We start from the raw sequence: 133,375 nt of genomic DNA on the forward strand, positions 1-133,375 counted from the left end.
ATTCCTCACCTGAGGGTATTTCTCCTTTGATTTTTTTTTTTTTTGAGAGTGGGAGGGGGAGAGAGAAACATTCATGTGAGAGAGACACATCCATTGGTTGCCTCCCGCACCGGCCCCAACCAGGGCTGGGATAGAACCTGCAACCCAGGTTTGTGCCCTTGACTGGGAATCCAACTGCGTGAGCCACTCGGCCAGGGCCCAGTCACTTTTGATCTATGTGACAGCTCACAAGAAGCTATATTCTCAAGGCATCTTCATCTGAACAGACTGTCGCGATTAAAAACCTTCTGGGCTCCTTAGGGAAATGGCTGATTTGAAGGCTGAGGTGGGAATGTACGAAGTGAGCTGGAGCTCCTCAGGCAAGTCCGTCCGGCTAGCTGGCAGAATTCAGTAACATGAAGACTCAAGTTCCCAGGGCTCGCACAGCAGGGCAGCTTCCAGGCTGGCAGGCCCTCCCTCTGCTTCTCGTCTTTGATTTCAGGAGGTGCCCAGTGTCTTTTAAAGGTTCATCTGATCAGCTGAGACCCACCCAGGAACATCTCCTTTTTGTTAAACTCAAAACCAACTGACCCAAGACCTTAATTAAATCAAAGGTATAACTGCTTCATCTTTATCTGTATCATAAACTAGTCCTGGGAGTGAAATCCCTCACACTCACAGAAATGCCCACTCATCGAGGGTTGGAGTCACCAGGCAAGTCTTGGGAGCCATCTGAGAATTCTGCCTTCCACAGCCTGGCTGGGTGGCTCAGCTGGTTGGGGCATCATCCTGCTACCCCAAGGTTACAGGTTTGGTCCCCAGTCAGGGCACATACAAGAATCAACCAATGAATATATAAATAAGTGGAACAACAAGTCATTGGCTCTCTCTCCCCATTTCCTCTAGCTCTCTACAAAAAAAAAAATCTACCTATCAATCAATCAATCAATCAATCAATCAAGAACTCTGCCTACACAAAGGGGGCAGGGGAAGTGACAGAAACCACTCTTTCATAAAAAACCTCTTTGTTTTCATAATTTATTAATCCAAAATAAATTTCATAACAAATTTTATTTCACAGTAAACTTTTGACTATATACATGTACAACTTCAGTTTAAAATTACATTCAAATCTAAACATGTCACCAACCTAACAAGAGCCATTATTCATGTACTAATAAAAATAAACTGACAATTAAAATGTGACATTATACCAACTGAAAAAGACACTCCAACCTTAGAGATTTTAACTACAAACACGTACCTCAGAATTAGTGACATAATAACCAAAAATGTTTACTTCCCCCACATTTTTAAATGATGTAAAGGAGGGTTGCACATTTCACAGGAACCAACACCACTTTGAGGTGAGCTGGGCAGCTTGTCCCTCCCTAGTCAACATGCACATTCTCTCCTCTCCTCTCAGCCCTCTAAATAGGTCCTTTCCTTGTGGATGTCGTGTTTCCTCCTTTCTCACACCGGCTTCGTGCTGTGTGCTGTCAACAGGAGCCGAGGCAGTGAACGCAGCCTTCGGTGGAGAGGGGTGAGCAGAAAGGTGGACTCGGACAATGAATGTAGGTTTGATTCTTGGCTCATATTTATCACCTTGCCTTTGGCTGCAGATAACAGAGAACTCAAATCAAAATGGCTCAAACAGTAAAGAATAAAAAGAAATTGTACATATATAATTTCACGTGGTATATGTAACATGCAGGCTGAAGGACGGCTCTCTCCTCACTAAGGCTGCTGAATTCCATGGCTCAGCTACCGAGGACCAGCTTCTTCCCAGGTTTCTCCTGTCAACCTCAGCGGGTTTGCTAGCTCCCCCTGAAGTCCTGAGACAGCTGCATCCGCTCTGGGTGTCATATTCAGACATGGCAACGTCTAGCCTCTTCCTGTGTATCTCAAGAGATGATCACTTTCCCAGCAGTGTACCAGAGGATCTGTGTCCCTATTTCAAGCCTGAACCAACTGCTGGCAAAGAGTGGCACTTCTAATATTTGTTGGGGCCAGTGTTTTTCAACCTTGGCTGTGCTTCAGAATCACCTGGAAGCTACTGAAAATCTCATGTTCGCATCCCAGCCCCCAACCCCGAATCAGAATTTCCGGGAGTGGGCCCCAGGCACCCTATCTTTTACAGAGCTTCCTAGCTGATCCCAATGTGACGCCAAGGTGGAAATCACAACTCTAGACCCTTGTTGCTACACCCTAAGGGTTGGGGCCAGGGCCGTCATACACAAAGCACAGATCAGCCATGGACAAGAAGGGACACCTCAGCGAAACTGGAATTCTGTTAGGAAGGGAAGCACACATGCATGATGTTCACAACTAAGAACAAGAACTGGGTGGCCTTCTTACAGACACGGCTTCCTCATCTGTGAATAGCAAAGCTGGATTTCACCCCATAATCCCTATGTGGAGCTGTGACAGGTATTAAGGAGGACTTCATGTGTATGATCCTAGCATTTCTTCAGCAGCTGCTTACCCTGAGATACTCTGATCCCACTAAACCCCAGTGTGGTGTTGGTGCTTCTAACCGGAAGTCTGAGCCCCTGTTATTCAGACCAGATCACCCAATCACAGCATTTTGACCTCTACAAGCAATTTTGTAAGAAATCCATAACCATAACCCCCTAATGGTTATGCTTATCAGAAACTAGTCAGTGAACCGAGACAACTGTGCAGGAAGTGAGGGACAAGTCACTTAACATCTCTGATCGGAATTCCTTCAGTTCTACAACTGGATCAAGTCAAAACACCAAAAAGCTACACACGTGGTTTATCTTACAAACTGACAAAAGTTGAGTTTTACTGTTGTGGCATTTAGTAAGTGACCACAAAAATTTATATGAAACCTGTCATGCAGGATCTTAGAAATTAAAATGCTGTCCATTCTATTCAGTGAATTCCATAATGAAGACCTACATAAGAACTGTTTTTTATGAAATTACAATTAGGAGAGGTTTTGCATCTACCTTTCTGATAATAAAAGATAAATAGATAAACTACTCATCCTTTTTGTTTTGGCTCAAAAAAAAAGCAGATATAAATTTAAAACAGCCATGATAACCATGCTGGCCACACACGTGTAAATCCATATACAGCTTTTCCCTTTCAGCTTTCTTACTTATATTTCCGCTGGTCCTCATTCTTTAACCAACTATGGTTTCATTATACATGGGCTTGTTTGGAGCTGCAGGGGTCAGTGAGATTTAGTTCCCAGGAGTAAACCAAGGGGGGCAGAGTGGAGCAAACGGCAGCAGGAACTAAACCTCGGTAGGCTGAGATGGCGAGACTACAGAGAACGTAAAAGGCAGACAAGCAGCTCCCCACTCAGGGCACTACACAGTGAAGGCGCAGGTGAAGCAGTGCACTGGGAAATCTGCCCTCTAAGGAAAAGAAAGTGGAAATGGAGGCAGATCGGTTGGAAAGGGCTGCAATAATACAGCTATAAGAAAAGCTAAGAATTATATGATGGTCAAATGAATATTAAAAATATATGCAAGAGTAAAACATATGGTGATAGATGGAGATTTGACTTTGGGTGTTAAACACACAATGCAATATAAAGATGATGTATTATAGGGTTGTACACCTGAAACCTACGTAATTTTATTAACCAATGTCATCTCAATAAATTTAATTTTGAAATAAAAGTATTAGAAAAAAATTTTAAGTAAAATAAGTTTTCTGTAAAACAAACAAATAAACAAATGCAAACAAATTTCCAGTTGCAATGCAGAATCTGAAACCACATCAAGGAATGATCTACCCAGTGGTCGGCAAACAGCGGCTCACGAGCCACTGAGTGTGGCTCTTCCACAAAATACCGACTTCTGCGCATGGGCCACGAAGTTTCAATTGCACTCTACATGCGCACCCGCACGTGGTATTTTGTGGAAGAGCCACACTCAAGGGGCCAAAGAGCCGCATGTGGCTCGCGAGCCGCAGTTTGCCAACCACTGATCTACACTGTTACATGAAAATACATTAGTCTGTATTACAGGTTGGATGGGTGTTTTGCCCATGCATAATTTTGTGATGTCATGCATTGCTTATTTGGAAAATGTTAGTTTACTAATTTATGCAGATCTTTCAAATGTTCTACTATACAGTATTTTAAAAATCACATTCTTTAATATCACCAACCAACTTCACCAAAAGAATGTTTAAGTACAGAAAAGCTTTCAAGCTCAGAGGCAGATAAAATGTTCTGATATTGTCCTTTGTGCTCAAAAGCCAGAATTTTACCATTGAAAACAAATTATTTTCCATTGTTTTCCTTGAAGTGACAGGGTCACTCCATTCATTTGTGGAAAAGCGCCTGCCAAACCGCCACATCTGAAGAAACGAGTTGGCCCCCACAGTTGTTCTTTGAAGTAAAGAGTATTCATAAAGACACACAGCTGATTCAGCTTCAACTCAGATAATAGCACAAGTGCTCTTCCTCAAAACACCACTTAGTGTGGAAATGTAAATACGTGATAATATCTTTCCATTTTGCTAGACATGATGATGAAAGACGAGAACTCAAGAACTGAAGTTTAATAGCATGAATACTTTTTACTGCCTCATCCAGGGCATTCATAAATGAAACTGGCGCCTGATGCAGATGTTTTCAGAGAACCTTCTTCAACTTTTAGAAACTAGACAGTCCCATTGGACCTTTCTAGTGGAAATGCCTCTTCTGTTTGCCCATTAAGTACAATGCTGACTTTCTTACTAAGTGTAACATTATATCATGTTAAGAAAACATCCATCCAATGATCTCATATGTAGAAAATTTACTTAAAGATTCCACAGAAAAGTTAGAATAAACAAATTCAACAAAATAGTAGAATACACAGTCAACAAACAAATATCTGTAACATTTCTATACAATGATGGTAAACAATCTGAAAAGGAAATTAAGAAAATAATTCCATTTAATATATCTCAAAAGAATTAAAATACTTAGGAATTAACTTGACCAAAAGGGGAAAAGCTGTACAGTGAAAACTCTGAAACATTGCTGAAAGAATTTAAAGAAGAAATAAAAAATGGAAAGACTCCCGGTTCATGTGTTAAAAGACTTAATATGATTAAGTTGTCAATATTATACAGTGACCTACAGATTCAATATAATCCCTACCAAAATCACAATGACACTTTTTTTTTTTTTTTTGCAGAGAGAGAGAAATCTACCCTAAAATTTGTATGAAATCTTAAGGGGTCCCAATTAGCCAAAACAAAGTTGAAAAAGAACAAAGACGAATGGAATAGAATACAGAGCCTAGAAATAAACTCTCACATATTTCAATAAGAAGCCAAGATCATTCAATGAGGAAAGGACAGTGCTTTCAATAAATGGTGCTGGGAAAACTGGATATCCATATGCAAAACAATGAGGTTTTGGCCCTTACCTAATACCATATACAAAATTAACAAAAAATGGATCAAAGACCTAAACATAAGAGCCAGAGCTACAAAACTCTTACAAGAAAATATAGGATAAAAGCTTAATGACACTGGATTTGCAGTGATTTCTTAAATATGACACCAAAGGCACAGAAAGTAAAAACAAATTTGTCTTCATAAAAATTTTTAAATCTTATGCATCAAAGGATACTATCAACAGAATGAAGAGGCAACCCAACAGAATGGGAGAAAATATTTGCAAATGATATATATCGTAAGTGATTAATATCTAATATCCAGAATATAGAGAATTCCTAAAAACTTAACTATAAAAACAAACACCCAATTCAAAATTGGGCAAAGAACTTCAATAGACATTTCTCTGAAGAAGATAAACACATGGCCAATAAGCACATGAAAAGATGCTCAACATCACTGATCATTAAGGAAATGCCAATAAAAACTACAAGATACCACCTCCAAAAAACAAAAACAAAAAAACAAACAAAATAATGTTGGTGTGGATATGGAGAAATTGGAATCCTGTGTACTCCTGCTGGGAATGTGAAGTGGTACAGCTGCTGGGGAAAACAGTATGGTGGTTCCTCAAAAAATTAAAAATAGAATTACCATATGATCTAGCAATTCTACTTCTGGATATATATTCACAATTGAAAATATGGTTTCAAAAGATATTTGTATACCCATGTCTATAACAGCATCATTCACAATAGTTAAAACATGAAAGCAACTCAAGTGACCATTAACAGATGAATGAATGAGTAAAATGTGGTATATACATACAATGGAATATTATTCAGCCTTACCATTAAATAAAGTAAATGATTAGCTGCACTTCTTCCTTTCTCCCTACAGCCACAGTCACATTCTTTTTCGTGTAATATAGCAGCTCCCCCCACACAGAAAGTATAAAAAAAAAGAATGTACTTCCTACTCCTTGACTTCGGAGTTGGACATGTGACTGACTTTGGCCAACGGTTGTATGTAAATGTGATGCAAACAGGACCTCTTGAGCTGCTAGGAAAAGAACATGCCCAGCCAGCCTACTGGTCCCAGGAAGACAAATGTGGGGCAGAGCCATCCCAGTGGACCTGCTACATAAGTACAGCCAACCCAACCATCTGCAGCTGCAGGAAAAAGAAATTTTTATTTTTACCTGGTATGGAGAGTTTGTGGTAGTTTGTTAACATCATTATTGTGGCAAATGTTAACTGATATAATTTCAGTTCAAGGAATCTATTTATATAAAAACCCTGGGTGTAACATCACGACCACGACCGAGGCTAGACCAACCGGAAGGAAGTCAGTCCTGCAGGGGTTGTCTTGGCAACGGCTGTGCCCTCCCCAAGCTGTTTCCCAGAGCTGTTTCCGGTAAGGGCGAGGTTTGAAGCAGGAACCTACCCTCAGAGCGTGGAGGCAGATCTTAATTGGACAGATACATGCAAGAAAATGAAACTAGACCACCAACTTATACCATACACAAAAATAAACTCAAAATGGATAAAGGACTTAAATGTACGACAGGAAACCATAAAAATTCTAGAAGAATCCAAAGGCAACAAAATCTCAGACATATGCCGAAGCAATTTCTTCACTGATACAGCTCCTAGGGCACTTGAAACTAAAGAGAAAATGAACAAATGGGACTACTTCAAAATAAAAAGCTTCTGCACAGCAAAAGAAACCATCAACAAAACAACGAGAAAACCCACTGTGTGGGAAAACATATTTGCCAATGTCATATCTGATAAGGGCCTAATCTCCAAAATTTATAGGGAACTCATACAACTTAACAAAAGGAAGATAAACCACCAATCAAAAAATGGGCAAAGGACCTAAATAGACACCTTTCAAAAGAGGACATTCAGAAAGCCAAGAGACATATGAAAACATGCTCAAAGTCACTAATCATCCGAGAGATGCAAATCAAAACAACAATGAGGTATCATCTCACACCTGTCAGACTGGCTATCATCAACAAATCAACAAACGACAAGTGCTGGAGAGGATGTGGAGAAAAAGGAACACTTGTGCACTGCTGGTGGGAATGCAGACTGGTGCAGCCACTATGGAAGACAGTATGGAGTTTCCTCAAAAAACTACAAATGGAACTACCATTTGACCCTGTGATCCCACTTCTAGGAATATATCCCAGGAAACCAGAAACACCAATCAGAAAGGATATATGCACCCATATGTTCTTAGCAGCACAATTCACCATAGCTAAGATCTGGAAACAGCCTAAGTGCCCATCAGTAGATGAATGGATTAGAAAACTGTGGTACATCTACACGATGGAATACTATCCTGCTGTAAAAAAGAAGGAACTCCTACCATTTGCAATGGCATGGATGGAACTGGAGAGCATTATGCTAAGTGAAATAAGCCAGTCAATGAAGGAAAAATACCACATGATCTCACTCATTCATGGATAATAGAGACCATTATAAACTTTTGAACAGTAATAGATACAGAGGCAGAGCTGCCTCAAACAGATTGTCAAACTGCAGCGGGAAGGCCAGGGAAAGTTGGGGGGCAGGAGGGAGGGGTATAAGAGATCAACCGAAGGACTTGTATGCATGCATATATGCATAACCAATGGACATGGGACGCTGGGGGGTGGTGGAGGCCAGGGGATAGTCAAGGGCGGGGAAAAAAAAAAGACACATATGTAATACCCTTTGTAATACTTTAAGCAATTAAAAAATAAATAATAATAAAAAAAAAAGTTTTAATACATTATATTAGAGGTCGTGGTAGTACTATTTTACCCACAGCGTCTACAGGAATTGCTGCAAATTTACTTCTCGGTGGAAGCACCTTTCATTCCCAATATAAATTACCCATTCCACTAAATGAAACTTCAATTTCTAGACTCGATATAAACAGTGAAGTTGCTAAAACTATTAAAAAGGCCCAACTTCTCATTATTGATGAGTGCACCATGGCACTAGTCATGCTATAAACGCCATGGACAGATTACTAAGAGAAATTTGAATTTTGTATTTGGTGGGAAAGTTCTCCTTCTTGGAGGGGATTTTCGACAATGTCTCAGTATTGTACCGCATGCTATGCGATCGGCCATAGTACAAACGAGTTTAAAGTACTGCAATGTTTGGGGATGTTTCAGAAAGTTGTCTCTTACAACAAATATGAGATCAGAGGATTCTGCTTAAAGTGGATGGTTAGTAAAACTTGGAGATGGCAAAAATAGCAGTTTTCATTTAGGAATGGATATTATTGAAATTCCCCGTGAAATGATTTGTAATGGATCTATTATTGAAGCTACCTTTGAAAATACTCTACCTATAGATAATATTAAAAATATTTAAACATGCAATTCTTTGTCCAAAAAATGAGCACGTTCAAAAAGCAAATGAAGAAATTTTGGATATACTCAATGGAGATTTTCACACATATTTGAGTGATGATTCCATTGATTCCACAGGTGATGCTGATAAAGAAAATTTTCCCATCGAATTTCTTAATAGTATTACTCCTTTGGGAATGCCATGCCATAAATTAAAATTGAAAGTGGGTGCAATCATCATGCTATTGAGAAATCTTAATAGTAAATGGGGTCTTTGTAATGGTACCAGATTTATTGTCAAAAGATTGCAACCTAACATTATCGAAGATGAAGTATTAACAGGATATGCAGAGGGAGAGGTTGTTCTGATTTCAAGAATTGATTTGTCCCCATCTGACACTGGCCTCCCATTTAAATTGATTCAACCAGTTTCCTGTGATGCCAGCATTTGTGATGACTATTAATAAATCACAAGGACAAACTCTAGACTGAGTAGGCATATTCCTACCTGAACCCATTTTCGCACATGGTCAGTTATATGTTGCTTTCCCTTGAGTTTGAAGGGCATGTGACGTTACAGTTAAAGTTCTAAATACTTCAGCACAAGGGAAATTAGTCAAGCACTCTGAAAGTGTTTTCACTCTTAATGTGGTATACAGGGAGATATTAGAATAAGTTTAATCACTTTATCAGTCATTGTTTGCATCACTGTTGTTTTTATATCATGTTTTTGTTGTTTTTATATCATGATTTTGTTGTTTTCATATCATGATTTTGTCGTTTTTATATCATGCCTCTGTTGTTATATCCTGTTGTTACTATTTATTTAATAAATTTATCTATTATTTTCATATACATTTTACTAATTTCCTTTCATCTCTCACACTTATACTATAGAGAAAGGGCAAATAGCAATATTAAAATATTTCCGCTAGCCAAAACCGGTTTGGCTCAGTGGATAGAGCGTCGGCTTGCGGACTGAAAGGTCCCAGGTTCGATTCCGGTCAAGGGCATGTACCTGGGTTGCAGGCACATCCCCCAGTGGGGAGATGTGCAGGAGGCAGCTGATCGATGTTCCTCTCTCATCGATGTTTCTAACTCTCTATCTCTCCCTTTCTCTCTGTGAAAAATCAATAAAATATATTAAAAAAAAAAAAAAAAAAAAGACAGAAAAGACTTCTCCATTAAAAAAAAAAAAAAAAAAAATATTTCCGCTAATTAATTCCCTTTTAACGTGCACGAATTTCATGCACCGGGCTACTAGTTAAAATATAAAGGTAAAAAGTAAAACTTAAAAAAATATTAAAGTATTTTATAGCTTCATGACTGGGAAGGATTTCTTAAATAAGATATGAAACACAAAATATACCATAAGAAAAAAATTGCCAAAATAATTCTGCTCATTGAGACACCTCAAAAAAAGTGAAAAGACAGCCCACAAAATGGAAAAAAACCTGCCACACATACCTCACAAAGGATTATACGCGGAATATGTAAAACCAATTTATAGAGGACAATCAGCCCAATAAGCAAAGACATTCATGAAAATAAAGCTATGGGCCCTAGCCAGTTTAGCTCAGTGGATAGAGCATTGGCCTGAAGACTGAAGGGGCCAGGATTCAATTCTGGTCAAGGACACATGCCTGGGTGTCAGGCTCAATCCCCAGAAGGGAGCATGCAGGAGACAGCCAATCAATGATTCTCTCTCATCATTGATGTTTCTTTCTCTCCCTTCCTGTCTGAAATCAATAAAAATATATTAAAAATAAGTACATAAGCCCTAACCAGTTTGGCTCAGTGGATAGAGCGTCGGCCTATGGACTGAAGGGTCCCAGGTTCGATTCCGGTCAAGGGCATGTACCTTGGTTGCGGGCACATCCCCAGTAGGAGGTGTGCAGGAGGCAGCTGATCGATGTCTCTCTCTCATCGAAGTTTCTAACTCTCTATCCCTCTCCCTTCCTCTCTGTAAAAAAATCAATAAAATATATTTTTAAAAAATAAGTACATAAAATAAAGCTATGGACACGATTTTTCCACCTACTAAATTGGTTAAAAAAAAAATTGTTGGCAAGTGGATCAAAAGCTCTTTAACACAATTGGTGGGAGTACAAACTGTTACAAGCACTTTACAGAAGATTGGTATCATCTTAAATATTAAGATAATGCAACAACTCTATTCCTTAGTATACACCCAGGATAACTCACACACTTTTGTATCAGGAGACATGAACATGATTATTTGTAGTAACAGTGTGTATTTAAAAAACTGAAAATAACCTCAGTGTTCATCAATAAAAAAACTAAATAAACTATAACATACTCAATTATTAAAATACTATGTAGGAGTAAAAGTGAATGAATGACAGCTGCATGCGTTTACATAAATCTTAGAAGGATAATGTTGAGTGAGAACAGCAAGTCACCAATAAATACAGAGGATGATAGTATTTAAATAAAACCCAAACACAAGCACAACTAAATATACTACTTAGTGAACTATGTACCTTTGGTAAATTTACAAAGAAACAGAGGAGGAAAATAAAAATGTAAAAGATAGTGACAAACGCAGAGGAGGAAGCAGGTCCATGGAGACCCATAATATACAGGGTAATACTCTTTAACAGCTGATTTCTATTACATTTTGAAAATAAATGTATTTCAATAAACACTGCCTTTGTAATTTTTCAAAGTGTGCAAACATTTTTTGGGACACCCTATATATCTATGCATATGCACCAAATATTTTATCATTTTTTTAGTGGGGGAGTAAAGAGAAAATTACTTCTATTTAAGAAAATGGAAAAGGTCCTGTTTCCATGCCAACTTCTAGAGATGTTTCGGAAAAAAAAAAAAAATGCACTAAATCTTAATTTTACCTTATTTTTATGTTTTTGGTTTTCATGATGACTTCTTTTCAGTGTTTAAAACCTAATATGAAAAAAAACAATCATTTTATGCATATCACATATACCATAATACTCGTAATTTTTCTCATGATCCAATAATATTCATCCTAGTAATCATCTAATGTTGACTGTAAGAGAAACTGAAAAACAAATTTTATATGCCATTTTCCCATACATATTTCATACTAACAAACAAATAAATATTTGGTATGACTTCTAATTCTAGAGTAACCCTTCAGATTTTACAACCTAAAAATATCTAGAAACTAGAGGCCTGGTGCACGAAATTCGTGCATGGGGGGGAAGGGTGAGGTCCCTCAGCCTGGCCTGCACCCTCTCCGATCCAGGATTCCTCTCACAATCTGGAACCACTGGCTCCTAACCGCTCCCCTGACTGCCTGCCTGATGCCCCTAACTGCTCCCCTGCCAGCCTGATCCCCCTAACTACTCTCCCCTCCTGGCCTGATCCACCTAACTGCCTATCTGCTCTCCCGTCCTGGCCTGATCCCCCTAACTGCCTATCTGCTCTCCCCTCCTGGCCTGATTCCCCTGCCTATCTGTTCTCCCTTCCTCTCCGCACCCTTTGGATCCCCAGCACAGGCATGCTGAGAGCTTTTTGCTGCGGCCCCGTCCCTGCCCCCCGTCCTGATTGGTTGTTACGTGACGGCACCCCAGCGAATTTGCATATTCCTCTATTGTTAGTATAGATAAGCACCTTTGAGTTTCTAACATTTGCATGTGTTCAAAACAACTGTCACAATATGGTATGGCTTAGTTTTAAAATAATCTTTTATTTTCACTTATATGTCAATTTAATTTTTGAGACTTGCTCCAAATAACATATGGGAAATGATAGAATATAAATGACTATTACTTTTCAATTATCCTTTCTCACAGACTGAAAGAATATTTAAAGAAAAGGCTTGAAAGAGCTAGAATATTCTGTAATGTGACTCTAAAATATTTATCAACCAACCAATGATCCTTAACTTTCCTTACCTTTCTCCTATTTGCTGTTTCCTTTTTTAGCTTAGCTATTAACATTTCTAACTACATTCAAGGTTCTAAGAATACTCAAATTAATACCAGCAACGAGTGTAAATTTTCCTTCAAGCTACAAGGAAAAATATAAAAATGAATAATAATATTCTAAGCTGAAGTAAATTCTCAGATTATCAGTCCTAATATATGCTATTTGCTAAGATAGGAGGCATGTTCCTCCAAGAACAATAGCTTTTCAAATTCTCACCCTTAATTCAAACAAATTCTTTAAAAAATAACAACAAAAGATGACTAAAACTGTACTTACTTTAACCAAAAGTTCCTGTGTTTCAGCAGTCAGAGGAGCATGGGAAAACTTGCAGCCCTCGCCTTGATAACATTTTGCTCCTGTGTGATAAAACTTGCAAGGATATTCATGTATCCCAAATGTTAAGGAAGAGAACAATCTTAATCCAACTAAAACAATTTGTGATGACTTTGATATAAGTAAGAGGTGTGGCTCTAGCCCAGCTGTGGGCAAACTACGACACGCGCCCGTTCGGCTGTTCTAGCCGGCCCACGGAGCCGAAAGAGCGGAGGGTTCTCTTGCTCTCCCCTCCGCTCCTTCACCAGCAGCAGTGTTAACATGTATTAGTTCACACAAACACTCCATCCATGCTTTTGTTCCGGCCCTCCGGTCCAGTTTAAGAACCCATTGTGGCCCTTGAGTCAAAAAGTTTGTCCACCCCTGCTCTAGCCCATTAGCTCAATTGGTTGTTAGAGCAGTGGTTTGCAACCTTGGCTGCACATTAGCATTACCTGGGAATCTTTTTAAATTCCTGATGTCTGGGCCTCATCCTCCAGAAATTGTTACTAATGTTGTGGTCCCACCCCATAACAAAGAAACAGAATTTCCGGAGGATGAGGCCCAGAAATCAGGATTTTTAAAAAGATTCCCAGGTGATTCTAATGTGCAGCCAAAGTTGACAACCACTGGGTTAGAGCATCATTCTGATGCTCTAGGTTACGGGTCTGATCCCCAGTCAGAGCACATACAAGAATCAGCCAGTGAATGCATAAATAAATGGAACAACAAACTGACGTTTCTCTCTCTTCTCACTCTCTTCTTCCCTCTCTCTTTAAAATCCTATATAATAAAGAGGTAATATGCAAACTGACCATTACATCCTCACAAGATGGCTGCCTACGACCAGGCCGGCAGGGAAGTTAGTGAGGGATGACCAAATGACTGAACAAGCAGCCTGCGTGGGGTAACCAGGCTTGCGGGGGGGCCATAAGGGGCGACCAGGCCGGCGGGGGGTGGGAGGGGGCAGTTGGGGGCAACCAGGCCAGCATGGGGTGCAGTAAGGGGTGACCAGGCCAGCAGATAAGGGGGCAGTTAGGAGCGACCAGGGCGGCAGGGAGGGGGCAGTTGGGGGCGACCTGGCCGGCAGCAGGGGGCAGTTGGGGGCAACCAGGCAGGTGAGTGATTAGGAGCCAGCGGTCCAGGATTGTGAGAGGGATGTCCGACTGCCAATTTAGGCCTGATCCCAAGGATCGGGCCTAAACCGGCAGTCGGACATTCCCTGAGGGGTCCCGGATTGAAGAGGGTGAAGGCTGGGCTGAGGGGGACCTCCCCCCATGCACAAATTTCATGCACTGGGCCTCAAGTCAATAAAATTTTAAAAGAAAAGAGATGTGTATTTTAAATACCCTGAGAAGTGTGATTATTTTTAAAACATTCTTTTGGGGTAGAGAAATTAAAGTCAATGACAATGTTATGTCTTAACAACTCTGAATCCTTCATGTATAAGAATCAATTTATACAATGTCAACATTGTTTCCCAGGAAAAAAAATCTCAGGTTAGAATTTGTGATTTCCTGTTCTAATGACTAAAAGTAATCAAAGGTGTTATTACCTTAAAATGTTCATGTTTTTACAACATGTCTGTACCCTATGTTCTGAAGTAAGGGTTAGCTTCAAATCAAGGAAAAGTTAACCCCTACAGAATATAAAATATACAGAAAACAAGCATTCCCAAATAATGAAGTCCTGCCTCTGTTAGATTCAATGACTGAATGTCACAGCAGAAATTCTGACAAAGTCTTTCTGGACTTAAACAGGTCTCACAAACCTACTATACTTCATGTGAGAGACTTTCTAAGGGATCCCTCTTTTCTTACGTGAAATAAAAAATCTATATACAACTGAATCACTTCAATAGTGAGTTGGGCTTGGATAATAAAGTATGGCTTGTCTTTGCCATAGCTAAGACACTGGTTCCATTCAAAATTGTACATATTTTAAATGTTCACATAAGTGCTTATGAAGAGTAAAGTTATATCTTGTGATAAAGGATATTATGCAAATACAGACAGTTTTCAGCTTTGGTACAATATCCTTGTACATAAAATTTACACATTTCCTTTTTCTTCTCTATCTCTGCATCATGATCAAATTTACATTCGTCTCCCTGGGCCAAAAGAAGAAACAAAAAAATTATTTTTCACAGTTAACTCATTACAATTCCTACTAAATTTTAGATAAACAAATAATTCCAGAAAAAAATAGTCTTAGAAGCTATATGGTTCAATTCTTAGAGTTATCATATTTATCTACTTAAAATTTTAGAGGCCTAAACATCTGTAATACAAAACATTTTTAAAAAATTATCTTTCTTAAACTTAAAAAAGTATTTTAGTAAAATTTTCTAAGTGAACATTTTCCAGGAGGAAACAGGTATGCTTTTAGAGTGTTTAATGGAAATAGGAGTCAATCTTAGTACATTTTTGCTACACCTTCCATTTTAGTATGTTTTTGCTTACACGTTTTTCGTACCTTAATACATTTCCTTTCAAGGAAATATTTACAAACTTGCTTTCCCTTTCGCTCCACTGTATGTTGGTTGATGAACCCCTGACTCATTTGCACGTGCTGCTGATTCTCTTTAGGTTTATCATCCTTTGAAAACAAAAACAAAAAACTAAATGTGAGAAATGGAAAATGAAATATTTTATTTCATTGCACAAATTATTTTAAAACACATACAAAACATTAAAAAGTAATTTTTCTAAATTGACCTTCACATATAAGATCTGGACTTTTGTACACCAGTTGAAAAGTGAATGTTTTGCCAGCTTCAACAGCATTCTATCATTGAACTTTAGTATTTATACAATTTGAATATTTTATTGTACTTTGCCATTACTTTTTTAAATGAATAAAAAAAATAAAAGTGCTACTACTTGTGATAGAGAGCGAAATGTAAGAGCAAGTCTCTTTATTTTTATTTTTTAAAATATTTTTTATTGATTTCAGAGAGGAAAGGAGAGGGAGAAATAGAAACATCAATGATGAAAAATAATCATTGATCGGCTGCCTCCTGCACGCCCCCTACTGGGATCGAGCCCATAACCTGGGCATGTGCCCTGACCGGGAATCAAACATTGTGCTCCTGGTTCATAGGTCGATGCTCAACCACTGAGCCATACCAGCCAGGCAAGAACAAAGCTCTTTAGAAAAATGGAGACAAAACTGGAAATCATAAAAACTAAAAGCAGTGTAATGTTTCATGTCAATGAGATGCTCTGGGTGTGAGCTAAGTATACTAACCAGCTCAAATGAACAAATGTAGCCCAACCTAAGTGGATCATTTGGTTAAGTGTTGACCTGTGCACCAAAAGGTGTGAGATCAAGGCACATACCTGGGTTGAGAGTTTGATCGCCAGTCAGGGAGCATAAGAAAGGCAACCGATCGGTTGGTATTTCTCTCTCTCCATTCCTCTCTAAGCATGTCTTCAGGTGAGGATAAAAAAAATAACAAAAAACAAATGTAACCAGAACTAGAACTATCCCCTCAAAGATGGTGATAAAGGTATAAAAACAAAAGGAGATCTCATAATACATTTTAGCTCTCTAGAAGCATAAACCACTGCTAGTGTGTTAACTTGTAATACAGCCTCTAGCTTCTGCACATCAAATTTCTTAATAGTTTGAGAAATACAAAGAAGGGAGGTGGCTGTATGTTTATATGTCTGCTTCATAATAATGTCAAATTTCCACTGAGCACTATCAAATAATTGTCTTATAAATACGTCAATTTAAATCTTTGGTTCTCTTATTAAATTGTAACATATATACTTAGATTTGTTTCTCATATAGAAAAGCTCTCAGCTTTGGCTGAATAACCTTTTAAGTAACTATAAACCAAATGAAAGGAAATACTCATGGGGGTGGGGGTCAGAACACAAAGTGCCAGCGCTGGCCTGGCCCTGGGTGGTCATGACAGTCATCTGAAACCTCAGGGCCTGATTCCTCATTTGTAAAATATGGGGGCGGAGCAAGATTGTATATAAATATACAATTTAGTATTTCTAGTAATTTAGCACATGTCCCTTTGGACAAACCTGATAAAAATGGTTACCACCAGTTTAGAAGCCCTCAGAAAGGCCGAGTCCAGAGTCATTTATTGAACCACCCTGATTACATGTACAGAACTTTTATAAGCAAAATCAAACTAAGGGAGGGTAGAGGTGGGTGGTAAGGCCAATGCTCGGATATATTCTTTTTTTTTCCAGAGGGAGTCTAGACCCAGTAGACCAGGGACTGCAACAGCAGAAACTTTGTAAGACTCTGTGGCCTTTGAAATATGCTCATGATTATTGTATTTTCTCCCCGTTACTCGTCTGTCAATCCATATACACTGACTGCACAACACTAAAAATAAAGTCAATGTAAACCAAATGAAGGGAATACTGAGGTGCATAAATGCGTGGCAACGGTGCTTAAAGGGGGTGCTGGCAGCTCCCGTGTGAGCGAGAACGTGTAGCCCACTGCTGTCGGAGATTTCACTACTGATAACCCTCATTCTGTGCCTTGTCACTGAGGGTAAGGCAGAAATGGTCCTTTTACCTGTCCCTGTGAGCCACTGTTCCTCAGTGATGCATATGATCCCTTGTCTGCAGTGCCGGGCCATTTCCGCTTCATTTTCTTCTGTTTACCATTCTTATGGGCAGCTTTAAAGTTTTTATTTTTTTGTTTAACATCTGAAAACAGAAAATTAACTTTAATGATGATATAAAAGCACAACAGCAGCACTGGCTGCTATTGTGTGGCTCAGTTGTTTGGAACGTCGCCCAGTACACCAAAGGGTCTCAGGTTTGATTCCTAGTCAGGGCACATACCTACATTGCAGGTTCGGTCCCCGGTCTAGCCACAAGCCAGATCCTTCTGAAGTGTTCAGGATATGAGGAATCTAATTAGGAACTACCATAACACTATAACAGTAAAACTTCAAATGTTTAAACTGACTGTGTCGATTACTATCAGATTTTCCACTGAAACCATTTCATACAGATTGAACTCATCTATGACCCATATTAAACAGAAAAGCATTTTAAGGGGGGAGGCAGTAAATGAGGATCAAGTATTGCATTTATACAATGATACTGTAATAACTATGTATGGGGTCAGATGGGTACTGGACGTATTTATGTAACTCACCTTATAGTTATATAACTGACTAATCACTAAGCTGTACACCTGAAACTAAGACATCTAAAAGAATACATACGTGAAATTAGTCTGACACACCATCATCCCTGACACTGAGTCAATTCATCTTCAGCTGATAGCAATACAAACAGGTATATCTTGTCCCTTTTACATGCAGAGGCTGGGATTTAGCATTCTCCCTTTCAAAGTAGTCATGGCCTTTGATAACCCTCCTGAACTCCCAGCTCCGCCTGCAAACTCAGTGAGCACTGTACACTGAGTGGCCAGGTGTTGAAGGGTGTCTCACATCTGGAGTAAAGATCCATATAAAATATGATCTTCTATATATATAAAAGGCTATTATGAAAAGTGTCCCCTCGGGAGTTCGACCAGGAGTTCGATCACTCGCTATGATGAGTGCTGACTACAAAGGGGTGGCATGGAACATGGCAGGTGACCAGCAGGCGGTGGTGACGGGGCACTGAAGGAGCAAGGGAAGGAGGAGGCTGGGAGGTTGGAGGCGGTGAGGCGGGGAATCTGATTGGCCCTGATCACCAGCCAGGACTAGGGAACCTACCCATGCACGAATTTCGTGCACTGTGCCTCTAGTCCTATATAATAAAAGAAAAACATGTAAATTGACCGTCCCTCCACTATGTGCACCAGCCAATCAGGAGTGAGTATGCAAATAAACCCAAAAAAAGATGGCAGATTTATTTGCATACACAGGTGCCGGGCAGAAAGCAGAGCAGGAGAGCCAGCAGCCTGGGGGGATGTGGCTCCCTTGGTCGCCCCTCCTAGCCACTGGGCGGAGAGCAGAGTGGGAGAGCCGGCTGAGAGTAGAGCGGCTTGGCGAACTTGGCTCTCAAGCTGCCAGGCGGAGAGCGGAGAGGGAGAGCTGGCGGATTGGAGGACTTGGCAGAGTGGGAGGCCGTGGTACAGAGACAGAGCAGGAAGGGCAAACTAAGAGCGTGGGGAGCACCAGGAATTCTGGGAATTGTTCTGGTGGCAGCCCCAGGACCGGAAGAGGAAGCCCAGAGCATGGGGAGCACCAGGAATGCTGGGAATCGTAGTTCTGGTGGCAGACGGATCTCCTAGACTGGTGATGGCGAACCTTTTGAGCTCGGCGTGTCAGCATTTTGAAAAACCCTAACTTAACTCTGGTGCCATGTCACATATAGAAATTTTTTGATATGTGCAACCACAGTAAAACAAAGACATATTTTTGATATTTATTTTATATATTTAAATGCCATTTAACAAAGAAAAATCAACCCAAAAAATGAGTTTGCGTGTCACCTCTGACACGCGTGTCATAGGTTCGCCATCACTGTCCTAGACACTAGAGCAAAGTGAGCCTGGAGCAAGTTACTGTTGTGGTGGGGGTGGAGGGAAAGCAAAGGTGAGAGACATAAGTAAAATCAGAGTGTCTAGGAAAAATTAAAGGAAAGATATCCTAAAACTTCCAGGAAATCTCCACCAATGAAGCAAAGCAAAAAAAAAAAATGCCTCTATTATTCTGTGAGCAACAAACCAAACTGGGTTGGGGGTCTCAGACAACTTGCTCATATGACTGCACAAACAGACAGAAACTCCCAGATTCGCAAGGGCTCCCCTGAGGGCTCCCAGATTAGACAGGGTGCAGGTCGGGCTGAGGGACCCACTCCCAGTGCACGAATTTTCGTGCACCAGGTCCCTAGTCTTATCTTAAAATGCAGTAGAACCCCCACCCCCCAAGTCATGAACAAAGTGACTGCTCCTCTAGATAGACTTTAAATGATAAAACAGTTTTACCTTTACCTTCCTGTGTACACTTTGCTTCCTCTTTCTTCATGGATTCTTTATGAGACAATAAGGACTGAGCAGCTTTTGCCATTTCTCTGGCTTGTATATATTGTTGAAGCTCTTTAGCAAAATTATCTTCTGGTTCCTGATTGCAGATATTATCAGTGTATACATCATAGTCCTTACTTCTTGATTTTCTATATAGCAAATTCTTTGGTGATGTTGTAGAGTTTCCAAAGTGCCTAAACTAAGTAAAATTAAAATTTTAATTTAAAAAACCTAGCATGATTCAAAACTATGTGGTTATAAAGAAGAAACAATGACTAACCATAAACTGATCATTCCTGAGGTTAGGTGATGGATACATGGGAGATATTCTATCCTTTCCATTCTCAGGTATTTGAAGTTTTCCAGAATTAAAAAACAAAGAAAAAACAAAACAAAACAAAAAACAAAAACAAAAAGCCAGCATGACACAGCCATCTTTAAAGGTAATTTGAGGGAAGATTCTTAATTTGTATACTCTATGTACTTTGCTGAATTAAGAGAGTAAATACCCAAATTTTAACTTTTTGACTAAAAAAAAAAAAAAATTGCCCAGGTGCTGTGGCTCAGTGGTTGAGCATTGAACCAGGAGGTCATGGTTCGATTCTCAGTCAAGGCACAGGCCTGGGTTGCAGGCTCGATCCCCAGTAGGGGGCGTGCAGGAGGCAGCTGATCAATGATTCTCTCTCATCATTGATATCTCTATCTCTCTCTCTCTCTTCCTCTCCCTTCCTCTCTGAAATCAATAATAACATATTTTTTAAAAGGAAACAGAGAATTCTTGTATTAAAAAAATTACAGTATTATAGTTCACATTTCTCCCTTCATATTGACTATACTTCCAAATGGTTTAATTCAGTAACTCATGATTTCATAAAAGTAAATTGTAATGGCCCAATTAAAAATGTACTACACTAAGATATATCATAGACACCAAAGCCTATTCTTTTTCCAATTTAAAGGTCTGCCAACCGCAAGCCTAGAAAATGAATTTACTTCTGTTTGAAGGATCCAAACAAACTGAGAAAGTTTCCTAACCTGACAAGGGCCTCGATGCACACTTTATCTTCATTACACCAGACAAGACTACCAACCAATCCAACAGTCTTCATGCCACCAACTTCATCTCCACATCCTCAAGAAAGAGCACCCTTTTCCAACTAACACCATACAAAAAACTTACAAACAGAACTTCTGGTCAGGAATTGGCAAACACTGGCCTGGCCTCCTGTTTTTGTAAATAAAGTTCTGCTGGAACACAGGCACACCCATTCATTCATCATCTATAATCTATGGCTGCTTAGTTGTGGCAGAGACAGTATGGCTCACAAAGTCAAAAAGATGCACTATCTGGTCCGTTATGAAAAAGTTGGCTGACTCTTGTAATGATTGTGTTTCCCGTGGTTCTGTTCTTTAATTTTTATTTAGAGAACCAAAAAATCATTCAATATACCATAGCTCCCAAATTTAGCTTAGTCAAACACACAGATAAAATTCCATTCAGTGTATGTGAATTAATATTACAATAATCCAAATGAGTGACTAAATGCCCCCTTTGCACAAAACATACAGGCCTACAGTACTGCAGCAGACCCCTTCTATTGCAAGTAATAACATATTTGATTTTCTGGTATTAAAGAAAAAGATAAGATGACTTAGGAATATAAATAAAACCAGGACAATGGCAATGGCCCAATTAAAAATGCACTACACAGCCCTAACGGGTTTGGCTCAGTGGATAGAGTGTCGGCCTGTGGACTGAAGGGTCCAGGTTCGATTCTGGTCGGGGGCATGTACCTTGGTTGCCGGCACATACCCAGTAGGGGGGTTCAGGAGGCAGCTGATCGATGTTTCTCTCTCAACGATGTTTCTAACTCTCAACGATGTTTCTAACTCTCTATCCCTCTCCCTTCTTCTCTGTAAAAAAATCAATAAAATACATTTTTAAAAAAATTTTAAAAATGCACTACACTAAGATATATCATAGCTACTAAAGCCTATCCTTTTTCCCATAATTCACAGCTTTGGTTACAGAGGAGGTGGCAGGCCTGATGACAAGAAGAAAGACCTGCCCGGTTCTCTTTAATCAGGTTAACTTTACTTTCAGGAATGCTTTTCTAACTACTGCTGGAGCTGTTCTGAAATGACAGCTGCAATCATAGGTACCCACTGTAGCAGAAGCCCAGGGCTGGCAGCTGCCCTTGGAGAGCCTGTTTTAATAATATTAGAGATGAGTATTACTAGTTGATATGATTCTTTTCAGAGGGCAATGAAATAACCCAAAATACAAATTACTGCCTTAATACTCTCCTTCACACAACTAGCTATAAACTCACTGCTTTGATGTTTGCTGTTCTCTACATAATTTAGAATGCACACAAACATGACAGTAAAACTTTGTTTTCCCCCCTTTTTGTAAAGGAGTCTAAATAAAGCAGTTTTAAGTAAAAAAATTTCCGGCTTTTGATTCAGGATCGTTTACTGAACTAGTATGGCTTCCTGACATTCCACAGAAATAAAGTACAGAAGGAGGGCATGAAGTTAATTGAGAGAATTCAACAGGTTCTTGGCAGATTTTTTATAAATGAAAAGCAGGTTTTAAGTTGGAGGCTCGGCTTAGGTGGAGTCTGAGAAATAAGGCCATAACTGAGGACAAATTAAAATTCTACATGGAAACAAACAAAGCTATTATAACAAGTTCTCTCTGCCCACCCCTCATCAGAACACAATTAAAGAGAAGTTTACCCTGGGCAAAAAGAGGGCTGTTCTCTGAAGAAATTGAATACAATGCCTGATAAAAGCCAGGACTCCTTAGGTGGGTAATAAGACCTCAGAGTAAGTCCTCTACATTCTGGCATTTGGGAACACCTCAGTGCACCATACATTTCAGTGACAGTTATAACTTGACTAGAGGCCCGGTGCACGCAATTAGTGTACAGGGAGAGAGGGGGCAGGGGGTCCCTCAGTCCAGCCTGCACCCTCTTGCAATCCAGGACCACTGGCTCCTAACCGCTCGCCTACCTGCCTGCCTGCTCGCCCCTAACCACTCTGCCTGCCTGCCTGATCACTGCTAACCACTCTGCATGCCTGCCTGCTCGCCCCTAACCACCTCTGCCTGCTTGCCTAATCCTCCCTAACCGCTCGCCTGCCTGCCTGATTGCCCTAACCGCTTGCCTGATTGCCCTAACCCCTAACTGCTTGCCTGATTGCCCTAACCGCTCGCCTGCCTGCCTAATCCTTCCTAACCACTCCGCCTACCTGCCTGATCACCCCTAACTGCTTGCCTGCCTGCCTGATTGCCCCTAACTGCTCATCTGCTTGCCAGATCGCCCCTAACCATTCGCCTGCCTGCCCGATTGCCTCTAACCGCCTCTGCCTCCCTGCCTGGTCACCCCAAACCCCTCTGCCTGCCAGCCTGATCACCCCTAACTTCTCACTTGCCTGCCTGATCACCCCTAAACACCTCTGCCTGCCTGCCTGATCGCCCTTAAATGCTACCCTGCCGGTGTGATCACACCTAAGTGCTTCCCCCTGCCAGCCTGATCATCCCTAACTGCTCTCCCCTGCCGGCCTGATCACCCCTAACCGCCTCTGCCTCGGCCCCTGCCACCATGGCTTTGTCCTGAAGGATGTCCAAAAGATGTCTGGTCTAATTAGCATATTACCCTTTTATTAGTATAGACCAGTGGTCAGCAAACTGTGGCTCCAGAGCCACATACGGCTCTTTGGCCCCTTGAGTGTGGCTCTTGCACAAAATACCGACTTCTGCGCATGGGCCACAAAATTTCAATCGCACTGTATGTGCGCGCCTGCACATGGTATTTTGTGGAAGAGCCACACTCAAGGGGCCAAAGAGCCGCGGGTGGCTCGCGAGCCGCAGTTTGCCGACCACTGGTATAGACAATTTAGTATTCCAAATAATTTAGCACATGTCCCTGTGGACAAACCTGATAAAAATAGTTGCCGCCAGTTCAGAAGCCCTCAGAAAGGCTGAGTCCAGAGGAGTCACTTATTGTCCCACCCTGATTACATGTACAGAACTTCTACAAGCAAAATCAAACTAAGAGGAGGGTAGGGGAGGGTGGTAAGGCCAATGCTCAGATATATTCATTTTTAACTAGAGGCCCAGTGCAAGAAATTCATGTACGAATAGGGTCCCCAGGCCTGGCCAGCGATCAGGGCCAAGTGGGGTGACAGGCAGGGTGATCAGGGGGCCCCCACTGGCACCTGCCTGGGCTGGACTGGGGGCTGCAGGCTGGGGGCAGCTCCTGCATTGAACGCATGACCCCTGGTGGTCAGTGCACGTCATAGCGACCGGTCATTCTGCTGATCATTGCGCCATTTGGTCAATTTGCATATTAGGTTTTTATTATATAGGATTTCCAGAGGGAGTCTAGAGCAGGGGTGGGCAAACTTTTTGACTCGAGGGCCACAATGGGTTCTTAAACTGGACCGGAGGGCCGGAACAAAAGCATGGATGGAGTGTTTGTGTGAACTAACATAAATTCAAAGTAAACATCATTACATAAAAGGGTACGGTCTTTTTTCTCAATAGTTTTATTCATTTCAAACGGGCTGGATCCGGCCCGCGGGCCGTAGTTTGCCCACGGCTGGTCTAGACCCAGTAGACCAGGGACTGCAACAGCAGAAACTTTGTAAGACTCTGTGGCCTTTGAAATATGCTCATGATTATTGTATTTTCTCCCCGTTACTCGTCTGTCAATCCATATACACTGACTGCACAACACTAAAAATAAAGTCAATGTAAACCAAATGAAGGGAATACTGAGGTGCATAAATGCGTGGCAACGGTGCTTAAAGGGGGTGCTGGCAGCTCCCGTGTGAGCGAGAACGTGTAGCCCACTGCTGTCGGAGATTTCACTACTGATAACCCTCATTCTGTGCCTTGTCACTGAGGGTAAGGCAGAAATGGTCCTTTTACCTGTCCCTGTGAGCCACTGTTCCTCAGTGATGCATATGATCCCTTGTCTGCAGTGCTGGGCCATTTCCGCTTCATTTTCTTCTGTTTACCATTCTTATGGGCAGCTTTAAAGTTTTTATTTTTTTGTTTAACATCTGAAAACAGAAAATTAACTTTAATGATGATATAAAAGCACAACAGCAGCACTGGCTGCTATTGTGTGGCTCAGTTGTTTGGAACGTCGCCCAGTACACCAAAGGGTCTCAGGTTTGATTCCTAGTCAGGGCACATACCTACATTGCAGGTTCGGTCCCCGGTCTAGCCACAAGCCAGATCCTTCTGAAGTGTTCAGGATATGAGGAATCTAATTAGGAACTACCATAACACTGTAACAGTAAAACTTCAAATGTTTAAACTGACTGTGTCGATTACTATCAGATTTTCCACTGAAACCATTTCATACAGATTGAACTCATCTATGACCCATATTAAACAGAAAAGCATTTTAAGGGGGGAGGCAGTAAATGAGGATCAAGTATTGCATTTATACAATGATACTGTAATAACTATGTATGGGGTCAGATGGGTACTGGACGTATTTATGTAACTCACCTTATAGTTATATAACTGACTAATCACTAAGCTGTACACCTGAAACTAAGACATCTAAAAGAATACATACGTGAAATTAGTCTGACACACCATCATCCCTGACACTGAGTCAATTCATCTTCAGCTGATAGCAATACAAACAGGTATATCTTGTCCCTTTTACATGCAGAGGCTGGGATTTAGCATTCTCCCTTTCAAAGTAGTCATGGCCTTTGATAACCCTCCTGAACTCCCAGCTCCTCCTACAAACTCAGTGAGCATTGTATACTAAGTGGCAAGGTGTTGAAGAGTGTCTCACATCTGGAGTAAAGATCCATATAAATCATGATCTTCTATATATATAAAAGGCTATTATGCAAAGTGTCCCCTCGGGAGTTCGACCAGGAGTTCAATCACTCACTATGATGTGCGCTGACCACCAGGGTGTGGCGCGGAACATGGCGGGTGACCAGCGGGCAGTGGTGACCGGGCACTGAAGGAGCAAGGGAAGGAGGAGGCTGGGAGGTTGGAGGCGGTGAGGCGGGGAACCTGATCAGCGCTGATGGCCGGCCAGGCATAGGGAACCTACCCATGCACGAATTTCGTGCACTGGGCCTCTACTCTTATCATAAAATGCAGGTGAACCCCCACCCCCCAAGTCATGAACAAAGTGATTGCTCCTCTAGATAGACTTTAAATGATAAAATAGTTTTACCTTTACCTTCCTGTGTACACTTTGCTTCCTCTTTCTTCATGGATTCTTTATGAGACAATAAGGACTGAGCAGCATTTGCCATTTCTTTGGCTTGTATATGCTGTTGAAGCTCTTTAGCAAAATTATCTTCTGGTTCCTGATTGCAGACATTATCAGTGTATACATCATAGTCCTTACTTCTTGATTTTCTATGTAGCAAATTCTCTGGTGATGTTGTAGAGTTTCCAAAGTGCCTAAACTAAGTAAAATTAAAATTTCAATTTAAAAAACCTAGAACGATTCAAAACTATGTGGTTATAAAGAAGAAACAATGACTAACCATAAACTGATCATTGCTGAGATTAGGTGATGGATACATGGGGATCATATACTATTCTTTTCATTTTCAGGTATTTGAAATTTTCCAGATTTAAAAAACAAATACAAAACAACGTAAAAACAAAAACAAAAAACCAGCATGACACAGCCATCCTTAAAGGTAATTTGAGGGAAGATTCTTAATTTGTATACTCTATGTACTTTGCTGAATTAAGAGAGTAAATACCCAAATTTTAACTTTTTGACTAAAAAAAAAATCGCCCGGGTGCTGTTGCTCAGCGGTTGAGCATTGAACTAGGAGGTCATGGTTCGATTCTCAGTCAAGGCACAGGCCTGGGTTGCAGGCTCGATTCCCAGTAGGGGGCGTGCAGGAGGCAGCTGATCAATGATTCTCTCTCATCATTGATATCTCTATCTCTCTCTCTCTTCCTCTCCCTTCCTCTCTGAAATCAATAATAACATATTTTTTAAAAGGAAACAGAGAATTCTTGTATTAAAAAAATTACAGTATTATAGTTCACATTTCTCCCTTCATATTGACTATACTTCCAAATGGTTTAATTCAGTAACTCATGATTTCATAAAAGTAAACTGTAATGGCCCAATTAAAAATGTACTACACTAAGATATATCATAGACACCAAAGCCTATTCTTTTTCCAATTTAAAGGTCTGCCAACCATAAGCCAAAATGAATTTGCTTCTGTTTGAAGGATCCAAACAAACTGAGAAAGTTTCCTAACCTGACAAGGGCCTCGATGCACACTTTATCTTCATTACACCAGACAAGACTACCAACCAATCCAACAGTCTTCATGCCACCAACTTCATCTCCACATCCTCAAGAAAGAGCACCCTTTTCCAACTAACACCATACAAAAAACTTACAAACAGAACTTCTGGTCAGGAATTGGCAAACACTGGCCTGGCCTCCTGTTTTTGTAAATAAAGTTCTGCTGGAACACAGGCACACCCATTCATTCATCATCTATAATCTATGGTTGCTTAGTTGTGGCTAAATTAGCTATCAACTATGAGGATAAATTCAAGATATTTCCTGAAAAGCTAACAAGTATTCAAAGGTTTAATCCCATACATTCCTACATATGCCAGCCAAATAAGAAACCTACATAAGCCCTAGCTGGTTTGGCTCAGAGCATTGGCCTGCAGAATGAAGGATTCTGGGTTTGATTCTGGTCAAGGGCACATGCCTGGGTTGAGGGCTTGATCCCCAGTAGGGGGCGTGCAGGAGGCAGCCGATCAATGATTATCATAATTGATGTTTCTATCTCTCTCTCCCTCTCCCTTCATCACTGAAATCAATAAAAATATATTTAGTTTAAAAAGAAACCAACATAAAAAAAGATGTCATTGACAACAGCCTCACCAAAGATATAGCAATAAATCTAACAAAAAAAAGTGTAAGATGTAAGACATCTACCAAGAAAATTATAAAACACTGTTAGAGAGAAATTAAAGAGGACTCAAAGATTGAGAAACTCAATGTTCTAAAGATGTCAATTTTCCCTCAAATGATCTAGATTCAATGCATTCCCAATAAATTTCCCACCAGGATTTTCTGTGGAACTTGACAAACTGCTCCTAAAACTTATATGGAAATTTAAAAAGCTAAGAATAGCCAAGACACAAAGAAGATATACAAATTCATTATAAAGTTGTAGTAATTAACAGAGTGAGGTCTTAAGGGACAGAATAGACAATAGACAAATAAGCCAGTGGAAGAGAATAGTCCAGAAACAGACCCATCTGAACATGAGCACTTGATTTTTGACAATGGTGACACTGCAGGCCTATGGGAGCAAAGGCAGTCCTTTCTCCTCAGTGAATGATGCCAGAACAATTGCATATGATAACAAAAATAAAAAGTAAAACAAAATTTGTTGTTCTCTGCACCTATTAGTGTTCACAAAAATCAATCCTGGTGATTATAAACTTAAGTGTGAAAGGCAAAACAATAAAGACACTGTAGGAAAATATTTTTACTCAGGATATTTAAATAAAGCAGTAACTATAAAGGGAAAAATTAATAAATTTGAATACATTAAAATTATAAGCTTTTCATCAATAGAGTCATTGAGTGGAAAGAAAATCAGAAAATGTGCAGATATCTGCAATACATAATCCACAATGAAGGGAAAAAACCCTTTATATCCAGAATAAAAAACTATAAATGAAGATATAAACATTCAGACAAACTAATTTAAAAAAGGACAGAAAGACTTGAATAGGCGCGTGCGCGTGCACACACACACACACACAAAGGGAAATCCAAATGTACAAACATATGGAAAGATGCTCCATCTCAACAGCAATCAAGAAAATACAAAGTAAATTGCAATGAGATACCTCATCAGATGGCAAAAAATTAGAAGGATAAAAATATCAAGTGTGGCCCTGACGGGTTTGGCTCAGTGGATAGAGCGTCGGCCTGCGGACTGAGGGGTCCCGGGTTCGATTCCGGTCAAGGGCATGTACCTTGGTTGCGGGCACATCCCCAGCGGAGGGTGTGCAGGAGGCAGCTGATCGATGTTTCTCTCTCATCGATGTTTCTGACTCTCTATCCCTCTCCTTTCCTTTCTGTGGAAAATCAATAAAATATATTTAAAAAAATATATATATCAAGTGTGGAGCAATAGAAATACAGTCCCTCAAATAAAAGTCAGAACCCCTTTGGAATGCAGGTTGCCATTATGGTAAAGGTAAAGATGCTTGAAGACCCAGCAGTTCCACTCCTATGTACATGCAGAGTAGAGTTATTCCCACTTATTCATTCCAAGACCCCCACTGGATGCCCGAAACTGCGGATAGTATCAAACTCCATATATACTGTTTTTCCTATACTAATACTAGTATATACATATACTAATATATACGTGTGATAATCCTAGAATGTGGTACCTGCCTATCTGGTGCTAAAGTTTAATTTATAAATTAGGCACAGTAAAATATGAACAACAATAACTAATAAAATAAACAACTGTACCAACATACTTGCTATAAAAACGTTTTATGAATGTGATCTCTCTCTCTAAATATCTTGTTGTACTGTACTCATACCTTTTCACTGGAAGGAAGCACCTCCGGCTTTTCTTTGGCACATCCGAATTGCCAGCATCACTACCCTTGCACTTTGGGGCCATTATTAAGTAAAATAAAGATCACTTGAACACAAGCACTGTGATACCACAACAATCGATCTGATAACCGAAATGGCTGCCAAGTAATCAACAGGCAGGAAGTGTCTACACACAGTGTGGATAAGCTGGACAAAGAGACGCTTCACATCCTGGGCAGAATGGAGCGGGATGACCTGAGATCTCATCATGCTACTCAGAACAGCATGCAATTTAAAACTTAAGAATTGTTTCTTTCTGGAATTTTCCATTTAATATTTTTGGACCATGGCTGACAATGGGTAACTGAAAGCAAAATTGTAGGTAAAGGGGACCATTGAACACGTGCAGCAGGATAGAAGTGAAAATGTAGTAGCAGCATTGCCCATAATCTCCAAAAATGAGAATCAAACCAAAAGTCTACCAACAACAGATCTAGTATGTTCAAATAATAGAACACTATGCAGCTAAGACAGCAAGCAAACAAGTATACACCATAATATCTATGAATCATATAATGTTGAGACAAAGAACATCCATGGCACTATCTTATTTCTATAAAGTACAAAAACGGGCAAGAACAAACTGTATTCTAAGGATGACAGCATTAGTAAAACTGTAAAGAAGAGCAAGGAAGTGATTAGTACATAAGTTAGGACTGTACCTCTAGGAAGAAATAAGGAGGGTGGCTGAGAAGGGAGGCACCAGAGGCTCTGATGGTAATGATCATTCTTGACTTCCAATGTGCTGACATGGGTGCTCTCTTTTTGATCAGCTGGGATACATTCACATTCTACACACTTGTGAGTAAAGAGCCTGGGCTAAAGCAAGCCTCCTTGGGAATAATCTAGGTGTCCATCTTTTCATAGTACTATTTCCTGGAAACCACTTAAAATAATCCTAGAATGTTGTACCTGCCTATCTCCTGTATAGTGTTATACATGGATTAGAGGACTTTAAATGGGCACGAAGTATTGGACCCAAATTACTAAAATAGTAGAAAAAAATTGTAGGCAATCCAAGCTGTAATTTCTCCCTGTCAATCTTGGCCCTCGTCTATAGCAAAGCAAAAGAAGTCACATCCTTGGGTAGCTGAGAGTCTCCCTGAGGTGCTGAAGATGCTGTACCTGCTGTAATTCCTGTCTTGTATCCTTGTACAAACCTAAGTAAAGAGTATTGCAGGATAGTCTATTTGTGTCTGTTTAGTCTCCTTGCCAATTAAAACCCATTCTTTTGTAATGTGCTAAAATTAATAATTAAAAAAAATAGTTCAAAAGAGAAAAAGAGGCAAAAGGAGAGCAGATATTGGCTTTGTTACTGGTTGTGTCCTCCCAAATTCTTATGTTGAATTCCTAACACTCAGTACCTTAGAATGTGACTGTTTGGAAACAGGGCATTGTATGTATAATTAAAATGAGGTATTAGGGTGGGCTATAATCCTTTAAAACCAGTGTCCTTATGAAAAGGAGAAATTTAGACACAGACATGCACACAGGGAGAACACCATTCAAATAGGTAGGTAAAGATACAGGTGATGCTCTGGAAGCCAAGCTGGCCACCCAAAGATGCCAGCAAACCACGAGAAGTTATGGGAAAGGCCTGGAACAGATTCCCTTTCACAGCCGACACCTTGATCTCAGACATTTAGCCTCCAGAAGCTTGAGTCAAAAAATTTCTACTTTTTAAGTTACCCAGTTTGTGGTACTTTTTAAAAATTCTCAGCTGAGAATTATGTTTTTCATTTATTATAGAGACAGAGGAAAGGAGAGGGAGAGAGAGAAACATCGACAGGTTGCCTCACATCCAGGCCCAGACAGGGGATTGAACCTGAACCTGAGTATGTGCACTGACTGGGATTTAAACTTGTGACCCTTCCATGCACAGGATGACGCTCTAACCATTGAGATTACCAGCCAGGTACTTTGTTATGGCAGTCCTAGCAAATGAATACCAGCTTTAAGCTTTAAATCACTAAGGTTAGTTACATTAGCAATTCAATAGCCTTAAAATTTAGATCTAATATGAGAAGAAAATTTTGAAATACTTTACAACCCATTTCAGAAATAGAAAAAATAAATGCAATGCACTAAAAATAGTTCATGTTAAATGACAAAGCCCTTAAAGGATAAGTTTTTTAAAAAGTGTAACTGGGTTTGATATAAGTTAACTATGTCTCAAATGCTAACTAAAATGAGACAAACAGGGTCCCTAAAAAATTTCTCATATCCATTACAGTAAAACCTCAATATAGCAGACTAATTCAGGTGAGGGGGTGCCTGTTAAAGCTGAAAGTCTGTTATATAATAAAGTATGTTTTACGAATTCATATATTAAATAATTGACAAATTAGTTTACCTGTTTTTACTTATGTGCAATTAAACATTTGTGCAATTAAAATTAAGTATGAAAAGTTTAATTTCACAGAAAAGTATTACAGTGGGGCCTTGACTTACGAGTTTAATTCGTTCTGTGACGGAGCTCATAACTCAAATTACTTGTATGTCAAACCACTGTGACGTTCGCTGCGCCAACTAGCGGTGGGGTATCTGAAGCTGGCTCGTCACCCGAATTTTTTTGAGCTTGCAACTCAAAGCAAAAAATCGGCTAAGAGACGGCTCGTATCTCAAAAAAACTCGTTAGTCGGCACACTCCTAAGTCAAGGCCCCACTGTACTCTAATTTTAAATTTATAAAATGTATGCATTCACCAGTTACCATGAGCAAACAAATGCACATGGCTGGGCGTGGCTTAGTGCACAGGGGAACATCCCACAGCATGAGTTAATACTATGGCAAAAAGTGACATCACTCAAAAACAGAACCAATTACATGTGCAATAAGGTGTGATCACATTCTAATCATGGCCAAACATTGGCTACAAGCAGTGACTCTTGAATTTAAATATGTAAACTATAGTTGTAGATATGTAATATTTATTTATGTTGGCGAAATTACTACAGTGTTTTCCAACATATTGCCTATTTGCTAAATTTTTTAAAAAATAACAGTGAATTAATTAAAAAATAACCAGTTAATTTAATTATAAGCAAATCTTGGTTAAAACATTTTAAAATTAACAGGATAGTAATTTTCACATGACATATGGACCAGAAATTTTGTCCATTAAATCCAAAGGCCATTAAATCAAGGTCCGCAAAATCAATTATTGTGCTGTTATTTCGATATGCCAACTTAATCTTACTTTTTTGGAAATATGCTCACACTCCACTTTTACTTTTATTTTCTCTTCTTGTGTTTCTTCAACTTCTGTATCATCTATTTCATCATCGATTCTGTAGCAAAAATATGAAATAACACAAGAGGATTTTTTTAAACCTGAAAAGGGTTCATCCCACAGCATTAAAATCCATGGCTTTGGCTTATCTTCAACTTGCCCTCAAAGAAATTCCAAATTCAAATCCTACTCCAACTACCCTTCTTTCCAGAGAATTATGTACAAAATTATGAGTAGTAAATGGCAAACATGTTTAAATAAAGCTGGAATAAAGCTGGAATTTTAGATTACATAACCTCGAACATTAGCTCAAGTATTAGCAGGTTTTTAATTTATCCATTCATTCTCATTCAACAAATGCTGAGTATCTACCATATTCAGCATACAGGCTCTGGGCCTTAAATCCTAGGATACAACAATGAGTAAAACAGACCTTGTTCCTGCCTTCTGAGAACTTTCTGTTTGGGAGAAAGAAGGGAAGCAATTTCAATATGGTGTGGTAAATACAGGTATATATATATATATATATATATATATATATATATATATATATGAAGAACATAACCTAGATTTAGGTGCCAGAGGCTTTCTGAACCTAAGACATGCAAGAGTTAGCAAACAAAGAGGAATGAGTGCAAGGGAGAAGTATTTCAGGTAGAATTCAGGGTGCCTTCTCAGGTCAGGAGAACCCAAACTTATATTCAAGTGGAAGATGAAAAAGAGAAGTTGTTTTCATACTCAAAAGGACTGAGAAGTTGGCATGTATGCACATCATCAAGTAAAGTTAGTTGAGGGTATTTCAGTAAAACTAAAAGTGAACCCAAGAAAGATAAAGACAGGAATACAAAAAACTGGTGAACAAAGAAGCCAATAAAATCTACACTAATAAAAGAGAAACATGCAAGTTAGTGTCACTCCACTACGCCCACCAGCCAATCAGGATGAGTATGCAAATCAACCCAACAAAGATGGCGGTTAATTTGCATATGCAGGCATGGAACTAAGACGGAAGGCTCCGGCCCGAATGAAGACTGAAGATGACTGAAAAGGCTTGGCTTCTCCACTGCAGCCGGAGCAAAGGCCTGGGTCCCGGGTGCCAGAGGAAATCTGGAGCCGGCAGCCACGGGAAGGAAGGTCTATTGCACGAATCTCTTCGTGCAACGTGCCTCTAGTTCATAAATAAACCTAAATAATAGTGGATGGTATAGATACAGGGCATTAAACACAATTTTGTCTCAGAAAGTAGTGACTACTGAATAAAGCTTCAAATATGTGTTACATGCCAGATAAAGGCAAGGACTAAGCACCTGTACATACTCAAAGCAACATGCTACAAGAATGTGAATTGTGGCTTTGTGCTTCTTTCCAAGTTACAGGAGTTCAGGCTTCACAGCTATACCCAATCCAACAGTTTACCACTGATCTCTCTCCATTCAGAGCTTCAGAGTTACACCCATCAGATAAGTTACCATGTTTTGAGCCTTTTACAGAAACAAGAGCCAACAAACCAAATCCTGTGGATCTTTATTGCTCTACTTTTCAGAAATGAATCACGGGGAGCAGGAAGTAATCTATCCTTGGGCAGAATAATGACGACAATAGTAACTACAGCAGCAGCAAACACTTGCATTATGATGACTCTGTGCCCGGACACTGTCCCATACACATCATCGCAACAACCCTATAACATACATACTACTGCGTAAAAAGCTATTTTACAGATGAAAGAACTGAATTACAGAAAGCTTACGCAACTTGTCACAAACCTAGTAAACGGTGGAGCTGAGATTGGAACACTGGCAGGCAGAGCCAACCCCCTATTCACCATATCTACCTGGTGTCTACTAGAGATACCCTTACGGTAATATATTCAAAAATGAACTCCTGCTATCTTAAACTGCAACTCCAGTCTTCTAATGATACCTCCCAAAAACCTTGATGTTGTCCTTGACTCCTCCCATGTCCCTCATCCAAACCATGAAGACATCCAGTTTATCTTCAACATTTTATCTGTATTTGACCACTTCTTACCACTAATACTATGATGCAAGTTCTTGTCCCCCACATTCTACTCTCTCCACAAGCAGAATGACCCTACTAAACCGTCACTCTCTGCTGAAAACACTCCAATGGCCTCTTACCATATTTAGGGTAGAAGCCGAAGTCCTTCTTATGGCACCTACAAGTCCCTGCATGATCTGCCTCCCCCATCCTACCCAATACCACTCAAGTCTGACTACTCTTACTCCACTCCAATTGTCATTCTGGCCACTTAGTTCCCACCACCCAATCACACCAAGCTCCTGCACTTCAGGACCTTTATATGGAACATTCTCCAGTGAGATATCAACCTCCCTCACTTCCTTCAGGTTCCTACTCAAATATTACTCATTAATGTTAATACATAAGGCTTCCCTTAACCACCTTCTTTAAAATATCTACATCCTTTCCATCATACATTCTTCCTTCTTATCCAACTAACCCTCTTTCATTTTTCTCTATGTAATTTATCATCGCCTACAATACCATCTATCTATACTAATAAAAGGGTAATATGCTAATTAGACTGGACATCTTCTGGACAACCTTCCAGACATCCTTCTGGACAAAGCTATGGTGGCGGAGTCCAGGTAGAGGTGGTTAGGAGCGATCAGGCCAGCAGGGAAGGGCAGTTAGGGGGATCAGCCTGGCAGGAGAGAGCAGTTAGGGCGATCATGCTGGCAGGGGAGAGCAGTTAGGGGGATCAGACCAGCAGGCAGGTGAGCAGTTAGGTGCCAACGGTCCCGGATTGCGAGAGGGATGTCCGACTGCCGGTTTAGGCCCAATCCCTGGGATCGGGCCTAACCCAGCAGTCAGACATCCCGAGGGGTCCCAGATTGGAGAGGGTGCAGGCTGGACTGAGGGGCCGCCCCTCCCGTGCACCGGGCCTCTAGTACGGTATATCATCCATAGGCTCTTGGAACTGCAGTGAAGCATATAATGTAATCAATTTTACCATAGGCTAACTGATATACACAGGAGTTAGGTTCCTACAGCATCTCATGGACCTTAGAATGAAACAACGTTGAATGAAATGACATTACTTGAGGACTGTATATTTACATATTGCCTGTGCCCCAAGAATATAAATCTCATGAGTATGAGACTTTTAAAAAATATGTTTTATTTATTACTATGTCCCCAGGGCCTAGAATAATGTCTTGTACATAGCTGGTGCTCAATAAACGAGTAATTCCATAATAAAGTTACTAGTAAAAAAACAAAAACTCCAGAAACCATAAAAGATTGATTCATTTGACTGCTTTTAAAACAGACAAAAACCTTTATGCATAGAAAATAATGCCATAGGCAAAGTCAAAAGACAAATAACAAATTGGGGTAAAATATCTGCTTACTAGAGATCCTAAATTTTTAAAGAGAAGGATGGGCAAAGGATATAAATGAGTAATAGTTCGCAGACACTCACCATAACCATATTGCAATACCATCTTCACCTGACATTTTGGCAAAAGTCCGTGTCATAAAAGGATGACATAAAAGTAGTTCAGTAAAATTTTCAAACTGATGGCTGCTATTGGTTTTTTACATGTTGCTACTGTCTTTTTTGTGATTATTTATCTTGCTGATTTTTCTTACGTATTTTAAGTTTATTGATTGATTCCTGTTCTTTTTCTTTGTAGATGATCCTACCATCTGCAAGTAAATTAGTATCTTCTTCTCTTTTCAATATTTATAGGTCTTACTTTAGCCAATTGTGCCTTAGAAACATGGGGATGAGATCATGAGTCCTAGAGGAAAACTTATCTAAGTAACTTAACCCTAGTTTTGCCACTTACACTGTGTAATCTTGGCAAGTTATTTATTCGCTCTGTGCCTCAACTTTCTCATCTACAAAAACAAGGATATTTTAAAGGCTGTGAAGATTAAATGACATTTTATGTAAAGCACCATAGGAAAGCTCTTGATGGTAGCCTGAATTAAAGCAATACCGTACTTCCAATTAAGGTATGTGAGACGGAGAGAAGTGAAAAGATTTTAGTGATATGGAGGTAAAGTCAACCATAATATGACTTATAGTTGATACGAGAAATGAAGGGATAAAGGCTGTGTTATGGTTTTGGCCTAGGGAAACTGGGGCAAAGATACAGGTTTAGAAGAAAAGGTGGGTTTTTAGCATTTCAAAGACACAAGGAAAAGAGTCATTAAATATCTGGGTGTAAAAAAAAACTACACTAACCACGTCTCCGAGAATGAAAAGAGAGCCATTTGGCCAGCGGCCTCATTTCCCATTTCAACATAAAGGAAATATATCCAAAAGGTCTTTGCTGCTTTATGATAGTTTTTCGGGTCTTTCGATCCTGACCAGTGGAATAAGAACAGACTATTCACTCATACTCCACCGCTTGGCGAACTAACGGTTTCATATTTTCTACCAAAAAAAAGCGCCTAGCACGTGTCGGTGAGAAATGACAGATGACCTCTGTCTTCTAGGAGCTCACACGTGCTCTAATCCCGCTGGGAGAAGGGGGAGCTTCTCGGCGCACCCTCGCCCGATCGAGCCCCGCACCTCCTCCTTCCACCAGCGCGCCCGCCCCGCACCATCGCACCATGTCCGAGCTTCCCGCGCGCTCCACGCCCCCCACGACCTGGCGTCCGGGACGCGAGAGGGGGCGGAACCCGCTGGGACCCCGGCGCTCGGGGCAGCAAAACACGGGCGTCACCTGTCGTCGGAATCCATGACGTCGGAGTCCGTGACCGGTTTCCTGCCCAGGGCCGGGTTGGGGGGTTTGGAGAAAAGATTCTCGAAATCCATCCTCCTGTCCAGAGTCCCGCAGCTACCGAGTGACAACCACCGGCGGGAGCGGAGAGAGGAGAAGGAGGAGGGGCTCCCGGGGCCCCCAGGCCGCCTACGCATGCGCCGCCTGTCCCTCTGCGCACGCGCTCCTTGCCCCAGTGCGCAGGCGCGCTCTTAACTACCTAGCTCCGCGCAGGCACCGCCCTAAATCTATGCTTCTAGTTGTACCTGGCGACCCGTTATCTCAAATATTTGCTATAGTGTTTAGGCTCGGTCCTTAGGGTTCTTCTCTGTCTTATAAGTACCGCGCGCTAACCGATTGCGCCACTGGAGCTCCAGGGTTCTTCTCTGGATCGAAACCCCAGTGTTTCTAAAAAGAAGCATTGATTTAATGCTCGCTTAGTATCAGGCATGTTTCACATTCAGCCCACTTAATGCTCACTGGAACCCAGGACGCGTCCGTACTACAGGTGCTAGTCCACATTTTCTAGATGGGGAAACAGGTGTGGACAGTTCATGTGCCTTGTAGAGTGCTGTCATCCAATGGGATTAACACAACCTTTAGGCAGGAAGTTTATTTAAAAATACCAAGAACTAAGAGGATTCAGAAGAGAAGACAACCTGTGGTTGGAAAGGCTTCTTGAAAGGAGCATATTTGAGCTCGGTATTGATGTAACGTCCACAGGAAAAGATAAAGCTGGAGTATAAATGGACTCTGGAAAAAGGCAGTTTTCAGTCCCTTTTATGCATTAGAATCACAGGAGCGATTATAAGAAAGGTGCGTGAAATCCATTGGTGGTAGAGTAAGGAGGTGAGAGAAAGCAAAGCATTGAAATCATTGGATAAAAAACAAAATGGAGAGTTACATCTTTTATGTTGGTAAGTATGGGATAATTAACATTGACAGTAAATAAGTGGGCAGCAAGATAACAATGATGTTTCATAGTCTCCCAGGCGAGGTGTTGGAAAAGAAAATTACCCCGACCTTTCAAAGGTGGGTCGCCCTCCTAGATGCATGAGAATAGGCTGGGCTGCTTCAAGGCCGAGAGTGGCGTTGCTAAGGAAGCTACCAGGCCTGGAACTTGACACCTGCCATGGCCGACCCGCCCAGTCAGCAATTTGTGATCAGGCCACCCTGGTGGTTACCCTTGGTCACCCAGCCCGCCAGGACTGCAGTGGCCCCGGAGCTGGCCTGGCCTACTGTGGACCTTTTTTGTTACCACTAAGCAATGACAAAAGAAGTCAGATATTTGGGAGGGTCAAGTCCCTTAAGTCCATCATTTTAATAAAAAGCAAGGACGGTTCCTCTAGAACTAAGCCACGCTATTTTCCTCAAAACGTGATTCTGAGCACTAAACGTTATAAAAAGAGAGCTCGCTACAACCTTGAAGGAGGAAGCACATTTCTCCATCACGTAAGCAACAAAGATTTTATTTTTAAAAAAATAAATATATTAAAAATAACTCCCTATATTTAAAAAACACACCCCACGAGTGGCCTTTATTACACAGCCCCCACCGAAGGACTGCTTCAGAAGCCACTCGTTAGGGGCCCCCCCACAACCCCCGGCTGGCGGCGTCCTGCAGCGCCACTGAGCCCCGAGCCACACGGGAAACTCGAGCGGAGGCCGCCTCCCGGCCCTGAGCCGCCTCCGCCGCCGGGCAAGGGCTAAAGCCCCGCCCCTGCAGGTGACTGACGGCCGCGTCCTGCAATGGCCGACGCGCGATGGGCGGGGCGAGGCGGGCGCGCGGAGGGATATTGCGCCTGGAGTCCCGGGCTGGTGAGCGACGCCATCTTGTCGAACGCCGCCCCGGGGCCGCCATGTCGGTGAGGAGCAGTCACCGCCACGGCCACTGTCCAAACCCCTGCGTCGCGGCGCGCTCGCCCGCCCGCTCCCGAGCCTCGGCCGCCGGCGGCGAGTAGAGACTAGCGTGGCGGCGCCGGCCGCGGCCGCGCCCGTGTTTGCAGAGAGCCCATCTCTCTGGCGTGGTTGTTAACAGACTGGAAAGTCTGTGTCTGTGTCGCTCACTAGTAACCGTGAGTTTTTACCGCCTCGTTACGGCGGGCGGCCGGGGTCCCGCGCCCCGCAGACCGGCCCGCAGCCCCGCCCCGCTCCTGACCAAACATGACAGACTGTGAACACGCAGGGCGCGGCAGGTCGGAACCTTGTCTGTCTGTGTGTCGGAGGAGAGGGCTGGGCGGGGGCGGGCGGGCCCTGCATGACCGAGGCAGCTCCGGGCCGCCGCGCTGGACGGCGCCCCGGGAGGCCGGCGGGCGGCCGCGGGGAGGCCGGCCCCTCCCGTCCGGTCCCGTCCAGCCCGCCGCGCGGGTCCTTCCGGCCTCGCGCCCCGCCCGCCGCACGCGCGACCCCCGCCCACGGCTGGCGCTGCGGGCCTGGCCGGGCAGGGCCGGCCTCGGATTGGTAATGACTGGTGTTTGAGCGGTACCCTAGCACACTCCGAAAAATAAACATGTTTGGGGTTTTTTTTGTTTTGTTTTGTTTTGCTTGTTTGTTTTCTTTTAGGAAATAGTTAAGCAAGCCCAAAAAGGCCATGTGTCTGCAATGGCCAGTTTCAAGTTTAAAATCGTAACACAAATACTTAGGCTTGGCCACCCTTACTGTAGCGCTTCGTGGAAACGCCGTGGGTTATCCCATCTAGCCCAGTTTTTCTAAAGATGATAGGTCACTGGAACATTTAGCCGAGATGTTGATTTTTTTTTTTTTTTTTTTTTTTAGTTTTGCTTTACCTTTAGAGGCATACTCTCAGTTCCATTTCAAGGTTTGTGTTATTTACCGATTTTAAACGGGGTGAAGAGCATATTGAACTTTTGATTAGGTTTCTGACTTAGAGTCTGCGGTGAGATGGCATTTGGGTCGACAATGGACCAAAAGTATGCCCCGGGGGTCCCGTAGGATGACGCAGTCATGGAGCCGAGAGATGCCTGCCGCGCGGTGCCGCGTGGCTGCTCTGCTCTGACATTATCCCCGTGTGGGTGGTGATGCCAAGTCTGGCACCTGTAATGACGGCCGCAGTGCCCCCTGTGAGGTTGGCACAGTGAGGAAACCTAACCGAGCCGGGAGGCATTCCCTTTGCGAAGCAGCACATGCCTGTGCGTTGACATCTCAACGGTTAGGAAAAAGGAAGAGCTTTCCTTCTCTAAAATTACTAGAATCCATTGAATGTGATTGCAAACCCCATTGCATCTGATTCTTCTTATATGTGGTATATTTAAAAATCTAGAATCTGGCAGTTCTTCGGGAATAGAAGTAATCAAAAGTACACATTTGTACATACAAATCGCTGAAGTTCTACCTATGGACTAATGTGGCCTGCTTTCGCAGCATGCCAAACACTTCAACACACACACACACAACCCAGAAGCAGACATCACAAACATCACAGAAGTTTGAAAATTTAAAATATCTGAACATCTGGCAGTTTTGAGAGGGATAAAAATGATATCTTGATAACTTTGGTACTGTAATGATAAAAGTAAACTGCCAGAAAGCATTAAACACAGTAATTTTTGGAAAGTAAACACTTAAAAGTTATCTGTACGTAAGCTTGCACTTGACATTTTTCATGATTTATTTTTACATTATCTTATTAAAATAAGAAAATTCTAGGAATGGGTTGAGAAGTTTCCCACTCAATATCTGTAGACGAGCCAAAGATGAGGTTTTGCCTAGGAGCCTAAAATCATTTTTGTGTGTGTGTGGAAGAAGAAAATCTGTTCTCTGTTCACAATATGTAGAGTTATGTATTCTATGTATTGAAGAAACCATGTCACCAAATTCAGGTGTCAAAATAATTTTGCTAGTAAGGAACTTTAAAAATAATGAAAATTTGAAACACTGAATCAGAAGTTAAAAATAATTTTAAAGAATTCTCCGTAAGATACATTAACAGCTTAGTAGGAACCAAAGATTAAGTAGTAAGCTTATTTTCTATTAGGACTAAGAAAATGTTTTCTAGTAATTTCTGAAACAAGGTTAGCTTATTAAGGGCCAGCATTAATCTGAGGCAAAAAGATGTGTTTTTCACACTTTTTTTTTTTTTTTTTTTGTCAACCTACATGAGAAAACAGCTACATTAAAAAAACAAAGTGAACTAGGAGTCAGGAGAAATGGTTCCAGCTCCAGCTTTGGTACCCTTTAGCTTTGTGAACTTGAGCAAGCCTCCTTTCTTAATTGATAAAAGGGTTCTGCAAGAATGGTTCAAGTTCTCCAAGATCTGGTTCTCAATCGTCCATGGAGAGCTTTTTCAAAGGTGTTGATGTCATGGCCATGTCTAAACCTCAGCCTGTGTTTAAGGTTTTTAAAAGCTCAAGTTATGCTAATACCTGGTAATTTGAGAACTACTCTATTAGATCAGTATTTTCCAAACTTAGCTAACCATCCAGTCGCTTTGAGGAATAAAAATTTTTGTCCTGCTCAGAGCAATTGAATCAGAATTTCTGGGGAGAAATGTGGTAGTCTGTATTTTTAATAGGCTCCCCCTAACTGATTCTTAAGAAATTTGGGGGGAAATGGATATTACAGTTATTTTGTACTGTAATAAAAGTTTCTGTTAATTAGGTGGTGAAGATACATGAATTCTGGTATTTGTAGCTATGCATTGTCTCAAGGATATTCTATTTCTGACATAGTGTAGGAAAAACATAAATCTATAATTTTTATTCACAACTACTTTGATTATAAAGTTAAAATATTATGATTATACTATATATGCAAATGAGATTCTAAATGGAAATTCACATAATGCACATTTTTTTCTCTTTAAATGTTTTTTTGCACATGTTTTATATGGTGAATATTTTGCACAAGATTTGTTTGCCAAATGAGTTAACTTTAAAGAAAATACCCATTTGGTATTTCCTCTCAATATAAGATGGGATGAAAGTAGGTTTAGTGTTCATATGGAAAGTTTTATAACTAATAAATAATAATATAAGAATAAACCCTTGCATACTCACCACTGTAAACCTACTTTTGCCCCACTCTGTATTTTCATGCCTGGGGTGAAAACACTATTTTTATAAAGTGTTAACAATATAAAAATACTTATAAACAAACATGCAGACATATAGAATATTAATTAGTAAGTAGAGGGCTTCTGCCTAGATCTTTAGAAATAAATGATAGAGGTTGGGAGAAGTCAAAGGGAGATGAAATTCTTGTTTATTTTTTCATTCATTTCTTCCTTTCAACCAGTTCTCTTATGCACAACTCCAGCCACCTAGCTTTATATTGTAGCTGAATATTGACTCAATTAAGACAATCCATAAACAACTCCAAAAGGTTAAATACTGAGTCCTTAATTTAGACATATCTGCAGTAGAATAGGAAAGGTAAATATACATCCAAGTAACTATTGTATAATTTCCTGAAATATGCTAAAGGTCAAAAGTTTTACAGGGCCGTCACTGGGGAAAAAGTTTAACATGAGCAGTTTATATAGAGCTTATGATTCTGTCTTTCATTGATAAGGAGGTATGGTTAATCCTTTGTTTTGGGAAGAAGTTATTTGCTCGTTATGAACAACTTTCCTACCTTTTTTCCTCTTCTCCCGCCTCTTCCTTGTGTAAAACAAGAACAACAGAACTCCACCTAGTCCCTCACCCCCACAGAATGATGGGAACCTTGCTGAGAGACTTGGAGAATCTGGAGAAGTGAGGTTGGAGAAGATGATTACACATTCCATTTGTAATAAGGCTTTCGTTTGATTCTCACGTTAATCCCAGTAGGTAGTATAGCATTACAGTGTGTCATATTTGTTTGATATCTCACAGGTAGAGCCTAGATAACCCAGTTATGCAAACTCCTACCTGAAGTATTAATGCATTACACGCTAATCTGCACTTACTGAATTGTTTGGGATTGTAATGTGCTAGTATTGTGTGTGTGTGTGTGTGTGTGTGTGTGTGTGTGTGTGTGTGCGCGCGCGCCCACTATTTTAAGAGAGCCCTTTCATTCTTAATAAAACCTGGGTTCTGATCTTAGTTTTTTTCCTCTAACTTGGTTAATGCTTTTTTCTTTTCCATGATTTTTCTTATTTCTAAAATCATCTAGTTTTAATAAGTCACTAATTTTAATTAAATTACAGATGCAACTTCGTACATCAGAGTTCACTCAATGCTCCATACAATATCTGGTTTATAAATTAGTACTGAAGTAAACGTCTTCCCTCCTTAGGCCATTAGTCAATTAATTGTATTCTTAAGTGTACAATTCAGTGCTATTAAGTGCATTCATATTATTGTGCATCCCATCCCCAGAACTATTCATCTTGCAAAAGTGAAACTATCATTAATTTATTTTTTATTCCTGAATCTGCTAATTCAACTATTATTCAAACTATCAGGCTGAGTTTTTCTTAAGCCAAAAAACCACAGACATCATGTACAGGTTTGATGTAGGAAAGCACTTTGTTAAGAAGACATTTTTCTTTTCCTAGCCCCTTAAAAACAAGTTATTGCATTCATTAAATTTTTTTATTTTATTTATTTTACTTTGAAATATATTTTTATTGATTCAGAGAGGAAGGGAAAGGAGAAAGAGATAGAAACATCAATAATGAGAGAGAATTATTGATCCGCTGCCTCCTGCATGTCCCCTATGAGGGATCCAGCCTGCAGCCCAGGCATTTGCCCTGACCAGGAATTGAACCGTGACTGGGAATATAACCATGACCTCCTGGCTCATAGGTTGAAGCTTAACCACTGAGCCATGGTGGCTGGCCTAAATTTTTATTTACCAGAAATTTCTGTGCCAAGTATAGTGATAAGCACACTATACTTCTGAATACAACTGGGGAAACAATCTGAATACAACTTCACTGAACTTGCTCTCCAGGATCTTACGACCCAGTAGGTGAGAAACAGATTGGTAAATACATAGTGATAGCACCGTGTATAATGGAGGTATGAACTGAATGCAGTGGTGGCACAGATGGGAGTATCCGGGAGGCATCACCGAATAGCCAGGTCTGGAGGGTGATTAAGTTTTGGCCAAGCAGAGGCAGAAGTATATGAAAAGCATGAAGAAATGAAATGGTAGATTCAGGGATGGAAAGAGTGTTAGTATGTGGAGCGTGTACAACATATTTTGGGCAATGAGGAAACGGCTTAAATGAATAAAGATCTTGTCAAAAGTTTTTTTCAGCAGGAGAGTGATCAGATACACTTCTAATATCTTGGGGGCTAAGAGACAGTAGACTACTGAAAGGGAGATCAGAAGACAAGTTAGGGAGATTTCAGTCACTTTCATTAAATGCTAAGCACCTAATATTTAGTATGTATTGTTCTATGCTGAGGGAAGATAGCAGTGAAGAAACGAATCCTTTACCTAATGGATCTTACATTTTCTTTGGAGACAAGAAACATGAAAAACAAATGTGTTAGGTGATAAAGTAGGTAAAGGAAAGTAAAAGTGTACTAAATTAGGACATTTAAAAACTTGAATAAAAGAGTGTTGCAGGATTTGCAAACAGGTGGGTTTCAGGCCTAAAATCTGCCCACAATGTGGTTTTCCCGACATGAATGCTTCAAAATATTTGTGTTTGAATGCCATCAGGCTTGACGTGTGTTCTCCAACCTCCACAGTACTATCACTCACACTTTCTCTGCAAACTCAGCACCTGAGCAAGGTCGGCTTCACTCATTAGATGACCTTATTGACCACTTGTTACACAGTGACGTTTTCACCTGGACAGACTGGCAATCTAGCTAGCTACCTGAAAACCCTCACAGAGATGGTGACTTTGAATTCACCAGGTCAAGCCTCCACTCTAAGGCTTCCAGCATATTCTTTGGTTCATAGGTATCCCCTGGATTTGTACAACATAGTGGTCCTGCGTTAGTTTTTCAGATTCAGAAATTGATCAGTCTCATAGCTTATCAGACTTGGGGATGTTAATTCATCCTCAAAAATAATAACAATGACTAACATTTACTTGGTGCTAAAGTGTATGACAGGTTTTAAGTGCTTTACATGAATTATTTAATCTTCACAACAACCCAAGGAAGTAGTCTCCATCTTTGCAAATGAAGAAACAGACTAAGAGGTTGCTAAATTTTCCAGGGTCACAGAGTAAATCAGTGGGAACTCAAATAATCTAACTCCAGAGCTCAAGCTTGTATAAGGGAATATATTCTCTTCATGTAGAATGATACTTGAAAAAATAAATTATTAAAAGTTGCCTAATAAACAAGAGTATGGGATTAGAACAAAGCAGTTGGTTATAAATGACTGATTTTAAATGGCATTAGGCTCAGATAAAGTGGTATTTCCATCTCATATCTGCCAAGTAGATTCTTGCTCCCATGTGCCTTGTAGAATATCTTCACTCCTAGGCAGTGCTTCCCTGGGCACTGGCCACATTTGTCTTTCTTTTCATCACTTTCATTACTAACCAGTCCTCGTTTCTGACAGGTAAATTTCTTTTCATTTGCATGTTAATACCTTAAATTTTAGGTAGTCATCTTTTTACTTGGTCCCCTGTGTCTGACTTCCTAATCTCTATTCTGGTTCATCTTGTTTTGGTTTATGGTTGAACTTTCTGAGGGCATTTTAAAAAATACTTTTATTGATTTTTAGAGAAAGAGGAAGGAAGGGGGAGAGAGAAACAGTGATGTGAGAGCATTGATCGGCTGCCTCCTGCACACCCCCTACTGGGGATGGAGCCTACAACCCGGGCATGTGCTCTGACTGGGAATTGAATCAGCAATCTTGAGCTGCACACTGGCCAGAGCCTGAGGGCATTCTTATTTCCAATCTTTTTTGCAGTGTTTGTGTCCTGGAAGATATACTTGACTGCTGATGTCCAGACAGTAGTCATATTGGATGACATCAGCAAAAGCAATTTCAATAGATTATTATTACTCTTGCACAGAGCAACCTTTCTCTGTTATAAAATTATATATGTTACTTTTCTTTGTTGATAATGTCAATTCATGGCTTAACACTTTAAATGAACTGTTTTAATACTTAAACTTTCACAAGTCATAGCCACATTCTTGAGTGGCAAATAAATGACCAAAACAAATTCCATGGAGCTTTTAAAAGGAGTCCTAAGTTAATTATCATTTAAATTATACATAAAACCATTATGAAAATCAATAATCTATTATAAAAGTGATAGAAAATTTTAAAACCTAGGTTTAGAACTCATGATACTCAGTGTTTTACATATATTGTTGTTTATAGCTCACATACTTTAATTCATTTGGTCCATATGACAAAATAAATATTAATGTGTTCATTTTATAGTTTAGGAAACAGATTCAGAGGGTAAATAACTTGTCCAAGGTGACTAAACAGCTGAGTGAGAAATACAGTCTGTCTGTGGCATTCGGTTTCAGTCCTCTCTGTTGATTCCATTGCCTCCTGATGATAGTAAATCTGCTATCAGATGCTGGGTTGGGTTTTGGACACTTAAGTGGTTTGGGTTTTTGGGGGTTTTTTTGAGGTATTATTTGATCACAGATAATTTCATCCTAGTCATTAAAATTCATCTTATATGACAGCATTTTTCTGAATCTAAAGCATTAAAAATTGAATTTATAAAGAATATGGATTTTTCATATAATTCAAGAGAATATGGAATAAATTTAACTTACGTCTGCAAATTTTTAGCTATAAAAAACACAAGTTTCAGTCTGTTAAGGGAATTCATTGAAAATGCATAGAGATCAGAAGAACTGACAATAAATTATTGTTAGATCACTGGTACATGTGTGGGGTTGAGTTCTTTATAACTTCTATACTAGCCCATAAAGAAGGTTGTGGGTTGATGTCTACCCTTGGAGAACATAGGAGTCTGTTTAAAAATTATAGTTTGGGTAAGCAAATAAAAATGAAAATGAATAAGTAAGAAATACCTACCTCTTTTAACTGTATAAATATATTGCACCAAATATACATTTTTAAAATGCCTAATGTCCAAGTGTGAAAGCCAGTATTTGACCAAAGCTGGGGCTGAAGCTAGCATCATATATTAAATTTCTGGAATACGTTAATAAACCTTAAATATTCTTTAAATTATAATTTATTATTATAAAAGTTGTCTAATTTTAAAAATAGGGCATGACAGTAGAGTAATAATAATTTTCAACACTGCCTATTGTTAGGTTGCTTCTGTGATTGCTGTAAGTGCACACAATAGGTCCTGAATAGATTCTTATCATTGATGTTTCTATTTCTCCCTCACCCTCTCTCAGAGCAATAAAAATCTATTAAAAAAAAAAAAACTATGGCAAGTGAGCTCACAGTTTTGAGTCATGTAATTGTCTCTGCTTATGGCATAAAGGCTGTTTGAGGAATGGAATGCTTTTCCTTCATAATGTCAAATATACAAGTTTAAGGCTATATTTTAAAATTCTTAATTTTTCTTCTGGCATTGAGGGGGGGTTGGGAAATAACATTTTATCAGCAGCAAATTTTATTGTAAATATTTTCAAAGGAACTCTTTGTAAATAAAATACTTGGTGTGCTTTCCTATCTTACTAAATAGTTACTGATTTATCATTTTCTAAGTTACTTTGGGTCATCATGAATATCTGTTGTCACTATAGCCACTCTGAACACTAGGTGCTACATTCCATCTTGTATTTTGTTACATTAAGTAGACTGGAAATATGGGAGCTTTGACACACGCTGTAGGAAAAGCAGAAATGCCCTCATGAACAGACTTCAAACTTGGTGCACTCCAGCTTCCTTTCTGCTTTTTCTTGTTTTGGTAATTTATTCTCTGGGCAATTTCTCCTTAGAATCCCTGCCTCTTGGATTTATAACCTTCCCCAATTTCAGTGAAAGTAACTGTAGTCTAGCATGCCCATTTTATTCAAATGCTTCTATTTCAAGTAAATCACAAGAGGAAAGGAAATTTTAGTTGAGGACTGTCTGCTAGGTATAGTGATAAGTGGTTTATCCTAACTATCTTTATCCTTAACTCTGCAATGGTAAATTGGTTAATCCCATTTTATAGATGAGGAACCTGAGTATTTGAGTGTGAGATAATTTGTTCAAGTTCATATAAGAACTTGTGAGATAATTCGTTCAAGTTCAAGGTAGTATAAGACTTGGGAAACAGACTTGAACCCAGATCTTTCCAGCTCTAGAGCTTCTGTTCTACCCTACTATGAATGTCTTAAGTATTCAGTTTTAACATGCCATGAATTTAAAACATTAATTAGTCCTTTTAAGAAATCTATTGTTGGTTATTGTTCTTGTTTAACATTCCTACTTTAATTTCCAGTTACAGGTGCCTTCACTTTGCCAGAACCCTGAGCCCTCATTAAAGGGTTTGTTTGGGGTGGTTTTTGGTGGTGGTGGTGGTGGTGGTGGTGGTGATGATTGTGTGTGTGTGTGTGTGTGTGTTATTTTTTTGGTTTGTCTTTAACTGCAGGTGAAAATTGCTATTCTGGCAGTCTCATTATTATTCCACTCTTATCTGGATATGGTGCTTAGCCTAATTTTGTTTTAATTAAATAGCAAATCTTAGTAAAAACAGCATTTTTATTTCTTCCAGCATTCCCCTCTTTTCTTTCCCTCTTCTGATTTGGATGTGGAGGCTTTCACCTAATAGGCTGTTTACCTACCCTGCACCACTCTCTATCAACTTGTCTGAGATCTGAAATGAAGTAGGGAGACCCATTTTCCATGTCTGCATCATTTAAGTATTTTTATCTCTTTTTAAAAAAATCTGTATAATAAAAATTTTGACAGTCTAACAGGCCTAGTCTGGTAGCTACTATTTCCTGACAGTCATTAAAATAACTCGTGTGGAATTGAAGTAATTCACATTTACTTCTGCATGTTAGAAATGCAGCTTTCAGATTTTTTTTTTTTTGCAGCTTTCAGACTTTAACAGTTCTTTGTATCATCTCTTAAAATACCACCTAAATGTTGCATCAATGAAATTTCCTTTTCCCGATATTTTATTATGAAAAATTTTAACATAAAAATGTGGAAAAAAATTTTACTGTAAACAGCCCCATATTCTGCCTACCAGTTGGTGAGGTTCTTAAATCTTTATATCAGCTGAGAAGTGTTTGGGCTATTTGCAAGTTCTTCCTAAGAACAAACACATGTGTAGCTGTTATAGCAACATGGTTAAGATGATGGGTCTGGAAATCGAGTGCCTGGGTTTGGTTTCTAGCTTTGCCATCTACTAGCAATTAGTTCAGCTCTTTGTCTCCTTTCTGTGCCTCATTAATTGAGATAATAGTATTTCATAGATTGCACATGATGATGAAATAAATTGATCCAACATACCTGGCAGCATAGTAAGTGCTCAATAATTGTTAATTATCACACTAGTTTGGTTTTTTACTGCAAATTTTGAATCAAGATGTAACTTTAGAATTATTTTATTATGAACACATTAGCTGGAATCAAAGATAGTGAATAGACTAAAAATTATTGAACATTGTTTTTAAATTATTTGTTAAAGTCATGGATCAATAATCCTCCAACAACCCAAGTTTTTTAAAGGTTCTGTTCTAGGCAGTATTTGGCCTTTGTGGGGAAAACAGCAAAGTTAACTTGTCCTCTTTTAAAGACAGCTAAAATGGCATCATTTACATTTCTTTTGTTCATGTCTATATTAGAGTGACCGCAGGACTATTGAGGCCAACTGATAGTGAGTGGTGGATGGTTCTGCCTCTAAAAAATATCCTGAAGCTTTATTTAAATCCACTATTTTTTTAATCTTTATTTTGTTGATTTCTGCCCTTACATTATTTTTATTCTTCTTGTTCTTTTGGTTTTGCCCATTTTCAAGGTCTTCATTTGAATGTATGTATAGCTCATTTGTTCTTAATCATTTTTATTTTCTGAAAATGTGTTTAAATAAAAGCATAAATCTCCCTCTGAGGACTCCTTTTCTTTGTTTAGAGGTCTTTTATGACTTCATGGTGTACTCTGTACCAAATTTATACTTGGAAGTTAGTTCATTAGGGGATTACATTGCTTGAATTTAGATATCTCATTAGTACATTACTGATATATTCATTACCTCCAGCAGGTGATACACACACACACACACACACACACACACACACACACACACATACTTTGACATTTCTGAGACTGAAATGATTGGGATTATGTACTGCTAAGATATAGAAAATAAACTCACTGTTCATTCATAGCCTATTTTTAAGGAAAATCTTGACCCTATTAAAAGGAATGGTCTCAGGAGAAATAATGAAGTAACATTTTAAAAGTATAAATTATGGGAATGTTTGAAATATTCATGGAGGATTGTCTGAATGATAATAGCCTATTGATTTCTCAGTATTAGTTGTTTTCAGCTAATTTTTTTCTGCCTCAACACTCTTGGGGAAAAAGCGTTCTCGTTAGTGACTGGGTGTGGCTGGCATTAGAATCTCCATGTACATTCCATTGTGGGCTCTCACTGGATTGCTGTAGTGTGTCCAAACTGCTTCCCTCCACCTGTTTGTTTTCTCTAGGTCTGTTTTTCACTTTCAGTCACAATGGAAGCCTAATTACATCACCTTCTTTCCTGAAAACTCTTCAGTGCTTCCTCCTTTTTCTCAGGATGCTCAAAGCTCTGTGTGATCCAGTGCCACCTGTCACTCCAGCATACTTTTGAACCAGCCTCCCCCCTTTTCTTTATGAGCCAGTGATACTGGCCTTGTCTCAGTTCCTGTCGCAGTTCTACATAGAAATTTTGCTCATCCTATTTCCTGTTTGCCTGAGGCCCACCCTTACCTCTCAGGCTAACTCTTCATCTCAGTTCATTCATGACTTCCTCAGGGAGAGCCTTCCAGACTTTCCCCGACTGTGTGTGCTCATATCACTATTTACCTTTTTCATATACTCATATGGTTGTTACTTTATTTTTGTGACTCTTTGATGTCTGTCTGTCACCTCCACCACTAGATTGAAAACTTTATGAGAGAAAACCATGTCTCTTTCTTGTTTGTCATTGTATCCCCACTGAGAAGGTGATGAATAAATATTTTCTAAATGAATTCATGGCTTTTTTTTTTTTCTGACAGAAAATTCTTATATACATAGTTTTTGAGAATCACTTCTCTAGATGTGGATTTCATCTCTGGATTAAATCAGAACATGGGGCACTGTGTACTTCAGTGATGGCGAACCTTTTGAGCTCAGCGTGTCAGCATTTTGAAAAACCCTAACTTAACTCTGGTGCCGTGTCATATATAGACATTTTTTGATATTTGCAACCATAGTAAAACAAAGACATTTTTGATATTAATTTTATATATTTAAATGCCATTTAACAAAGAAAAATCAACCAAAAAAATGAGTTTGCGTGTCACCTCTGACACGCGTGTCATAGGTTTGCCATCACTAGTGTACTTGAACAATATTTGTTTCTTTAATTAATTGCTTTTTCTCGATTGAACTGTGGCAGCATGTTCTTCACATTGGAGTATGCTGTAAGTCATAAGCTGTTGAATTGATTATATGGACACTATCGATAGTATCCATTGTGCCAGTTAATAGTGTCTTCATGAGGACTCAGGACAAATATATCTCTGTTCTCCCACAAAAATATGTGATTCTCTTGAATAAGCGGTCTTTTTTTTTTTTTGTCCTGGAAGCACTTTTGTCTTACACCTAATCCTTCTTGAAATGCAGAGCCAAGTTTGCAGCTCACATCTAAGAATTAGTCCAAGGTTTCTGGCATGCCCCTCTGAAAACTAATCTTAATCTTTAGAATTTTAACTGTGATATTTACATATTTCATAGTTTGTTCAATAAAAGGCTCTATAATTAGCTTTCAAGAAAGAAACTCCACCAGAGCTTGCTTTTTTTCTTCTTTTTTTTCTGTTTGCTGGGTAAGAAATGAGTTCAGTGTGTTTCTATGTGCTGAAAGGGGAGAGAATAACAGAATGAAGTGTATTACATATTGGGAGGAATTCTAGATGTTAAGTTATTACTGGTTCATTTAGGAACTAGAAATTCTTCCCTTTTTTTCTGCTTATGTCACAAAAGCACAGGCATTGCTTTATAGATAGCTGAGGTATATGAGAGTTGTCTGTTAGGCTCAGGGATCTATAGTTAACACTTTTGTGTGCACATGCTGGGGAACTAGACAGAGTTTTATTTTAACTGCCCTCTCCCCCACCCCTTAGTCCTACCCACACAGAGCAGCAGTTAGAGGTTCACTGCTGTGTGGGTTATGAGCTCTGTGGAAGTTCTGATCAGAGACCTTGCTTGGTATTTAGCTTGACTAAATATCAGAATCCCTTTGTTTTCCTTGTGTTGCAAGATAAAATTTTGTGCCATTTGATGAAATGACAGTTGTGCAGTAGCGTATCTGACTCTGGAGACCAGGCACTGCAGAAGTAAGAGCAGCCACAACTATTATAAGGAAAGCTGGAAGGCATTTCAGAGTGATAACTGAAGAATCCCTCACTTTGACCAGATCTTAAGACTCCTTCAGAGTCCATTTTTGATGGCCCTGTTCTTTCTTCATTTAGTTTGAGTATAGATTGGTCAGCTTTCCCTGTGGCATTCATTACTCTATGGGCAGCAGGATCTAGGGCTATGCTGTTACCCACAACTACTTGGAGCAATGACTTTAGTTGTACTGCTAGGCTTTACAGTATTATTTACCTTTACAGTCAGTGTTAGTAACATTTTTTTGGACTATGTAAGCCAGTAACATAGTTATTTATTATCATTAGCCATTTATTATCTCTGTACAGAATTATATGTTCCATGCGTTTATTTTTATTTTATTTTTTAATTTTTTATTGTTTAAAGTATTTACATCTGTCCCCTTTCCCACTATTGACTTGTCCCAGCCTGTCCCCACCCCCCAGCTCAGATCTTCAATGTTAGTAACACATTTTTATAAATTTCCAAGTTATATGACTCCCATAGTTGAAAATAGAGCCCTCATGATTCTAGCCTAAAGGGAATAACAAGCCCTGGCTGGTGTGGCTCAGTGGATAGAACGTCGGCCTGTGGAAAGAGGGGTCCCGGGTTCGATTTCGGTCAAGAGCATGTACCTTGGTTGCGGGCACATTCCCAGTAGGGGGCGTGCAGGAGGCGGCTGGTCGATGTTTCTAACTCTATCCCTCTCCCCCTCCTCTCTGTAAAAAAATCAATAAAATTTTTTTTTTTTTAAAAAAAGGGGGAATAACAGTTTTTTCTCCAGAGCAATCACTATCTTTTTAGATACTCCCAGAGAAGCATGGCTTCCTGAAGGACATGGGCAAGAAATATCTATAAATGTCTAATTATTACATGTTACATAGAAATGTTATTTGTATATGCAAGTTAGATTTTGATGACGCAAGTATGAGTAAGCATGTCGATTCAGGAAATGAAGACTAGAAGAGCCACATTCACTTGTAAAAACAAAAAGGAATTACTTGTACCAAGTCCCATTCCTGAAAGAATTTGTATTTGGGTTGAGGCTTTGACAAATTCTAAGATTGGCTCAAGGAGTAAAACAAGCCAAGTAAAAATTGCTAATGCTGTAGATTGTAAAAGGATAAGCGGAGTTTCAGCCAACCAGATACATTCCAGGTGTCAAAATGTGTTGGATAAATGATAAAGGCAAAAATGCTTTGGAGGCTGTAGATATCCAGATTTTACCACTGGTGGTTTGTAAAGGGAAACGTTTTCTGAAACAAATACAATAAGCCATCTAGGACATAAATGTTCAAGGGCCAGTTGAGGACAAACATAAAATCACAAAGACATATGAGCTCTTTCATGGCCCCAGTATGACCAGCCATTACTTGCCTTAAGGGGAAGTACCTAGTTTGGTAGAAAGTTGGGTCAGAGCTTAATCAAGAGGGTCCCATGTAAGCTATACAGGTTGAGGGAGAAGATTGGGGAAGGTGCAGGCAAAGCCTAGGAAACTCAAGCGAGTTTTCTGTGAAGCCTGCTGACAGGTTCAGCCAGTTCATTACTTACATAGGCATTCTCAATCAGCATTTTTAGCTCCGCATGTCCCTCAACTAGCAGGAGAACACTGACCCCTAAGAGGCCAGATGGTCATAGGTAATACAAGGAACAGTTTCCATACTGTAGCTCAGCAGTTTTTTAGCCTGAGGGGTGGCGTAAGGAGCTGGCAAGGTGGGTGAGAACCTGCCTCACAGCAGCCTCCATGAAGCAGAGAGGAGGATACGAGTCTTGTAGAGGCACCTCCAGGACCTCCTATCTTCCATACCTGGAAGATCACAGGTGCTCCGCCAAGGCTCAGGTCACCTGTGGTTGGGCCTGTCTGTATAGCAATGTGGAGGCATGAAGATTGCGGGGTGCCGGTCAAGAGCAGTTCACCTACCTATCATATGTGGGAAGGGAGAGAGGACGTTGGATCAGGGCATAGTTTCAAGCACTTAGGAAATTTGTGTTCTGTTGGTCTTAGGATAAGCAGTCTATTCTAATGTCTGCTCCCAGACTGTGAAGAAGTCCTGGATATCCTCTCACAATTGCTTGGGACATTCTGGAAGGTGTCCTTCTTAGGATCATACAGCTTATCCCAAGAAGCTCATATTCATGAGTAGTGTCTGTGTAGTATCATCCGTCAGGAGTACTGGTATCGCCTTTCAGTGAGAATTTTGTATTTCTTCCAAATACGCAGCTTCTGACCGGTAGTTTGTAACAGGAGCCTTTAGGCTACATGAAGAAGCAGAAACTGCCTGTGGAGGTAACACCGAATGGTTCTAGTTCATTTATTTTACAAGCCAACAAAACCAGAATGGAAAAAGGTAGATTCCTCTATTGAGGCACATCAGTTTATGAGGACTTAGTGAATAATGACCTCAAAATAGGAACATATCAGGGGCAGTAAGGACATTGACCAATTCCAGTCTTTAATTTACTAGTATACCACAGTGTGTTATGATTTTTTCCAGTTGTCTCCAATCTACATATTTAAATCAAGAGATAAAACCTTTTTTAATTTATTACAATTTTTTTAAATGACAGCTTTATTGAGACAAAATTCACCCATTTAAAGTATGCAGTTCACTGGTTTTTAGGATATTCACAGAGTTGTATAACCATTACCACTGTCTTAAATTTAGAACATTTTTATCACTCAAAAAACGAACGCAATCACTCTGAATTCTTCCCTCTAATCTACCTGGCAGCCCCTAATCTACTTTCTGTCTATGGATTTGTCTAAAAGATAAATTCTTTTAAAAATAGTTTTGTGCCCAGCTGGCATGACTCAGTGGTTGAGCATCAACCTATGAGCCAGGAGATCATGGTTCGATTCTTGGTCAGGACACATGCCCAGTTGTGAGCTCGATCCCCAGAGGGGAGTGTGCAGAGGCAGCTGATGAATGATGTTTCTCTCTCATTGATGTTTCTATCTCTCTATCCCTCTCCCTCTCTCTCTCTAAAAAACCAATAAAAACGTTTTTTTATATTTTTAAAATATATTTTTATTGATTTCAGAGAGGAAGGGGGAGAGAGAGAGAAAGAGAGAGAGAAACATGAATGATTAAAGAGAATCATTGATCGGCTGCCTCTTTCATGCCCCCCACTGGGGATCGAGCCTGCACCCAGGCATGTGTCCTGACTGAATTTAACTGTGACCTCCTGGTTCATAGGTTGATGCTCAACCACTGAGCTATGCTAGCCAGACTAAAAACATTTTTTTAAAAAAGTAATTTTGTTTAATAACTGGACAGTTATTTGCATGTCTGTAAATGGAATATGACTATTAAAAGGACATAATCACTATTTTACATTCATAAAAGTCATCCATATATAATTGACCTAGGAACTCCTCTTTCTGATTTATTAAAGTTTAAAAATTATCTTGGGTTTAGTAAACAAAACAGCTTTCGTCATAGTGTTGAGATAAATCAAACTTTAGAGAATACTAGCACCCTTGGTTATTTTGTTATGTCTTCTATTAATTTTTTGCAGAGCTGGATTAATGTCTGGTACATCAGTAGGTGCCAATTAAGGAAGCTTTATTTTACTCTGGTGACAGAGCTAGAATTAGAATCCAGCTTCCCTCCCATTAAGTCTCCTCTTTCCATTACGCCACACATGTTTTCCAGATGTGCCCAAAGCTGTTTTTTTTTTTTTAAAACAAAACAAAACAAAACAAAAACATTTGGAAGCATTCCATAGAAGTGTGGATCATTGTTCTTTATTTCCGTGTTCTATCCTATTTTTTGTTACTAAGCATAAAATCACAAGTTTAAACTTGTTATTGTTTGAATGCTGAAATGACAAATAGGCTAAGGGAGAAGAAAGAAAAAAAATTTCCATGTTTTGCCCTGGCAGATTGTTCAGTGGTTAGAGCAGGGGTGGGCAAACTTTTTGACTCGAGGGCCACAATGGGTTCTTAAACTGGACCGGAGGGCCGGAACAAAAGCATGGATGGAGTGTTTGTGTGAACTAATATAAATTCAAAGTAAACATCATTACATAAAAGGGTACGGTCTTTTTTTTTTTTTAGTTTTATTCATTTCAAACGGGCCGGATTCGGCCCGCGGGCCGTAGTTTGCCCACGGCTGGGTTAGAGTGTTGGCCCACTGACTTAAGGGGCATGGGTTTGATTCTGGTCAAGAGCACATACCTCAGTTACAGGCTCAATCCGAGGCGTCAGTTGGGGTGGGTGTGGGAGGCAACCAATTGACATTTCTCTCTGTATGTCTCTCCCCCTCCCTTCCACTGTCTCTAAAAATCAATAGAAAAAAATATCCTCAGGTGAGAATTAACAACAATGAAAATTTCGGTGTTTTATGTCTAATAAGTATACATGTCCCATATTTCACAGTAAAAGAATTTATGTAAAGCAGGAGGACTTACTAGTAAATTCTGTGCAGCATTTTCAGCTTGAATACTTTATGTATTTAAATAGCTCTAGTCAAAATGCTGAATATGAATCAAGTAGGAGGAGACAATGACCACCTATAAGACTTTGTTGTTTGTATTTTAAATGTTATGGTGTAAATACAGACAGCAAAGCTCAGGATTCTTTTAATTTTTATTTATTGATTTGAGAGAAAGGGAGAGAGAGAGAAACATGGGTTTGTTGTTCCACCCACCCATCTGTGCATCCATTGGTTGCTTCTTATATGTGCTCTGACTGGGGATCAAACTCACAACTTTGGCATATCATTACACTGCTCTAACCAACTGAACTTCCTAGGATAAGCACACGGTTCTTAAATGTACAACTTGAAGTTTACACATGTATATGTGTATATAATATCATCACACAGATAGTATAAATAATATCTCAACACCCAGAAGGCTCCTTAGTACCTGGTATTTGTCAGTTACAACCTTCCTCGAGGTTATCACTATTCTGACCTATAAGCATGGATTCATGATGCATGTTAATAGCATCAAATGAGTCTCTTGTGTCTGGCTTCTCATAATTACAAGATTCATTCATATTGTGTATAGACGTAGTTAATTTTTTTCTTAATAGTATCATACAAGTATGGCACAATTTATGTATGTATTCACATGTTCATGGATATTTAGGATGTTTATAATTTTTTTCATTATTATGCCCGAAGCTGCTAAGAACATCCTAATACTTGTCTTTTTGTGAATATATGCACTCATTTTTCTGGGCCAAATGGTTTTAGTGTATTATAAACGTTCCAAATTTTTAAATTAAAACAGCCAAAATGTCAGGTCTTCTTCACAAGAAATTTTGAAGTTCACCTGACTGGATATATACCTCTTTGCTTCTATAATAGAAACTGGGGGCTAATAACATTGATTTCACAGTCATTTTGGGGTAATATCATGGGCCTATTCTACAATGGCAAGGGTTAGGAATGTTATATATTTGGTTATTCTGTAAATAGCATGCACCATGCTAGAAATTAGAGCTACAGCTTTGGAAGACATATACCCTGCTTCTACCAACCAGTGAACAACTCATTCAAACATAATGTGTAGAGTGCAGTGATTCAGAAATGAGAGTTATTGGGGGAATACTTAGGATGGAGCATCTCACTTAAACCTTTGTAGTCAGTGGAGACATCTTGGAGGAAGTGATATCTAAACTGGGTCCTAAAGATTGAATTGGAATTGGCCAGGTGGAGAGTGAGGGGGTGGGTGTTGAGAGGAGCAGGGCAATGGGAGCCTCTAAAGCAGTGGTTCCCAACCTTCCTAATGCCGCGACCCTTTAATACAGTTCCTCATGTTGTGGTGATCCCCAATTTCATTGTTACAAATGGAACATAATTAAAGCATAGTGATTAATCACAAAAACACTATGTAATTATATATGTGTTTCCCGGTGGTCTTAGGTGACCCCTGTGAAAGGGTCATTCGACCCCCAAAGGGGTGGCGACCCACAGGTTGAGAACCGCTGCTCTAAAGCAATGTTTCAGGCTTGGAAGAAATTGAAAGTAGCCAAGTAAGCAGAGACTCAGTGATAAAGAGCCTTTGGGCAATATCGAGTTTTGACATCCTCAGATCATTGATAACACTTTTTTTTATCATGGAAAACGTCAATCCTAACATGATAATAGAATGAACCCTCATATACAAATACCACTGTCCAGCAACTCCAGCTAATGGCCAATCTTGTTGAGAATACCTTTTCTATCCCCAGTGGATTGTTTTTGAAGCATTATGAGCCATCACGTCATCACTGAGGATTTTTAGCAATACTGTGACATGATCAGTTTTGTATTTTAGAAATCACACATTTCTAGGAATTTTAAAGTATCTTTTAAATGCATACACCATGGTTTGGGTGCTTCTCATGTGCTTTCAGTAACACAAAGACATCCGTCTCTATGCACTAGCATCTACTATTGGTAGTAGTTCGCATTTTTTTTCAAACTATGGAAGCAGGATTAAATGTTAAAATTATGTATTTATCTTCCCATGTTGGTTAATTTGCACTTAAAATACTATTAGTGAACATTTTGGCTTCTATAACTAGGAGAATGTCATAATCGATATAAAAGTTTGTTTCTAGGATTCAGCCTCCATAATAGCAAAGATAACTAGTATTTGGAAAGTAGAATTAGATTTATAGTATTACTCTGAATATTTTCTATAAATTCAAGTTGAGGAATTTACTATTCTTCTTTTATGGCAAAGGTTTTGTTACTTATCTACCTGTTGCAATTTGCTTGTTGATTCTGATGGCAAGAATTAATATAGATTAATTCTCACTTTTATTTTAAAACTATTTTTAGCTGTCTAAGGTCCTAAGTTAAAAACCCCTTCCTGGAGCTATTTTAGGTATTTTTGTGGATTTGGTAACTATTGTAATACTTTGGGATGGTACTGCATTTATTTTGTGAGAATAATCTTAATCTAAATCAGAGGTTGGCATACTGGCTGCTGAGACTGGTTCTTACATTTTTGAAGAGTTATTAAAATACCAGGAAAACTTTGCAACAGAAACCATATGTTACCTGCAATTTTAAAATATTTACTATCTGGTCCTTTACAGAAAAAGTTTGCCAACCCTGATCTAAGTTAATATAACTTAAATTCTGTTCACCTGCTTGTTTTCTTTGGGAAATGTTCCTGTAAGATTTGTTTAGAATGGACATTTGAAAATTTTCATTGTCTTCTACAGAGAAGATGGTGAATTAGAAGACGGTGAAATTGATGATGCAGGATTTGAAGAAACACAAGAACAGGAAGAGGATGAGAAGCAGAAAAATGAGAAAGCCTACAGAAAATCAAGAAAAAAACACAAAAAAGAAAGAGAAAAGAAAAAATCCAAAAGGAGAAAACGTGAGAAACATAAGGTCAGTTAGGATCTACTTTTTATTTTCAGTAAATTTTTATGAAATATAAAATACTGAAAATTAGAAAGTATAAATCATTGCTTATTTTCTTATAAAACATGGATTATATCTTTTACTTATGTGATTAATATATTTTTAACATGAATATTATATGAATTAAAGATTTAAAAAATAAGGTAGCTTTTAATGCAAATTAAAATAAACCTTTTTAGTTGATGGAAGTTTGTAGAATGCTGAAGCTTAGGGAATGAAAGTTTCATTCTCTGCAGATACAGATTAGCAGCATTGGCATTGCCCATCCATTTATTGATTTATTTACAGGCATCACGTGCTTGCTGTGGAAGTCTCCGTGTTGTGTGCTGGGGGTTATGGTAACAAGTGAAGAGGCCTCTGTTCTTATAGAGATTACCTTGAAAAGGGAACGAGAGGCAGTAAACCCATGATAAACAGATGCTATCAAGAAAACAGTAGAGTGCTGAATAGATAATGTGAATTGGGGTGGAGTAGAAAGGAAAACTATGCTGACAGAGAACCCAGGTAGTTTTTGAAACTCTGAATTTTCCCCATAAAAACAAAGCAATTAGGATATTGTCAAAACCAAAAAGTTACAATATCTACAAAAAATGAAGTAACAAGCTATCCCCACAAATGTCAAAAATACAAATGGATAAGACTAAACCACAAATAGCAACTGTATAATGAAGCAGAGGGAAGGTAAAAGGAACTTCCAGAAAACAGACTGGCAACAGGTGTTTTTCTCAAATGGCAGAGTCCCGAGTGAAGCTGGTTGAGGGCACCAATTCTATTCCCAGTCAGGGCCGATAGAGTTTATCATCAATGTTTCTATCTCTCCCTCTCCCTTCCTCTCTCTTAAGTCAGTAAGAACATTTTTTTTAAGTTAAGTCTTTTTTCCCAAGGTAAAAGTTCTTTACTCCAAGAAGACACTCAGAAATATAAAAGGAAAAAGAAACCACCTAAAATTAAACTAACGAGTGTAACCACTGTTAACATTTTTATATATTTCCTTCAAATCTTTTTTCTTCTGTGATTTTTCCCCTTAATATTGGAGACATACTGTTTAATTGATTTTATATTTGGTATATTTACTAATATTACAGATAAACATTTTTATGTTACTCTAAAATCTTCCAAAATACCATTTTAATTGATTGTTATATCCTTTAGTAAATCATTCTCTTCGTATTGGACATGGAGGTCATTTGTGGTAAATTTTGAAGTATAGGTGGGAATTAGATAGTTGGCCAAAGAAATCCAGAGAATACGAAAGCAAAAATTGTGAAAAGAATTGCATGTTTGGGGAAATCACTGAAGTTCCTAAATTCTTTCTGTCACTATTTGAATATTTAAGGGGGTCACCAAGTGGCTTCCTGTTAATTTGTTCTTGAATTATATGTCTTGCCCTTTTCACTCACCATGATGTGATGTGATGTTTTTTGGTAAAGAGTTCTATAAAAAACAAAATAATTTAGACTTGAACTTTAGTACTTACTAATCAAGTTCAGCATATTGAAGGAAATAAACTACCAGTGTATAATAAATAAAATAACAAAAAATGAAGGAACACTTTCAAACACTTTGAACAGATACCAACAATACCCAAAAAAAGGAAGAAAAAGTATAACATCCTTTTCACTTAAAATTTTAATAACTTTTAATTAGCATTTCCAGCTATTTTAATGTAGACCAATTGCTAATTCCAGATTAATGATTACTTCTTAGTATATATGTGAGCCCATAAGGTTCTCCCTTAAGCAGAACTTCTATTCTCTGATAGTTCTTCCTGAAGCAGTCTTCATTTAAGCTACTACTTTCTTAAGTTATCTTCTTTAAGTGAAAAGTTTTCCTTTGAGCTGGAGCTGACTTCTGTTAGCGACTGAACAAATTTGGCTTTTAAATGGACAATATTTATTTCAAACCCTTACCAACAAAGATTAGGTAGTTAAGCATGAAACATTTCATAGCATAATTGTAAAAAGGTTTCTTCATATCACTTATCGAGTCAATAAAAACAGAACTAACAGCACCATAAAACTAAACCCCAGAACATTTGAAGAACAAAGTAGAGGAAAACAGATTGTGTTCCTTAAAAAGCATTTAAGAATGTTAGTAGAGGAGCCCGGCCAGTATGGCTCAGTGGTTGAGCATCGACCCATGAACCAGGAGGTCACGGTTCATTCCCAGTCAGGGCACATGCCCAGGTTGCTGGCTTGACTCCCAGAAGGGGGCGTGCAGGAGGCAGCTGATCCATGATTCTCTCTCATCATTGATGTTTCTCTCTCTCCCATTCCCTTCCTCTCTCTGAAATCAATAAAAACATTTTTTTATAAAAAAAGAATGTAGTAGAGGAAAACAGATCTACTCTAAAAGCATCGGAGTTCAATTAACTCAGCCAAATTTTAACTGAGTTTGCTCTAGGTCTAGATACTGGGAATGCAATAAGGATAAAATACAGAGGCAGTTCTTCACTGATAAGACCTTTAGGAATTCTTTAAAGAATGCTCAACCTGGGAACGTAATTATTTTGACTAGATGGAGGAGATTTGGTGACTTCTTTTTTTTTTTTTTAGAAATTGTACTTATACTTGAAGAATGATATTTGTCACTTTATCAATTACTGGTGGTTTCTGTTTTACTTTTGTTCAGTTTTATGGGTTGGATTTATTTTATAATTTAGAATGTTTTAATATCTTTTAGCTTTAGGGTACTTATATAATAGAATAAGAACTCTAAAGCCATTTTAGGTAAAAGTAAATTAATTCATACTCTACGCATGTTCTAGAATCATTTTTGGTGACGAGGAACCAACTTTATTTCCTTTAAAATTAACTTATATCTAAGGTTTCTTTAGAGCATAGAGATTTAGTATTTCCTGTTTGAAGTCCTTGAGCCAAAAGTATGATGAGGAAAATTCTGTCATGAAGTCCCTGAGATGAGGGGAAGATATGCTTTCCCTCAGAAAATTTTAGAGAATTTTTTTGGGGTGTGGCCTTTGGAGCAAGAAATTGTTTTTTAATATACTTTATTGATTTTTTACAGAGCGGAAGGGAGAGGGACAGAGAGTTAGAAACATCCATGAGAGAAAAACATTGACCAGCTGCCTCCTGCACACCCCCCACTGGGGATGTGCCCGCAACCAAGGTACATGCCCTTGACTGGAATCGAACCCGGGACCCTTCAGTCCGCAGGCCAACGCTCTATCCACTGAGCCAAACCAGTCAGGGCTGGAACAAGAAATTTTTAATAAACACTTTAGAACCTACTAGGCTAATGTAATCTATTGATTAGCCCCTCTGGCTGAAATAAGCTTATCTAGTTACTAGTTAAATATTCTTTTCTTTGCAAAGTAACATATTTGTTTTTTCCTTCTTTTAGCATAATTCTCCATCTAGTGATGACAGTTCAGACTACAGCCTTGATTCAGATGTCGGACATACAGAAAGTTCCCACAAAAAAAGAACTGGTTTCTACAGGGATTATGACATTCCATTTCCTCAGGTATTGTCTTTTTTTTATTGTAATAAAATACACATAGCATAAAATTTACAGTTTTAACCATGTAAACATGTACAGTTCAGTAGTGTTAAGCGTATTCACAATAATCCATTTTGAGAACTTTTTCATCATCCCAAACAGAAACTGTGTTTCTGTCTACATATGTATAAAAGCCTAAGCGACCATTGCACTGTTTGACCATTCGACTGGTAGCTGTGACGCACACTGACCACCCGGGGCAGATGCTCTGACCAATAGGTTGCTGCTGGGGTCCAGCCAATGGGGAATGGGTGAGGCGGACCAGACACGCCCTGGAGCCCTCCTGTGGTCTCTCCCCAGCCCTGATCGTGCACGGGTAGGGTCCCTCAACCTGGCCTGCACCCTCTCGCAATCCGAAACCCCTTGGGGCATGTCAGAGAGCTGCAGGCCAGGCTGAGGGACCCCACCCGTGCACGAGTCTGTGCACTGGGCCTCTAATTAAGCAATAAAACCTCATTAGTTCCCCCCTAGCTCCTGGTAACCACTGTTCTGTCTCTATGAATTTGCCCACTCTAGGTACCCTATATAGGTGGACTCATACAATATTTGTTTTTTTGTTATTAACTTACAAATTTTTCAAGGTTCATCCATGATGCAAACACATGTGTCAGAATTTCATTCCTTTCTAAGGCTGAATAATATTCCATTGCATGCATATACCACACTTTGTGTATTAATTCCTCTGTTGATGGCCACTTGGATTGTTTCGACTTTTTGTTGTAAATAATACTGCTATGAACGTAGGTGCTACTCATAGGAATGGAGTTTCTGATTGTATGCTAATTCTGTGTTTAATTTTCTGAGGAACCACCATCCTGTCTCCCACAAAGGCTGCATCGTGTTACATTCCCACCAACAATACATGAGGTTTTCTGATTTCTGCACATCCTTGTCAAACTTGTTATTTTCTGTGGGTTTTTTTTTATAATAGCCTTCCTAATGGGTACGAAATGGTATTCATTGTGGTTTTGAGGTATTGCTTCTTAAAAAAGGAAAAATTAAACTTTCAATTTTATTCTTTGCTTTCTGATCTTTTGCAAAGATATTTTATAAGATATATGCTTTAAAATACACCATGAATTGCTGTGCTTAGGCTGCCGTAAGAAAATACTACAGACCAGGCAGATTAAACAACAGAAGTTTATTTTCTCTCAGACTGGGGGCTGGAAGTCTAAGATCCAGGTGCTGGCAGGGTGGTTCCCTCTGAGGAAGAGGGAAGGATTTGTTTAGGCCTTTCTCCTTGGCTTGTCAGTGGCCACCTTCTTGCTACTGTGTCCTCACATGGTCATCCCTCTGTGCATCACTCAACCCTGGTGTCTCTCTGTGTCTCCAAATTTCTTCTCATAAGGGCACCAGTCATAGTGGATCAGGGCCCATCCTAACAGCCTAATCACCACTTTAAAGGCCTGATCTCCAAATACACATTGTGAGGTACTGGGGTTAGAACTTCAACATACAAATTTTGTGACATCTACCTCTTTAAATGGAAAAATTATTTGAAGTGTTTTAAACAAATATTTTAAGACATCATAATAAACTTTATATATATATAAATATATATATAATATATATATCTTAAATATGTTGCACTGTCTCAACAAAGTCTTCAGTATAAAAACTATTTTGTGCTAGAAAGATTAGGGCTCTCAGGAGCATTGGAGAGTGTTCACATCAGTGTGCTCCTATCTGAAAAGCCCCAGACTTTCTGAGGCCCAGTTTCTGCCAGTCTGGCTTGTCTGCAAGTGCTATATTCTTTCACCTAATTTGGTTTTTCTCAGAGCATTTGAACAACTAACTATTCATTAGAATTATTTTTACTACTAATAACAGAATTCCTAAATTAGTTCTATTTTAGCAAACATTGATGTGGTACCTAAATTTCACCACTTGCAGTTAGATTTATTTTTTAGAAATAGTCAAAAGTCATTTGGATACTCTTCTAATGAATGAAGAAATGCTCAAGATGGGCATTGCTATTTCAGAAAATATCGGATTGAGATTTATAAACTGTTGATTCATAGGCTGTCACTAAAAGTAATTCCAAAAGAAGAGATGCAGAATATTTTAAATAGTGGCAGAAGTACTATAATAAGTTTATACATATCTTAAATATATATAAACTTATTTGGGGGCCACTGTGAAGGACAGGATCAGTTTGTATGTACAAACAATAGCACATTTGTTTTAAACGACTAATTTTCTTAAACAATATAGTTATTGTCATTATATCAACTATTGTATATCCCTAGAGATACAAGAATTTTTGTTTCAAGAACTCAAAGAAATTAAGTAAAACGATATAATATCTACAAAATTACAGGCCAAAAGTAGAATATATATGAACACCAGAGGACTTAATATACCTTCCCTTTTCCTCACCTTTGTCCAGGGCCTTCTGGTCCCTTATTTCATGTTGACGGAGATTGCCGAGGGGCCAGCTCCCGTTTGGCAGAAACAAGACGTTCTAGCAGTGTAGATGGCCTACTAACCAGCCAGCATAGTGGTCAGAGAAACTGTATCCTGTGATAGAATTGATAGTTTTTCTCATTTCTTTTATTTTTTTTCAGTTGGGCTTTGAAAAACACTTGCTAGATCCTTGCTGGTGTGTTTTGTTCATTCAGACGATGAACATGTGCAGCCTAAGGAGACGTTTTCCTAGAGCATGAAAGGGGCTGCTTGTGGCCAGCCTGGCCCTGACCCTCAGGGAGCCAGAGACTTCCACTGGAAAAGGAGCCCTGAGACAGGATGTTTGCCGTTGTGAAAACTAGGGAGAAGATAAAGTGAAAGCTAGGGATAATTCTTTTAAAAACTAGGAGTATGAAGATTATTTTTGTGAAGGCCATGACAAATCAGAGAATTGAATTAAATTAAGACTTAAAAGCTTTTATGATACACATCTAATCTCTAGAGAAAAATTCCTACTCACCTATTAAGAGTAGTTTTTAGTCATAAAGCATTGGATATATTATTGAGGCAGTGTTACTATATTTTTATTTTAAAAAGTAGATACCATTCAACTAATTAACTTAATTTAAACAATTATTTTCTGTTTTGTTTCATTGGCTTAAAAAAAATCAGAAACTGTGCCTTTTGACTACCATTTTGATTTCTTTTCTGAATTTCTGAAGTGCTAGACTTGAGAATAGTTTATAAATTTTAAAAATACTGCTTAAAACAAATGAAAAATCTAATACAATGTCTTCAGTATTTGAAATTTATGAGCTAATTGATTTTCTTGATTGTGTTAATTACATATTTTCTCTAATTTCTAATTACTGAAAAGAACTTAATATTTCGCTGCATTTTATTAAAAACTCATAGTCGCATGTTGGTATTCTGACAGGGGCAGTATTTTTATATCACAGTTAAAATGTATAAACTGGGTTTGTCTGGATTCTCAAGTTGTAATTACAATCTTTTTTGCTTTCTTATAATAAAAAAATTGACAGAAGATATGATAGACCTAATAAAGTGAATAGAGATAGGCTTGAATACTGTCATTAAATAAATTTCTAGGACTAAAAAGTGTGTTGTTTTCACATGCTTTAGTAAAGAAGCAATAAAGTTAATAAAGTATATTGTCATAAATAATTCTTAATGAATAGTTTATTAGATATCTTTTATTTCTAGCGAAATAATCTATTTTTCAATATTAGACCTCAGATACAAATATTTTCTTAGAAAAATGTCTAAACATATCATTTTTTTATTAAATATAATATGCTTAAACATGTAATTTTGGAACTTTTCAACGTTAGAACAATATATATGTTTTTCTACCCCTCCCCCAAGCTATTTTACTATACTTTCCTTATTTTCAAAAAGACTTTTTCTGTTTTTTGGAGAAGGAATTCATGTATGACAGGAATTCACATAAGTATCCTGTATGTACAAATGTTGAGACATGGGACATGGAAAGCAAAAAGTGAATAAAACATCCCAGCAAGGATCTTTGAACATTATGAAATTTAATGATATCAGAGTAGCATTTACTTTTTAACTTATTTTCAAATGGTGTCCTAGATCAGTACTAATCAAAGGGCAGAACTAATAACTATCTCCTTTCTTCCAACTTTCGGGGGGAGAAAAGAGGTCTTATGGTACTCTCAATTCCTGTATGTAACTGAAAAATCCTAACAGTGGATTGTCCGTTTCCACTTAGCATGGGCACATATCAGGAAGCTACGCGACATCAAGGAGGAGTCAATATAACAAAAAATTTAAAAGTAAAGAATATGGTGAGTACAGTACCTACAGTGATGACAACTTCGGTAACTACAGTGATGACAACTTCGGTAACTACAGTCAGGAAACAGAAGAAGATTTTGACAGTCAGCTCAAACATTACAGACAAGCTAAAGAACCCTCCAGTATTGCTTTAGGATCATCATTTTTTAAAGAACCAGGGAAAAAACAAAGAATGAAAGGAATTCAGCAAGGTAAGTTTTAAATTGTCAATCTGTTTTTAAATATAAGAACCTTATTAAAATAGGTAGTGATGGAGTAAAAACTTACAGTTCTTAGCCCCTTTTCAAGATCAGTTTATTCATTTTTGTTTATTTTGTAGTCCTTGAGGATAAAAATCTATAAATATTTCAATCTGTATGAAATCTTAATATTTGAATTATAAAGATACCCTAATATTTTAGAAGTATGTAAAAGTATAAAACAATTTTCCTCTTATATTTTTCCCTGAAATATACTACTATACTTATAAAAAATAACCTACCTTTTTCCATTCTCTCTGATGCTCTAAGTACATATATACTTTAGACCAGTAAAGACAGAGTTCTGGGAAGCTATTCTTTCTTTGTTTATCCTCACCTGAGAATATTTTTTCCATTGATTTTTTTAGAGAGTGTAAGGGAGTGGGGGGAGAGAGAGAGAAACATCAATGTGAGAGAGACACATCGATTGCTTGCCTCCTGAGTGCGCCCCAACCAGGCCAGGAATTGAACCTGCAAATGAGGTATGTGCCCTTGACTGGAATTGAACCCATGATCCTACGCTTAACCACAGAGCCAAACTGGCTAGGGCTGGGAAGCTATTCTTTTGTTAGGCTTTAAAATGTGGTTACCTTTACTATGCATGTGTACTTAGGACTATGGACATATATCAAGATTGGAAATAACCTAATCTAAAGAAATTTCTACAGTCATCACCTATTCATCTGCTATATTGAGACACATGGTCCCTGGGAAGGTCAGGGCAAGTTACCATAGAAAGACATGGTGGGCCCCATAACGGTCGAAGCAAGCTTAAGAAATGTTCAGTCAATGTGCTCGACTCAAGAAAACTGGAGCAAGATGAGGCTGAGGTTAAACAGTGGGCACCCAAACTCTGTGAATCTATCCTTTAATTGTTGTTGAGAAAAGCAGTTAGTGACAAGTAAATTTGGTTATTTCAATGGCTTTTTTTATTTCTTAGCAAAATTTAATTGAAAAATATGAAACTAGGCTTTGCTGAACTAAGGAAAAGAAATTTGACTATGCATCTGCTACTGTAATTATAGTCCAACAGTGGTGTGGAGATAACTCCACATGGGAATACCCGAATGTGGAGGCCTCTTCATCCCTTCCCGCTGAGGTTTTCCATCAGGCGCTTTCTGTTTGTGCTGTTAGTGAACTGAGTGATACATTTATTTTTGACATTTGTTTTCTCCTGGATTATGGAAGGAATATATGGCCAAATGCAGAAAACTTTTCTTATATGTAGACAAGATAATCCAGCAAAGATCAAAGATAAAATAATTTTAATCCCTACTTCCAGAGATAATTACTTGAACATTTTTGGTTTACTATACATTCTTTTAGAATTTTTCTGACAATTATTTTTAACAAAAACTATACTGTGGTAATTTATTCCCCACCCCCCCTTAACTTCTAATGTTAATAAGTAGCTTTAAATGCCTGCATTCTAGTAAAAGTAAATATACCATAATTTGTCTAACAAATTGTTATGTTTGTTTGATGTAATTGTTTGAGATTTAAGTTGCACCCAGTTTTTTAAAATTCTGTGATTAATCTTGCATATTTATACATATATCAGAAAACACCTTGGCAGACGTATTTCTTGGGATAAATTCTGAAATGTAGAATTGAGTCAAAAGACATAGCCACACATTTGAAGATTTTTGATTCATATAGCAAGGTGATATCCAAAAAAGTGATGTGCCTGTTTAAAAAAGTGATGATCCCTGCTAGTGTGTGAAAATGCCAAACTCTCCAAGTCCCTACACACAGTATTCTTTGAGGTGAAAATTGGTATGTTATTTTTTTAATTTTAATTTCTCTTAATGAGATAAAACTTTTTATGCACATATTTATTGGCTATTTTGTAGGTTTAAGGTCATTAGAAAATGTATTAGTTCAGTATGACTTTGGTAAAATAAGAAATCATTTTGTATTTTAACTTCCTACCCTAATAAATACTTTCGTTATTTGGCTATCTTTTTAGATGCTTTTAAATAGCAAGTTTTTCAAAAGTAAAAGACAAGTCGCCCAGCTGGCGTGGCTCAGTGGTTGAGTGTCCACCTATGAACCAGGAGGTCACAATTCGAATCCAGGTCAGGGCATATGCCCAGGTTGTGGGCTCAATCCCTAGTGTGGGGTGTGTAGGAGGTCATTGCTCAGTGATGCTCTCTCATCATTGATGTTTCTATCTCTCTCTCCCTCTCCCTTCCTCTCTGAAATCAATAAAAAAATATATTTTTTTAAAAAGTAAAAGATATGTTTTACTTGGAAATATATGTGCTATGTACTCAAAATTATCAATAGAAACTCAATTCACTATAAATTAACCACTAATACCTACAGTGTCTTCCATAGAGATGAATATAATATTTAATTCTCTGAAAAACTGAAAGCCTTGTTAATTGCTTTTTCTAAAGAAAATTGAAAAGAATGAAGCTGGATTTGACTTCTCCATCCATGTACGTCCTTGTTCCTTGTCTTCCTTAATGTTGTTAACATCCCTTAAGAAACAAAAGAGCCCTGGCATGGTGGTTAGTTTGTTGGAGCATCATCCTGTATAAAAAAAGGTTGGGGTTCAGTCCCATACAGGTCAGGGCCTGTATGGGAGGCAACTGACCAATGTTTCTCACATCAAAGTTTCTCTCTCTTCCTTTCTCTGTCTAAAAAATCAATGAAAACATATTCTTGGGTGAGGATTAAAAACCAAAATAAAAGTATAAGAAGCAATGCCCAGAAAGTTTTAACATGTAAAGATTGAAATAATTTTTTTCATTGAATTTAGAGGAGAAAGATGCACTGTACATTATAGACTGTTAAAAAATAAGGTGTTGCCCTGGCCGGTGTGCTTAGTGGTTAGAGCATCAGCCACACACTGAAGGGTCTTGGGTTTGATTCCCGGTCAAGGGCAGGTCTCTGGGTTGCAGGTACGATCCCGTGCCCTGACCAGGGTACCTGCTGGAGGCAACCAAGGGATGTGTCTCTTTCACGTCAGTTGCTATCTCTCCCTCCCCCTCCCCCTCCCCCTCCCCCTCCCCCTCCCCCTCCCCCTCCCCCTCTCCCTCTCCCTCTCCCTCTCCCTCTCCCCTTTCTTCCTTTTCTACCACTCTCTCTAAAAGCACTGGAAAAAAAATATCCTCAGGTGAGGATTAACCAAAAACAAACAAACAAACAGCTGTTTCCAATAAACTAATATATTGACAGGTGTACTGTTTTTCTATAGTATTTGAAGTACATTTTAACTTTTTTAGGTACTGAACAGAGGCTTAAAAGTTTTAATGTTGGTCGTGGACGAGGTTTGCTGAAGAAAATCAAACGCAAAGACCGTGGGGGAAGAGTCAGTAAAGGGCCCAGTATGTTTTCAGGAATGGATGACTTTCAAGAGGTACTGAGTTTATGCGTAATGAGGAGATTAGCTTCTCCATCATTTAACCTATTTGGCTACAAATAAAGCATTTGATTTTAATGCTACTTTTCTAGTAAAATGAATCATTCTTAGTTCAGATCAAATTAATATAAATAAATTCCAAAAAGTAATTGTTTTTTAATTAGTCATGATTATAATATAGAGATGCAAATTTAGGTGACTTTGAAATAATACTGATATGTTTGAAAGCAGTTCAAAATAACAGTGGTATATTTGGAAAGCAAAAACATGTTCTGTTAGTTCTCTGTTGGGCTTTCCTTTCCTAGGAGTTGTCTTCGCCAGATGCAGATGGCAATAAAATGGTAATAGCTCAATGTGTAGCAGGCCAAGAAGAGAGACAGTAGTAAATTAGCTAACTGAAGTTGAAAGCATTAAAAGAGAAGAAAAGGAAATATAAATGGTTGGAAAGATGAATTTATGAACTACCCATATGGTAGATAGCAAATAAATATATGTTAACTTGAACTCAGATGTGTACATTTCAAGTGTGTAGCTACTTTCTGTAGTCTGTATTCTGCCCACAGATCCAGTGAGGTCTGACTGAATTCACAGATAAGGGTGGGTTATAAAGCTGCAACCTTAGTTGAGAGCAAGGGGATAGCAATCGATTGTAATTTAAAATGCTTGGTTTTCTGATCTCTGGGCTTAAAGATAATAGGTAAAGATTTCTTAATATGTACTCCTTAAGATACTACTTAGGGAAATGTTAGTAAGTGTGACCTAAAAAAGGAAGTTGAGGCCCAGATAAATTTGTGAAACTCTACACATACCACTCTTCCCTTAGGATTCTCAGTCATCATTGACATATTAAGGGCTCTGCACAGATTAGGCACAAATAAGCCTGTTCATGTTCTGTGGAATAGTAACTTTGAACATTATAGACTGTTAAAAATCTTTTTGGGTGATTCTAACCTGCCTGTCCATCTTCTGTACCAGTTGACCTCCAGAATGTGCTGCACTCCCTAGACCAAATTAGTATGAATACTTTCTAAGTAAGCCTTCTATTACATGCATTACCTACCCTATACCTGGGGAAAAATAGCTTCCAAGAAAGCATGGCTTCAAGCAAGTTTCTGCCTGTCTCTGTGAGCTTCAGTTTGCTAAAATGAGAATACATACAGTATTAAATTAACTGTAAGGGCCCCTTCAAGCTAACATTTTAGATGTTTACAGATCTGGTCTACAACTAAAAGATGCTTTGTCATGTAATAGAAAATCAGAATAAATTCTTCTTCAGTCATCAGATGTAGACACTTTTTTTATTTATTGAGATTAAAATCTGTCATCGACTGTCCATTTATTGGTTGTCATGAGAGATTTCTTTTTGCGATCTTGGAAACAAGGGTGAGAGTGCTTATGTTCAGACCCACCCAGGGTTGGGTGGACATGCTGAGTGGCTGGCATAGATCCACTTCCATCCTAGTCTTTTGAGGAAGTATAAGAGCCCCAGAGGCCAGATAAGTTCGGGAATACCTGCACATCTACACTAATTTCTTGAAAACTCAAGGGTACAGAACAAGCAAACTTCTCCTGGATTTTAAAGACTTATTATTTATTCTGTTGGCCATAAAATTCTTTAAATAGTTTAGTCTTTATGGTAGCTATTAAATTTTCTATAAATATGTGTTCTTTTCCTGGTAGATCCTTCCATTTCCCCTTCCTCATATACTTTTAAAAATCTTTTATGCTTTTGTTCGTTGTACCAATATAATACATGCTTTAGAGTAAATTTAGAAGACCCAGTAGTGGGTTGGGTTTTCTTCTCTCCCTTCACCTTTCCCATCTCTCCCTCTTTCTTAAGTTTGTGTTTTCTTAAGAGATGTATGAGTTACTGCAGAGCTGCTAATGTGCCATGTGATTTTTGGTAAATCACTAACTTCTCTGATCTGCAGTTGTCATAATCTGTCCAGTGAGGGTGATAAACCAGTGACTTCTGCCGTCCTTTCAGCTTTTACTTAATAAGAGGACATTTGTGGTCATTCGTAGGCTCAAACTTAAAAGATCAGATCTTCTGGGCACTTTATATTGTTCTAAAATTGTATTTGTTAAAGTTGCTTAGATTTTCTAGAATACCTTGATTATAGTTAGAGTTCTCATAGTTATGTTTACTGAGATATATTCTACTCATTTAAGCAGAACTAAACTGGAAAACAAAACAAAAACTACAATCCTCTATTAAAACACCGAGGCATATCATTAGAAAGCAACATAGACTGACAGAAAGAGACAAAATGAGAGTACACACAGTATTAAATTAGTAAAGCCTAAGTACTACTTGGTGCATTGTTAGGGGGTTCTTTGATGATAATCACTAGATATTTTTACTGTTTAATTTCGGAGTATATTTCTCAGGTTGGCTCACTGGCTTTGCATAATGAATTCTCTTCAGCTGTCTATTTCATTATAGCCACGATTCTTTATACAGATGGCATATGTGAGCTGGTCATTTATATTTACTTTTTCAAAGTGAGCCAGAAATAGGAAATGTTTGTAAGTCAGATTTACATAGATTTAAGATATTTTCAGTGATATGTAAGAGTAAAATATACACAATTTTATTCTCTCCTGGGGCAATTTAGGTATACTTATATTTTTAAAAAGAGCCTCAAGGATTATGTTTTCTTGGTATTGTGCTTTTTAAAAGAATTCTTAGAGTAAAATGGATACTTCTGCTCTGAGCATTGAGGATCAGGTGTAAATCTGGCCATCTGTTGCTCAAAGTGTTTGCTTTGAGGCAATTTCCTATTTCAGTAGATTGTGCAATATTGTTCTCTGTCTTCTAGTAAATTGAGGGAAAAGGGAAACTGGAATCATATCAGGAGAGCAAATAGTCACTGCACTTCTACGGTGCGCCAGGCACACACATGAGGGGCGCTCAGAGAACAGTGCTGCTTCATGGCCACGTGAATGGCAGTCCTTAGCACAGCCAAGCCCCATCCCCTGTCATGACTCAGTCTTCCTATACGCACAGAAGTCAAGTTGGCACCTGAGGAGAACAAAGGAAAACATAGGGCTGTGAGATTTGCCGTCATACACTTTTTTCCTTAATTTTTTAAAATTTATAAATTAAAGGTAATACATCTTCACTGAGGATTTTTTTTCTCTAAAGAAAGTACAAAATAATCTAATTTTTAAGAGAATCATCTAGAGACATACACTTCAATGTGGGGGGTATATTTTTTTGTTTTTTATTTTTATTATAAAATTGGGATTCATTTTGGATGTGTAGAATGTTTCTAGGGTTTTTGTTTGTTTGGTGTGGTGGTTTTTATTTTATTTTTTTTACTATGTAAGTAATTCTGCCATTGTTATATTTATGAATAAATCTTTGTGTGCCTTCCTGATAATTCCTTTAGAATAATCCTATAAAGTACAAATTCTGTGTCAAACAATATGGAAATTTTAAGTCTTTTATAACATACCTATCAACACTATATTTTATTGTTTCTTTGCCAAAATGGGGTATTATTGTTAATTTTCAAGCTTTTCATAATTTTATGCTTTAAAATGTAGTTATACATTCTCCTTAAAATAGAAATAGGGTTCTTTGCAACCACTAGTAGCATACGCTGTTCACTAGAAGCATATCTCTCTCCAAATAAATGAGTAACCTCAGAATGTCCCATCTTGCCCACTTTTAATAATGAATTTGAACTGCTTTCCAGATTCATTTGACTGTACGTTTTAATACCTATTTAATATATGTTGCACTTAAATAAAAAATTTTTCTTGCAGTATAATAAACCAGGGAAAAAATGGAAGGTGATGACTCAGGAATTTATTAATCAGCACACAGTGGAACACAAAGGAAAACAAATCTGTAAATACTTTCTGGAAGGGAGATGTATTAAGGTAAATTCACAGGGGTATCATAAATCATTTCACTTCCAAAATGCTCTTTAAAATTTAAACCTTTTTGGGTTTGTTTGTTTTTTTTTTCATTTCTCATTTAGTTGTAATAAAACTGGTTCTTCACAATGTATCTAATGGAAATACTATACATCAGAACTCATTTAATTATATTTTGGGATATTGATGTAATTTGTTGAAATTAGATTTTATTTAATAAACACACTGCTGACTGTGTGGCAAGTCCTGTTCAAAGTGGATTACTAATATTAAATGTTTGAATCTTTATAGTAACCCTAGAAAGTGGTTACTATTACTGACCCATTGTAAACACGGCCACACCAGATGGTTAAATTAGTCCCCATAGTAGCTCAGCTAGACATGGTGAGTGGGCAGATGCCCCTGAGCCTGCACTGTGCTGCCTTTGCACATACTAGTAGCCACACCCACCATCTTGGGCAAAAACTCTTAAGAAATTGTTTGGATTATTAGCTCATTATTTAAAGACTGAAGATATAACCATAGTTCCGCTGTGAAATGCCATGGAGAAAATTCAATTCAGTTGTTTCTTTTTTTCTCTTTGTTTCCTCCTTTCTTTTCTTTTTGGAACAGGGAGATCAATGTAAATTTGATCATGATGCAGAGTTGGAGAAGAGGAAAGAGATCTGCAGATTTTATTTACAAGGATATTGTACGAAAGGGGAGAACTGTATTTACATGCATAATATCCTTTACTGAGAATATGTTAACCAAAATATTGAGGTTTGAAAAAATCATTGAGGGTTTGAAAAATCCTAAGTACAACCTAGAAAGCCTAGTTTGATTTTAAATTTCAAACAACACATTACACAAACTAAGTCTAGTCAGCCTTTGTACTTTAGAAGGGCAAGCTGAGTTTTTTTCTTTAGGGAAATGAAATAAATAACATCCCTGTGGAGAAAAATCTGTGAAATAAAGGTACTTTGTATTTAATATACACTTATATGTATTTCAATAGCATGGGTTCCTGAAAGAGTTGGCAAAATACAGGGTGTCCCTAAAAAATGTATACATGCTGTAACAGCTGATAGCTCAATTTTGAAAATGAAATGTATTTTAATAAATACTGTCTTTATAATTATTCAAAGTTTGTGTCTACATCTTTGGGGATACCCTGTATTTATGTTATGACTTTATTATTTTTACTTAGGTTCATAAGTAATAAACTATCATTGTTAAACATTATAAAATCAGAGTCTCATCAAATCTTACCCCTAATTATCACTGTATATTCTTCCTCATTCTTTCTTTAGAAATCTATACATCTAAATTGTACACCTGCCCCCATTCAAATTGGTATTTCACTATATGTTTATAGTTCTTTAAAATATATGTGTGTGTGTGTGTGTGTGTGTGTGTGTGTGTGTGTGTGTGTGTATAGAGAGACAGAGCGCAAGAGAGAGAGAAGCTGGTTTTTCACTGCCTTTGATGACTAATGGAGCCTTTCTCCCTCAAACTGAAACTCCATCTTTATTATGATGAAATGTTATGTGTATGGTTTTGTTCTAGAGTTTCTGTTTGGCCCCATGGTCTGTTCGTCTTCCTATCTCTGCTGCTTTGATGAGATTATTTCCGCCTCATCAGTACACTTGTTATTTGGTAGATTCTCATGTTTATTTTTCCAGATACAATTTAAAATAGTCTTGTCTAGTTCAAAAATAATGTAAAAGAAGAAAGTAAAAAATTCCTGATATCATTGATCTAAATGTAAAGATAAAGCCATACAAATACCAGAGGAGTGTGTGGATGGGTCCTTTATACTCCAGAACAGAAGTATGACTTAAAATCCAGAAGCAATGAGAGAAAAGACTGAAAAATTGACAGTATAAAAATTTTTAATTTTACATACAAATATCTGACATAAGCAAAGTAAAAGATAAATAATAAAATGGGAAAAGTTGTTTGCATCTTATATCACAAAAAGTTTGATATATGAGCTTCTAAAAATTGAGAAGAAAAATGAGATAAGACATACAGATAATTCATAGAGAGAAATGCAAATGATCCAAAACATGAAAAGATGCTCAATCCTATCTATATAAAAGACTAGTATGCAAAGTGTCCCCTCAGGAGTTCGACTGGGAAACTGGGAGTTGGATCACTCGCTGTGACGTGTGCTAATCACCAGGGGCGGGGCGTGGAAAGAAGGGAGGCCCCAGCCGGCAGCCGGCAGCCACTAAGGACCATACCTGTGCACGAATTTCATGCACTGGACCTCTAGTTCATAATAAGAGAAATGCAATTTATCTATGCCCAAGATACCATTTGCAGTTACCGGATTTGCAAAAATCCTTCCTCCCCCCCACCCTCAAAAAGGGACAGCAAAGATTGTTAGCAAGGCTGGGATAAAATAGACACCCTCAGACTTTGTTGGCAGGAATTCGAAATGGGGCCACCCTTGTGGAGAAGAGCAGGGCTGTGCTGGCACAATTACACACGGCTTCACCCTCTGACATAGACCCTACCATTTTGCATATTTTGGTGAATTAATAGATTTGGGCAGTGATTACTGATGGCTATTAAAAACATTAGATGGCCAAAACCGGTTTGGCTCGGTGGATAGAGCGTCGGCCTGCGGACTGAAAGGTCCCAGGTTCGATTCCGGTCAAGGGCATGTACGTTGGTTGCGGGCACATCCCTAGTGGGGGATGTGCAGGAGGCAGCTGATCGATGTTTCTCTCTCATCGATGTTTCTAACTCTCTATCTCTCTCCCTTCCTCTCTGTAAAAAATCAATAAAATATATTTAAAAAAAAAAAAAAAAACAAAAAACATTAGATGAAAAGTTGATGAGAAATTTTGTAATTGATGAATGGGACTGACAACACCTGCTCCAACCCATCAGCCTTAACATTGAAAAGAAACAGCTGGGCATCAAATGCCTCTTGATGCAATTGGGAGTACTTATTTTAACATCAATGACAAATATTAAAATTAACAAAAAATGATCCTATCTAATAAAGAGGAAATATGCTAATTGACCCTCACACCATCGCAAAGATGGCGGTGCCCACAGCCAATTAAGAGGGAATATGTTAATTGACTGTCACGCCCTCAAAGATGGTGGCACCCACAGCCAATAAGGAGGGAATATGCTAATTGACTGCCACGCCCTCAAAGATGGCGGCGCCCAGTCCCCTCAACCCCGCCACTCAGGGCCGGCCTGAGGCACAAGCAAGCCTCAGATGGTGGCTGCCCAGCTGCCCAGGGCCAGCCCGAGGCACAGGTAACCAGGGCCGGCCGAGGCTTGCACTGCCAGCAGTGGCAACAGCAGAGTTGTGATGGGGGCGTAGCCTTCCCCTGATCGCTGGGTCACCTCCCACCCCTGAGGGCTCCTGGACTGTGAAAGGGATCAGGCTGGGCTGAGGGACCCCTCCACCCAGTGCATGAATTTCATGCACCGGGCCTCTAGTATAAAAATAAAAGGGGAGGGGAACTGCTATAGATCAATTAAAGAACTTGAGATATATGTTAACCAGATGCAATTTGTGGACCATGTTTGGATCTTAATCTAAACAAAGCAATTATAAAAAGAGCTTTTTTTGAAACAGTCTGAAATATTTGTATATTGACAGGGTAGTAGATAAAATTAAAGTATTAATTTTTCATATTAATGATAGGTTGTGATTATTAAGAAAAATATTCCTTATCTGTTTGAAATAAACATGGAAATATCCACAGATTAAATGTGTTTGGAATATGCTTTGAATACTCCAGTGTTTTTTGATGGAGAGGTCTGAGGAGAGTATGGGGGTGGCATAGATCTCACAAAATTGCCAGGTGATGAAATTGAACTTACACGGGCAGTCTGAGGGAGCTAATTGTATTATTTGCTTTCCTTTGGTATATGTTTGATAATTTTCAAGTTAACTTTTTAAAAAATTCCAAATAATCTAATTCTTCAGGAATAATTATGCTAACAATATGACATAAAGTCTTGGATTTTTTTCTACAACTGGATGTATGCATTTGTGAATGGATAGATGTACACATTTAAACATAATTTTTCTAAAAATGTGATTGAGCTATGATTGTGAAGGTTGTATCTTTAGCATTTACTTCATATGGATTCTATTTTGATATATGATGTGCATTAAGGACCTAATTTTTTCCAAATGGTTAACTCATTGTCTCATCTTCAGTGAATTAAAATGGCACCTTTGCCAGAGCCTAAATTTCCCTGTATGCACAGTTCAGCTTCTATACTACTATTTGACCAGTCCCCTCTATAAGGGTATGGTTAATAATTAGTAGGGCAAACAATCTTCCTTTCCTGATTAAAATGTTCTAATAAATATGTTTTATTCAAGAAAAAGAAAACAGCCTGGCCAGGTGGCTCAGTGGTTGAGCATCAACCCAGGAACCAAGAGGCTGCTGGTTCGATTCCCCGTCAGGGCACATGCCTGGGTTGCAGGCTCAATCCTCAGTACAGTGTGTGCAGGAGCAGTCAGTCAGTGATTCTCTCTCATCATTGATGTTTCTTTCTCTCTCTCTCTCTCTCTCTCTCTCTCTCTCTCTCTCTCTCTCTCTCTCTCTCCCCCCTTCTCCCTCCCTCCCTCCCTCTCTCCCTCTCTCCCTCTCTCCCTCTCCCTCTCCCTCTCCCTTCAATAAAAATATATTTTAAAAAAAGAAAACATTTTTTCAGATCTGACATATTTCTTTAGAAACCAGACACCTTATTCCTCTGTTTCTAAATGCTTTCAGTCTATCCTTACAGTTTTCCCCACAGTCATACCATCTGTAAATATGATAATTTATATCTCCTGTTTTAATTGTATTGGCTACATGTCCAGAATAATGTTAAACAGTGATGATTATGGCAGACATAGTACACAATTTTATTTTATTTTTTTTTATTTTATTGATTTTTTACAGAGAGGAAGGGAGAGAGATAGAGAGTTAGAAACATCGATGAGAGAGAAACATCGATCAGCTGCCTCCTGCACATCCCCTACTGGGGATGTGCCCACAACCCAGGTACATGCCCTTGACCGGAATCGAACCCGGGACCCCTCAGTCCACAGGCCGACGCTCTATCCACTGAGCCAAACCGGCTTTGGCAGTACACAATTTTAATGATAATGTCCTTTTGCTTTAGCTTGTGGCTATGGTTTTAAGATAGATGTTTTAAAAAATCAAGTTAAGTATATTCTTACTTTACTAAGAGTTTTTTAAATCAAATGAGGACTTTGAATTGTATTAGTCACCATTTGCACTTGCTAAGATAATCGTGTAATTTTTTCTTTTGAACTTATCAGTGTGATGATTATAGTAATAAATTTCCTAAAACCATCCAGGAATTCTCTCTGAACATATGCCATGTGAAAATGATATATTTTTCACCATACTTCAGGAGTTAATATTTTTTTTAGAATTTTGTCTCCAAAACCTTAGGTGACTACCCTTTAAGTCAGGCTAGCCTGTAGCTCTCATTGTTGGGTTAACTTTAACTTGACATATCAAGCCCATTATTCTTCATAGGTATGAGTTCTTGCTATAAAATGTATTTGCTCTGCATAATACTTTATTGTGGAAAGTAACAGGGCTTGCATAAACATTATAAATACTATAACCATTATATTTCTTTTAAAATTGTTTTCTAGTTTTAATAGAGTGAGAGAGATTTTAAATTTTTTGAATATTTTGCAGCATAACTAAAATATTTCATCTTAAATTATCTGATGTGCTTATAGAAAATTCAGTATAATACAGTGGGGCCTTGACTTACGAGTTTAATTCGTTCCGAGACCGAGCTCGTTAAGGAGTTTGTTAAGGAGCTCGTTAACTCAAATTACTCTGTCAACTCAATGCAAAAAATCAGCCGAGAGACAGCTGGTATCTCAAAAAACTCATTAGTCAGGACACTCGTAAGTCAAGGCCCCACTGTATATAATTATGGAGTCTTATTGATTCAGCACAGTTATGTTTTTTGGCTTAAAAATATTAGAATTTTATTTTATTTGGTCTGTTCCTTAATATTTTTATTTACATGAATTTCCATGCAAGTTCTATCATAGTGGAGCAAAATGTTACCAAGGAGACAAGTGTAAATTTTCACATGATGATTTGACAAAAGAAACGAGGAAACTTTTGGACAAAGTAAGTAATGTTTTTGTTCCTTGATTGTTAAGTCTCTCTACAGATTTATTTGACTTGAATCATGTTTTATAAAACTGCTCATAAGTCAGGGATTTGTTATTTCATGTTTCATTAATACAGTGTTTTAGAAAAGCAGAATATTGGGCTAGGAATTAAGAATCTTTTATTCTCATCCTTGTTTTGCTGTTAAAAAGCTAGTTTACTCTGAGAAATATCCTTTACCTCTTTGAACTTCATTCTCTTTATGAAAATGAGTTTGTGTGTGACCCATGCAGCTTAATGTTATATTTTCCTATTAATAGAACTAATTTACTTAACTCTTTATACAATGTTAAACGTGAGGAAGATAGTTTGTTTTTATGTGGTAATCTTTGCCAATTATTTTCAGGTGTTGAACACTGAAGAGGACCCCACAAATGAGGATGAAAGAGAGTTAGAGGAACTTAGGAAGCGTGGCATAACCCCTCTTCCCAAACCACCTCCAGGAGTGGGGCTCCTGCCAACCCCAGCAGAGCACTTTCCCTTTTCTGATCCTGAAGATGACTTTCAGACAGATATCTCTGATGATTTCAAGAAAATCCCATCTCTTTTTGAAATAGTTGTAAAACCTACTGTGGACTTAGCACATAAGATTGGGAAGAAGTAAGTTAACGTTTTCAAAAACGGTGGCATTTTCTCCCTAGAAATACTTCTTAAGAAACTAAGTTGTGTCTATGTTAATCGTGTGCGTAAGCTCAGGTAGAGATAGCAGCTGTCCTAGCACGCACCTGATTGCTTCCTCCCACATCCTCCTGCCCGTCCTCTGCTGCCTCCTCTTAGCTTTCTCTATAGAATCCTGAGCCAGCTTCAGAACCTCCTCACAGTGATGAGGACTAGAAGAGAACCAGTCAAAACATTTATCTCTGGGTGATGGGATTAGGGGTGTTTCTTATTTGTCTTTGTACTTTCTGCATTTTTCAAAAGCAGTAATGAATACGATTTTAGAACAACAGTTAATAAGCAGCAACTTAGAAAACTATGGGCTAAAACACAGGCAGGATGCACATGTTGGTCCTTCCAGTTACTATAGGTAATATGAAATAAATGCCTTCTTAGAAGCAGACTATTCTCCTCTGATATAGAAAACACATGTAACCATTTAAAAATGTGACATTCTTGTTTGTCTCTTTTCTTTGAACTAAGAAATACTATTCTTTCTGTCTACAGACCACCAGCATTTTATAGCAGTGACTCGCCACCAGGACCACAGTATCAGGAAAGCAGCCCACATCCTCAGCATATCTACAGTTCTGGGTCAAGTCCAGGTCCCGAACCTAATATGTCTCAGGGACACAGTATTCCTGTGATGCACTCAGGCTCCCCTAGACATCATCCATGTGCAGGACCTCCTGGCCTACCAGTGCCACAGAGCCCACCTTTGCCACCCGGTCCACATGGAGCTGGAGTAATTGTTCAACCAGATGCATCTTTGACAGTACCAAGTATGAGTGGTGCTTACCATTGTCCGGGCTTTCCAGAACACATGATGAAAGTACCCAGAGAGAATCACGGTTCTCCAGGCTCATCACACCTGCAAGGTTCTGGTGAAATGCAGCTCAACACCAGTTATGAGTCCCTACAAAACCCCGCTGAGTTTTATGAGAATTACTATTCTCAGCATGGTGCACCTAATTTTCAGCCACCCACTAACTCTAGTGGTAAGTGTACCTTTCAGAATCAAGCTAAATATTTAGAGTCCTATCTTTCATTAAAAGGATAATAAGTATGTTTTAAATAAAGCTACATGAAAACAAATAAATCTAAGTAAAATGTGATGAAATTGAGACCTTAAATATGTTTTAACTTTCTTTTGTTAATTCCCACCTGAAGATATTTTTTCCACTGATTTTTAGAGAGCGGAAAAGAGAAAGGGAGGTAGAAAGAGAAAAACATCAATGTGAGAGATACATTGATTGGTTGTCTTCCAACCAGGGTCAGGATCAAACGTGCAACCCATGCACATGCCCTTGACCAATATGAAACCCGAGACCCTTCAGATCATGGACCCATGCTCTAACCACCACGCAACACCAGGGAAGGCTTCAAATTTAACCAAACATTTTTAATAATAGAACTTCAGATAACTTCAAAAATATTTACAATCATATAACAGTTTTCTAATCAAATGTGATTATTAGTAGGGCTTCAATTTCTTATAACTCACAGGGGTACTCTCTCATGGAATACTGTACTTTAATCAATGTCTGTTTCTTTATTATGTGCAGATGGGATGTGGCATGACGAGTTTGCTCAGCATCAGCCTCCCATTGTTCAAGACTCACCTAACCGTGGGAGTGGGTGTGATGGCAGCAGCAGCATGACAGGCCATGACCCCCTGCCTGCACCAGGCCTCCTCCCTGCAGTGCAGAGAGCTCTTTTTGTCAGACTTACTCAGAAATACCAAGACGATGAAGAACCAAGCAGCACCCACCCTCACAGGGCATCTAGCAAAGAAGAAGGTCTGTCATGTTATTTTTTCATAATGGTGCAAAGAATATTGTCATACAAGCGTCTGAGTCCATGTTGTTGTGGGTTTTTTAAAATATATTTTTATTGATTTTTTACAGAGAGGAAAGGAGAGGGATAGAGAGTTAGAAACATCGATGAGAGAGAAACATCGATGAGCTGCCTCCTGCACACCCCTTACTGGGGATGTGCCGGCAACCAAGGTACATGCCCCTGACCTGAATCGAACCTGGGACCTTTCAGTCTGCAGGCCGATGCTCTATCCACTGAGCCAAACTAGTTAGGCTGAGTCCATGTTTTTAATTCTTTTGGAATATACCGAGGAGTGGTCTTGCTGGGTCATTTGATAACTATATGTTTAACTTTTTGAAGAACCACCAGATTTTTCCACAGTGGCTGCATCATTTTACATTCCCACCAGCAATGTAGGAGGGTTGCAATTTCACTATATTCTCACCTATACTTACTATTTTCTCTTTTTGAAATTATTATTTTAGCCATCCGTGTAGGTGTGAAGTGATACCTCATTATGATTTTGATTTGCATTTCCCTAGTGGATATGTCACATGTTATGATACAGCATCTCACAACCTGTTTGGGTCACAGTTCCTAAAATGGTCTTAAATAGGTTAAAGTTTGAAAAAATGAGTTTCTCTGAACTGTCTCTCATATTTCCAGCTTACTTCATAGCTCCTTTCTTGGGGATTGTTTGTGGTTTCCATGCCATTGGTATATTAGCAATTGATTGCAAGGGGGTTGACTTGAACCAGTGATTAGATCTGAAATTAGAGTGCAAGGCCTAAGTGAGCAGACTTGCTATTTATTGGGCCTTTTTATTTTGGAAGACAATAAATAGAAAAGGGACGAGACACCTTTCAATTCAGGAATTTGGACTTCTAGACCAAGCTCAAAACAATTCAGTTATTAGAGGAATGTTTATGGGCATAGACTATACACTTCAGATTCTGCTATATTATTTATATATACTAGAGGCCCGGTGTACGACATTCATGCATTGGGGGTTGTGGGGGTTTCTCAGCCTGACCTGCACCCTCTCCAATCTGGGAGCCCTCAGGAGAGCCCTCTCCAATCCAGGAGTTTCTGTCTGTTTGTGCAGTCATATGAGCGAATTGTCTGAGACCCCAACTCAGTTTGGTTTGTTGCTCACAGAATAATAGAGGCATATTTTTTTCTTTGCTTCATTGGTGGAGATTTCCTGGAAGTTTTAGGATATCTTCCCTTTAATTTTTCCTAGACACTCTGATTTTACTTATGTCTCTCACCTTTGCTATCCCGCCGTCCCCCACCGCCACAGTAACTTGCTCCAGGCTCACTTTGCTCTGCAATGCTCTCAACCTTCCTAATGTCGCGACCCTTTAATACAGTTCCTCATGTTGTGGTGACCCCCAACCATAAAATTATTTTCATTGCTACTTCATAACTGTAATTTTGCTACTGTTATGAATCGTAATGTAAGTATCTGATATGCAGGATGTATTTTCATTGTTCGCAACCCAAAGGTTGAGAACCGCTGCTAGTGTCTAAGAGATCCGTCTGCCACCAGAACTATGATTCCCAGCATTCCTGATGCTCCCCGCGCTCTTGGTTTTCCCTTCCTACTCTGTCTCTGTTCCATGGCCTCCTACTCTGCCAAGTCCTCCAAGCTGCCAGCTCTCCCTCTCTGCTCTCTGTCTGGCGGCTTGGGGAGCCAATTTCCCCAAGCTGTTCCACTCTCCACTGGCTCACCCATTCTGCTCTCCACCCGGCGCCTGTGTATGCAAATTAACCCGCCATCTTTGTCAGGTTAATTTGAATACTCCTGATTGGCTGGTGCATGTAGCGGAAGGATGGTCAATTTACATGTTTCTCTTTTATTATATAGAATAAAAGCCTAAGCGACCATTATGAATGGAACAACTGGTCAACCAGTTACTATGACGCACATTGACCACCAGGGGGCAGATGCTCAATGCAGGAGCTGCCCTCTGGAGGTCAATGCACTCCCACAGCCAACCTCCCACAGTCCTTCTCCACAGCCATCTGGAGCGCCCCCCCCCCCAATGACCCCAATCACCAGCCAGGCCAAGGGACTCCACCTGTGCACGAATTCATGCACTGGGCCTCTAGTTAGGGAATGTTATTCTATATAATAAAAGCGTAATATGCTAAGTGTTCAGTTGTCCAGTCACCCATTCAACCAATCAAAGCATAATATGCTAATGATATGCTAAGGCTACTCAACCACTTGCTATGATGTGCACTGACCACCAGGGGGCAGACAGTTGACCAGTCACTATGACATGCACTGACCAGCAGGGGGCAGACACTCCGACTGGTAGGTTAGCTTGCTGCTGGGGTCTGGCCAATCGGGACTGAGTGAGAGGAGCTGGATACACCCTGGAGCCCTCCTGTGGTCCCTCCGCTGGCCAACCTCCCTCATCCCTCCCCAGCCCTGATTCTGCACTGGTGGGGTCCCTCGGCCTGGCCTGCAGCCTCTCACAATCTGGGACCCCTTGGGAGATATTGGAGAGCTGACAGCCCGATCCCGCAGGCCAGGCTGAGGGACCCCACTGGTGCATGAATTCGTGCACTGGGCCTCTATTTTTCAATATAAAAGATAATATGGAGACACTAAGTTTACCTTAGTGTTTTCAATGTTGATAAGTGTATAGCATCTAGTTAATTAAGGAGAGAAAAGTTTAAGGCATCCAGTTCTTACAAATTAGAAAATCTTAAACATAAAATTTATTAATAACTATCTAAAACTATGACAGGTAGCTACAAGCTATTACATAAATATACATTATATTTTCAAATACGGTAACATTAATTCTTCATTTACTTAACATCACAGGGAAATGAGGGTTACCTAATAACTTAATTTCCTGTACAATTTATATTTATTCCTTTAAGTGCTAAAACTTTCATTTAAAAAACAACAACCATTTATCAGTCAACTTTTTAGTCTTACAGAGCTTTATGTTTTCATAAGCAAGAAAATAACTTTTCTAGATGATAAAAAATCCTATATAATAAAAAGATAATATGCAAATTGACCATTATGCCCTCGCACAAGATAGCTGCCCCCATGTGGTCAAAGGTGGTCTGCAGGGGAGAGCAGTGAGGGTGACGAGGCCAGCAGGGGAGGGCAGTTGGGGGGGGGGCAGGCCTGCAGGGGAGGGCAATTAGGGGGGACCAGGCTGGCAGGGGAGGGCAATTGAAGGCGACCAGGCATGCAGGGGAGAGTAGTTGGGGGGGACCAGGCCAGCAGGGGAGGGCAGTTAGGGGTGACCAGGCTGTCAGGGGAGGGCAGTTATGGGGGGACCAGCAGGGGAGGGCAGTTAGGGGTGACCAGGCTGTCAGGGGAGGGCAGTTATGGGGGGACCAGGCCAGCAGGAGAGGGCAGTTAGGGGTGACCAGGCTGTCAGGGGAGGGCAGTTATGGGGGGACCAGGCCTGCAGGGGAGGGCAGTTGAGGGCAACCAGGCTGGCAGGGGAGGGCAGTTAGGGGCAATCAGGCCAGCAGGGGAGTGGTTAGGGTGTGATCAGGCTGGCAGGCAGAGTGGTTAGGGGCAATCAGGTAGGCAGACGAGTGGTTGGGAGCCAGTAGTTCCGGATTGTGAGAGGGATGTGCAACTGCCAGATGTCCGACTAAACCGGCAGTCGGACATCCCCCAAGGGGTCCCAGATTGGAGAAGGTACAGGCTGGGCTGAGGGACAACCCCTCCCCCCCACCCCAGTGCACTAATTTCTTGCACCGGGCCTCTAGTTTTATAATATTATACAACTGGTGATGTTTTATAAAGGTTGTTTTCTCTATATACAGAAAAAGTCTTGACCAGCTAGGATTTTTGTGTATTTGTTGTTATATTCATAAAATTTTAATGCCTTTAAATTGTATCTGTCCCTTGATAAAAAGTTGTTACTCATCATTTCCTGTCTAATATTTGCTGCCTGTTGTCCTCTGCTGTTCTACTTTCCTTCTGTTCTATATTCATTCTCATTCCAAAAGGGATTTGACTGCTTATTAAATATGTTCATATGAAAGTGAGAATAAAATAGCATCTTCCCTCTTTGGGTCAGGTAACAACTTCTGTGAGGAGCAAAGTTACTCTACAGAAACATTGAAAATGAATTGCAAGCCCAGCTCTAGGCCTCCTGGAGGTCCAAGAAAAGAAGGAAAGAGACCTAGAATCTAAACTTTGTTTTCCATACCCTGAGACCCAAAAAAACCTTTTGCTATTGTGACATAGTGTATTCTATATTAAGACACATCCCCACCCTAAACACCATTGCTTATTTTGTGAGCACTGCTCTGTTCAAACTAAGAGGGTAACACTAAAGTTCCATGAGGTAGAAACACATTAGTAAGCAGTGCAAGGAGGTAAAAGAAGAATATCTGCAATGGTCTATTGGTCTGGGATATTCTAGGGCAGTGGTTCTCAACCTTCTGGCCCTTTAAATACAGTTCCTCATGTTGTGACCCAACCATAAAATTACTTTTGTTGCTACTTCATAACTGTAATGTTGCTACTGTTATGAATCGTAATGTAAATATCTTATATGCAGGATGGTCTTAGGCGACCCCTGTGAAAGGGTCTTTTGACCACTAAAGGGGTTGCGACCCACAGGTTGAGAACCGCTGTTCTAGGGTGTGTGTGTGTGTGTGTGTGTGTGTGTCCAACTTAGTGTCGACCTGTATGTGTCTGAATTGAGAGGAAGGAGACTCGCCTTATCATACCTTCTACTCATTGTGCGCAACACACTAGGGATAAAAAGACTTTAGGAGTAAGGCCCAAAGTGTTCTCATAAAGGTCAAGTATATAAACTTTAGGATGTTAGTTTTGTTTGATATTTTTAATTTAGTGCTGGAATAGCTAATATAGTCACATAGGTCAAATATCTAAAATGTAAAATACAAATGAAGAGTCTGCACCTCACCCCTCATTTGCTCAGTTCCCATGGCTTCCTTAACTGTCATTATTAGTGCTCTGTTGTCTTTCCAAACATATTTTTATATCTCTCCCTTGCTATCAAAATAAATGAAGAGCTTAAGGATTACTTGAATTAAGGAGACCCAAAACTTTTTCATCTTCTGTCCCCAGAGGATTTTGCCTTCTCCCTGAAGCCTGTTACACCACACAGGCTCTGAGTTCCCTTGGCCAACTGGCAGGAAAGGCCCTGGCTTTCTTTGGCTGGAAGGACTTGCACATGTCCCAGTATCCCAGCTGTCTTTCCAGAGTGTGATAACCAAATTGATGGTCATCATACCATATCCTGCCTTGTTCCGGTGTTGAAACCCTAGCATTTCTATGATGACATTGTCTTTCTGGCACATGGGGCAATGCCCAACCAACTGAGCCACACTGGCCAGGGACGATGATGCATTGTCTTGAAGTTAGACTTCAGAAATAGCATGTGCTTTTTTATCTTAATTCAGGCTGAATCTGCATGCTTCATTCTTTATAATAAGTCTTTGTCTGCATTTAGATGATCCTGTTAACTGGTATTCCAGTAGTGAAGAGGATGAAGGGAGCAGTGTCAAGGCAATCCTGAAAACGTTACAGAAACAAACAGAAACTTTAAGGAGTCAGCAGCAGTCTTCCTTGGAACTTGGCACTCCTACTGATCCAAGACTTGCTAAAGAGAAGAGTAAAGGTAACCAGGTGTCTGACCCTCGACTTAGGACCATCCCAAGACAAGACATTAGAAAGTCTTCTGAGTCTCCCGCACAGGGTCTCAGACTCGTGTGGGATCCCAGGAAACCAAGAGGAAACGGAAGTGGGCAGGTGAGCTCCTCTGCTGGCGCAGCAAAGTGCGATTTACATCATGCACATTCTGGCGCTAACATCAAACACAAGAGAGGAGATGATGAGGAAGAGGACACAGAACGAGAACTGAGAGAAAAGGCTTCCTTAATACCCCTGGACTCTCCCCCCGGGGCAGTGCTCCAGGACCCACGGTCGCAGCTGAGGCAGTTCAGTCACATTAAAATGGATATCATACTCACCAAGCCCAATTTCGCAAAACACATCGTGTGGGCTCCAGAGGACTTACTTCCAGTCCCTTTACCAAAACCGGACCCCGTCTCTTCAATCAGCTTACCTCTGCCCCCTCTTATAGCTGACCAGAGGCTATGGAATTCGAAAAGCGATCTCCATCAAAGCATAGTTCCCCTGGATTCAAAATTGGCAGTCAAAGCCAAAATTAACACAACAAGCAGAGAAGGCTACCTGGAACCATTTGGGGACTTGCACAGCTCAGCAAGTAAATTGGGAGACCCCAGGCTACAAAAAAAATGTGATCCGAGACTTCACAGACTGCACAACACAGTGTCTCAGCAAGCAGTTACGAAGGAGTCACATACACCAAAGTGTGCCCCTCACTTGGCCAGGTCAAGCCCTGGTGCATCGCAGCCCTCGGCGGCAGTAACCAGCAACTCTGGGCCTGGGGTTTTGCCTCCCTACACTCCTAAACTGTCGCCTTCAGCTGGTGTTCCACTGGGGACTCCAAGTTCAGTTCTCAGTGGTATTAGTTTGTATGACCCTAGGGAGCCTGGCTCATCATCTGCACCAGAGCCAGCAACGGAAAATGCAGAGAACCAGAAAAAAAGTGGTGGTTTAAAAGGCAGTGACAAAAATGAGCACGCTCCTGGAGAAGCAGCCCTGCCACAGAAAACCACTGCCGACGCGGAGGCCACTGTCCATGGGCCAGCCGACGCACCGGCCCATGTCCCCAGCAGCTCCTGTGCAGGCCAGGTCCCCGCAGTGCACAGCCTTCCTGTACAGGCGTTAGCAGGCTTAATGAGACCCCAGTACAGCGATCCCAGGCAGTCCAGGCAGCTGGGACAGCTGAGCCCCACCCCAGAGGATAACCCCAGTGGGGAAACAGATGACAAATCTCTGAAAGAGGTTTTTAAAACTTTCGATCCAACTGCTTCACCATTTTGCTAGCTACTGTGTAATTAAGCAGTTCTTTTCAGTCTCGTGACCATCGCAGTCCTCGCTGTTTTGTAACTGGTTTACCTCTATAGTTTATTTATTTTTAAATTATGAACACTTTTCAGCTGCTAGTATCAGAACCACATGAAGTTATATCCTCTAAAGGCTGTGGTATTTTATATAATATTTTTATAAATTTAAGAGACTGTAGCAAGTGACATAGAAACCTATATATCATGTTAGCTTCAGTAAAAATACTTTTTTTGTAAATAAACCATCATGAACTGGACACTCTGCCTGAATATATGCCAGTTGTCTTTCTTAATCAATGTTTAGATAAATGATTACCACTTTTATATGGTTGTTCATTTCAAGCAATATGATGTATATTACTTTTGGGAAACAGTATTTTGACTAGGATCCTTTCTGTCAACACATAACTGCTAACAAAAATGTAAAATGAAATAAAACATTTTAAATCATAGCAGAACAGTTCATATTTAAGGGCATCACTTTTATTAATGTGGGCAATATTACTTGTGTAAATGAAGCATTTGAATGTCATATCTTTTAAAAAATATTTTATTGTATCATAGAAGTTAGAGATATATAAGTAGATTGTTTTGCTGAAGTGAAAATTCGCAAGTTCTCTGACATACCTTTTTACAGTTAATTTTCATATTAAATAGTTATGAGTTACTGCTGTCACCTGGTGATGTTTATGTGTGCTCATGTGTTTTGTCTTTAGCAGCATAATTTATATTACTTTTTCAAATGATGTAGCTACAATAATTGTATTCATCATGACCTTGGCAATTTTTACAAACTCTTAAAGATTCAGTGAAAGTCTATCGTGATTATTGCATTGATAATGTTTTAAGTGTCCAGATTCCATATTTTTTTAAATAGCAAGAAAACACAGAGATATTGTGGTCAACTGTGTGGCTGCCAATAAAAAACTTTCAGATCTCACATGACTGGCGTTCTATAACAGAGTTTGGAAATCCCCTAAATTGGTTAGAAATTGCATTTTTATGAAAAATAACATATAAATTCTTGTGTATTTATTGCAGTCTAAAATAATAGCAGCCTTACCAGTTTCATGCATTTATTATTTATAATGGAAGCAGTTTCCACTGATACTGATGTCTTGAACTGAAAGATTATGAAAGTGTTTGCTGGTAACAATTTCAGCAACTTGAACAAAGGAACATTTCCTCACAAAAGATAATGAAAGTGATGGATATCAGTCCTTGGGTGAACAGCTGTCCTTGAGAAGTGATGTAAAAATATACAGCAAAATATTTCTCTAGGAACCTATGGTTTAATGTTAAAGCCTGCCCTGTATGTTCACTTCCTAACCCTTTACCTTTTGCTTGGATCCTGCGTTCCCAAAGGGTTAAGTGAACAGAACTCTGCCAACCTAAGAAGCTCACTTTGTTCAAGGAAAGGTGAATTTCTGCTATTTATACTTCGTCTACACTGTTGTCTAAAATGGCTCTGGATAATATTTTTAGGTTAAAAATGCAGTTTAAAGCCACCATAGAAAATATTTTCTGTTCAAACAAACTTTATTATTAATTGAAAAGTCACTGAAATGAATAAAACTGACAGAAAACAAGATTTTATATATATGTATAATCATATATATTAGTAGTTATATATTATACATATATATGATTATATATCTTTGCTATTATGTATAGATTATATATATCTTTGTTAAAGACTAAAATGTAATCCAAATCCTTAACAGAAGATATTTTTTACTACTAAAATAGATGTTAAAAAGTTAATTAAAAAGTAAAGTTTAAAAATCATTAATGCAAATAATAATTTTCATTTACTCAGTATCCTTGAATCCATATTTTATCAGCTAATGTCCTAGAACAGCGGTTCTCAACCTGTGGGTCGTGACCCCTTTGGGGGTCGAACGACCCTTTCACAGGGGTCACCTAAGACCATTGGAAAAGACATATGTAATTACATATTGTTTTTGTGATTAATCACTATGCTTTAATTATATTCAATTTGTAACAATGAAACTACATCCTGCATATCTGATATTTACATTACGATTCATAACAGTAGCAAAATTACAGTTATGAAGTAGCAACGAAAATAATTTTATGGTTGGGGGTCACTACAACATGAGGAACTGTATTAAAGGGTCGTGGCATTAGGAAGGTTGAGAACCACTGTCCTAGAAGCTATTTTACAAGAAAGTTTGGACTTACTTTCAAATTTAACAATATATTTTACATGAAAATGTGCTGTTTGTGTTTAAAATAATGATTTCTATCTGTGATGCTTTTTAAATTGTAACATTAGCTTAGGAGATATTGTTACATCCTATCAACTGCGGTTATTTTTTAAAAGATTTTTTATTGATTTTTAGAGAGAGAGGAAGGGAGAGGGAGAAAGAAAGAGAAACATTGATGTGAGGGAGAAACATTGATCAGCTGCCTTTTGCACTCCTCCTAGTGGGGATTGTGCCCACAACCCAGGCATGTGCCCTGACCAGGAATCAAACCAGCCACCTTTCGTTCCATGGGACGACGCCGAACCTGAGCCACACCAGCCAGGGCCAAACTGGATTATTTTTATGTTTCTTTTTTCCTATTTTCTCACCAAGTTAATAGTAGCCATTTTCCCCAAAGAATAAGCTCCTCTTTAAGGAGAATTGTGATTTTAAAATCCATGGAATTTGATTTATACTATAGTATGCTGAGGAGTATGTTATGTCCCTATTCTTAGAAGCCAAACATTTATAGATAACAGAAGTAACTTGCATCTTAAAAGAGTCTGGATTGGATTCATTGGTTGGGATGTGACGTAACCATTCATACTGGTTTGTGACAGAAGTTTTATGCCTGTTCACTTTGATGTTGAATAGAGTAGGATATTCAGGATGTTGATTTTTGATTCCCAGAGCAAATGTTTTCCCATTACTTCTTTAGTTTTGCTCCAAACTCCTGTCTCTGGAGCTTTCCCAGTTAGGACCTCATTCTGAACCTTGAAGATGAGTCAAGTATTAGAGTGATTTCAAACTCTGTTTCCGTCGGACCACTGTGATCCGCCCTTGAGCCACACCCCAGTGTTAGGCTGCAACCAAAGCAGTCTACATTTGAAATGATGTTGGGTTAGGTTTCTGTCTGTCTGTAGACCTGTTTGGACTTCAAATGGTAGTTTTTATTCCTGGTCCCCCTTATTTTAAGACTGGAAGAATGGTTGTTTAGTAAATAAATCCTGGATGAGCATTCATATAAGGCTTATATGAGCTTATTATAAGCCACTTTGCTGAATTAATTAGAAGGGAGAGGGAGGAAAGGAGAACTTATGAGGGCTGGAGGTTCAAAGCCCATGAATTCATATTCTTGTTCTGATATGATAAGCATTTCATCTCATGTGTAGTTTCTTGTCTGTGAAGTGGGGATAATTTTTACTGCTCACAAGTTAGACTTAAGGAGGAAATGAATTATTAAGTATTTATAAATATAAAATTGCTTCATAACTTTCACAAACATAATACACTCCCATTAGAGTAACAAAGCCCAAATTAACCTGCCTCTTTTAGAAAGAATATGGGTCTAAGAAAGGACATTAGGTTAACATCAATATAATATTTAGAATATATAATTTTTAAATGAAAACCACATTTTAAGCTGTAACTTATGCTTTTGAAAACAGGACCCATATGTGTCTCCGTACTTTTCTGTTTTCCCATAGCAACAAGCCTAGCTCTAGGCACACAGTAGGTGCTTTGTTAACTGCTTCTTGAATGCTTCTCACAATCCATCCAGGCTTAGATTTTTCAGGTGCTATCAACTATTAGGGCAGATACGGCAAAGCCATTCTGCGATTGCATTAGAAATACAGTTCATAACTTATACCTCTTTAGGTAGACACTGGGCGCATAGCTTCTCCCCTCTCCCCCATCAACTGAACAATGTGAAGGTAGGGCTGCAGCAGCTCTGCTTGGAGTTAAATGTTTCTAGAATAATTCATAAATCTTAAGAATCCTCCAGACTTTACTTAATGTAACTTAATGGTGGAGGTTTGAATAGATCAATAATTTATTCCTATAGATCTACAAAGGATTATTTCTGTAACCAGAAGGAATTGCATAACTAGAGTCTTATGCTTTTATTTTAAATGTCTTTCTCTAGTTTCTCCCTTTCGGTTATCTTCAAAATATCAACCAAAATTATGAAGATATGCCTAACCTAATGAATTTCCAATAGCACTGAAATGTGTTTCTCCTAACACCATGAACAGTAATTCACCTTTTCAGTCATGAATTGCACTCTAGTGTGGGCCTTGTGTCTGGTCCTTAAACACCCTCGTTACCCTTTGGAACAGAACAGTCATGCTACAGTTGACAAAACTGTTGTGTGCACAATGAAACTCTTCAAACGAGATTGTGAGTCCTTGCAATAGTATCTTACAGTTTTGTTCAACCTTGAATCTCTTGTTTTTTTAAACTTAGAATTTATTTTTTATTAATATGCAGATAATTATAGCATTTTAGAAGAAAATCAGCTCTGTGAATTATCGGGCCCATGCTTCTTGCCTCACTACTCTGCGTGTCACATACTGTTGTCTCAGCGACTCCACGAATGAGTGATGTCCTCCGTGTCCTGGCCTCAGGAGCCCCGCCCAGCAGCTGTAGACTCACGCCTATGGCGTTGTTAACGGAGTCTGTCCTTCTAGTATTTGGCCTTCCCCTCCTCCTGCTGCCTTCTGTTTTTCCCAGTATTATTGTCTTTTCCAAAGAGCCTGCCTTCTCTAGATGTGCCTGAAGTAGGATAGCTTCAGTTTTGTCATACTTGCCTCCAGCAATGTTTTAGGCTTAATTTGCTCTAGGCCCCACTTGTCTGTCTGGTGGCCTGAGTTATTCATAAAGCAATCCTCCAACACCATGTTTCAAATGAATCAATTGTTTTCTATCAGCCTTCTTCCCTGTCCAGCTTTTGCATACGAGGGTGTGGGTAGCCTCGGCCCTGGTCTCTAACGACACATCTTTGCTTTTGGTGATCTTTTCTAATTTTCTCATGGCTGTCCTTCCTAGTCTAAGCCTTCTCTTGATTTTGTGGCTGCAGTCTCCATTTGAATCGATGCCTGATTGCATCAGCTAATATTATTTTATCAGGGGTCTGATGTATAGTTTATTTAAAGGAATTAAAGGACCAACTTTTTTTAAAAAAATTGTTCCAGACCTCCATTATGAGCAATAGCTCGGGATTAGTTGTCAGTGACAGGTTATATATTTTATATGCTTTTTAAAATAGAGGTGAAAAATAACCATTACTGCAGGCAAGAGGTTTTAGTCCACTTCTGTGTTATAGGAGTTTGCCCTCCAAATGTCTGAGAGGCAAGTTGAATAAGGAGATTCTGTTTCCAAGAAGTAGGGTGATATTTCCTTATAAAAGTGACAATCAAGCCAGTTGTTTGTATACGTAACTTGCAAAAGTTTTAAAAAACCTTCAATCTTTGCCCTAAACCCATGCTCCCCCACCCATGACTAGAAAGAGCATGGCTGCCGGGTGCCAGGACCCAGGTCACTTTGCTTTTAGTCCAGGGCTTCTGTGCCTGCCCGTGGCAAGGGTGCTGGTGGCAATGTGTCCTAAGATGCAGTGTGTGTGTGTGTGTGTGTGTGTGTGTGTGTGTGTGTGTGTGTGTGTAGGGGGGAGCTGTGTCCAGACTTAGCATGGCCTGTTTTCTGTCAGATCCTCAAGCACCATCTATCGGCTGAAATCCAGGTGAAACCCATTCAGTATGAAGCAGGTGTTTGTTTTTCACTTCCTAGCATTATTTCAGTTCCCCAAGTTCTATCTTTCCCCAAGTTATAAATGTCGGGGAAATGCTGCCAAAATTGTTTCACTCTGGAAGGTTTTCGTAAATACCAGTTTATTGGCTTCACTCAATTTTTTATCTCCTTTCTGTTCAAAAGATACCAGCAATTAGAGGATTTTGCTGAATTGATAAATTATTCTGCTTAAGGATGAGCAAATCACTTGGTAAAATCAGGAATATCTATTATTTCTTCTCAGTAATAACTCTTGCAAGGTTACATTCTGTTGTTGCAAGTTTCTGTAATTTTTTTCTGTGGCACCTTTCTATTGTCTGACTTTAAATAAAATGTTTCTAATAGTAACTGTCTGGCAGTGCATTGCTTTGCTTTAATACATTCATCTTTAAAGACAGAGTGTAGCCGAACTGGTTTGGCTCAGTGGATAGAGCATCGGCCTGCGGACTCAGGGGTCCCAGGTTCGATTCCGGTCAAGGGCATGTACCTTGGTTGCGGGCACATCCCCACTGGGGGGCGTGCAAGAGGCAGCTGATCGATCTCTCTCATCGATGTTTCTGGCTCTCTATCCCTCTCCCTTCTTCTCTGTAAAAAAATCAATAAAATATATATTTAAAAAAAAAAAAAAAAAAGACAGAGTGTAGTGGTGCCGTGTACTCACATAAGAGCTGGTAAAGGGAGCCCCTCCTGCCTTCCTGAAAGGAGAAGGGGTGGGCTGGTCCTCCAGTGTATCCAGCAGGAGGCTGTACGCCCCACAGCGACTAGCAGCGCTGCAGGCCCTGTGTCCCGATGCTGTGTTTGTTCTGGGAAGTCTCTCACATCAGCAAAACTAGTTTTCTGTTGGAGGATCTGAATGAGAGGTTGCTAGCAAATGGGTTGCTTAGAGCAGAGCGGGAACTCCAGGGTCAAAGTCAGATCTCCTGGCGGGAAAGGCTCTCAGAGAGCCTGGTCACTCTCCCCCTCATGATCAGAGCAACAACGAGGTGACGATGCTTCCCTCAGAGGTCGGAAAGCTGTTAGCAAATGTCCCGTGGCTTCTCCTGTATGTTCAGTCAGAACGAGGGAGCCTGGATTAACTGCCGAGCAGCTCTGGCGGTGGCCACTTCTCCCCGGAGCAGAGCGGAGCGAGCACAGTCCGCCCTGCGTGAGGCCGCAGTGGACCAGTCAGGACTGGGCATCGCTTCCTCATGGACGAAGCGAGGACTCATCCCTGATTTCAGAGCCGGCGTTTGAGTGCTCATCTGTGCCAGTGGGTGCTGAGTACTGAGAGGGGAAAGACGGCTGTTTCCCAACAACACTGCAAAGTGAGTCTGAAGTCTGCCTGCTTTGTGGCGAATGTCAAACGATCAAGCACACAGGCTACATTTTAGAAGCCGTGAGGAACAAATGGTGCATAGTGTTACTTAAGCTTTCCACTCTCACCGTGCGCCTCTCCAACACCCTCACATGGAGGTGGTTCTGCCCTGGACCACCCTCCGCAATGGCACGTCCCTGCCCAGCAGTTATGATAATGGCAGTAACCCTCCATGCTGGTCGGGTGATGGCGGTGAGCTGGGGATCTACATGCATCACCTCACAGCCCACTAGTGAGCTCGTGAGTCCATTGACCTGACAGGCGTGCAGCACAGCAGGTCTCTGAGGGCTGCTGAGTGCCTTAATTATCCCTGGGACCACTTCTCCCAAAAGTGAGGGAAGGAAGCCGCTTGACCTCCTGAGGTCCATCCCCTTCCTCGAAGTAGCATCAGAAAGAGGCATTAAAGGGGTGCTATTTTGAAGGTTACTAATGGACTTTCTCTTTTGTCTTTCCAAGTTTGCAAACCATTGCCTCGTTGGCTTGTGACATCCATCCACCTGGGACAGTACAGAGGAGAGAGAGAGACTCTTGCAGTTTGTTACAGGGACGCTAAGAGAATGAAGGTAATATTCAGCTTTGACGCACAAAGATGAGACTTTGCAGCAGTGCCATAACCTCATTTGAAATGATGTCCAAGTCTCTCTATTCTTCCTCCAACGTATCAGTGAGCAGTGCCCAAAGGAGGGCCAAGCAGAAGAGGGCGGGGTGAGGGGTGGAGGGGGAAGGAGGCCCTTTTCTCTCCTCCCTGGGAATCCCGAACAGAAGGAGGAGCGCAGGTGGATCAGATGTGAGTGGACTGTTTCTGTGCACGCAGTGGACGATGAGCTCGCTGGTGCCGTGGCTGAGGTTCTGGGAGGAGGCCGGAGCAGAGCCCTGTCGCTGGTGAGTGTATTTCCTGTGTCCTGATTGTCCTGGGCTCTCGTGTCTGTGCGGCATGGATGCCCTCTGACAACTGGAGGTGCCCACCCTTCAGAAGCCAGGGAAGGGCCCCCAGGGTCTTGAGCCGTAAGAACTGAGGAGGGCAAAGTCCTAAGGGGGGTTGGTTGGTGCTCCCTGGGAGCACTTCTCAACCAAAAGGCCCCGGGGCACCCAGGTACACACAGCAGGAGAGGCCAGAGGGTTGTCGTTGGAATGGTGACCAGCCAGTGGTCACCCCAGGGCCAGCACAGTGCTACAGGGCTCCCTGCCCTCCCCCAGTGCATAGAGGTAAGAACCCACTCCTTTCCACATCTGCGGTGTGGGAGCCAACCTCTGCAGCCCCGCGGACACTTGCCGAAGAGCAGCCTCCCTCCCGTCAAGCAGCGGGGTTTTCGGAGCCCAGCGCTCACTGCGGCCCACTGGGCAGTTTGCTCTGAGGCCTGGGCTACTGTTTCATTTGATCACTGGCTCAGAGAGTCCCCAGATCCCCACGGGCGCGCAGCCCTCACCCAGAGCCAGGGCGCATTGAGGAGATACCTCGTGAGATGTTCCAGGAGGCAGACACTGACAATGTGGTGACTATCGCTCAAAGGTCTCCAGTACTTAGAGAGGAATCTGGGCACCAGCGAGGCTGAGCAAACGTGGCTGCGAGACAGGTTAGACAGAAAATAATTCCAGCCAGCACCCACCCAACCCACTGTCACCGCCTGTCCCCACAGGCTGGTTCCCATGGCGACCAGCGCCTCAGGGCCAGTGTCAGCACTACCAGAGCCTGGGAGACGTTTCTCAGCTTTCGTAATGCTCCGGCGCCAGGGCTGCGAGCGTTGGGGGAGTTCTGGTGCTGGCTTTCCGCAGGCCCAGCTCATCGCAGTCCCGGTCGGAGGTCTCCTGAAGCCGGTGCTGCAGCAGTTTCTGTCTCCACTGCATGCAGAAGGCGGCAACTTCCAGCTCCTCCGCATCCGAGGACAGCGGTCTCAAACCCTGGGGGAGAGAGAGACAGGTGAGCCCCAGGGACACTGCACACTCTCCCAGTGTCTGCTGACTGGAGCTCTCCGGGATTCCTCTGAGAGGCTGGGCTGGTTTCCTGCTGGTCTAGCTTTGCTTTCACAGAGACCAAGGAACGGTGTTCGGAGGGTTCCTCTGGGTGGGCACCCACTCATTCTGAAAGGAGATGCGCAACAGCACCAAGGGCCTTACATTCGTCAACACAAGATGTTCTGAGAATGTAATTTTTAAAACTCTCTCTTTCCCCTAAATTCTGCCTCCTCTGGATTGCGCCTTGTTCATTTTGCTTTATGCAAACGCTCCAAGGGTCTGGCCAGCGGCTTGAGCAGAGCCAGGACACAGGTGTACACTCGGCTTCACTGTCAGGTTCACTTACACTCAGACGGCCTGGAGATTGGGCCATGTGGACTGGCTGGCCTAGGCTGGTGCTGCAGGACCAGCAGGAGGCTGTGGGCGTGGCTGCAGGACCAGTGGGAGGCCATGGGCGTGGTTGTGCTGGAGGGAGGGACACTATTCCTTAATGGCCAGGCCTGAGCTTTTCTCTCAAGGTTTGGGATAAAATCAAGTTGAATTTTTTTTTTAAGAGAGAGAAGCATTGATCTGTTGTTCCACTTATTTATGCATTCATTGGTTGATGTGTGCAAGTGCCCTGACTGGGGATCGAACCTGCAACCTTGGCGTATTGGGATGACACTCTAATCAAATGAGCTGCCTGGCCAGGTTGAATTTAACAACTAAGAAGAAGGTAGCGTTTCCTCATGCATGTATGCAGTACATCATGTTCCTGTCCCTGTCGGGCTGTGACCCAGCTCACAGCCCGCACACTGTGCTTCACGCCAGCACCTGCTCTGGGGTCAGCACTTACCCTGAGACTCGCGGCCTCTGCGGCCCTCACGGTCTTGGAGACGGCCCGGAGGAGCTGCTGTGCATTTCCCAGCAGGAGCTCCTCAGAGGACTTGCTTCTGGCTAGGGAGGCCTTGACGCTGGGGATTACAAGAGGAAAGCAGCTGACGTCACACTGGGTGGGAGGTGAATCTCAGACAGCTCGATGCCAGAACGTTCGCAATGTGAGCCTTTGTGGGCACGGCTCAGAGAAAGAATGTCCTAATGGTCTAATTTGTCATTTTAAAATAAAAATGTACATCTGGATACGAAGAAAGTATGACTCATATAGTATCTATAAATTAACAAGAAGTGTTTTTAATGAAAATAACTGAAGAGATGTACTTAAGTAATGAACTTTGGTAAAATCTCATACCTGAGAGCTTGACAAATCCACCTTATGAATCAGGCCTTATCTTTGTGGTCTGAGCACTGACATCTTAGGGCCCTGCTCACCTTGGAAAGGCTGCCCCTCCCAAGGATAGCCAATTCCTGGAGGTAGTGAACAATCACCTGCAAGTGCATCTTCCACAGGCAAACTAACCAACCCAAACCCCGCCTACCTCCTCCCCATGGAGCTCTCCACTCCAGGCCACTGTTCCCTGCACAGATCACACTAGGGCCGGGCACCAGACAAGGAGGGGCAGCCTCTGTACTGCAGAGCCCGAGGAAATTAGTCAAATCAGCCGATCCTAAACCCCTGTAACTCGCTCACCCCCTCTTGCCTATTCCTTCCCATGACAACCATAGTAAGTCTCTGGCCTGTTTCCCCCTCACTCCTGCTTCTGACGGACCCTGGCTGGCCCCGCATGGCCCCATGTAGCTCTGCTCCTAGGCCCTGTGAGGGTCTTCTTCCTCTCTGACAGTCATTTCCCTGCGAGTGCGTCCTGCCATATTTGCTTTAAACAAACCCCAAGCACCCTTACAATACCTGGATTTGAAGTGCTAATTCATTGCAGTTCCTATAGTTTAAGTAGAGAAATTTGAGTAGCTAATCTTGAGACAATTATGTGACTGAAATATTTCCTAGACGTGATTTTCCACATTTTTCATGCCATAGCACACAGAAACTAATTACTAAAATTCTGCTGCACACCAAAAACAAACAAACAAACAAAAAACAACACTTGTTTTTGCTGACCTGACCCAAAAAAATAGGTATAATTTTGATTTATTCACACCAGATGGCTAATGTTGTCTTGGCTGTTGTCATTATTTTATTTGACAATCTAAGGGAAAAGAAGTCGGTGCCCCTGACTCTTGTAACACAACTAGTTGAAAATCGCTGTCCTAGATAAAAGTAACCAGGTTTTATTTCTATACAATGTATATACCTTGATCTTGGCAATATTATTTTTATAACTCACAATAATTGATACCAGTTTTAGCTAGCAGCTTCCCATAACATCAGAATATTACAAACTAGAGGCCTGGTGCACGAATTCGTGCACAGGTGGGATCCCTCAGCCTGGCCAGCAATTGGGCCGATTGGGACCGCAGGAGGTTGGCCGGGGGGAGGAGCCCCAGGAGGTTGGCTGTGGGAGCACACTGACCACCAGGGGGCAGCTCCTGCATTGACCATCTGCTCCCTGGTGGTCAGTGAGCACCATATCCGGTCATTCAGTCGTTCGGTCATTCGGTTGCTAAGGCTTTTATATATATAGATATATATCTGTTACTGATGAATGTGCAGTGCAGCTTTAAGGCACTTGGGTTGAAATAAAACTGGTCCATACTTATGACATTGTATATTGTCAACATGAAAGCTGTGGTAAGGAACAGCATGGCTCAGTGGTTGAGTTCAACCTATGAACCAGGAGGTCACTGTTTGATTCCCAGTCACGGCACATGCCTGGGTTGCAGGCTCAATCCACAGTGTGAGGCATGCAGGAGGCAGCCAATCAATGATTCTCTCTCATCATTGATATTACTATCTCTCTTTCCCTCTCCCTTCCCCTCTGAAACTATAAAAATATATTTAAAAAACAAAAATCAAAAAAATCCTGCTCACCTCCAGAGTTCAGGCACATTAAATTAATTCGTCTTAACATAAGTTATGTGCTAGCATAGTCTTTCCTGGGCAGGTAACTCTGAAAATACTTCCACTTTGCAATTATTTTTAGAAATAACTGGCTTTTTTGGTTATATTATTAGTATAAAAACAAAGAGATAACTAATGGTAAAATGTTAAACATAATTATAAAGCACAGACTTGTTTTGCAGATGGAGCCTGATGTGCAAACACCAGCATGCGTGTGTGATGTTGCACAGGGAGGCGGGAAGCGTCGATGCCGGTGTATTTGATTCCTGAAAATCCTTATGGTTACTCTATGTTCACACCTACTCAGGAACAGGTTCTCCATGTTAAGTCTGATTTTCCTTTCTTACGTATATCACCCGATATATTTGTGATAAAATGAGAAACAACAGTGGCTTAAATGCATTTCTGGTCCTCTGTATTAATTTGAAATTCCCAGAATTAATGTGGGCTCTTGGAGGATGGAACGTTAAAAGGAGTATATAAAAAAAGGAGTTTCCTCCCCACCCAGCCCTCCAGAGCCTGAGACAGAAGAGCACACTGCCCCCGCCCCCCCCCCCCCCCCCCCCAAGCCGGTCCCACCACGCGCTTCTACCTGGAGATGATGCGGAGCTGGTTGCTCATGGTCTGGATCTGCTCCACGACACACAGGAGCTCCTGCGAACACCTGGGGTCTATGCAGCTCTTAGCAATGATGCGGATAAGCCTGGCCAAGTTTTGTCCAGAAGTCGCAACTTTCCTGGCAGAGGCAATGAGCTGCTCTTTGGTCTGTATCCAAAGAAATGCAAAGAAGTGGGTGAGCAATGCTGTCGCCGTCTCCCCTAAGAAATCGGTGGCAAAGTGTGCCCGGCACAACCTACTTCGGCCCCAGAGGGAACACAGTTGAACGTGGTCTCCAGTGAAGGAGAGGGGCTCAACTGCAGAGGTCAAGCTGAGTATCCATAACCTTCGAGTCATGGAAGGTCATAACCCAGGACTCGAAGGTGCCAGAGAAAACTCAGACCACAAGAGAGTAGTCTGGTGTAGATCTCTGCCAAGAAAGGAGGTGCTGCCCTGGCCAGGTGGCTCAGTTGGTTGGAGCGACGTCCTGTACACCAAAAGGTTGCGGGTTCGATTCCTGGTCAGGGCACATACTTAGGTTGTGGGTTTGATCCTCAGTCAAAGCGAGTGAGGGAGGCAACCAGTGTCCCTCTCTCTCGCTCTCTCTCTCTCTCTGGCTCCCTCCCCCTCCTCCCTTCTGCTCTCCCTAAAAATCAATGAACATATCCTCAGATAAGGACTACAATAAAAAAGGAGACCCCTCGATCTTCCTGCCATCCTCCAGCTGCACCCAGCCTCAGCGCTGGAGAGGTCTAACACCCTTCCCCAGGGTCACAGACTCTCCCAGCTCCTGTCAGGTCCCTGGGTCCCCCACCCTGTGTGGCCTGTGGCCCTCTAACTGCCATTTCAAACTCTTTTCCGTTTTACTCCAGAGCACCAAGCATTTCGGTGCTTGAAATCGGGTTGGTAAGAAGATGGGAATTGGAGAATTGGAGGAGAATTCTTCATGTTCCTCCATCTCACCAGGCACGAGCCTCACTATTAAAATTATCCTCTGGGCCCAGCCCGAGTGGACCAGTTGGTGAGCATCATCCCATGCACTAGGAGGTCGCTGGTTTGATTCCCGGGCAGGGCAGGCTCGAGCCCCGCTTGGGGAGAGGGGACATGCAGGAGGCAGGCAATCGATGTTTCTCTCTCATGAACATTTCTATTTCTCTTTCCCTCTCCCTTCCTCTCTCTCAAACCAATAAAAACATTTTTTTCTTTTTTTAAAATATATTTTTTATTGATCTAAGAAAGGAAGGGAAAGGGAGAGAGAGAAACATCAATGATAAGAGAGAATCATTGACTGGCTGCACCCTGCACGCCCCCCACTGGGGATCGAGCCTGCAACCCGGGCATATGCCCTTGACCAGAATCAAACCCGGGATCCTTCAGTCCGCAGGCCGACACTCTATCCACCGAGCCAAACCAGCGAGGGCAAAACATAGTTTTAAAGAACGTATCCTTTGGTTTTTCTTTAGGTGCCATTTCCCAGGGAGCCCCATGGGGCACAGGATTTGCATATTCCTGGCCCCCCTGACCACACACCATGGCCAACACCCAAGTCTGTATGAATTAGGATATTAGAGGTGTTTAGAAAGGGAATGGGAGTCAGCAAAAAGAAGTGACCACTGCCAGGTCTGACCTAATGACCTTGGGGCCACAGTCCAATGAGAAACTGGCTGTTTGAAGTAGGCAGGGTTGGGAGGAGGGATGGGACAATGGCAGGTCCTACTGGAAGTGGCCAGGGGGCTGCTAGGTTTGGCTTGTAGTCACCTGGTCGGGGGCACCCTGACATCCAACCTTCTTACCTGGACTCCCTTTCCACCCAGAATGAGAAATGGGGCCCCACGCAGCCTGGCTGTGGTTTGGGGAGCCATTTTTCCCCAGCAGACCAACACGGAAGGAGTTTTCCAAATGGCTTTGGAGCCATTCTAGCTCTCCGTTCTGGCCCCCACTCGGTAAATGAACCCTTTTACTTTCTCAGTGTTGGTAAACGTTGCTCAACTAAACTGAATCCAGACGAGGGCCGGAGAGAGTGAGGACAGGGCCAGGGTGGAAGCGGGCACCACCCCCCCGCCCCCGCCCAGGCCATGCTGGCCCTGAACCGGGTCCTGTGGAGGCTGTTGCCCTGTTACCTCCATTTGGGGCAAATTTAGAGGATGTAAATGGCCCCTTAGCCATCCTTCTGGGATACAAATGAGTCCTTGAGTTCACTAAACTGCAGCTTCTGACAATTTATCTTTCTGGTGACTAAGACAAAACTGTGGTCATTGAGCCCAAAAGAGGAGGGGAGAGAGGTGACGTGACATTTATGATACAGTAGACAGAGACAGGAGGGAGCGTGCAAGAATGCTAAGTGCTGAGCAGCCAAGTAGGAGTGTGGCCCAACTGTGCAGGGAGCCCCAGGCCTGGAGGGCAGCGCCCAGCACCCGTTTCCCCCCCCACGGTGCCCAGTCCTCCCACCACCAAAGTCCCCAAAGGCCACGTACCAGGAGGCGTCCTCTGCTCCGTAGACTCTGAGCCATCAGGAGCACCTCCTCGGCCATGTCCTGGGTCAGCTGGGTGATTCTGTTCCCGCCGTCCGTGCTGCGGTCCTGCGGGGGCTGCTCCGGCTCTGCTCTCGGCCAGGCCAGGCCACCAGGGGCGCAGGGGGGGCCGCTGCGGGGCTGCTGCTGTAGGAGGAAGACAAAGCCGGTGAGACGCCTGCCGCTTGGACCTTCCAACCGCCAGGGGCGGTTCACGGCCGTGTCATCATGTAACCGAGGGAACCGGGAAGGCTTCCGACTGCCCACGTGCCAGCTGCCCTTAGCATCTCTCCAAACCCACAGGAATACAGCGAGAAGAGGGAACAGCGGGTCCCTGACCCTCGGGGCCATTCACCAGAATTTGCATAAACTGGAACCTGGCTTTGTCCGATCCCAGGATCATTACAATATCGGTGTCTTTCCCTCGGTGACTTTTTGGGCCTCACCTGGGAGAAGGGGGAATCTATAGGTTCTTGAAGAAATTCAGGAACCCCTGAATGTTCCAACTTTGGGAACCCAAATACTGGCACATAGGGAGATGATTCACAAAATCATAACCTTTCTTGAACCCACTAGGGAGCTGAGGTGAAGGACATCAACTAGCCTGAAATCTAAGACAGGCCTTCACAGCTCCTCTGTGAGTGGTGATGCTCCCCCCGCCCACTGCCTTGTTGTTTCCTAGTGAGGAAGCAGCAGGACACTCCCAGCTGGGCCCTGAGCGGAGCCTCCCGGGCCCTGAGCCACACAAGTTGCTCTGCACTTAGCAGTGAATCCAGTGACCACGTTCAAGAGTGGCCTGCCTCGCCAGCCAGTCTCAAGCTCCTCAGGGCAGGGCCTGGGCCCCGGTTCGAGCGGGCAGGAGGGGAGCCGCCTCCAGGCCCGCCCACCCCCATGTCTCCCCCGGGACCCCTCCTAGCACACTAAGGCCTCAGAAGGGATATGACTGAGCTGTTGGAAAAGCCTGAGGCCGCAGACCTGATGGTAAATTCCACCTAAACTGGGAGCTTTAAGTTCATGGTCCCCTTTGGTCTGAGGCTGCGAATGTAGCAGATTCTCCACCACGAGAGGGATGGGATCACAGGGGCACGCAGGGCTGTGGACAGGCCGCGTGTGGCCACCACGTGTGGCCTGTGGTCTTCCGCCCCCGCCCGGCTGGCGGGCTGGGTCCAGTGTTTGTCACGCTCCCCTCACACGGGAAGGCTCTGCGGCTACCATGTGACGTCAGGAGACCAGTCACCAAGGAGGGTGGGTGGACCGTACCCTAGAGCTGTGGGTGCAGGCGGGTGTCTCAGTGAGCAGTATGTGAGTGTGGGGCCAGGAGACGGCGGAGGCTGGGATCCAGGTGAGCCACGCTGCGGGGTGGGCTCATATGAGTGCGCTTGGCCCTGAACTGGCCCAGGAGCAAGCAGGCTTGTGGGAAGAGCCCTGACAGCTGAGTTCAACTCAGAAGCTGTCCGGATGTCAGGGCAGCAGCCAGCAGGTGGGGGTGGGGCAGGATGTGCATGGCCTGGCCTGACTGCGGCTGCTCTCCCCTCCCCCCCACACCCAGAACACCTACTCCCCCCTCCCCCCACCCCCATCATTCTGCCCCAAATCCAAACCTCTCCTGCACCTCTGGGCTGTCTTTCACATCCTAGCAAGCAATCAAAGCCACTTGCTGTGCACCTGCGATGCCCAGACACTGAGCTTGGCACGAAGGATCTAACGACGGGGAAGACGGGGTCCCTGAACTCCACCGCTGACAGTGTGGTCTTTCTAAACTAGTGCACACGGGAAGTCACGGGCTTTGCTATCATCTTTCTGTGTTGGCGTCTTCAATTAAATCACCCCCCACCTCCTGGAGCCTGTTTGCTGGCCTTGCTCCCGACAGGCCAGGGGGAAGCCTTGGAGAGGGGGCCAATGACACCGAGGGCCCGCGGGACCCCGATGGGCCCGAGGACTCATCTGGGACTACGACTCAACTGCAGTGACCGAAAACGGAGAAAATGGCAAACCCGTGATTCGATGGCCCTTGAGCTAAGGGTTAGGAAAGTCGGGAATATTCTTTTCAGCTCGTGTCTCACATGGAGCTGTCAGGGACCCTCCACTTCCAAAGCTAGAAAGGTCCCAGGCTCCTCCACAATGAGGGGGGCCACGTTGGAGGCCCGTAGCTGCTCTGACTGCGCATTCAAACAGAGGATGTCCAGGCGGTGACGTACGAGTGCCCAGACACCCACCAACCCCTTTCCAAACCATGTCGGCCTCAGCAGGCTCTGGCAGGTGCTCACGGTTGGGGGTGCTGTTCTGGGCTGTGTGGAGGGGTGTCTCTGCCCTCGGGAGCCCCAGTTAGCGGGAGAGCAGGGCAGACGCAGCATGGGGGCTGGTTCCCCTCTCCCTGGCCTGGTGCCCCCACACAAGGGGCCCCGGGCACAGCCCTCGTCCCTGTGGTTGTGGAACGGGCGCCGTTGTGGAGGAGGAGTGCCTGGAACAGAAACCCTGAGGTGGGGCCTGTCCACCCAGAGGCCTCCAGCTGCGCAGGAGAGAGGACACCCTTTGTGGGCAGGAGGGGGCTGAACGAGCGTGCTGTGGTCTCCGCCCGGTGCCGCTGCCGTGCCGCTGGGCGCCAGCAGGTGTGTGAGGCGCTCCTGTCTGCAGGATCTGATGAGAAGGTGATGTGTCAGGTGAGCTGAGAGACACGGAATGTGCCAGTCAGTGGCATTAAGTGTCAGGAAGACCAGCGGGAAAACAGAAAAGGAGGAGCCCACAGGCTATCTGAGCTGAGGGGCCAGGAGCCATGGAGGCTAGAGAGCCTGGAAGGCGGCTGGGAGAGGGACCTGCCTGCCCGCCCAGCTACTTTGGGAACAGGGCCCCTTCCAAGGTAATTCCCTTTTTTTAAATCCTCACCCGAGGAGTGAGGATATGTTTCCCATTGATTTTTAGAGAGAGTGGAAGGAAGGGGGGAGGGAAGAGAGACAGGAGAGAGAGAAAAATCGATGTGAGACACACTGATTGGTTGCCTCCTCCATAGGCCTCGTAGGCCCTGGCAGGATCGAACCTACAACCCAGGTATGTGCCCTTGACCAGGAATCGAACCCGTGACCCTCTGGTGCACCTGCCGACGCTCTAACCACTGAGACACTGGCCAGGGCTCAAGGTAATTACGAGAAACGGGAAGTGCAGAGATAAAGAGAAATGGGGTGAAGAAACAGGTGATCTGGTCAACTTCATCTCGGGTGAGGACCCAGGGCAGGGTTTGGAGGCTCTGGGCTTCCTAGCACAAGGTCGCAAAGAGGACAGAGCAGGTTTGCTAAAATGCTGGCTGTGCCCTCTGCTAGGAGCTTCCCGGGCCCCGCCAACCCCCTGTCTCTCCCACTGGCTTTGATCACAGTTGGTCTAAGAAAATCAAGTGTTTGGGATCCATCATGCCCAACTGTTGCCCTGGGAAGAAATCACAGTGCTAGAGGGTATCCCAGACCCAGCACCCTCCCAACAAGGCCTTCTTTTGCCTACGCTGACTCAGCTTGGGTCCCTGCCACTTGCAAACAAAAGAACCCTAATGGGAGCAGGGCAGTAAAGGTGGCACAAGGAGCCAGGGCCATGGAGGATAGCTGTCAGTCACAGCAAGGGGACTCGCTGCAGCTGGGCAACTCGGCAAATGTCCTGGAGGCCAGTAATTATGGCCACTCCGCACAACACCCTTACTATGTGCAAGTATTTCATGTGGATGCTTCATGAACCCTCTGCCCAGAAGGTATCAATGCTCCCATTGTCCAGATTAGAATCTTGAGCCCAAAATAGCTAAAAGCTTCTCTGTGGACTCAGGGCTGGGAAATGGCAGAGGCAGGCGCAGCCCAGGCCATCTGCTTCCCTACTCTGGGCTCTCAGAGGCTGCCTGTGCTGCCTGCCAGGGGGGAGTTATCCACGTGGGCACCGACCGGGACAGCTTTTTCTGGAACTCGGCAGCAGCTTCGGTTCCTAGAAAGTGGGCTGAGGAGGGGGAGGAGGAAAGGTGCTGCTGTCCTACCGTGTCCAGGTCCGCTGTGATGGTCCCGGTGATGGCTGGACCAGCCGTGCAGGTCCCTGCTGAGCTCCCTGGGGTCTCTCTTGGGGCAGCACCCGGAGAATCCACACTGCCCGCTGCAGCAGCCCCTGAGGCACCCTCCTGGAGGTGGAACTGGGGCTGGGCAGGGTCCTGTTCATCACTGGGCTTCAAGCAACTCTCCAGGAGTCTGCAGGCCTTGCTGTGACCACCTTTCCAGGCCTGGAGCTGGGCCACAGCGTGGTGGGCCTTGGCCGCCCACTCCCACTGAAGCCAGTCCAGGCTGTGCGCTCCCCCCGCCTCTGGGTGTTCTTGGAGCACAGGGACCCTCTGGGCCACCTCCTTGGTGAGGGCGAGAATGCTCTCCAGAGCCACTAGAAGGCCTTCCTGACAGGGCCCGGCCTCCTGGCCTCCCGCCACGATGGTCTGCACAGCTTGGATGCCAGACACCATCCTTTCCAGGGAGCTGTCTGGCCTGCAGGGTCTGAGGCCCGGGGTCTGGGGGTCTTGGCAGACAGACAGCCTTGGGCAGAAGGCATCTTGGAGGGCCTGTGCATAGTCCGCATTGATGCTGCTGAGGTGGCCAGTCAGGGCCTTGGCTCTGAGGGTGAGCTCCAGGCAGAGAAGTTCAAAGCGTGTGGACAGGCTGGGAGACGGTCTGGGGGAGGAGACCAAGATCTGTGCCACGTCCAGCAGAGCGTCTGTGAGCACATGAACTTCCCTGCACAGAAAGGCGACCTCGCCCTTTACCTGCTCGTCCCCACACAGGAGCCTGGACAGCCTGGCAGCCTCCTGTAGCCTCTGAGAAACATCTGCTGCCTGAGCCACCCCTTCCTGCAGCCCCTGCTGGTCCTTCACCGCCTGTCGCAGGGGCAGGAGGAACAGTCCTTGTCTCCCGCTGAGCCTGTCCATGCACTGGAGCAGGTCTTGGACAGCCACTGACCACAGCAGGCACCTGTCCTCAAGGCTCTCCTCCCACAGTACGGCGGCTTGGCGACCATCAGAGGCCAGAACCTTGTCCAGCAGCTGTTGAGCCTGGGCCTCCGCCTCCTGCAATCGGTCCTGCATTTGTAAAAGTGCTTCTGGATGCCCCACTGCGTCAGGGTCCTTCTTACCCAAACCCATGGGCCCACCTTTGGCTGCTAGTTGAGCCATGGAAGCTAAATTCTGCTGAAGCTCCGTGAACACTGCCGTGCTCCCCGGAAGATCAGCTGCTGGGTTGTGACGAAACAGCTGTTGACACAGAGGGTACCAGTCACCAGCCATAGCTACCAAGTCCTGCCTGCTGTCCCTGCCTCTCCGAGAGAGCTGGGGAGACGCTTCCAGAAGCCTGCTGGTTCCAGCAGCTGTGCCACATGCTCTCTTCCCTGCCGGGTCAGTAGCAGAAGGTGCCAGCACTGGGGTCTCTTGGAGTCCATTCATCCTCAGTGGTCCCTCCCCAGCCAGGGGCTCTTGAGCTGCAGCCACAGCTACACCCAGCTGCTGAGGGGTGGTGCCGGCTGAGGACAAGGGCTGGTGGCTACAGCTCTCTCCAGCAAGAGGGAGTTTGCTGACGGTGGGGAGTGGAGGGCCCCTACTCTGTGTACAGGTGTTGGGACTCAAGGGACTGGAAAGATGGTCCCTGGGTGGGTAGGAAGTTCCTGGGTCACTTTTCCCAAACCCTGGCCCCAGCTGGTGCGTCAGCGCCGGAGCTAGGGAGTCCCAGAGGCTGGGGAGAACATGAGGTTGTCTCTTTGCCACGTCAAACCTCTGGACTTGGCCCCGAAGGGGGCTGAGGATATCGGGGTGGTTCGTGCCATCCAGCCCCTCCCGGAGACTCTGAGCGGCACAGATGAGACGTTTTGCCAAGATCAGAAACGCATCTGTGTCCTGAGAGCTGTGCCCACCTGAACAGCGCTCAGCAGCTGCACCCAGGACCAGGGAGGATTGCTCCAGCTGCCGGATCAAGACTCTCAGGCCATTCCGGAAGATGGGGTCTCGATCTTGGTCCACGTATCTGTTCATCACCTGCACGATGTGTGTGGCGCGGCCCTGTAGGTATGCCACCAGCCTGGGAAACTCGCGGGAGTCTCCACTCCTCCAAGCCCAGGTGAAGAAGTCCAAGTGCTTGCCCATTTCCTGAATGGATACACTCAGGAACTCAGGAATAATGAGAACCTCATCAAAACATGCCAACAGGCGCCCAGAGGCCCCGGCCCAGGCCTGGAGCAGGGCCTGCAGGGCGGAGGGGCTCCAGTCTGGGCCGGGCGCCTGCGGGCCTTGGGAGAAAAGCTGCTGCACTGTGACCACAAGCCCCCAGAGGCCTGCCATGGTGACCTCCAAGTCTCCGCTGGTTTGTTGTCGGGGACAGCAAACCAAGGCCAAGTGGCCCACCCGCAGCATCTGCTGCGCCTGCTCCTGGAACGCGGCCAGGAGAAGCTGGAGGCTCTCGGGCCCGGCCTCGCTGCCGGGCGGGGCGCGAACCGGTGCTGTCGCCAAGGCGGCGCGGACCAGCCTTTGCAGAGGACCCTGCGTGTCGGTGAACGTGCCCAGGATCTGGCGCAGCAGCCCGGCGCGCACGCCCTGGGAGAGCGCCTCGGTGGCGGCCCTCCAGGCGCGCTCCTCCGGGGGCTCCAGGCGCCGCAGCTCCAGCAGCCGGCGGCAGGGGGCCACCAGGCGCAGCCTCTCGGGCGGCGCGGCGCCGGCAGCCAGGCGCATGCAGGGCCCCAGCACGGCGGCCAGCAGTGCGTCCAGCCCGCCCCGCAGGCCCTCGGGCCCCGGCGCCGCCAGCAGGGAGCGCAGCTGCCGCAGGTGCCAGGGGAGCGCGCCACGCGCACAGGCCGGGGTCGCCTGGACGCCAGGCTCCAGCTGCTCCAGCAGCTCGCCCAGCGCCTCCCGGGCCAGAGCGAACAGGCGGCGCCGGGCGGCCAGCGGCGGGCGCGGGGGTTGGGCGCGGGCGGCGGCGAGCAGCGCGGGGACCCGGCTCCTCAGCAGGCGTCCCCCGGGCCAGCGCGCACCCAGGCGGCCCAGGCTCAGCAGCGCGCCGGCCAGGTCCATCCAGGGTCCCCGGGGTGAGCCCGTGCCTGCCGCCTCCAGTGCGTCCAGGCAAGCCAGGCACCGGCCGGCAGCCCGGGCCGCGGTCCGAGCCGCCGCCGCGTCTTCCAGGAGCAGCACCTGTTGGGCAGAGCGGAGGAGAAGGGAACTTGAACGGCCTGCAGGTTTCTGGAGCGACTGCGAGCTTCCCTGACCCCACACCGTTTTACAAATAAGCGTCCAGACGTCCCACAGTAAAGGGAACGGAATTTCAGCCCCTCCGCCCCGCCCAGAACAAGTCACCAGGAGTGACACTTAGAGAAAACGCTTGTGTAACTGAAAGTGTAAACCTCCTGAATCTGAATTACATCTCATGAGGGGTCCCGTCTGGGTTTGAGCGCCTCTCTCCAGGTTAGAGGAGGCCATCACCCGCCCACCTGGCAGCCAAAATAACCAAGGAAAGGGCGTGTCGGAGGGACTGGCTGCTTGGATGAGGTGATGGGGGCTGGGGAGATAGATGCCTGTCCGGGAAGCACCCTGAGACTCCCGGCCTGACCGCCCCTGCCCAGCTCTCTACCTCCCCTTCCACAGAGAAGGTGCCCAGTCCCTCCTCCACTCCCCTCCCCACACCTGGTGCCCAAGCCCTCTGGTTCTCACCTTCTCATTTCCACCTCACTTTAATGAGGTTCCGTTAAATTACAAATTCACCCCACAGTAACCCACACTACTAAAGTTTTAATGATGAACATTACTAATATTTGATCATATTTGTGGCAAACACATTCCAACAGGGAGCATGTGCCAACCAAGAAGAGTTGTGCCAGGTAGTGGCACGTCAGGCTGCAGTGTGGAGAGCATTTGGAGGCTGAGGGGCTGTCCTAGCCCTGAGGTCCTCCCAGCTGTAGGCCAATAAGCAGAACTTGCATTTTGGAGGCTCGTTTGCCAAGCAGGCTGAGAGCTGCAGAGGTTTCTGTAGCTCCTCCACGTAGCTTCTGGCTAAGGATAGGGTGGGAATGAAGCTCTCAGTGACACCTTTCATTAGGGGTTGTGGACAAGTGTGGGGGTGCGCAGGCTGCACATAGGTTTGAGATCATAGAGCCCAGCTCAGGATGTCTACTTACCTCCCTATGGCAGCTTCCACACTTGGCATTCATTCAATTGGTAATGAACTCTGTGCCTGTGACCTTGGTAGGAACGTGGGCAGGTCTCTCTCCTGGGAGGGTGTCCACTGTGGGAGCAGCATGCCCCATCCAGGCCTCCCAGCCATGAGCTCTCTGCCCAGGCCAGCCTGCCAGCCAGCTCTGGCATCAGCCTCACCTTTGTGGTGTCCAGCAGGACCTGCTGAGCTGTGTTCACTAGCTCCTCCCGGTGGCTCTGACATTCTGGCTGAACTCGGAGCTTCTGAGCCACCAGCATGATGTTCCTCCCAGACGTGATGAGAGAGTCGGCGGCAGGGCCCATTTCCTCCCAGAGCCACTCCTCCTCGGAGTCCCCGGCCAGCCTGCAGACACGTTCTCACTCAGCATTTACCAACATGCAGCGGGACAACAAAGAAACACACCCACCAGGAAATTACGATACATAGAAGTGACAGAGCACCATGAAGCCATTAAAATCGTGATGGAGAGCTAACCCTTCACCCTAAGACAAGTCACAGGATATAAGGTAGAGCACAGGGAACATAGTTAATATTATCGTGAAAATGTACGGTGGCAGATGGCACCAGCCCTATCGTGGTGATCACTTCATAAGGTATATAAACACTGGATCACTATAGTGTACACCTGAAACTAATATAATATTGTATGTCAACTATGATTTAAAATAGATAAATTTTTTTAATTTAAATATTTATTAATTAAACTGATTGGGGTGACATTGGTCAACATGAATGTCTAGGTTTCAGGTGTCAGTTTCTATGTTACAAGATCTGTATATTGCACAGTGTGTTCACCATCTAAAGTCAAATCTCCTGTCACCTTAGGAGCCCCTTCTCCTAAAAAATTAATTTTTTAAAGTGACGTAGGCCTATTTTTATGATAATAGAGCCTCTCCTGGATGTAGTGTTACGTAAATAAAATCAAATTATATGCTAGCATCTATGGCAAGATCTCACTGTTTTCAGTCAGATCTATGCATATCTACATAGAGAACCATGTGTCCAGAAGAATAAACCTCCAGCTGCAGCTCTATCTTGGTGTTTTAAAATATGCTCTGTTCCTTTTGCATTGCTCCCATCTTCTGTAATGACCACCTATAATTACTACTTTTTGTAGGGAAAAAAATGTGTAGACTCTCATTTCCATCGTGTTATCAAGAGGAGAGGTTTTATGTGACAAAAATCCGTTTTCATGAACACAGATGTCCACAGCAACTGTTCTGTTCATGTGATTGCAAACATTCCTCCGCCAATAATCATCCCTCATCACACAGAACAAAACAAGAGGAGTTCCCCGCCCCCCCCCCCCCCCCGTTCCCCCTCCCGTTGTCCGTCCTGATAGTGGTTATTCCTTGTGAACAAGGCTGAGAGCTGTGCCTTTGGAGGTGAAGGCTGGGAGGACTCGCAAGTGCCAGCTCAAGGTTACTGAGCAGCTCCTCTCAGCTTGTGGTCCCTTATGAGTGACAGCCAATTTCAACGCCCCGCCCCCTCCTGCCCCAGACATCCCAACTTCACTCATGTGAAATGTCCCCTGACTCCCGTGTGCAGTGTCACTTCAACCCAAACAGCCCAGCATGGCAAACCGTTGAAACCTTGGGAGAGAAAAACAGAAGGAAGGACGCGTGACAGCTGTCTCTTCCCTTTATTCTACTTTGACCCCTTGTGGAGCATTTGCTCACCAGCACAGCTGGCATTCAGGTCACTCAGCCTATAAATATGACAGCGCCACATCCTGACAGCTGCTCTTTACAGAGTGGGGCCTTCATCCACGCAGCCTCCTTTCCTGGGTTTTCTCATTTCTCGGAGTTAAAAAAAGGAGGGAGAAACACAGCTATGAAGCATCAGGGCTCTACTGCGAAGTGGGGTTGTATTGTCCAGTGCTCAGGCCATTTAAGACTATGTCCTAGTATGACCTCGAGTACAAGGTACTTCACACAGAGAGATAACCCTCTGATGACCTGCTGAGCTTCCCCATTCTCCTCTCCCTTCCCTCACTCCGATCGCCACTTTGAGATTTGGCTGAGCTGGTTTAATGTTTTTAACTTGAAACAACTATTCGAGTTTCCCTTAACCTTCTCTTTCAAGGACACATATAGCATTGTCCTTTCCAAAGTTCTTTCCTTCTTCATCTTTCCTTCTCTTGAGGTCTCTGGTTTCTGCTTGTGGGCTAGAGTTGTCCGTCAATATTCCTCTTGAGTTTCTTGAGTTGGGGTGTGAGGAGAGATAGTCAGTAAGTCCTTGCACATCTGCATTCATGTTCTCCCAGTGGTCCGCTGAATGATAAGCTGTCTGGATGGTGCATTCTTGGTGGTAGGCCTGTCCCCTCACAGTTCACAGATTTGATTCCAGCATCTTCTGGCCGCCAGTTATGGGTGCAAACTCTGAGGACAGTCTATCTGATACCAGGCTAATTAAACTTCCTTTGTAAGTAGTTTGCTTTCTCTTGTCTGAAAGCACTGAGAGTTCGGGAATTTACCAATGTATGCTTTATGCACATCTTTCCTCCACAATCTCGCCTAGAACCCAGGAAGCAGTTATTATGTACAGATTTTGGGTCATTAACTGGCTCAAGAGATATTTTCTTCTATTATTTGTTTAGTTATTGCCTCTCCTCAATGTCTTCATTTTTCTACTTCTAGAAGTCCCATTATTTGCAAATTGGATCTGTCTTCCATGTCTACCATTTTTTTTCATGTATGATTTCTATACCTTCCTGCTTTTAATCTATGGTTTGAATGAAGCTATTGGCTTGATCTTTAAAATCACTGGAATCATAGTATTAAGCAATCTTAAATTTCCACTTCAAGCCATGAGCCTTGAAGTGGAAATTTGAGACCAAACTTTCCACCAACAACACTTATAAAAGACAGATAAAATGCTAAAAAATAATTTCAGATATTTTAAGGGTCTAGAGAAAAAACAAGGCAGTGGGACTTCATCCTGAGTAACACCAGCCAAGAGGCAGAAAAGCCATGTAAAAAGGGGCAGCTATGCTGTGACCTCAGAGGTCTCACGATGCTGAGAAAACAAGAATTAGGGTCTGGGTCTTGTGAATGTGGAAAGAACCTGATTATCATCCCAGGATTTCAGCTGAGTCCCCAAAGACTACACCTTAGGAGTGAGAACAACCTGGGAACAGGCATTTCCTTAGAACAGCGGTTCTCAACCTGTGGTTTGCGAACAATGAAAATACATCCTGCGTATCAGATATTTACATTACGATTCATAACAGTAGCAAAATTACAGTTATAAAGTAGCAATGAAAATAATTTTATGGTTGGGGGTCACCACAACACGAGGAACTGTATTAAAGGGTCGCAGCATTAGGAAGGTTGAGAACCACTGGCATAGAAAGACTGAAACTGGTCTTGAATCATCTCAAGACTTTGATTGGATAAGAATGGCCTCTTCCTACTTTAACTGCCACCAGAATAAAATTAAATTCTCTATAGGAGACAATTCCATCTAGAAGCACTATAATTTTATATACGTACATAATGTACTGTACTCAGTGTTTTAAAATTACCCCACATGAAAAGATAAAGGTGGCATCTTGAATTACTTGGGTAAAAAAGATAGAACTTGGAACAAATAGTGTTGGGGCAACTGAGTAGAGTAGCCATCTGAAAAAATATAAAGTGAGTTCCCTATCTCAGTCCATATACAAGTTTGAACTTCGAAAGGATTAACGATTCTAAATGTAAAATCAAAGCCATACAAGAAAAGACGAGTGAATTCCTCTTTAATATTGGTATAAAGAAATCATTGTAACTATAACTCAAAGTCCTAAGGCAATAAAAGAATTAAGTAAATAAATTTAATTCCATAAAAATTTTAAAAGTTTAAATGACAAAAAAAGAAAAACATTTAAAAAATCAGAAGACAGATGGTAAACTGGGAGAAGATATCTGCAATATATATGACAGACAATGGGCTCAAACCTTAATGCATAATACATTTCCATATTTATAAACCTGATACTATAACTATCCATGTACACTTTGTTTTATCGTTTAATATGCCTGTGTGTTGGGTTAATAATATAACCCAATAAATAATACAAAGGACTAATAACTTAATACATATTTAATATATATTTTAACCCATAAATCTCCCGACTAGGACTCTACCATCCCCAACAACTTGAAAGTACACATGCACAGCATTATTTGCTGCAGTATTTTTTATAATGTCAAATCCTGGAAACAGTCTAGATGCCCATTGGTGGGAGAGTTGTTGAATAAATTGTTGTGCCTTCATACACATAATGGCATATTATGAAATTGTTTAAAAATTAAGGATATTTTTGTAAAATTATATGTGCTATTTCCAGCATATGTTGTTAAGTTAAAAAAAAAAACCAAAACTAAAAGTGCACAACAATATCTATAGTCGACTACCCTAGGGAAGAAAGAATATATCAGAAAATACACCTAGAATGGAAGGAAACCCCAGAATGAATTATGAAAAGTAAGAAATTACTTTAACTAGTTATGATAGATGGTAGAATTCTAAGATGGCTCCCAAGGTTCCATCCCCTGGGTGCACGCCCTGTTCAATGGCCTCTCCCGATCTGTGGGTGAGACCTGTGAATTGGATGGGATGTCACTCTTTAATTATGTTTTGTTATATGAAAAAAGGAATTTTTTTCCAAATGTAATTAAGGTCCCTAATCAGTTGTCTTGAGTTAATCAAAAGATTATCATGGTGGGCCTGGCGAAATCAGATGAGCCCTTAACAGAGGGAGTGGATCCTTATTGAAGAGACATTCACTTGTTGGCCTTGAAGTAGATTGTCACATTGTGGAGGGGGCCACATGTCAGGGCCTCGGTTCTACAGCCCCAAAGAGTTGAATTCTGCCAACAGCCAGTGAGCCTGATGGATTCCCGAGCCTCAGGTGAGACTGCAGCCCAGTTAATACTTGGATCACCAGGTCACCCAGCCTGGTGAGCCAGCAAACCAGCTGCCCCAGACCCAGATTCCTGACCACAGACACTGTGAGATAATAAATGGGTATTGTTTTAAGTTGCTAAATTTGTGGTAATTTATGATGCAGCAATATAAAATGAATACAAGTACAAATGAATAACATTAAAATACTTTGGGCAAGAAAAGAACTAACCTAAGTAACTTTGGAGAACAGCATTTTTTCCAGGATAGAGTCAGGCTAAAAACAACAAGAACTGCATACAAACTGCCCTCTAGCTAGTCCATCTCTGGCTCAGGGGGTTACGGGTGAACTCTGCAACTTCCAGTGTATGTGAGGGTTGAACAGGTAAGTGGATCTGTTGTGGATCATGAGAGTGAGGATTTCCACTGCTGGAGAAAGAAGCTGCCGATAAGGAGAGGGGTTGATGCTGGATTGAAATGGGAGGTGTTGGGTTGATTATATGTGTATGAGTATTACATATGAATATGTGTTCAGACACAGAGAAGTAAGTATGGAGGAGTGTGCATCCATGAATTGGCATCCACGCATATAATCCTAGCTCTGTCTGCTGAGGCCCGAGGAGCACAACACCTGTGGTCGTGAGCACATTTAGAGCCCACATCTTGGTTTCCAAACACTATTCTGCAGTAAAGAGCCCAGGGCTCTTGGGGAAGATCCCAGGGCTGGGGCTGAAAAAGTACAAGATGAGCCCGGAAAATAAGGAAGTGCTTTAAAACAATGGCGATGTCTCTAAAGAACAGCGGAGCCCACTAGAGGAGCCCCCAGTGACCAAAGCAGGAATGAACTGAACGATAAAATAAATGATGACAGTATTGGATTAAAACCCACAAAATCAAATAAATATCCATGAGTCTATAATGTATAACTAAATAAATAGATGTAATTGAATAAATGAATGGGAGAGAAAGGATAACCTTTCTATACAGAAGAATTTCAATTAGTACATGTGAGACATGAAAAAATTATCTCTAGGCAAACATCACAGTATCAGTTTTTGCAGGCAAGATACAACGATGGGTGTGGCTCAGTGGTTGAGGGTTGACCTATGAACCAGGAGGTCAGGGTTCAATTCCCAGTCTAGGACACATGCCCGGGTTGCTGGCTTGATCCCCAGTAGGGGGCGTGCAGGAAGCAGCCAATCAAGGATTTTCTCTCATTGATGTTTCTATCTCTCTGTCGCTTCCTCTCTGAAATCATTAAAAATATGTATATATTTTTAAAAGATACAACGATGAACGCTAGAGTCAATGCATGAAGGTCTGAAGAGAAACTGCAAGATACCAGTCACAAAGGGAAAACAGTGGAGTGTCTATTAGACAGCAGCTTAACCTAATGATAAAGTGTAAGACAGATTAACATCTGATAGAATGATGACAAGAGACACAGCACTCCTTCTGTGGTGTCCTTACCACAAATGTACAATCTCAATCTAATCAACAAAAAGAAATGGCAAACCCAAATTGATAGATATTCTACAAAATAACTGACCGGGCCCTAACCGGTTTGGCTCAGTGGATAGAGCATCGGCCTGTGGACTGAAGGGTCCCAGGTTCGATTCTGGTCAAGGGCATGTACCTTGGTTGCAGGCACATCCCCAGTAGGGGGTGTGCAAGAGGCAGCTGATCAATGTTTCTCTCTCATCGTTTCTAACTTTCTATCCCTCTCCCTTCTCTGTAAAAAATCAATAAAATATATTTTAAAAAATAAATAAAATAACTGACTGGTACTTATCACAGTACCAGGGTCGTGAAAGACAAAGAAAGAATAAGAAACCGTCACAGACTAGAAAAGCTTAAGGAGAGACAATTAAATGCAATCACAGTGAGAGGTTTTTATCACACTTTTCTCAGAGAAAGGAAGGAAGGAAGGAAGGAAGGAAGGAAGGAAGGAAGGAAGGAAGGAAGGAAGGGAGGGAGGTGGGGACAGAAGATCTGAACATATAAATTTGACCTAGATGACCTATATACCCAGTAATAGAATACATGTCTAGTTGAGAGCTCAGGGCACATTTACAAATATAGACTAAATGCTGGGCTACAAAACATGCCTCAAAAATCATACAGAGGCCTGGCCAGTGGGCTCAGTGGGTGAGTGTCAACCCACGAATCAGGAGGTCAGGGTTTGATTCCCTGGTCAGGGCACATGCCTGGGTTTCGGGCTCAATCCCCAGTAGAGGCATGCAGGAGGCAGCCAATCCATGATTATCTCTCTTCATTGATGTTTCTCTTTCCCTCTCCCTTTCTCTGAAATCAATAAAAATATATATTTTTTAAATCACACAAAGGATTTGCTAAACCACAGTGCAATTATACTAGAAATCAGAACAAAAAGATAACTAGAAACCCCCAACCTCAAGGTCCAGGAGAGACTGATGTTGAAGTGGGGGCAGGAGATGTTTAGCACCGTCTCTCCCAGAACTGCTGCCAGGATGCTCACGCTGACTGTGCAGGGCACACCTCAAAGGCCCTGCTCCGTCCCCAGACTCTGGAGCAAATGGTACCTCTGGAAAAGGCAACCCAGGGGCCGGCCCTGTTTACCAATCAGTGTGACTGATTTTACATATCCATATCCACGTTTGTGTATATATGAGGCCCATTTAGATATACGTATCCATGGATACATATGTGTATATGTGGATATGAATACACACAGGAACACAGTTCTTTATATACATTTTTTTAAAGGAAAAGGAGGGATGGGAAGAAAAGAGGATGGGAATGGGAAGTGGGAAAGAAGGAGAGAAAGAGGAAATGTCTGGAATAAAATACACCCCCGTGTTCCTTGTGGTTATCTCTGGGATGTAGGCTTATGGGTAATTCCTTTCTTCCTCGTTTCATTCGCATTTTCTAAATATTCATCGTAGGATATATTTTGAAGCAAAAGAAAGCATACACTGTGCTGGTCTCCCCTTGTGGGGTCTTCCTGGCGCCCTGCCTGCTGCCAGCTCTGCTCTGCTGATGCGGTGGCTTCTTTCTGGCTCCTGAGAGCTGACCCGGCAGAAGCACTGGAACTCACCAGGCAATGCGTGGCCTGCTCAGAGGCCTCCACTGCCTCTCCCAGCAGCTGCCTGACAGCCGAGGGAGCCCAGCCCGAGCCAAAATATGCATTATTTGCAGTACTGCCCTGACGGATGGGCTGGACCATCTCCCATGGTCATGAGCACGGATAATTCACTTTATAAATAATTCACCTGCCCATATCAGACACCAAAAGGACATTTAACGTCTCTCAAATTTAACGTACCTTTTTTTGTGTGTGATTACAAAATGCATTGCATTAGAAAACTGAGAATGTACAAAAGAGTATAAAATTGGTGTACAATCACTATGTTCTCAAACTCCTAAGTAAATTAATATCTTGGCAATTTTTTCATGATTTTTTTAAAATATATTTTATTGATTTTTCATGGAGAGGGACAGAGAGTTAGAAATATCGATGAGAGAGAAACATCGATCAGCTGCCTCCTGCACACCCCCCACCGGGAATGTGCCCGCAACCAAGGTACATGCCCTTGGCCGGAATCGAACCTGGGACCTTTTAGTCCGCAGGCGGACGCTCTATCCATTGAGCCAAACCGCTTAGGGCTCATGATTTTTTTTCATTTTACATAAACACAGAACAATCTTCAAAACCAGGAAATTAAATATTGACACAATGCTTTTGGCGGTTGTGAATCATGCTGCTATAAACATGGGTGTGCAGATACCTGTTCGAGTCCCTGCTTTCACTCCTTTTAGGTATAAGCCCAAAAGTGGTGTTGTTGAACCATGTGGTGATCCTATTCTCAATTTTTTGACGACTCATACACAGTTTTGAATCCTCTTTATTTCCAAGTCACTTAACTTTTGAGCATGATTATCTTCAACAATATTTTGTCACTTTTTATTTTTATATAATTTCAAACTTTCCAAAAAGTTGCAAAAATAATGTAACAAACTCTGACATATCCTTCAGCCAGATTCACCATTTGTTCCCATTTTGCCATATTTGTTATTCTCTCTTTCTCTCTATGCATGTGTATGGATGTGTGTGTGCATGTGTGGATGTATGTACATGTGTCAGTGTGTGTGTCCATGTATACATGTGTATGTGTAGAAAGTCCCAGATATGATGCTTCTTTACCCCCAAATAATTCAACATGGGCTGCCTGTGGAAAGGACGTTCATTTTCATAAACACAGAACAATCATCAAAATCAGGAAATTAAATATTGACAAAATGCTATTATATAACTCAAAGTCAATATTCAAATTTTGTTCATTGTCTACCCTGGCTGGTACACTCAGTGGTTAGAACACCAGCCCCATATTCCAAAGGGTCCCGGGTTCTATTCCCAGTCAAGGGCATGTCCCTGAGTTGCAGGTTCAATCCCTGGTCCCAGTCAGGGCCCATGCAGGTGGCAACGAATTGATGTGTCTCTCAAATCAATGGTTCCTCTCTCTCTCTCTCTATCTGTCCCTCTCTCCTCCTCCCTTCCACTCTCTATAAAAATCAATGGGAAAAATACCCTTGGGTGAGGATTAACCAAAAAAAAATTTTGTTAATTGTCCCCAATCTGAGAACATGCATTAAATTTGTGTTGTTTTTTTATTTGTTAATCCTCACCAAGGGATATTTTTCCCATTTTTAGAGAGAATGGAAGGGAGGGAGAGAGAGACGAACATTGATGTAAGAGACACATTGATTGGGTGCCTCATGCACTCACCCTGACTGGGGCCAGGGATTGAATCTGCAGCCTAGGTCTGTGCCCTTGGCTGGGAATCAAATCCTCCACTCTTTGGAGCATGGGACCGATGCTCTAACCACTGAGCACTCCAACCAGGGGGAATTTAATGGCTAAGTTCTGTGGTGGACAGTTCTAAAGATGCCCCAACTAGAAATCTCCGCCTCCTGGTTAGTCAATCAAATCTTAATCTGGTCCTGCTGGGAAGGGGTTTGCCAATGGAATTAGGGTGATAATTAGCTGACCTTAAAATAGAGAGATGACCTTGGACTAGCCAGGTGGGTCCAATGTCATCACACAAGCCCTTGAAAGCAGAGGAGGAAGGCAGAAGCAGATGTCAGAGAGAGAGGTTTGAAGCACCAGAGGAGCTTGACCTGACATCGCTGGGGGAGGGGCGGGGGGCGTCTGGAATGCAGGCTGCCTTGGTGAGCACAGACCAGCCTGTGGCTCACGGCCTTAAGAAAGGGATTCCTCAGACCCATGACCACAAGGAACTGGGTTTGGCCAACCCGAAAGAACCTAGAAGCAAATTCTTCCCAGAGCCTCTGTGTAAGAGTCAGGCCCGCCAACACCTTGATTCTGGCCTGTGAAACCCAAAACAGAGAAACCAGTCAGGCCCACCGACTTCTAACCTACACACCTGTGAGGGAATGAATTTGTGTTGTTTCGAGTTCCTCACTTTGTGATAACCTGTTACAGCAGCGATAGGTATTTGGCTTTTCCCTTTTGATAGTTACATGCTTCCTCCTCTGTTTGCTCCTCTGCTCCTGCGGGCAGGGCCTGTGAAGGTCTTACTCTGCGTTTTAGCGCCATGCATCGTGCCTGACATCTTAGCAGGCGGTCAGTGCAGGCTGCTGGATGAAAGGGGAAGACTTAGGGACTCTTTCTATTTGACAGACAGATCTGAAGCAGTTGTTCATTGCTGCCATGCTCCGGGCATGGTGACTTTCTCATGCCCCCATGACAGTCCTGTGAGGGAGGTTTGGTTATCACGTCTACCTTGACAGATGAGGCACAGACAGGTTTCAGAACTTAGCCAGACAATGAGTAAGTGTTCAGGTGGACTCAAACACAGGAAATCTAGCTGCAGCATCTACAGTTTGGTTGGGGCAGTAAAAGTGTAACACTTTTGTTACAACATGTAAGTTGTAATCAACTTTCATTTAGAGTTCAGTTTTGTTGCTATAACTAGGTCCTTTTCTATTAAACCTGGAATTGGAATTTAATATGGAAATAATTTGCAAGCAGGTTTACTAAAAGGACCAAGCCCCATGCACTGAATGGAAGACATGAAAATGATGTTTAGACAACTCTGAGAATTCTTCTCTCTATAATAAAAACAATCTGTGAAATAGGAATGAATCTAGAAACCTTATGATGGGACATACAACTGCTTCTTAATGCAAAACCCGGCCAACTCATTCTGAAATGTTTTCATATTGAAAGTACATCCCAACTAATAACATATTAAGCAAGTTTATATTTTTTAAAATAGGTTTTTATTGATATTTTTGGAGAGAAAGAGGAAGGGAGTGGGATAGAGAGACAGAAATATCGATGTGAGAGAAACATGAATCAGCTGCCTCCTGCATGCCTCCCTGCTAGGGACTGAGCCCAAATTCAGGGCATGTGTCCTGACCGAGAATCGAACCAGTGACCTCTTGGTTCATGGGGTCAATGCTCAACCACTGAGCCACACCGGCAGGGCTTCTTTATGTATTATCAATTCATTTTTCACACCTGACTTGACTCAAATAAGGCTCTATTACTCTCCTTCTGCAGACGTGTCAGTGTAAAGGGCTCACATTATCTGAAATCATTACCTTTTAGCGATTTGCACGAACTCCTCACTCGCCTGAGCCAATTCCTCTGCGGTCCTCTCCAGAGAGGCGAATGCCTCGCTCTCCGCGCCGTTCCTCTCCGTGCACATGATCAGATGGCAAAGCTGAACCGTCATCGGCAAGATGAGTCTCTTGATGGCCTCGTTCGGAATCATGGAGCCGATGTCATCGAAGACAAAATACTCCATCTCTTCCTGTCTGTGAACGGAAGTGGCAGGGTCACAGCCCGGGCTGACGGGCACGCAAGGTGCTTCTCTCTGACGTGATGCTCACCTAATCTTTTCTCTACAATGGGAAAGAAATCTATGAATTACTAAAAGGACAAATGGGGTAATTGTCAGGACCTCACAAGTGTAGAGTAGGTTGTGGCTTAGCAGCAGGTGAAAAGCGTGATTCAGACAATGAGATCGGCTCAGAGAAATAAAATGGAAAGCAGACCTACAAGCTGCATCAGCTTAAGGAATGGTTAATGACGGAACACAACCGAGGTCCTCGTTATTTGCACATGTAGAACGAACATATTTTGCCCAACTTTCACTCTGTGACGCTCCTCAGAACGAGGGTGAAAGCCATGTGGCAGGAGAAGGTCCTCTGGGAGCCTGAATGGGCATCTGAAGACGAAATTCTCACAGATGCTAGGAGCACTGTTGCCTGGGGGTTAGTCAACGGCCTTCCGCAGGCGGTTTGCAAAAAGGGATGATGACTCAAGAGTGTTATATTGGAAGGTAAAGCCCTGTGTTGGTGGCAGACAGATTTCCAATGCTGAAATGCTGGGGCTTGTTCAGTTTTAGGCTCTCGTTCAAAATTCCCCTCAAGTAGAGATGAAAAGAGGGACCTCAGACTTGCCCTTCTTCTTAGGATAAAATAGATTACCACAGGTCAAAGGTCCCGCATGTCAGATGAATTATACACATTCTATTCCAAAACGCAGATCGCTGTGGAAGCAAGGATGGTGAGCTGCCCTGGAATTCCAGAGGGGAGGCTCTTGGAGACCTTAGTTAGTATCATGACTGTTTATCTTCTCAGGGGCATTTGACAATCTGGGCACAGGCTGAGGAATAGGGCCTGGACTAATCAGCAGTCCTGTGCTGGGGAAACATTTCAAACACATTTTCTAATAAAACAACCCCACCCCTAGAAACACCACATAGTCCCACTGCTAAAAATTAAACACACAAAAAAATCTTAAAGCATCCAGAGAAAAAAGGCGTGCTGTCTTTAGAGGAGCAGAACTGAGTTATCTACATATTTCCGTGTCCGTACAACCTTATGTCAAAACCTCACGGAAGCCCTGACCAGTTTGGCTCAGTGGATAGAGCGTCGGCCTGCGGACTGAAGGGTCCCAGGTTCGATTCCGGTCAAGGGCATGTACCTTGGTTGCGAGCACATCCCCATTAGGGGGTGTGCAGGAGGCAGCTGATCGATGTTTCTCTCTCATCGATGTTTCTAACTCTCTATCCCTCTATCCCTCTATGTACCTTGGTTGCGAGCACATCCCCATTAGGGGGTGTGCAGGAGGCAGCTGATCGATGTTTCTCTCTCATCGATGTTTCTAACTCTCTATCCCTCTCCCTTCCTCTCTATAATAAAATACATTAAAAAAAAAAACAAAACTCAGGAAAATCAAAAGGCCGGAGGCTTATTCAGTCACACAATGGTCCCTTTAAACAGTGAAGGGGTCCCTCTTGGCTCCTCGCTGTGAACCAGCAAGGCCTTGGGAAGTGGCAGAGCTCCTCTCTGCAGGAGCTCAGGATACTGAAGGCTTATCTCTGAAGGACCATGGCTCTAGCACCCGGGCCTGCGCTGGTCATGTCTGTGGACGCAGCTGCGAGAGAGGGTCTCCCCGTCATGCAGGAGGCCCCGGACCCTTACCCTTGGCTGTAATTGGGATGTGATTGCTCTGAGACAGTCTCGTTGTCTCTTCAAATAATCAAAGATACTCAATAGCATCAAACAAGCCTACTGCCCCTTAGTTACTATTACTTCCCCTGCATCTCTAAAAACCAACAGTGCTGCATGAGGAAGTGCCTCCCTGTGGCAATTTCTTGTTTCAATTCACCACAGGTAAACGTTTTTGTAATTGAGCAGCTAAATTATGGCCATTTTGTGTGGTGTCAGATGGGTACTAGACTTAACAGGGTGATCACTGCATAAGTTATATACATGTCTAGTCACTGTGCTGTACACCTGCTATGAATATAATATTATATGTCAACTGTAATTGAAAAATTGAAAATTATGGCAATTTTATCAGCACATTGCCAGCTGGCTGGTGAGTGGCCCAGCTCTAGAGTCTGTCCTCAGCGTCGGCTTCCCAGGACCTTTCCCAGGATGACTTTCTCAGGCTGGACTCCCTGAAACAGGTGTGTCATGATACAGGGGTCTGGGTGACACGAGTCACTGAGGGAGTGAAGCAGGATAGTGCTGTGGTCTGCACGGTGCGTCCCCCAAAATTCATATGCTGAAACCTAACCCCCATGTAATGTTAATAAAGGTGGGACATTTGGGGAGTGATTAGGTCATGGGTGATAGAACCCTAGCGTGTGGGATTTGTGTCCTTATTTCAGACCCAGAGAGCTCTGTGGCCCCTTCCACCCTGTGAGGACACCAGGGCAAAACAGCCCCCTAAGATGCAGCCTACGATCCAGGAATCAGGCCTTCGCCAGACACTGTATCTGCCAGGGCTTGATCTTGGACTTCCAGCCTCCACAACAGTGAGAAATAAAGTTCTGTTGTTCATAAGCCACCCAGTCTCTTGTATTCTGATAGAGCAGCTGGAAGGGACTAAGTCAATAGGGAATGGGACAGAGACAAGCAGTGTCTTGGCCTGATATATGGGGGAGCTCTAGAGCATAAACCATACTGCAGAGTTGCTCCCTTTAAGGCAAGGGGCCAGCATTTGGTACCCCATGTCTTCATTCAGCTGCTATAGTAAAATACCATCGCCTGGGAACTTAAACAAGAAACACTTAATTCCCACAGTTCTAGAGGCTGGAAGTCTGAGATCAAGGTGCCAGCAGATTCAGTGTCTGGTGAGGACTCTCTTCCTGGTTTGCAGATGGCAGCCTTCTTGTTGTGTCCTCACATAGCAGAGACAGATATCGTGTCTGCTCCTGTTTTTAGCAGGCACTAACCCCATCATGAGGGTCCCACTTTCATGACCCAATCTAACCCAAATTGCCTCCCAAAATCCCCACCTCCAAATACCAGCACACTGGGGCTTCAACATACGAATTTGGTGGGGGACACAAACCTTATCCACATCATTCACTTGTTAGTGTGGGTGGCCTCCCAGATCCCCTCCCCATGGCCAGGCACAGTGTAGAGGGAACATCTACACTGTGAGTCAGGTGAGGTGATTCCGGAGCTGAGGGCAATTCTTTAGAGAAGGGATGCACCGTGGATCAGCAGCCGGAGGTGGATGCATTGACCTGGCGAAGGAAGCCCACCTCAGGGAAGGATATACTGATAGACCAGGTACAGTGGGGCCTTGACTTACGAGTTTAATTCATTCTGAGACCGAGCTCGTTAAGGAGCTCGTTAACTCAAATTACTCTGTCAACTCAATGCAAAAAATCGGCTGAGAGAGAGCTGGTATCTCAAAAAACTCATTAGTTGTGACACTCCTAAGTCAAGGCCCCACTGTACAACTCATGTGCTCACCCTTACAGCCAGTGCTGGGATTGGCCCCACAGACCTCATGGACTAAAGGTGGGGGAGGAGGATTCTATATGCAAAACCAGTTCCTGTGGTCAGAGGAAGGATACCAAGCAGAAAAACAACAGGAAGCACTACCTTAAAATGTTAGATACCAAAGAATGTAATATAGTATATTTGAGATGATACACAAAAACAAAGTGATCAACCTACTATCTAAAGTAATTTTGCTAAATGTGTAACTCTCTAATTGTATTACCCAGAACACATGGATTAAAAAATTATTTAATTAAGCAACATCATCAGTGACTTCATGTCTCAGAAGCATCGCAAACAAGGGAACTGCTCTCCAAAAAGTAGGGGATAATCAGTCTCGGACGTCACTAGCTGAAGTGAGCACAGACTCAGGGCCGCGTCATTAAGTCTGTGCCAAACTCCCAAGGCAAGAGTGGCTCTCAGAAGGTCAGCTTCCAACCCTACAGCTCCAGCCACACCCTCAGCCCAGTGCAATCCCCCTTCTCCTGGACCATCAATGCCCACACATAAGCCCTCTCTCAGGCCATTGATGAGCTCCTGTGACAGGATGGTTTTCCATCCTTTGAAATGTGCTGCTCCCAAAAGGTAGACTCCACTGATAGCAGGACCTAGTAGTAGAGATAGGAGTGGCCTTTCTCGCTGTCCTACTGGGGGGATTTGTGCTATAAGTCTGGAAACCCTGGTCCCCAAAGCAGGATGTACCCATAGGAACAGTCCCACTAAACGGTAAGTAGTGGGTGCTGCGGGGTCCATGCAGACTCCACCAGCCAGAGCACCTGGTACTCTGACTTGGCCACTGATGGCTCACAGCTGCCCCCTCCCATGCGATTGCTCTGAGCTGGCAGACCTATTTTCCCTGGGGAGTAATTCCTTCCTCAGGGTGACCCTAACCAATGACTAAATGATACGGAGTGTAAATGGTCAGGCCTCCTTGCCTCCAGGGTAATATCCTGTGGGTCAGCACAGGTCAGACTTGACCTGAGACCACATTCTTCCCTCCCTCCTCTACTGGCTTTTCCTGAAGGGAGTGTCTTCCATCACGTGCCTCCAAACCAGTTTGTCCAGTTAGCGCTGAGCCCCACGCCTGTGGAGAGCCAGGCTCTGTGCTGGGAGACGGCAATGGGGGTCTGTCTGTGTATATAGCCATCCAAGGGATGGAGACGGTGTGACCAAGTCCTGAAGATGTTGCTTAAACCCTTGGATTCAGGCAAAAAGTTGTCCTCCAACAACTCTTCTTTGTTTTTGCTAAAACCACTTTGATTGGGTTAATGAGGCCCAGCACGTACACCTGGGAACCCTGGAGGGATGGGGACCTTCCAGGCTGTACAGCTACAGGTGGCCCACAGCCATGCTTACAGGGGTGGAGGGAGGAGATGCAGAAAACTGGCCAACTATCTGAATTATAAAAAATACATAAAAAAGAAGTTGCTGTATCTAGTATTATTTTTTTGCTTTAGTGGACTTCTCATTTTTAAATGGATAACTCACATGATGTATTTAGTATGAACTCAGTTAATCGAACTTTTGAACACAAAAATGTATTATAAAATGAACAATTTCAGATAACAAAGAGTTTAACACATAAGGAAAGGGGGATGTGATTACCCCTGCTTCTGAGTATGCCAAAAATCAGCCAACCCCATCTACATCAAGAACATGAGTTGACTGTTAGTCCTGAGAGTTCAGCGCCCAGAGAATCAACAAGGGAGAGCACGGCCTTTTGCTTACCTTGATGGGAAGACACTGTCCACCCAGAAGCGCAGGAGCAGATGACAGGATTTACTCTGAATGTCAGAAATCCACTCTGCTGTTTCTCACCAGCAACAGGAATCTATTTACATCCACACTGCAGGTCAAGAAGCGGCCTCTCCAACACCTGTCAGCCGACGCTGCTGCTGACGTCACAGGTGGCATTGGTAACAAGCAAACTTCATAACTTATGCATGGCCTCCGGAGGGCCTGCCGTCTGCACCCCTGGAAGTCCTGCTTCTGTACAGGAATCAGAACTAGATCCGCGCATGAGAAAGAAGCTCAGTGTTTTCATCCATCCAGTCGTAAAAATGAGACTCAACTACGGGTCTTCAAAAAGTTCTGTTGTGGAGGATTGAGAGGAAATTCGGCACTGGGGCTAATGAAGACCAGAGGATGAATAACTAAGCAGTTTCACTCACCTGGCTTCTTTCTAGGTCCCTTGTATGATTTTCACAAGGATTGGGTTTGTGAGTGACTATTCAGGCCGCTGTCTCTTGGGACAATAAAAGGAATGGGGGCTTACACTGGATGGGAAATAGACGCAAAGATGGATTTGATATGGGCTGTGTCCCAGGTTTTTTCCTCACATCATCTCACTTATTCCAGAGAGCAATTAGGTATTTATAGCTTCCTTTGGCAATTGAGGAAACCAGAGATGGGGGTGTATAAGTGGTGCCAAACCTCTGAGAATTATTTCCTCTTCTAATTATCATCCATTCCTTGACTCGCAATAAGTTCCCAAAGACTACAGTGTTTGAGGTGTGTCTGGTCAGGAAGACAGAAGCCACGAGGTGCCGAAAGCAAAGGGGACTCGATTCAATGAATTAATGACAAAAGTGCTGGGAGGGATGGTAATTCAGGCAGGATTAGGTTGATCTGAAGGAGATCCAGCCCCTGTCGAAAAGAATTGCTTGGCAGGGAACACCCCCCAATGCCTAGTGTCCAGGTTTCTGCGTGGGCAGTGGAGACAGGCTCAGAAGAGAATGAAACATAGGAGGGAAAATCGGTTTTTCAACTCAGCCCCAAATCCAGGTGGTGGAATAACGAGCAGCTCTGGGCTGTGCAAACTGGACGGGAAGAGCTCCTGGACCAGCCGTGGGCAAACTACGGCCCGAGGGCCAGATCCGGCCGTTAGAAATGAATAAAACTAAAAAAAAAAAAGACCGTACCCTTTTAGTAATGATGTTTACTTTGAATTTATATTAGTTCACACGAACACGCCATCCATGCTTTTGTTCCGGCCCTCCGGTCCAGTTTAAGAACCCACTGTGGCCCTCGAGTCAAAAAGTTTGCCCACCCCTGTCCTGGAGGCACCTCGTCTGAAAAAGACCTAACGTTTGTACATAAATGTTTGTACAGCATGACACGCAGGAGGAGCCGCTGAAACCCGGGTCAGGGACAGGCAGCGGAACATTTCACTTAAACTCTTCCTTTCCACGGAGCTTTCCATTTTATTGCTTAACTTCCTGGTTGTAAAAAAACAACAAACAAACAAACAAACACATTTCTTATCACTGCTCACAGAACCTTTAAAAACTTTCTTTAAAAAAAAAAGTTTTTATTAAGTTTTCTTTCTTCAAAATGTCCTACCTAAAGAACAGGCCTTCGTGAGCGGCTGGAATGTAGAGCTGACAGGCAAAGGGTGCCCACCCGGGGCCTGGTGGCAGCCTGTGGCTTGAGCCTGAGCTGCAGGCTGCATGTCCCCGGGCCACACACAGGGCCCTCACACTGCGGGATGGAGTCAGGGGGAGGACAGGAGGGGTGAGCCTGAGCAGAGGCCGGGGCCCTGCCTGCCAGCATTCCCAGGTTCTGGCGTGGACTTCCTAGGAGTCTGAGGATTCTAAAGACCCTGGTCTTCCCCATCGTCCCATCGTCCGTATAA

At 42.1% G+C, this 133,375-nt stretch overlaps 2 protein-coding genes across 10 annotated transcripts; one reads left to right on the plus strand and one right to left on the minus strand.

Moving 5' to 3' along the window:
- Positions 1-1,003: 1,003 nt before the first annotated feature.
- Positions 1,004-37,731, minus strand: ZC3H8 (zinc finger CCCH-type containing 8). 3 transcript variants are annotated; one of them, XM_036315869.1, is made up of 11 exons: positions 37,552-37,731; positions 32,798-32,888; positions 26,152-26,383; positions 24,861-24,994; positions 19,883-20,120; positions 17,507-17,640; positions 15,434-15,556; positions 14,957-15,068; positions 12,923-13,032; positions 11,584-11,635; positions 1,004-1,595 (listed from the first exon to the last, which is right to left on the minus strand). In XM_036315869.1, the coding sequence occupies exons 1-10, from the start codon at positions 37,641-37,643 to the stop codon at positions 11,606-11,608; spliced, it is 1,296 nt and encodes a 431-aa protein (XP_036171762.1). In that variant the 5' UTR covers positions 37,644-37,731; the 3' UTR covers positions 1,004-1,595; positions 11,584-11,605. The 3 variants fall into 3 exon arrangements, with proteins under 3 accessions (XP_036171762.1, XP_036171761.1, XP_036171759.1); XM_036315868.1 differs by having other exon boundaries at positions 19,889-20,120; positions 26,146-26,383; XM_036315866.1 differs by having other exon boundaries at positions 26,146-26,383; positions 37,552-37,730.
- Positions 37,732-39,400: 1,669 nt separating this feature from the next.
- ZC3H6 (zinc finger CCCH-type containing 6) lies at positions 39,401-92,201 on the plus strand. 7 transcript variants are annotated; one of them, XM_036315852.1, is made up of 12 exons: positions 39,401-39,452; positions 60,176-60,350; positions 63,744-63,866; positions 68,065-68,341; positions 71,623-71,756; positions 75,534-75,650; positions 76,260-76,371; positions 81,675-81,784; positions 82,173-82,426; positions 82,991-83,481; positions 84,049-84,282; positions 89,779-92,201. In XM_036315852.1, the coding sequence occupies exons 4-12, from the start codon at positions 68,323-68,325 to the stop codon at positions 91,239-91,241; spliced, it is 2,934 nt and encodes a 977-aa protein (XP_036171745.1). In that variant the 5' UTR covers positions 39,401-39,452; positions 60,176-60,350; positions 63,744-63,866; positions 68,065-68,322; the 3' UTR covers positions 91,242-92,201. The 7 variants fall into 7 exon arrangements, with proteins under 7 accessions (XP_036171745.1, XP_036171744.1, XP_036171749.1 ...); XM_036315851.1 differs by having other exon boundaries at positions 39,402-39,782; XM_036315854.1 differs by lacking the exons at positions 39,401-39,452; positions 60,176-60,350; positions 63,744-63,866 and adding an exon at positions 70,359-70,467 and having other exon boundaries at positions 68,257-68,341.
- The last annotated feature ends 41,174 nt before the right edge of the window (positions 92,202-133,375 follow it).

Source organism: Myotis myotis, unplaced genomic scaffold (genome assembly GCF_014108235.1).
Source record: "Myotis myotis isolate mMyoMyo1 unplaced genomic scaffold, mMyoMyo1.p scaffold_m19_p_62, whole genome shotgun sequence".
Classification (NCBI taxonomy): domain Eukaryota; kingdom Metazoa; phylum Chordata; class Mammalia; order Chiroptera; family Vespertilionidae; genus Myotis; species Myotis myotis.

What these genes read in the sequence shown, in the direction of transcription:
- ZC3H8 (XM_036315866.1), bottom strand. Translation starts at nt 37,643, where the DNA reads ATGGATTTCGAGAATCTTTTCTCCAAACCCCCCAACCCGGCCCTGGGC. An exon ending in GTCATGGATTCCGACGACAG is followed by an intron (nt 32,889 to 37,551) that starts GTGACGCCCGTG and finishes TTTTTGCTACAG; the next exon opens with AATCGATGATGAAATAGATG. An exon ending in TTGAAAGGAAATGTATTAAG is followed by an intron (nt 15,069 to 15,433) that starts GTACGAAAAACG and finishes CTTTTGGCCCAG; the next exon opens with GGAGACGAATGTAAATTTGA.
- ZC3H6 (XM_036315851.1), top strand. Translation starts at nt 39,751, where the DNA reads ATGACAGACTGTGAACACGCAGGGCGCGGCAG. An exon ending in GAACACGCAGGGCGCGGCAG is followed by an intron (nt 39,783 to 60,175) that starts GTCGGAACCTTG and finishes TGTCTTCTACAG; the next exon opens with AGAAGATGGTGAATTAGAAG. An exon ending in GCCACCCACTAACTCTAGTG is followed by an intron (nt 83,482 to 84,048) that starts GTAAGTGTACCT and finishes TATTATGTGCAG; the next exon opens with ATGGGATGTGGCATGACGAG.